This window comes from Heptranchias perlo, chromosome 41 (assembly GCF_035084215.1).
Source record: "Heptranchias perlo isolate sHepPer1 chromosome 41, sHepPer1.hap1, whole genome shotgun sequence".
In the NCBI taxonomy this organism is placed as follows: Eukaryota; Metazoa; Chordata; class Chondrichthyes; order Hexanchiformes; family Hexanchidae; genus Heptranchias; species Heptranchias perlo.
In genome coordinates this window covers 12,529,024-12,673,202 of record NC_090365.1, presented here as the reverse complement: position 1 = coordinate 12,673,202, position 144,179 = coordinate 12,529,024, and the positions used below count along the sequence as shown (strand labels likewise).

At 45.5% G+C, this 144,179-nt stretch overlaps 3 protein-coding genes and 2 long non-coding RNA genes across 11 annotated transcripts in view; 4 read left to right on the top strand and 1 right to left on the bottom strand.

The window, feature by feature from the left end:
* LOC137305849 (uncharacterized) overlaps positions 1 to 4,502 on the top strand; it is a 5,785-nt gene extending 1,283 nt beyond the window's left edge. Inside the window, exon 2 of the long non-coding RNA XR_010958772.1 lies at positions 2,192 to 4,502. This is a non-coding gene — a long non-coding RNA (uncharacterized lncRNA). The remainder of the gene's footprint in view (positions 1 to 2,191) is intronic.
* A 16,085-nt stretch (positions 4,503 to 20,587) lies between these two features.
* Positions 20,588 to 56,923, top strand: LOC137306061 (galectin-9-like). Its single transcript, XM_067975111.1, has 8 exons — positions 20,588 to 20,740; positions 24,010 to 24,098; positions 26,839 to 27,049; positions 27,819 to 27,938; positions 46,678 to 46,710; positions 48,521 to 48,606; positions 53,427 to 53,592; positions 55,788 to 56,923. Exons 1-8 carry the CDS (start codon positions 20,696 to 20,698, stop codon positions 55,932 to 55,934), a joined length of 897 nt encoding a protein of 298 aa, XP_067831212.1. The 5' UTR covers positions 20,588 to 20,695; the 3' UTR covers positions 55,935 to 56,923.
* A 17,649-nt stretch (positions 56,924 to 74,572) lies between these two features.
* On the top strand, positions 74,573 to 91,566 carry nkpd1 (NTPase, KAP family P-loop domain containing 1). Its single transcript, XM_067974812.1, has 5 exons — positions 74,573 to 74,709; positions 77,975 to 78,051; positions 78,238 to 78,282; positions 79,737 to 79,865; positions 89,668 to 91,566. Exons 1-5 carry the CDS (start codon positions 74,573 to 74,575, stop codon positions 91,374 to 91,376), a joined length of 2,097 nt encoding a protein of 698 aa, XP_067830913.1. The 3' UTR covers positions 91,377 to 91,566.
* Positions 91,567 to 101,295: 9,729 nt separating this feature from the next.
* On the bottom strand, positions 101,296 to 106,318 carry bloc1s3 (biogenesis of lysosomal organelles complex-1, subunit 3). Of its 7 annotated transcripts, none has more exons than XM_067975106.1 (2): positions 106,222 to 106,318; positions 101,296 to 102,742 (listed from the first exon to the last, which is right to left on the bottom strand). In XM_067975106.1, exon 2 carries the CDS (start codon positions 102,727 to 102,729, stop codon positions 102,151 to 102,153), a length of 579 nt encoding a protein of 192 aa, XP_067831207.1. In that variant the 5' UTR covers positions 102,730 to 102,742; positions 106,222 to 106,318; the 3' UTR covers positions 101,296 to 102,150. The 7 variants fall into 7 exon arrangements, with proteins under 7 accessions (XP_067831207.1, XP_067831208.1, XP_067831210.1 ...); XM_067975107.1 differs by having other exon boundaries at positions 106,219 to 106,299; XM_067975109.1 differs by lacking the exon at positions 106,222 to 106,318 and adding an exon at positions 105,094 to 105,181.
* A 49-nt stretch (positions 106,319 to 106,367) lies between these two features.
* LOC137306060 (uncharacterized) lies at positions 106,368 to 126,155 on the top strand. The gene is made up of 3 exons (XR_010958817.1): positions 106,368 to 106,689; positions 111,312 to 111,405; positions 125,194 to 126,155. It is a non-coding gene; the product is annotated as an uncharacterized lncRNA (long non-coding RNA).
* The last annotated feature ends 18,024 nt before the right edge of the window (positions 126,156 to 144,179 follow it).

The following is a 144,179-nucleotide window of genomic DNA, read 5'->3' as shown; positions in this document are numbered from 1 at the left end:
GGGCAGGACAGCACAAAGGATGACATAGGGAACTGTTTTGAATTTAATAAATATAAGAAAAAATTTCAATGCAAAGTGAAAAACAACATCAACTTGCATTTATATTGTGCCTTTAACGTAGTAAAACATCCCAAGGCGCTTCACAGGGGCATTATCAAACAAAATTTGACACCGAACCATATGAGGAGGGATTTGGACAGGTGACCAAAAGCTTGGTCAAAGAGGTAGGTTTTAAGGGCTTCTTAAAGGAGGAGAGAGAGGTAGAGGCGGAGAGGTTTAGTGAGGGAATTCCAGAGCTTAGGGTCTAGGCTGCTGAAGGCACGGCTGCCAATGGTGGAGCGGTTAAAATTGGGGATGCGCAAGAGGCAAGAATTGGAGGAGAGCAGAGATCTCGGAGGGTTGTAGGCTTTTTTGGATTCTGAAGCACTGAAGTTTCTCTCGATCTGCAGCATTGTGTATGTTCCCCATTTTCCAATCTGGTTGAACGAACTTGTTAAATGTGATGTCGGGCCCTTGAATAAGTTGATTGTGAGTTAGAGGATAACTGGAAATGAATCCATTAACAAGTACTTCACATTAGTATTTACAAAAGAAAAGGACACTGGGAGAGATATTATAATAAATAAAAGGGGAAGTATTAGAAAAGTTAATTAAGCTAAAGGAGAACAAAGTGCCAGGGCCTCACAGGATGAATCCAAGCATCCTGAGGGAAATGGGGGAAGGAATAGCAGAATTCCTAGAAAATATATTTCCGGGTTCTATTGAGTGTGGATGTTTGCTGGAGGACTGAAGAATGGCCAAAGTAGGGTTGCCAACCCTCCAGGATTGTCCTGGAGTCTCCAGGAATTAAAGATTAATCTCCAGTACACAAAACCATTGGAATATTAAAAATAAACGTTGTTTTCTCATTTTCTTTGACTACTTTCGTTTATTAGTTATAAAAATATTAGAGATGGGGGAAAATGGCTGTTTGACCGGGTGGCGCGGTTGGAGGCAGGAGGTCATGTGATGAAACCTCCAGGAATAAGTCTGACCAGAGTTGGCAACCCTAGACCAATGTAACACACATTTTCAAAGAGGGATGCAGCTTACCCGTGAATTTACAGGCCACTTAGTTTAACATTTGTGGTAAGGAAAATTTTGGAATCTTCAATTAAAGATGAAATGACTAAATATCTAGATGAAGAGAAAATAATTAGAAGCAGCCAACATGGATTTCAGAAAGGAAGATTGAGCTTGATAAACCAGATTGAGTTCTTTGAGAAGGCGACAGATATGGTGGATGAGGGAAATGCAGTGGATGAAATGTACATGGACATCCAGAAAGCTTTTGACAAGGTACCGCACAGGAGATTATTAGAGAAGATTAAATATTATAGAATTATGGGGAGAAGATCAAATTGGATTAAAGACTGGTTAGAAGCAGTGGTGAAGCCAGGGGGGATCAGAGGGTCATGGCCCTCACCCCCAGTCATTTTGAGGTTGGCTAACATGGTTTTGGAGGAACTGCCTCCATTATGCTCCCAGGAACCTCTGTCGCCTGTTGTCGGCCTCCAGGTTCAGCCTGAAAAGCTGTGCGATTCCCAGCTTGTCCTTCAGACTAGATAAGTTGACATTCCCCAGTTCCTAGCTCGGTCCCGTTCCTGACAAATCGGCCAAATCTTGAGTTTGACCCCCCTCCCTGAAATGGCTGAAGGCGGGAGTGAGCGGGCACCAAGGTTCTCTGACTGGATGCCTTGGTGCTGACAGTGGAGAGGAATAAAGACATCCTCTTCCACGCAAGGGGCAGGAAGCCCTCCAGGCATCTACTCAGGAGGCAGTGGGAGGAGATTGCCAGGTCATTGCTCCAAGAACATGGCTGCAATGCAGGAAAAAGCTCAATGATTTAACCAGAGTTGTCAAGGTAATAAGACTGCTAAAATACTTTCTCATCACAGCTGCACCATTCACAACCTCATTGATTACAACAGTCACAACATTACCCTCCCCCACCACCCTACACTGTCCAGCAATCTCTGCACCTTACTTCACTAAATATATTTCTAGTCATCCCTATACACTCACCAATATTACAACTCTCACTTACCCACAACTCACTTCTCAAACAAACACTATCAGCTATTCTACCATGACAGCCACAATCTTCAAATTCCTCACAAGAGTCTCACTAACACGCTTCACTTTCTTGCAGGAGACGGTCACACACAACACAAGGCAATAGGCTGCCACCGGAGGAGGAAGAACCCATTTACACATCCACTTCCCCGTTGAAGAGAGCATCGTGGCTATAATGGGAAGGGGCATAGCAAAGGTCGTGACCACTGGTGATGCTGGAGGAGACACCATGCAGTGTTTCATTATACCTCATGGGGAGGTACCTCATACCTCGTGAGGAGTTTGAAGAATAGAAAAACAGAATATTTTTTAAATGGTGAGAAACTATTAAATGTTGGTGTCCAGAGAGACTTGGGTGTCCTGGTACAAGAAACACAAAAAGTTAGAATGCAGGTACAGCAGGCAATTCGGAAAGCAAATGGCATGTTGGCCTTTATTGCAAGGGAGTTGGAGTACAAGAGTAAGGAAGTCTTACTACAATTGTACAGGGCTTTGGTGAGACCTCACCTGGAGTACTGCATACAGTTTTGGTCTCCTTATCTACGGAAGGATATACTTGCCTTAGAGGCGGTGAAACGGAGGTTCACTGGATTAATTCCTGGGATGAGAGGGTAGTCCTATGAGGAGAGCTTGAGTAGAAATGGGCCTATACTCTCTGGAGTTTAGAAGAATGAGAGGTGATTTTATTGAAACATATAAGATTCTGAGAGGGCTTGACAGAGTAGATGCTCAGAGGTTGTTTCCTTTGGCTGGAGAGCATAGAACTGGAGGACATAGTCTCAGGATAAGGGGTTGGACATTTAAGACTGAGATGAGGAGGAATTTCTTCATTCAGAGAGTTGTGAATCTTTGGAATTCTCTACCCCAGAGGGCTGTGGATGCTGAGTTGTTGAGTATATTCAAAGCTGAGATCGATAAATTTTTGGACTCTACGGGAAATCAAGGGATATGGGGATCGGGCAGGAAAGTGCAGTTGAGGTTGAAGATCAGCCATGATCTTATTGATGGAGCAGGCTCGAGGGGCCAGATGGCCTACTCCTGCTCCTATTTCTTAAGTTCTTATGTTTTCATCTCCATCAGCCCACAGACTCTGCATGACATGCTGCAGATGCTTCCAACACTCACTTCTTTCTCTCTGCTGTTCCTCACACCACAAGCTAACTCTTGTCCCTTTTTTTAAATTCAGCTGCTGAGAATGTTGACACCCCTCAGCCAGTGGAGGAAGAGCAGCGCAGTGTTCCTGAAGATGCACCGTCACTTGATCTGACTCTCGCAAGCACCAGCTCAGATACTGACACCATGTAGACCTTAGAGGAGGGATCTGCATGTAATGGCTCACCGGGCACAAGTATGCAGGAGCTAGAGCAGGGGGACAGGATGCCATAGGTGCCAGCTCGCTGGAGGGCGAGGTCACAAACTAGTTCTGCGGCAGGGGACTCAGATACTGACTTTGAGGGCCAAGGCTATTGAAGATGGACGTCCCATCCCTTTGCACCTCCATCCCCCACCAGGACAGCCTGCGGGCCCTCCACTTCTTTCTTGAACGACGTCCCAACCAGGCCTCATCCACCACCACCCTCCTCCGCCTGGCTGAACTTGTTCTTACATTGAACAACTTCTTTAACTCCACTCACTTCCTCCAAATAAAAAGTTCACTATGGGCACCTCAAATGGGTCCTAGCTGTGTCTGCCTTTTCGTGGGATACGTGGAACATTCTTTGTTCCAGTCCTACACAAGTCCTCTTTTTCCAGTACATTGATGACTGTCGGTGCCGTTTCCTGCTCTCGCCCTGAACTGGAAAATGTCATCAACTTTGCTTCTCATTTCCACCCCACCCTTGCTTCCACATGGTCCATCTCTGACTCTTCCCTTCCTCGACTTCTCTATCTCCATTTCTGGGGATAGGCTGTTTAAGGTAATGGCTAAATACATCAGGCTAAGAGCTAACTCTAGCTGGCTAATGTAACCTATTGGTCCAGCTCGTGCAAACTGCAGCCTAGAACAAAATTAGTCATTGTCTTCTAATGAGAAAGATAGATAACAGAAGTTAGCAGACCTGAGAACTCTGCAAGGATGACTGTTAACCTCGTTGACCTTAAGGCAGACAGCTGACTCACAAAAAGGACACTCGTGCTACCCTTGGCATAAAAGAGCCAGCATAGCTATGGGTAGAAGGGCATCTTGGAGCTACCAGACCACTCACCAGGAATACCCAAGATCCCTGGGTCTGATCAATGCATGATCTAGGATAGAAGCACCAGTTTGTGTATCTGCTTGCTAACTAAAATATAATTGCTTGATAGTCTGTACCATACTGTAACTTACAATCGGCTACTGATTTGTGTCATGTTGGAGTATCAATAAAACCTCATACCCTAAAAGGAAACTTGTTGTCCGAATCTGTAAATCTGCTATAGGCTGTCCACCTATATCCACTATAAGCCCAGTGACTCATTACACTTCCTCCCACCCCACTTCCTGTAAGGACTCTATTCCATTTTCCCAGTTTCTCTGTTACGGTCACACCTGTTCTGATGTTGCCACCTTCCACACTAGTCCTTCCGATAGGTCTTCCTTTTACCTCAACCAAGGATTCCCCTCCACCATGATTGACAGGGCCCTCAACCGTGTCCATCCCATTTCCCACACTTCTACCCTCACCCCTTCCCCTCCCTTCAAGAACCACGATAGGGACCCCTTTGTCCTCACCTTCCACCCCACCAGCTTCCACATTCAACAGATCATCCTCTGCCATTTCCACCACCTCCAACACATCTTACCCTCCCCTTTCAGCATTCCAAAGGGACCATTCCCTCTGTGTCACCCTGGTCCACTCTTCAATCACCCCCAACACCCACTCCCCTTTGTTTAAATTGGATAGCCATGTGGTGAAGGATCAAATACTAGCGTCTGGTCTATAGTTGCCCCTAAGCCTTTGTTCACATAGATTCCTGATTACACACACACCACACCCTATAAAAAGGATACAAGAGAGTCCCCAATTGATATCCACCACCTGAATACAATTAACACTAATTGATATAAATCATACAATTAACAGATTCCCTTCTCTATCTTTAAATAAAAAATTAAACTTTATATATACACAATACAAACAAAAATTTCAAAAATCAAAAACTTCCATACTCTTTACAACTTATATTATTCACAGCATTACGTTGTGAGGCGACCCTTCTCCAGGACCCCATATAATTTCTTCGTACTTGTATTTCTTTTAGTAAAACAATCCGACAGTTGATGGCTTGAATCCACCCATTTAATTTTAGAGATTTACTTTCTCTCCAGCATTTGTTTCAAGCCAGCAAGGTCAATCCGTAATCTTTTTTCACTCACATTTTTTGTAGAGTGTACAGTATGCCACAATGACCAATTGTCTACATAACATTCACTGGGTATACTATCTTCAGTACTCCCAATGTCCAGGAGGTCACTTAAAATATTTGTGAAATAGAATCCCATATCCACTGTGTCTACAAGAGCCAGCGTTTCAGCAGTCAGAGTACTTTTAACAACCCTTTTTATTTTCTTAGCTTCCCAAGATAAAGGACAACATTTCCCATTCTCATGCATAAGAAACACCATGAAACCAGCTGCACTGGAATACCCATCAGGAAGATTAGCATGTGAAGCATCGCGAAAGATAACTAGCTTCATTTTCTTTGGGCCACCTAAGGATGGGAACTTAAGTACACATTTATCTATATTTAATTTTCGTAACATTTTATTTGCCCTTAAAACATTCTCTACTATGGGGCGTTTTATTGAAGTACTTAACTCCAAAACATCAAAACAAGCATCTGGTATAGTCTGAGTACACAACCAGTTCAACTGACCAATCAAGCTTCGAAATTGCTCTTGCTCTTCTTTAGATTATAATATCACTTTCCAGTGATGACCTAGTATGATTCACCAGGATGGGAGTAACACTCTCCAAATAGGATTGTTGATTTAAAGTTATACCAGACTCACTCTGCTTAATATCTAAAGCAATACATTTAAAAGCACCACAGGCCTGACTCCCAATTTTAAATTCTACTCTAATCTTATTAATGACGAATTTCTCAAATTCCGTAGTACCACCCCATAAGAAATTATCAACATGCATCCTGAAAGTTTTCCGTTATGGTACCAATAAAACACTGTGGGATCTGATTTTAGTTGAACATAACCTATTTTCAGCAAAGCAGATCTCACCGAAAAATACCATACCCTGGAAGCATCATTCAGGCCATAGTCACATTTGTTTGGTTTCCATAGTTTACTTTCTGCATCTGCTGCCTCTTTAGACGGTTTCAGAAACACTTCTCATAGAGTCATAGAGTTATACAGCACGGATAGAGGCCCTTCGGCCCATCGTGTCCGCGCCGGCCATCAGCCCTGTCTACTCTAATCCCATATTCCAGCATTTGGTCCGTAGCCTTGTATGCTATGGCATTTCAAGATGCAGGGTGATCCTTTTCTCTCTGAAAAGGATCACCCTGCAGAAATGCGGCTTTTATGTCAATTCACCTACATTCCTATGAAAATGTTGCCAAAAGAGCCAAAAAGATTTTTAAGATTACCTTTTCAACAGCGGGAGAATCCATTCAAACATCTGTATCACTCAGTTTCTCTTCAAAACCCCTAGCTACCAATCTCGCTTTAGCCTTATAAGTCCCATCAGCAAGGACTTTTTCAGTACAAACCCATCTATGCGACAAAGCTGATTGACCCTTATCTGTTACCTCAGAATAAACTCCAAATTCTTTCCAACTATCTAACTCCCTTTGTTTTGTCTCTCTTACCTGTTTATCCTCAAATTTATTGGCAGCCACCAAAACGTCACGATCATGAGGGCTTCTGCTTCTAGTTCTGTTACGTGACTGTTCTGTGGTCTTTGTTTCAATGTCTGACCTAATTAAGCTATGTCCTCTACTTCCACTTCTATGTCTGTAGGGACTGCTGCTGCGAAATCTCCCTCTTTCACCTCTAATTCGTGATCGTTTTCTGACACGAGATTCACTTCCGGACTCCCTTTCACTACTTGTACTCCGCTTTCGTACTCACCACTCTTTTACCCCATTCTGTCAGTCCATGGACCTCGCTCCATGGCCATCATCCTGAACTTTCAACCAAAATTTAAACCTACTTTAGAAGCTTTGCCTGCACGTCCCAAAATTGTTGTATCCCTCCATTCATTAGTCCCTTCTGGAACATATGTCACCCACGTACCCACTTTGGGTAATTGTTCTGTGGATGTGATATCTGTGTCTTGTGTTTCTTGATCACTGACATTACAACTGTCCAGCCCTTGATGCACCTCAGTCTGTTCCTCAGGAACCTCATCAAAAAAATCAAGAACATCTGAGGCATAAGGTGCCTTGTTTACTCTCTATCAACTGCTCAGAGTCTGAGATTTTATAATTAATTCCAATTAATCGTGAGGAATGAGCCCTAACAGTTTGATATTGGATAATTACTGTCTTACCATCACGGTTACCTTTCCAGGGCCTTTCCATTCCCTATTATTCTCTCGTTTATAGTAGGGTGGGCAAATTGTCTATGTAACTTTAAGACAATTTGTTTTTTTTCTCTCTTATCCTTATCGCTTGATGCCGTTAATACTTGCCTAACATGCTGATGAGAAACATCAGGTTTTATTAAGGGGAAACAATAATGCCTTGACTGGGTAAACTGCAGATCAATCGATTTCCCAAAGATGATTGCCTCATCGTGTTACATGTCAAGTTTAATTTTTGCCTTTTTCATGAAGATTTACCCAAAAGCATAGATATCTCACTCGAGACTACATCCGTATTTGTAAATTGGCTTAATTGGCTTACTCCAGCTATCTTATATGGAATTACCACTCTCTTGAGTGACCTAAAGGTGTTGTCATCTCCAAACCTAAAACATGTAGAACTTTTATATTCCTTAACCTTGCTTCGATCCTGAGACCCTGAGCTTCTGGTCGCTTGCCACTTTAATTCTCCGTCCCACTCCCACTCTGATCTCTCTGTCCTCGGCCTCCTACACTGTTCCAGTGAAGCTCAACGCAAGCTCGAGGAACAGCACCTCATTTTTCGATTAGGTACTTTACAACCTTCTAGCCTCAACATTGAGTTCAATAACTTTAGATCATAACCACTGCTCCCATTTCTGAGCCAGTAGGTGCTGGTAATGGTTCTGCTGTAACCATGTACACATCTTCTGGACCCATCATTTGATTCTTTTCTTGTCCCATTACCATACCCTTTTTCCTTGCACCATCATCCTTTTTGTCATTGCCCTCCATTCTATCACAGGTCTTTGTTCTTTCCTCCCCTTCCCACCCCTTTTCCCTGGCTCTGCACTTGCTTTAAAGCTGTTAAATCTCTAACTTCTTCCAGTTCCAATGAAAGGTCATCGACCTGAAACATTGGGCCCGATATTAGCACCCGCTATCGGGTGCGTTCCTGGCGGGGGGGGGGGGGCTCTGAAAATCGGGGTATCCCGGAGCGGGTCGGGAGCCCGGCTCCAACCCTCCCACTTCCGGGTTCCCCACAGACGCGCTGACGTGCGCGCGCAGCCCCCGCATGTGGGACTCCCGCAGGCAATTAAAGCCGGCGGGGTGCCACTTGACAGTATTTATTCTGCTATTTCAGGTCGTTAGCAGACCTGATTAAGGGAATATTTCAGGAGGGATGGGATTTTAGAAACAACTGGGACTGTTTCCCGTACTGGGGGAAACACTCCCAGTTGAAATGGACGTGTTGCAGCTATCAGCCTGTGGCCGCTGCAAAGGTCCATTTGACAGGTGGTGGGGGGAGACCCTCACTCATTGCAGGAGGCCACTCTGTCACTTTGGACAAAGTTTGGCCTCCACCACCCTCCTCCTAACAATCAAATTCACAAACTTGCACACTTACCCCGAGGTCCAAACACATGTACCTACCTTGTGGACTCCCTCAGATGTACATCTTCCGGATGGGGGCCACCGTAGCTGCAGTCATGACCTCCTCGGAGGGCGAACAGCATCACCAGTCTCGCCGGCCAAGCCGTCCACCTCTGACACATGGAGCTCCACAACACAGTGCTGTGACACATCCACCTGCACAGCAGGAGGGAGGGCAACCGCAGAGAGAGATGCGTCGCAGAGGGCACTACCCTCGCCACAGGGTCCACAGACCGAGGCTCAGCTTCCTGGACCTCTCCGAGCAGCAGTGCACATGGAGGCTCAGAGTCACTCGACATGTAGTCATGGACATCTGCAGCCTCCTTCATGCCGAGCTGCTCCCGGATGGCCCGAGCACCATCTTCTTACCTGTCGCTGTCAAAGTCACCACTGCCCTCAACAACTTCTCCTCCACATCCTTCCAGGGTGCCACCGGGGACATCGCCGACATCTCTCAGTCGTCTGCACAAAAGACCCCTGCAAATACATCTACACCCACTCTGCAGTGACACAATGGGTGGCATCAGGTGTGGGTCTTCATCGTGATCCTCAGGAAAGGGCATTATTGCACAAACCAGACAAGATTCGCAAAGACGTGGCAGTAGTAGTGACAATATAATAAGTGATGTGAGTTGGTCAGAAATTCAATATAAGTAAAAACCATGACAAACCCTCAAACACCCTTGTGCATCCCCTTCATGCTCATGACACGTTTGCCTTACGCTTCCTACTGCACATATGTGAAGCATGCTCTGTGGCTGCAGCACAGGTAGTGGCAGGTTGAGTGAGGCTGATTGTGAAAGAGATGCATGAGAGGGTGAGTATGAGATAGAGCCATGAGATTGTATGAGGATTGGGTTGAGTGGTAATGGCAGGATGAGTACTGGTGAGGTGAGTAAGTGCAGGTAAGATGAGGATGAGGTTTGAGTGAGTTTGAGGGGTGATGTGACCGAGTAGTGTTGGCAGTGCAGAAGGAGATGTGGGTTGGAGGTGGTGATGTGGCAGACGGAGTGTAGGGGAATGAGTAAGTGTACTCACTTTGGCTGACCTACTTAGGTCATTGCAGCGCCTCCTGCACTGTATGCAGGTGTGTGATATGTTGGTGGTGCAGGTGACCTCCTCTGCCACCTCGAGCCAGGCCTTCTTGGTGGCAGAGGCAGGCCGCTTCCTCCCGCCCGCCGGGGGGAAGATCTCTGTCCTCCCCCTCCTCCTCCTCACCCCATCCAATGATACCTGGAATGAGGCATCATTAACCTGGGAGCAGCCTTCCCCCTGGGCTGCTCCATGCTGTAATTTTTCCTATTTCTTGCAGCATCAGTCAGTGGAGGACTGCCCCTTTAAATAGAGCTCCTCCAGCTGACAGACCTTACTGCGCACGCGCAGTCCGCCCGCCGCGCAGCTCAGTAGCGGGGAACCCGGAAGACCAGGTAAGTGGCTCCAATTAGGCTGCGATCGCATGCGGGGCAGACTGATTTCACCGGGCGCGTTACCCACGCGCCCAGTCGCCCCCCCACCACCGCAAACCTGCAGCCCTCCTAATATCGAGCCCATTAACTCTGTTTCTCTCTCCACAGAGGCTGCCTGAGCTGCTGAGTGTTTCCAGGATTTTCTGTTTTTATTACTGAAGGAGACTGATGGACATACATTGAGAAATGCTCGGTGCACAGGGCAGCCTGTCAGAGGGCTTGCGCACAATGTCGCAGAGCATGGAAGCGTCCAACTCCAACTTGTCTCAAGGTGCGCAGATCATAGAGACCATTCTGTCCAACATGGACCAAGTGATCAGATCCTTCAACACCGCAGTGGAACCCACTATGATGGAGCTTCTTATGACAGCTCTGATGGCTTCCATAGCAGCACAAACTGCCTGCTCCCCTGGCACACACTCCGCCAGTGCTTTTGCTGCAGCTTCTCAGTCAGCTGGACCAGACTGCTGCAACCCACGCTGAGATACTACAGCCGGGCCTACCAGGCCCACAGCTGCTCAATGTCATCCTCCAAGGCCATGTGAAGTGTCCTCAATAGAAGCGGAGCAGCCTTCCACCTCACAAGTTGTAACCACTGGGGAAGCACTTGGTAAGAGAACCAGGATACGAAAACGAGCACACAAGACAGGCACTAAGGGCTTGCACAAGGCGGTGATCGGTCACTCTTTTTTGTCAGTGCTGGCATAATTTGTTTGATAAATTTGTTTTTTGATCTGGTATTTGTCTTTGTAGTGAAGTGAAGGCAAGACCAGTAAATTTGGAGTGAAGGAAGGCAATCTGATGATGGTTGTAAGAAGAGAGGTAAGGACTGTGGGACTGCTGGTGAATGGGGAATGGGGGTGCTGATTTAATTGAAGTGCTCCTCAATGAGCTTGTCCCTGAGAGCTCAGGCAGATAGGGGCTCTGGTGGTCGTTGCATCTTCTCCTCCTCTTCCTCTTTCTCCTCTACTTGTTGCTGCCCAGGTGGTGGAAAGGGCTGGTCCCTCATGAAAGCGAAATTGTGGACCATGCAGCAGATGATGACAAATCTGGATACCCGCTCAGGGGTGTACTGCAAACTCCTCCAGAATGGTCCAGGTAGTGGAAATGTTGCTTGAGCACGTTGAATGTTTGCTTGATGATGTCCCTTGTGGCAGCATGGCTCTCACTGTAGGCCAGCTGTGTATTGGTTCATAACAGGAGTCATTAACCATATCCTTTTCAAGTCTCCCATTCCAACCAAGTTACAGACTGGCTAATAGCTAGTCAGTAACTTGGTTGGAATGGGAGATTTGAAAAGGAGAAATTTGCAGGGCTATGGGGAAAGAGCAGGGGAGTGGGACTAATTGGACAGCTCTTTCAAAGAGCCGGCATAGACATGATGGACCGAATGGCCATCTTCTGTGCTGTATGATTCTATGGATAAAGGCAGCACAGAGGACTGGCGCAGGATGAAAGGGGCATGACCGCTGCCCGGATAGCAGGCACAGACCTGCATGATGCACTGTCTATGGTCGCATACCAACTGTACGTTGAGTGAGTGGAATCCCTTTTGATTGATAAAGATGCCAGGCTGGTGATAGGGAGCACGCAAGGCAATCTGTGTGCAGTCAATGGCACCCTGCATCCTGAGGAAGCCTGCCATGCATGTGAAACGTGGTGCTTTTTTGTCCTGATTCGCTCTGTCCACAGGGAAGGAGATGTGTTTCTCCTGGTGTAGAGAGCCTTGCTGACCTGCCTGATACATCGGCATACTGCGGACTGATGTTGCTGAGGTTACCTGTTGCAGCCTGAAAAAGGAGCTTGTGGCATAAAAGTTCAGTGCAATGGTGACCTTGACAGCCACAGGCAGTGCTGTCCATGCCCTGGTTTGAGCCTGGAGTTGTGGCTACAGGAAGTCTCATAGCTCAGTGACAACCTCCTTGGTAAAGCGAAGGCGCTTCATACACTGCACTTCAGTAAAGTTGATGTAGGAGAAGTGCTCCCTGAAGACCCGCTGTGGATATGGCCTCCTGTAGAGTGCCCATCTCCTCTTCCTCCCTCTTCTAGCAGCTTCTCCTGGCCTGTGATGTCTTCATTGATTCTCCCTGCTCGTCCTCCAGCCCCAAAGGCAGCCCTACCAGATCACCCATGTCTGCAGCCAGACTACTTGTGAGGCAAAGAGCATCAACAGAGCAAAAGCATCAAAACCACTCTCTCTCTGCAGACAAAATGAACTTTGCAGAATGATACAATACAGCAAAAAATACCCAGGAGTCAAGCAGTGGCCAGAAATACTAAAACAGCAATTAGCCTTAAGTCCTGCATGATGCCTTTGAATAACGCTGGTGAGGGGCCCTTCCTGCCGGTTCGCGCCACGATGCGCTCACTGCGAAGTCAGCACGTGGCGAGTGAAACGCTGGGGCCTTCCAAAATGGAACATGGGTCCTAGAAGAAGCGCTACAGTTGTATAAAGCTCTGGTTAAACTGCGTTTGGATTACTGTGTTCAATTTTGGGCACTGCAGCTCAGGATGGATATATTGGCCTTTGAGCGGGTGTAGTGCAGATTCACCAGACTGATACTGGAGCTAAAAAGGGTTAAATTACGAGGACAGACTTGGCTTGTATTCCCTTGACTATAGAAGATTATGGGGTAATGTGACCAAGGTGTTTTGGAACGTCTTACTACGTTAAAGATGCTGTATAAATGCAAGTTGTAAACAATTTTCCAACACCAAGTTATAGTCCAGCAATTTTATTTTAAATTCACAAGCTTTCGGAGGCTTCCTCCTTCGTCAGGTGAACGATGTGAACATTTTCACATCGTTCACCTGAGGAAGGAGGTAGCCTCCGAAAGCTTGTGAATTTAAAATAAAATTGCTGGACTATAACTTGGTGTTGGAAAATTGTTTACAATTGTCAACCCCAGTCCATCACCGGCATCTCCACATCATAAATGCAAGTTGTCATTGTTATAAACAGACGGCAGTTATTCAGGGCTCAGAGCCTTTCCGTTTGTTGCATTATTTTTAAGTAGAAGGGTGTATCTGAATAAGTGAAATTGTTTCCTGTTGCTATACTGTTTCCTGGTTTGCTTCGATCAGCTTGTGGTGAACAAAGGTTTCAGGTTCAGAGTCTGTGTGAAGGACCTGTTCATTCACCCCATATTGAAACTCTTGAGATTAAAAAGAAGCAGCAAATGCTGGAAATCTGAAATAAAAACAAAAAATTCTGGGAACACAAATCCAAAATATAGCATTGATCACAAAACTCGAATGGATGTATACAGCTCCCTTAAAGGTTAACTAAAAGAAAGAAAGAATCTGCCTTTATATAGCGCCTTTCACAACCTCAGGACATCCCAAACGCTTCACAGCCAATTAAGTACTTTTGAAGTGTAGTCATTGTTGTAACGTAGGAAACGCGGCAGCCAATTTGCACACAGCAAGCTCCCACAAACAGCAATGTGATAATGACCAGATAATCTGCTGTAGTGATGTTGGTTAAGGGATAAATATTGGCCTAATCTCCAGGGAGAACTACCCTGCTCTTCTTCGAATAGTGCCATGGGATCTTTTGCGTCCACCCGAGAGGGCAGACTTGGCTTAACGTTTCATCCGAAAGAAGGCACCTCCGACAGTACAGCACTCTCTCGGTACTCATAGAATCATAGAAATTTATGGCACAGAAGGAGGCCATTCGGCCCATCATGTCTGTGCCGGTTGAAATAGAGCTATCCAGCCTCATCCCACTTTCCAGCAATTTGGTCCGTAGCCCTGTAGGTTACGGCACTTCAAGTGCACATCCAAGTACTTTTTAAATGTGATGAGGGTTTCTGCCACTACCACCCTTTCAGGCAGTGAGTTCCAGACCCCCACCACCCTCTGGGTGAAAAATAATTTCCTCAGCTCCCCTCTTATCCTTCTAACAATCACTTTAAATCTATGTTCCCTGGTTATTGACATCTCTGCCAAAGGAAATAGGTCCTTCCTTCCATGCTATCTAGGCCCTTCATAATTTTATACACCTCAATTAAATCACCCCAAAAAAACCAACCCCAGCCTATCCAATCTTTTTTTTCATTCGTTCATGGGATGTGGGCGTCGCTGGCGAGGCCAGCATTTATTGCCCATCCCTAATTGCCCTTGAGAAGGTGGTGGTGAGCCGCCTTCTTGAACCACTGCAGTCCGTGTGGTGAAGGTTCTCCCACAGTGCTTTAAGGAAGGAAGTTCCAGGATTTTGACCCAGCGACGATGAAGGAACGGCGATATATTTCCAAGTCAGGATGGTGTGTGACTTGGAGGGGAACGAGCAGGTGGTGTTGTTCCCATGTGCCTGCTGCTCTTGTCCTTCTAGGTGGTAGAGGTCGCGGGTTTGGGAGGTGCTGTCGAAGAAGTCTTGGCGAGTTCGCTGCAGTGCATCCTGTGGATGGTACACACAGCAGCCACTGTGCGCCGGTGGTGAAGGGAGTGAATGTTTAGGGTGGTGGATGGGGTGCCAATCAAGCGGGCTGCTTTGTCCTGGATGGTGTTGAGCTTCTTGAGTATTGTTGGAGCTGCACTCATCCAGGCAAGTGGAGAGTATTCCATCACACTCCTGACTTGGTGGAAAGGCTTTGGGGAGTCAGGAGGTGAGTCATTCGCCGCAGAATACCCAGCCTCTGACCTGCTCTTATAGCCACAGTATTTATATGGCTGGTCCAGTTAAGTTTCTGGTCAATGGTGACCCCCAGGATGTTGATGGTGGGGGATTCGGTGATGGTAATGCTGTTGAATGTCAAGGGGAGGTGGTTAGACTTTCTCTTATTGGAGATGGTCATTGCCTGGCACTTGTCTGGTGCGAATGTTCTCATAGCTAGAATTCTCCAGTCGTGGCAACATCCTCGTAAATCTCTTCTGTACCCTCTCTAGTGCAATCATATCTTTCCTTTAATGTGGTCACCAGAACTGTAAACAGTACTCAAGCTGTGGCCTAACCAATGTTTTACCCAGTTCTAGCATAACCTCCCTGCTCTTTTATTCTATGCCTCAGCTAATAAAGGAAAGTATCCCGTATGCCTTCTTGAACACCTGTTCTGCTACCTTTAGTGATCTGTGGACATGCACTCCAAGGTTCCTCTCTTCCTCTGCACCTCTCAGTATCGTCCCATTTATTGTGTATTCCCTTGCCTTGTTTGCCCTCCCCACATGCATCACTTCACACTTCTCCGGATTGAATTCTATTTGCCACTTTTCTGACCACCTGACTAGTCCATTGATATCTTCCTGCAGTCTACAGCTTTCCTCCTCACTATCAACCACACGGCCAATTTTTGTATCATCTGCAAACTTCTTAATCATGCCCCCTACATTTAAGTCTAAAGCATTGATATATATCACAAAAAGCAAAGGACCTAGTACTGAGCCCTGTGGAACCCCACTGGAAACGGTTTTCCAGTCACAAAAACACCCGTCAACCATTACCCTTTGCTTCCTGCCGCTGAGCCAATTTTGGATCCAACTTGCCATTCTCCCTTGGATCCCATGGGCTTGTACTTTTTTGACCAGTCTGCCATGTGGGACCTTGTCAAAAGCCTTGCTAAAATCCATGTACACTACATCAAACGCACTACCCTCATCTACCCTCCTTGTTACCTGCTCAAAAAATTCTATCAAGTTAGTCAGACGCGAGCTTCCCTTAACAAATCCATGTTGACTGTCCTTGATTAATCCGTGCCTTTCTAACTGACGGTTTATACTGTCCCTCAGAATTGATTCCAATAATTTGCCCACCACCGAGGTTGGACTGACTGGCCTGTAATTACTAGGTCTATCCCTCGCTCCCTTTTTAAACAACGGTACAATGTTAGCAGTCCTCCAATCCTCCGGCACCACGCCTGTAGCCAGGGAGGATCGGAAAATGATGGTCAGAGCCTCCGCTATTTCGTCCTTTGCTTCTTTTAACAGCCTGGGATACATTTCATCCGGCCCTGGTGATTTATCTACTTTCAAAGTTGCTAAACCCCTTAATACTTCCTCTCTCACTATGTTTATCCCACCCAATATTTCACACTCCTCCTCCTTAACTATAATCTCTGCACCATCCCCCTCTTTTGTGAAGACAGAACCATACCCACATCTTCCACCTCCACACATAGGTTACCTTTTTGGTCTCTAATTGGCCCTACTCTTTCCTTAGTTATCCTCTTGCTCTTTATGTATTTATAAAACATTTTTGGGTTTTCCTTAATTTTACTTGCCAGTATTTTTTCATGTCCTCTCTTTGCTTTCCTAATTTCACCCCTGTACTTTCTATACTCCTCTAGGCTTTCTGCAGTATTGAGCTCTCGGTGTCTGACATAAGTTGGCTTTTTGCCTTATCTTACCCTGTATGCTCCTTGTCATCCAGGAGACTCTAAATTTGGCAGTCCCATCCTTTTTCTTTGTGGGAACCCCTTGAATCTCCCCCTTGAATGCCTCCCACTGCTCTGACGCTGATTTACCTTCGAGTAGCTGTTTCCAGTTCATTTTTGCTAAACTACTTCTCAGCTTAGTAAAATTGGCCTTTCTCCAATTGAGAACTTTAGCTCCTGTTCTATCTTTGTCCTTTTCCATAACTATGCTAAATCTAACTGAATTATGATCACTACCAGCAAAATGCTCTCCCATCTGCCCAGTTTCATTCCCTAAAACTGCCCCCCTGGTACCAGAGTGTCAGCCTAGATTATGAGCTCAAGTCTCTGGAGTGGGACCTGAACCCATAGCCCTCTGGCTCAGAAGTGAGAATATGACTGACTGAGCCGCAGCTGACAACTAAAAATACATGTTTCACTTGCCCTCAAAACTCACAGGTGTAAGAAGAGCTGTAACTTCTCATAAAATACTTAGAACACTCAGGTCAAAAATAATGAAACCCTTCACTTTCAACTGACAGAACTGACAGGTTGGAATTAAAGATGCATTTGGGCCACAGACTGATGTACTATTGGACAGTTCAGTCAATCCTTCTGCTTACAGCAGGAAGGTGCAAGTGCTCCAGTTATATCTATAGATAGATTTACTAGAATGATACCTGGACTCCAAGGGTTAAGTTTCGAGGAGAGATTACACAAACTAGGGCTGTATTCCCTGGAATTTAGAAGATTAAGGGGTGATTTGATTGAAGTTTGCAAGATATTAAGGGGAACTGATAGGGTAGGTAGAGAGAAACTATTTTCGTTGGTTGGGGAGTCTAGGACTAGGGGGCAAAGCCTAAAATTTAGAGCCAGGACTTTCAGGAGTGAAGTTAAGAAACACTTTTATACAGAAAAGGTGGTAGATTTTGGGACTCTCTTCTGCAAATGGCAGTTGATGCGAGCTCAATTGTTAATTTTAAATCTGAGATTGATAAATCTTTGTTAACCAAAGGTATTAAGGGATATGGGCTGACGGCAGTATATGGAGTTAGGTCACAGATCAGCCATGATCTCATTGAATGGCGGAACAGGCTCGAGGGGCTAAATGGCCTACTCCTGTTCCTATGTTCCTTCGCCTCACCATTGGTGGCTGGGCCTTCAGTTGTATAGGCCCTAAGCTCTGGAATTCCCTCCCCGAACTCCTCCAGCTCTCTCTTCTCCTTTAAGACTCTGCTTAAAACCTACCTCTTTAACCAAGCTTTTGGTCACCTGTCCTAATGTCTCCTTCCGTTGGCTCGGTGTCAATATTTGTTTGATTATAGTTCTGTGAAGCGCCTTTGCACATTTTACTATGTTAAAGATGCTACATAAATGCAAGTTGTTGTTGTAATAAACAGACGGCAGTTATTCAGGGTTCGAAACCTTTCCATTTGTTGCATTAATTTTAAGTAGAAGGTGTATCTGAATAAGTGCAACAGTTTCCTGCTGCAATGCAGTTTCCTGGTTTGCCTGTATCAGCATGTGGTGAACCAAGGTTTCAGGTTTAGTGTGAAGGAACTGGGAATATTTTGTGCAACCTGTTTATTAACCCCATATCAGAAAGCTTGAGATTAAAAGAAACGGCAAAAGCTGGAAATCTGAAATAAAAACAAAAAATTCCAGGAACACACATCCAGCTGCTGGGCGTCTCTAAACAGAGGTACCCAGTGTCAATGACAAAATGTGGCATGGATCGATCACAAAACTGGAAGGGATGTATACAGCTCCCTTCAAGGTTAACTAAAAGAATGAAAGAAAGAATTTGCATTTATATAGTGCCTTTCATGACCTCACAACATCCCAAAGCGCTTTACAGACAATTAAATACCTTTCAAGTGTAATCATTGATGTAAAGTAGGAAACGCAGACCAATTTGCACACAGCAAGGTCCCACAAACAGAAATATGAAAATGACCAGATAACTTGTAGTGATCTTGGTTGAGGGATAAATATTGGCCAGGACACCAGGGACAACTCCCCTGCTCTTCTTTGAAATAATGTCATGGTATCTATCTGAGAGGGTAGACAGGGCCTCGGTTTAACATCTCATCTGAAAGATGGCATGTCCAACAGGGAGTTCCACAGACTCACGACCCTCTGAGAGAAAAAATTTCTCCTCATCTCCATCTTAAATGGGAGACCCCTTATTTTTAAACTGTGGCCCCTAGTTCTAGTCTCTCCCACAAGGGGAAACATCCTCTCAGCATCTACCCCTTCTAGTCCCCTCAGGATCTTATATGTTTCAATAAGATCACCTCTCATTCTTCTAAACTCCAATGTATACAGGCCCAACTGGTCCAACCTTTCCTCATAAGATAACCCCCTCATCCCAGGAATCAGTCGAGTGAACCTTCTCTGAACCGTCTCCAAAGCAATCATGTCCTTTCTTAAATAAGGAGACCAAAACTGCGCACAGTATTCTAGATGTGGCCTCACCAATGCCCTACAATTGTAGCAAAACATCTCTACTTTTATATTCCATTCCCCTTGCAATAAATGATAACATTCCATTTGCCTTCCTAATCACTTGCTGTACCTGCATACTAACTTTTTGTGATTCATGTACTAGGACACCCAGATCCCTCTGTGCCTCAGAGTTCTGCAATCTCTCTCCATTTAAATAATATACTGCTTTTCTATTCCTTCTGCCAAAGTGGACAAGTTCACATTTTCCCACGTTATACTCCATCTGCCAAATTTTTGCCCACTCACTTAACCTATCTATATCTGTTTGCAGACTCCTTATGTCCTCTTCACAACTTACTTTCCTACCTACCCTTGTGTCATCAGCAAATTTGTGCGGTAGATATGAACTAAACTCGCCACAGAAATTTCTTGTCAAGTCATTTCAAGTCTAAGCACCTTTTAAGGACATGATAAGCATTAATTACTGCCAATCAACCTCTCTGGCACTGAAAATTAACTATTACAAACGTGGAGTCTCATTCCTTCAGGTTTTAATTGTTGGGGACTTTTAAAATGTCAAATTTAACATTTAATTTTTTAAAAAAACTTTTCTTTTCGGTTTCTTTTTTTCTCTCTCTTAATCCGATCTTTCTTTCTTTCTCTTTGTTTTTCTTTCTATTCCTAATTTGACATTAAATTCACCCTCTAATTTACACTTCCTTTTCAGTCCATGCGCTGTTAATTTCACAATCCTTCAATCTAATTTGTTAAGGAGATACCCAGTTGCTTGCCCTGTTCACTCAGGTCGCAGACGCCCTGTTTCCCTCACTGCGCTGTTATCAGCTCGCACTTTCAGCAACTTGTCACACAAAAAAATTTAAAACCTGAACATGCAAGGGCAAGAATAGGATTAGGTGAAGAGCTCTTTCAGAGAGTCAGCACAGGCACGAAGGGCTGAATAGCCTCCTTCTGTGCTGCGCCTTCGGATGTTTTACTATGTTAAAGGCAATAAATGCAAGTTGTTGTTGTAAAGTTCTATGAAATCTACGTTATTTTGTGATGAGTTAAAATTAATGATGGTCCTTAACAAGAGGAGATAAAAAAAGATTATCAGTCACATGTTAAATTTAAAACATTTAAAATTGACTGGGTTGATGTGTGGTTTGATAGATGGAGGCCCAATGTGTCCTTGTGAAGCTCTCAGCACATTTTTGATCAGAAGTGAAACCAAAGCAGAGTTTCATTTCCGTGCTGAGGAGGAGTCAGCTCTCTTGATGTTTCAGTTCCTGGGGTTAAATTGTGGGGGAAATTGAGGTTCAATCTCAAACAACATCGCTGCAACTCCGAGAGCTTTCTGATCGGCAGCCGGAGAACCAGCAGCATGGCTTTCTCGCAAGGGTTCGAGCAACAGCCCATCTACAACCCGGTATGTACCTGGTCCCGCGGTGATTGAACATCAAAATTGGATGGTTTACAAAAAGTCATTTCCTTGTTTTATGATTTTTTTCCTGGGAAATATTCTCTCTCATGTTAATTTTTGTCCTCCTTTTGAGCGAATGCATGGCAGGAGTTGAGGGATGGGGGAGGAGTGAGGGAGATTGGAGGTTGGAGTGGAGAGACTGGGGAGTGAGGGAAACTGGTGCAGTGAGGGAGACAGGGGAGTGAAAGAGACTGGGGGAGGGAGAGAAAGAGTTGGGGAGTGAGAGAGTGGGGGAGAGAGAGACTGGGGGAGAGAGAGAGAGAGAGGGAGACTGGGGGGGTTGGGAGTGACTGGGGGGAGAGGGTGAGATTGGTGGAGAGGGGGAGACTGGGGAAGAGAGAGAGATGGGGAGACTGGGGGAGTGAGAGAGACTGGCGGTTGGGGGGATTGGGGCTTGAGTGGGGGGAGAGAGGCAGATTGGGAGTCAGGAGGATTGGGGGGTGAGTGGGGGATAGAGACAGAGACTGGGGTTGTGTGGGTGTTGGTCCAAGCATTTCCTGCAGAGCTGCAGCAGCAACGTGCTACTTGACAAGTCGCATGTTTCTACATTAGCTCATTCAGCGCTGATTTGCCTGTCTGTGTAGCCATACATCCGCGCTAACTGTCTAATGTTACTCACACTCCCTAATTTTCCATAATCTAAGGTGTTTCTCAGGTAGGTGCTTCTTCAAGGCTGGAGCAAACAAAGACAGCTTGTATTGTCTGCTGCTGAGTTTCTAATCAGCTACAGCTGTCTGACTTGACTGCTTCCTAATTAAGTCCACTGTCCAAACTGAAACATCGCTTTTTATTGCATTTTATATTAATTAAATAAATCAGCCTGTCTTATAATTACATTTTCTTCCAACAGAAATGTACTTAACAGACAAAAGCTAAAAGTTAATATTACTACAATATAAAGAGACTTCAAAACAATTTAATTAATATCTTCCTTACAGTATTTAAGGCCATCATTAAACCACCCAAATTTCTATCCATTGGTTATAAACAAGGTTCAAAACAATCATCCCCTGGACTTAAACGATCCTCCAGTACTCTTTTACTGTTATTCATATTGTGGATAATTTCAATTTCAATTTTGGGGGATCACCCTGAATTAGAAATTCCAATTTTATATATTTCTCCACTTCAATTTCCAACCCTCTGTTAGATACCAGCGTGTTTAACCCTATCCAGGCCTTGTACGTGGCTTCAATGCAATTCGCGCTTTCCACCACCAGACAGAGCTCAATCTCTTAAAGGGATGATGTTTCTTAGAAATCTCTTAAAGGTAGCTTGTATTATTTGCTGAAAATAACAGTCGACTGTCTGCATGGAGTCTGAACAGAGATCAGACACCGCACACGTAAAACACAGATGCAGATCCCATCTGTGAGTTATGTTAAAACATTGAATAAAGGTTGCGCACTACTAAATCCCACATCCTCCAATCTGCATACCAGACCTACCAATCTGTCGATCTGAGTTGGTACCAGGCCTGCGAGAGTGCAAGCACCAAGGTTCTCTGCTGATGCACTAGAGACCTTGGGTGCAAGAGGTGGACAGAAGGAGGGACATCCTATATCCGCAGAGGGGGCAAGAGGCCCTCCAGACATATACTCAAAAGGCAGTGGGAGGCAGCGGTGGACGAATTCAATGCCAGGCGCACAGCATCATGAACATGGATACAGTGCAGGAAGAAGTTCAATGCTTTGACATGAGTGGGCAAGGTGAGTGAGGTAAACTGGCAAGTGGCGTCTCCTATCAACTGCACCGCACACTACACACCCCATCACCCACATACCAACAAACTCTTTCCATCAGTACTCAACTCTTCCAATCAGATGCTTCCTCCTGCCCTTACACATTACCACTGTTTCAAGCTGCCCACCCACAACTCACAGCCACACACACTGACAGCTATTCAACCATGACAGGCACATTACCCAGACACACGTACCGCTTTCTTGCAGGAGAAGGTGGCACATATCAAGAGGCAGCAAGTGGCAGTGGCATTTAGCCCCTCGAGCCTGTTCCACCATTCAATGAGATCATGGTGGACCTGTAACCTAACTCCATATACCCGTCTTAGTCCCATATCCCTTAATGCCCTTGGTTCACAGAAATCTATCAATCTCAGATTTAACTTTCACAAGCGAGCTAACATCAACTGCCGTCTGTAGAAGAGCTTTCCAAACATCTCCAACCCTTTGCGTGTAGAAGCATTTCTTAACTTCACTCCTGCACGTCCTGGCTCTAAATGTTAGGCAATGTCCCCACGTCCTAGTATTGAAGTCTAGGAGGCCTCCAAAAACAGTTACAAATGTCTCGGCAGCCAGCCACTAACCTGTAAATCCTGCATGGTCCCTTTAAATAGCACTGGTGGGGAGTCCTCCAGGCACTCTAAGACACGTTCAGATGGACGGGGTTAAGACTGTGCGTTGAGTTGAATGTTAAGTCCCAAAATGGTGTCTAACACTTTAAATCAGCATTGCACACTGATTGAAGCCATTTTCTCCCTACTTTACATGATTCCAGCGTTCGTTATTTGCGCCTGCGCAAACTCCTACACCAAGATGGCATCTGACGCACGTCATGCAGGAAACGTGCATGTGCATCCAAGACGCCATCTTGATTGTCGGAGAAGCCGTGTAGCGCCGAAACAACGGGCGCTACATGGCCCAATTTAGCGCCCATCACATTTACACACACACAATCCCAACATCACGCCACACATGACATCAAATACAAGCCATTCCTGCGCTTTCTGGTTGTTAAAATATTGGGGGTGTCTGGAGGTCTTTGTTTATCTCCCCCCAGCATGGTCCTGATGTCTCGGGTAGTGGCCAGGCTTATCAAATGCAATTTTCTTATTGTTCAGTATAGGCAAGGACACAGCCATTTTCAAGAGAAAGCTATCAATTAATTATTCTTAACTACACTTTCCTGACTTTCACTAGAATGGTTATTGATACCAGATTGATATCAATATTGGGTGAATCATGCCCAAGTGATTTATCTTACTCGTGGGTGTGCTCAAACATCTCTTCCCTAACCCCTTCTGTTCGGGTTCCTGAAATTCACCCATAATCACCATGGGCGATAACCTTAGACCCCATTTGGTGGTATAATTTTCCTGTTTCTAGCTTATATCCTCAGTCACTTCCTCATGTTCCTCATGTCCAATTTACACTGGCTTTGAGTATTCTTCTAACTCTATTTATCCTTTCTTTCAGATTATCCCCTTCACTGGGGCTATATTTGGTGGACTGCAAGAAGGGAAGATGGTGATAATTCAAGGACAGGTGCCAGGACATGCTAAGAGGTAACCCTGCCACGACTCAAAATCAAGGAAGCTCCAGCCCTACGACCCTCCGAGAACTCTGTGTTCCTACATATTAGACCTCTTGTGCATCCCTGATTTCCTTTGCCCCTCCATTGGCGGCTGTGTCTTCAGCTGTCTAGGCCCTAAACTCTGGAATTCCCTCTCTCTAAACCTCTCTCTCCTCCTTTAAGATGCTCCTTAAAACCTACCTCTTTGACCAAGGTGAGGTAGGGGCTTGGTGTCAAACTCTGTCTGATAATGTTCCAATGAAGCGCCTTGTTTTTGCTATGTTAAAGGCACTGTATAAATGCAAGTTGTTGTTGTATAGTTATGTAACACAAGATGATTATCATATAATCATAGAATGGTTACAAAACGGAAGGAGGCCATTCGGCCCATTGAGTCTGTGCTGGCTCTCTGCAAGCAATCCAGCTAGTCCCACTCCCTCGCCTTTTCCCCGTAGCCCTACACATTTTTTCCCTTCAAGCACTTATCCAATTCCGTTTTGAAAGCAATGATTGAAACTGCCTCCACCACCCTTTCAGGCAGATCCCAACCACTCACTGTGTAAAAAAGTTTTTCCTCATGTCGCCTTTGGTTCTTTTGCCAATCACCTTAAATCTATGTCCTCTGGTTCTTGACCCTTCCGCCAATGGGAACAGTTTCTCTCTATCTACTCTGTCTAGACCCTTCATGATTTTGAACACTTCCGTCAAATCTCCTCTCAACCTTCTCTGCTCTAAGGAGAACAACCCCAGCTTCTTCAGTCTATTCACGTAACTGATGTCCTTCATCCCTGGAACCATTCTAATAAATCTCTTCTGCACTCTCTCTAAGGCCTTCACATCCTTCCCAAAATGCTGTGCCCAGAATTGGACACAATACTCCAGTTGTGGCTGAACCAGTGTTTATAAAGGTTCATCATAACTTCCTTGCTTTTGTACTCTCTGCCTCTATTTATAAAGCCCAGGATCCTGAATGTTTTTTTAACTGCTTTCTCAACATGCCCTGCCACCGTCAACGATTTGTGCACATATACCGCCAGGTCTCTTTGTTCCTGCACCCCTTTTAGAATTGTACCCTTTAATATATGTTACCTCTCTTCATTCTTCCTACCAAAATGTATCACTTCGCATTTCTCTGTGTTAAATTTCATCTGCCATGTGTCCGCCCATTCCACCAGCCTATCTGTGTCCCCTTGAAGACTATCACTATCCTCCTCACAGTTCACTACCCTTCCAAGTTTTGTGTCAGCTGCAAATTTGGAAATTGAGCCCTGTTCACCAAGTCCAAGTCATTAATATATATCAAGAAAAGCAGTGGTCCTAGTACCGACCCCTGGGGAACACCACTGTACACCTCCCTCCAGTCCGGAAAACAACTGTTCACCACTACTCTCTGTTTCCTGTCACGTAGCCAATTTCATATCCATGCTACCACTGCCCCTTTTATGCTAGGGGGCTTCAAGTTTGATGACAAGACTGTTATGCGAACTTTATCAAGTGCCTTTTGGGAGTCCATATACACTACATCAACTGCATTGCCCTTTCTGTTACCTCATCAATCAAGTTAATCAAACACGATTTGCACTTAACAAGTCCGTGCTGGCTTTCCTTAATTAATCCATACTTGCCCAAGTGACTGTTAATTCTGTCCCAGATTATCGTTTCTAAAAGTTTCCCCACCACCGAGGTTAAGCTGACTGGCCTGTAGTTACTGGGTTTATCCTTACAACCTTTTTTGAACAAGGGTGTAACATTTGCAATTCTCCAGTCCTCTGGCACCACTAAGGATGATTGGAAGATTATGGCCAGCACCTCTGCAATTTCCACCCTCGGCAACCACATCCCATCCGGACCAGGTGGCTCATTTACTTTAAGTACAGCTAGCCTTTCTAGTACCTCCTCTTTATCAATGTTTAGCCCATCCAGTTTCTCAACGACTCGCAACTGTCTGCAAAAATTTCCGTGAGAATTTGAAGTTGGTTTTGGACATACCAGTTCCCCTGCTAATATACAATGAGAGAAAGAAATATAAATTTAAAAAAAGACATCAACATCACTCGCAGTGCTTATCAAAGTCTTCTCCATTGAGGCACCTCCTGCAAATATTAGCACACACCCAGGGACCCACTATAAATAACCGTACACAACCAGGGGGCCCCCTTCAAAAAATAGCATGCTCCCAGGGACCCACCATATACAATCGCACGCACCCAGGGACCCACTATAAATAATAGCACACACCCAGGGACCCACTATCAATAATAGCACATCCAGAGGGACCCACTATCAAAAATAGTACATGCCCCGAGGGCCCCTTCAAATAATAGCACACTCCCAGGGACCCTCTTCAAATAATGGCACACTCCCAGGGACCCTTTTCAAATAATAGCACACTCCCAGGGACCCCCTTCAAATAATAGCACGCTCCCAGGGACCCTCTTCCAATAATAGCACGCTCCCAGGGACCCCCTTCCAATAATAGCATGCTCCCAGGGACCCCCTTCCAATAATAGCACACTCCCAGTGATGCACTTCAAATAATAGCACGCTCCTAGGGACCCCCTTCGAATGGTAGCACACTCCCAGGGACCCCCTTCAAACAATAGCACGCTCCCAGGGACCCCCTAATTAATAACACAACAACAGTCTGGTGTTGCAGTGATGATCTATGTTCGGAGCAGCAATTTAGCACCCATCAAGGAAGCTAACTGACTGAATTTGTCCTTGTCCCGTAGGTTTGCGGTGGATTTTCAGTGTGGTAGCTGTGAGAACCCCCGTTCCGACGTCGCCTTTCACTTTAACCTGCGTTATGATGAAGGTAACGTCGTTGTCTGCAACACGCTGGAGCGCCAATGTTGGGGAAGTGAAGAGAGGAAGCAACAAATGCCCATCCCCTGCGGCTCATACTTTGAACTGATCGTGAACGTGCGCAGTTACTGTTTTCAGGTATGAAGAGGGACTAATTGACTCCATGTGAACAGATTCCTTGAAAAGTAGAACTATTAGGACTACAAATATGTTCCCCTCTTCCTGTGGGCAAGTGCCTGCCCTACATAACTGAAATCAAGAGCTCACTGTCCAGGTGATCACAGGCCCAGACCCATATTCCATTGCTCCAAGGTGTTGTGCGTCACAGTATTGCTGAGAGTGGACCTCAAGCAAACCATGGGTTGGAAATGGGGCCCTGGATAAAGAGACAGTGCCATTGTGTCAGGTGGTGTGGGCAGTACCTGTGAGATATGTATAAACATTTAGTCAGAAACGCTACATCTCAGTACAAATGGATTTTGTTTTAATCCTGAATCTCGGCAACTGAATTTAAGTCCAGTACGGGAGGGGAAGGTGGGGAGGGGAGCGGGGGCAGGGAGGCTGATTCAACTAATGAATCCAATAAGGAATTCAGGAGTAACTTCTTTACTCAGAGAGTGGTGAGAATGTGGAACTCGCTACTACATGGAGTAGTTGAGGTGAATAGCATAGAGGCATTTAAGGGGAAGCTAGATAAACACATGCGGGAGAAAGGAATAGAAGGATATGTTGATAGGGTGAGATGAAGTAAGGTGGGAGGAGGCTCGTGTGGAGCATAAGCACCAGTGTAGCCACTTGGGCCGAATAGCCTGTTTCTGTGCTGTGTAATTCTATGTAAAACTCCAAGATGGAGGACTGAGGACTTGTGCTTTCATAAGTAATTTGATTGCTTTTCTTTCTTCCAAAGGTTTCTGTGAATGGTCAGCATTTCCTTGAATACAACCACAGGCTGCCCCTCAGTAGAGTGGACACGCTCAAGATTTCAGGAGATGTCCATGTGAATGCTATCACCTTCAGAAGCCCAAATGTAAGTAGCTCACCGCCATTTGCCAAGTCCAAAACTGGACAGGGAGGCAGAGATCAGGGCGGCTGGGACCATGGTTTGAGTTTTGAAGCTTGCTCTGCTGGTCATGAAAATTGATTGAAAATCTTTACAACCAATGCAACCATGTCACAAGACAAAAGTGAGGGAGAAAGATGACTTTTAATTGAAAGCGAGACATTTGGGGCTGGATTTCCCTCTATTATTCTGCCCAAAATTGGGCGGGATAACATCTGAAAAAGGTGGGAAATTGGACAGAGCGGCCGACTTGAGTCTCATCACCCAGACCTCAGTTTCTCTCTCCTGGCCCAAGGCATGACTGCTGCTGGCCACTCCTTCCCTGCCCCCACCACATGCGAGTGCCAGTTGGTAGCTTTACCCCAAGTGATTAAAGCATGGAAGAATGTGGAGCTCTTTACAGATTATATCAGACACACCTTCTTGCATACCAGGATGTCCTTCTGCACACTAAGAGCAGTCAACAGTTGGAATGGACTTCCAGATAGATTAGTGGAGGTGAAAGACCTGGAATCACTTAAGAAATGAATGGATGCCGCAATAGGGGCACCATAGGGCTTCGCTGGATGGATAAATTAAGATGGGCTGAATGACCGTCCTCATCTGTAATGATCATGTGACCTCCACAAGTTGAGTCTCTGACCTCTCGTGCAGAGGCACCAAGCAGAAATCAGATGTTTGCCCATGAAAGGAAAGGGAGGGGAAGATCACCCTCTAGGGCACCGCTCCGTAGCCAGTCTCAGAGCAACACGGGTGAAGGCTTGAGAGGGAGGTGGAGGGAAGGTTACCTTCCCTTCTGGTTGGGGCAGGTTTGTGGTGCAGGAACAAGCAAGGGAAGAAAAATCTGATAAATTGAGGAAGTCTCACCTTTGAAAAAAGGAAAGATATAAAAACTTACTCAAATCCAGTCTTTGTAATTATTTTGGTAAATAAGTTTGGAATCCAAGTTCTGATGAAAAATCTCGCCCAAAATGTTAGTTTATCTTCCTCTTTCAGACTCTGATTTAACTGCTATGCATTTCCAGAGTTTTGGACTTTTGATTCAGATTTCTGTATCTTAACCTCGCACCGAGTCCCATTCAGCAACCACCCCTGTGCTCGCTAACCAACATTGGCTCCCGGCCCAGCAACACCTCCATTTTAAAATTCTAATCCTCATGTTCAAATCCCTCCATGTCCTCGCCCCTCCCTATCTCTTTAACCTCCTCTAGCACTACAACCCTCTGAGGATTCTACGTTTCTCCAACTCTGGCCTCTTGTGCATCCCTCACTTCCTTCGCTCCACCATTGTCAGCTAGAGCTGCCTGGGTCCAAAGCTCTGGAATTCCCTCCTTAAACCTCTCCAACACTCTACCTTTCTCTCCTTCTTTGACCAAACTTTTGATCACCTGTCCTAATGGCTTGGTGTCAATGCTTGTCTGACAACGCTCCTGTGAAGCACCTTGGGACTAAATTAAAGGTGCTAAATAAATGCAGGTTGTTGTTGTTCCATCGTTTTTTGTTCCTTTTAATCCACCCCAATCCTGTTCTCTGATTCTGTTTTTGCTATAGGTTCCTCCAGCCCGTGCTCCTCCCACTTATGCTCACATTCCGGCCTTCGATGTAAGGCTGGTTGTTTTGGTTCTTTCTGCAAATTGCTTCTGTCAGATTTTCAGTTGCACAAATGCCGGTTATTCTCCACAATGGCAACAGGCCAAGTTTGCTGATTGCCTTGTTGAGGCCCCTGTCCAGACATTCCCTGCCATCTGAATTCTCAAGAACTGCTCACATATTTTAAATAACACATACATGCAGGTGCTGTGATGAGCGGGGCTGCTGGTTTACTCTGGGTGGATGCGCTTTGGTCATCGGTATCTGCCTTGTGATCTTTTCCTGGAATTATGTGGTTAGTTTACTGGCATATTTTTGTATCAAAAAAGCTGTGGAAAGTGATAAACAAAGCACTAGTGTGTAAATTCAGAGCTGTGTGCCAAAGAAGGAGACTTGAGAAACGTGGGGAGTCTCGATTAGAACAAAGACAGCTAAGGGAAGGACTGATGATGGTGTTTAAAATGATGAGGGGTTTTGATAAGGTAAATTGGGAAAATCTATTTTCACAGGTCAGTGAGTCCGTATGAATTTAAGATCACCAAAAGGACAAAGGGAAAGATTTGGAGAATTTTTTTATGCAGAGGATTGTTAGGTCATGGAATGCTCAACCAGAAATAGTGGGGGAAGCAGAATCTATAATACTTTTTAAAAGAGAAATGCAAAAGAAAAATTTAAAAGGTGATTGGGAAAGAGCAGGGGAATGGGGCTAAGCGGAGAGCTCTTTCAAAGAGCTAGCACAGGTGTGATGGGCCGAATGGCTTCTTTCTGTGAATCATTGAATCAAAGAAGGTTACAGCATGGAAGGAGGCCATTCGGCCCATCGAGTCCGCGCTGGCTCTATGCATGAGAAATCCAGCTAGTCCCACTGCCCTGTAGCCCTGCACATTTTTTCGTTTCAAGTACTTATCCAGTTCCCTTTTGAAGGTCATGATTGAATCTGCCTCCACCACTCCCACAGGTAGCGCATTCCAGATCCTAACCACTCGCTGTGTAACAAAGTTCTTCCTCATATCACCTTTGGTTCTTTTGCCAATCACCTTAAATCTTTGCCCTCTGGTTCTTGACCTTCTGCCAATAGGAACAGATTCTCTCTATCCACTCTGCCTAGACCCTTCATGATTTTGAACACTTCTATCAAATCTCCTCTCAACCTTCTCTGTTCCAAGGAGAACAATCCCAGCTTCTCCAGTCTATCCCAGTAATTTAAGACCCTCATCCCTGGAATCACACTAGTAAATCTCCTCTGCACCCTCTCTAAGGCCTTCACATCCTTCCTAAAGTGCGGTGCTCAGAATTGGACACAACACTCCAGTTGTGGCCGAACCTGTGTTTTAAAAAAGTTCATCATGACTCCCTTGCTTTTGTACTCTATGCCTCTATTTATAAAGCTCAGGACCCCGTATGCTTTTTTAACCGCTTTCTCAACCTGCCCTGTCATCTTCAACGATTTATGCACATATACCCCCAGATCTCTCTGTTCCTGTACCCCTTTTAGAGTTGTGCCCTCTAGTTTATATTGCCTCTCCTCATTTTTCCTACCAAAATGCATCAAGTCGAATTTTTCCGCATTAAACTTCATCTGCCACGTGTCCGCCTGTGCCACCAGAATGTATTTATCTTCTTGAAGTCTATCAATATCCTCCTCACTAATCACTACCCTTCCAAGTTTTGTGTCATCTGCAAATTTTGAAATTGTGACCTGTACTCTCAAGTCCAAGTCATTAATAAATATCAAGAAAAGCTGTGGTCCCAGCACCGACCCCTGGGGAACACCACTGTACACCTCCCTCCAGTCCGAAAAACAACCGCTCACCACTACTCTCTGTTTCCTGTCATTTAGCCAATTCTGTATCCATGTTGCTACTGCCCCCTTTATTCCATGGGCCACAATCTTAATAGCAAGCCTACCATGTGGCACTTTATCAAACGATTTTTGAAAATCCATATACACCACATCAACTGCATTGCCCTCATCTACCCTCTCTGTTACCTCATCAAAAAACTCTATCAAGTTGGTTAAACACTACTTGCCTTTAGCAAATCCGTGCTGGCTTTCCCTAATCAATCCACACTCATCCAAGTGACTGTTAATTCTGTCCCAGATTATCGTTTCCAAAAGTTTCCCCACCACCGAGGTTAAACTGACTGGCCTATAGTTGCTGGGTTTATCATTACACCCTTTTTTGATCAAGGGTGTAACATTTGCAATTCTCCAGTCCTCTGGCACCACCCCCGTATCTAAGGATGTCTGGAAGATTATGGCCAGTACCTCCACAATATCCCCCCCTTACTTCCCTCAGCATCCTAGGGTGCATCCCATCCGGACCAGGTGTCTTATCTATATTAAGTACATCTAAGCTTTCTAGTACCTCTTCTTTCTCAATTTTTAGCCCATTCAGTATCTTAACTATATCTTCCTTTACCAAGACTCTGGCAGCATCTTCTTCCTTGGTAAAGACCGATGCAAAGTACTCATTTAGTACCTCAGCCATGCCCACTGCCTCCATGAGTAGATCTCCTTTATGGTCCCTAATCGGCCCCACCCCTCCTCTTACTACGTGTTTACTGTTAACATGTCTGTAGAAGACTTTTAGATTCCCTTTTATATTGGTCGCTAGTCTATTCTCATACTCTCTCTTTGCTCCTCTTAGTTCCTTTTTCACTTCCCCTCTGAACTTTCTATATCCTGCCTGGTTCTCACTTATGTTATCAACCTGACATCTGTCATACGCCGCTTTTTTCCGGTTCATCTTACTCTCTATCTCCTTTATCATCCACGGATCTCTGCTTTAGTTGCCCTACGTTTCTCCCTCGTTGGAATGTACCTTGTCTCTACCCGAATCATCTCGTCTTTAAAGGCTGTTCAATTACAGTTTTGCCTGTCAAACTATGATTCCAATTTACCCAGGCCAGATCTGTTCTCATCCCACTGAAATTGGGCCTCCTCCAATTGAGTATTTTTACTTTAGAGTGGACAAAGTCCTTTTCCATAGCTATTCTAAACCTTATGATACTATGATCGCTGCTCCCTAAATGCTCTCCCACTGACACTTACTCCATTTGGCCCATCTCATTCCCTAGAACCAAGTCCAGCAATGCATCCTTCCTCGTTGGGCTGGAAACGTGCTGGTCAAGAAAGTTATCCTGAACACATTTCAAAAATTTCTCTCCGTCTTTACCCCTTATATTATTGTTATCCCAGTCTATATTAGGATAGTTGAAATCCCCCGTTATCACTACTTTTGCACCTCTTTGTAATTTCCCTGCGAATTTGCTCCTCTATATCCTTCCCACTAGCTGGTGGCCTATAGAATACACCCAGTAGTGTAGTTGTGCTGTGAGATCTGATGGAATCCAAAATTTTGAGTCAACTGTGACTTGTGTAGAAAGTGGTTGAGAAATGGCCTCACATAATACGGGTAAAGGAAGCCATGGAGGTTTTAATTGCTGTTTCAGAGAAAAGAACTCTATCCTTTCTGGATCTGGGGTTTATTCCTTTTATACCCCCAGTGTTAGTCTTACCAGCGAGAGGGCAATAGGGGAGAGGGGTTAGGGGCAGCTCCTAGACTCCCACCTGTACCACTATTTACAGGCAGCCAGGAAGGGTGTAACAGCCTCGTGAGAGCTTCCCTGTTGTGATTCCTCCCGCCCCCCCCCCCCCACAATTCCCCAGAACACAGCTGAGTGTGGTAACTGAATGGAGTGGAAGAACATATATAGTGTCAGTCAGTGGGCCATTGTGATACCCCAATCTATGCTGTTAGTTAATCTCAGCACAGGCAGTGGTTGGAGTGCTGCACTTTCCCAGAGTTCTAGCTCCTGAATGCGGGCCTTTTGCTGTAAGGTGCTTATGTTTGCAAAAACCGCACACGCTCGAACAGCACCTCCCTAAAGCCTCAACTCCGCCACTTTGAAGAACTTGGCACCCCTCCCATGCTGTAGGTGGGGCTGCTGTAGGTAACCCTCCCATCCTGTAGGTGGGGCTGCTGTAGGTAACCCTCCTGTGGCAAAATAAAAATACTGCAAATGCCGGAAATCCGAAATAAAAACTGAAAATGCTGGAGAAGTTCAGCAGGTCAGGCAGCATCTGTGGAGAAAGAAACAGAGTTAATGTTTTAGGTTGAAGGCCTTTTGTCAGAACTGGATGATGTTAAAAGAGTTAAAGTTTTTGAGCAAGTACAGAGCCAGTGAAAGGGAGGGAAGAACAAAAGGGAAGGTCTCTGGTAGGTTCCTTGAGCTTACCCCTCTGAGAAGTGCAAAAACAGTAGGGCAGTAATAGTAGGGGATTTCAACTACCCTAATATTAACTGGGACACAAACAGTGTGAAGGGTATAGAGGGCGCAAAATTCTTAAATTGCATTCAGGAGAACTTTTTTAGCCAGTATGTAGGAAGCCCAACAAGAGTGGGGGCAGTTCTGGATTTAGTTTTAGGGAATGAGACTGGGTAGGTGGAAGGAGTATCAGTGGGGGAGCATTTTGGTGGTAGTGATCATAATTCAGTTAGTTTTAGGGTTATGGAAATGGAAAAAGATAGAACAGGAGTTAAAGTTCTCAATTGGGGAAAGCTAAGAAGTGATTTACTAATCTAAGAAGTGATTTAGCAAAAGTGGACTGGAAACAGCTACTTGAAGGTAAATCAGTGTCAGAGCAGTGGGAGGCATTCAAGGGGGAGATTCAAGGGGTTCAGAGTAAACATGTTCCCACAAAGAAAAAGGGTGGGGCTGCCAAATCTCGAGCCCCCTGGATGTCAAGGAGCATACAGCGTAAGATAAGACAAAAATGGAAAGCTTATGTCAGACACCGAGAACTCAATACTACAGAAAGCCTAGAGGAGTATAAAAAGTGCAGGGGTGAAATTAAAAAGGAAATTACAAAAGCAAAGAGAGGGCATGAAAAAGTATTGGCATGTAAAATCAAGGAAAACCCAAACATGTTTTATAAATACATTAAGAGCAAAAGGATAACTAAGGAAAGATTAGGGCCTACTAGAGACTAAAAAGGTAACCTATGTGTGGAGGCAGAAGATGTTAGTATGGTTCTTAATGAATACTTTGCGTCTGTCTTCACAAAAGAGAGGGATGATGCAGACATTGTAGTTAAAGAGGAGTGTGAAATATTGGATGGGATAAATTAGTGAGAGAGGAAGTATTAAGGGGATTAGCATCTTTGAAAGTGGATAAATCACCAGGGCCAGATGAAATGTATCCCAGGCTGTTAAAAGAAGCAAGGGAGGAAATAGCAGATGCTCTGACCAACATTTTACAATCCTCACTGGATATAGGCATGGTGCTGGAGGATTGGAGGACTGCTAACGTTGCACCATTGTTTAAAAAGGGAGTGAGGGAGAGACCGGGTAATTACAGGCCAGTCAGTCTAACCTCGGTGGTGGGCAAATTATTGGAATCAATTCTGAGGGACAGGATAAACCGTCGCTTAGAAAGGCACAGAGTCATCAAGGACAGTCAGCATGGATTTGCTAAGGGAAGGTAGTGTCTGACTAACTTGATAGAATTTTTTGAGGAGGTAACAAGGCGGGTCGATGAGGGTAGTGCATTAGATGTCTGTGTGGATTTTAGCAAGGCTTTTGACAAGATCCCACATGGCAGACAGGTCAAAAAAAGTACAAGCCCATGGGATCCAAGGGAGAGTGGCAAGTTGGATCCAAAATTGGCTCAGTGGCAGGAAGCAAAGGGGAATGGTCGACGAGTGTTTTTGTGACTGGAAGGCTATTTCCAGTAGGGTTCCGCAGGGCTCAGTACTAGGTCCCTTGCTTTTTGTGATCTATATTAATGCTTTAAACTTAAATGTAGGGGGCATGATTATAAAGTTTGCAGATGATACAAAAATTGGCCGTGTGGTTGATAGCGAGGAGGAAAGCTGTAGACTGCAGGAAGATATCAATGGACTGGTCAGGTGGGCAGAAAAGTGGCAAATGGAATTCAATCTGGAGAATTATGAGGTAATGCATTTGGGGAGGGTAAACAAGGCAAGGGAATACACAATAAATGGGAGGATACTGAGAGGTGTAGAGGAAGAGAGGAACCTTGCCGTGCATGTCCACAGATCCCTGAAGGTAGCTGGACAGGTAGATAAGGCATATGGAATACTTTCCTTTATTAGCTGAGGCGTAGAATATAAGAGCAGGGAGGTTATGCTGGAACTGTATAAAACACTGGTTAGGGCACAGCTAGAGTACTGTGTACAGTTCTGGTCACCACATAACGGAAAGGATGTAATTGCACTAGAGAGAGTACAGAGGAGATTTACAAGGATGTTGCCAGGATTGGAGAATTTTAGCTATAGGAAAAGATTGGATTGGCTGGTGTTGTTCTGTTTGGAACAGAGGAGGCTGAGGGGTGATTTAATTGAGGTGTACAAAATTATGAGGGACTTAGATAGAGTGGTTAGGAAGGACCTATTTCCGTTATAAATGTATAAATGAACAGGCGGTGATACAGAATCTTTTCCCAGACATTACATTCTCTGCTCAGAGAGGTCAATAACTAGGGGGCAAAGATTTAAAGTGATTGGTAGAAGGATTAGACGGGAGCTGAGGAAAGTTTTTTTTCACCCAGATGGTGGTGGGTGCCTGGAACTCACTGCCTGAAAGGGTGGTAGTGGCAGAAACCCTCAACTCATTTAAAAAGTACCTGGATGTGCTCCTGAAGTGCCATGACGTACAAGGCTACGGACCAGATGCTGGAAAGTGGGATTAGGCTGGGTGGTTCATTTTCGGTCGGTGCGGAAACGATGGGCCGAATGGCCTCCTTCTGTGCCGTAAATTTTCTATGATTCAATGTTGAGCTTCATTGGAACAATGTAAGAGAATTTAGTATACTGTATCCGCTGCACACAATGCGGTCTCCTCTACATTAGGGAGACCAAACGCAGACCGAGTGATTGCTTTGCTGAACACCTCCGCTCTGTCCGCAAGCGTGACCATAACCTGCCGGTCGCTTGCCATTTTAATTCCCCTTCCCACTCCTTCTCTGACCTCTCTGTCCTCAGCCTCTTACGCTGTTCCAATGGAAGGTCAACGGAAGCTCGAGGAGCAGCACCTCATCTTTCATTTAGGCACTTTACAACCTTCCGGACTTGATACTGATTTCAATAATTTCAGATCATAACCACTGGTTCCATTTTTTCGGTCAGCTAGCGCTGGTAATGGTTCTGTTGCTGTCATTTACAGCAGCTACTGATCAATCTTTTGTTTCTTAACCTGTCCCATCACCACCTTCCTTGCCTTGCACCATCATCCCTTTTGTCATTTAATCACTCGTGCCCTCCACCCTATCAGAGACCTTCCCTTTTTTTTATTATTCGTTCATGGGATGTGGGTGTCACTGGCAAGGACAACATTTATTGCCCATCCCTAATTGCCCTTGAGAAGGTGGTGGTGAGCCACCTTCTTGAACCGCTGCAGTCCGTGTGGTGAAGGTTCTCCCACAGTGCTGTTAGGTAGGGAGTTCCAGAATTTTGACCCAGCGACAATGAAGGAACGGCGATATATTTCCAAGTCGGGATGGTGTGTGACTTGGAGGGGAACGTGCAGGTGGTGTTGTTCCCATGGCCTGCTGCCCTTGTCCTTCTAGGTGGTAGAGGTCGTGGGTTTGGGAGGTGCTGTCGAAGAAGCCTTGGCGAGATGCTGCAATGCATCCTGTGGATGGTACACACTGCCACAGTGTGCCGGTGGTGAAGGGAGTGAATATTTAGGGTGGTGGATGGGGTGCCAATTAAGCTGGCTTCTTTGTCCTGGATGGTGTCGAGCTTCTTGAGTGTTGTTGGAGCTGCACTCATCCAGGCAAGTGGAGAGTATTCCATCACACTCCTGACTTGTGCTTGTAGATGGTGGAAGGACTTTGGGGAGTCAGGAGGTGAGTCACTCTCCGCAGAATACCCAGCCTCTGACCTGCTTTTGTAGCCACGGTGTTTATATGGCTGGTCCAGTTAAGTTTCTGGTCAATGGTGACCCCCAGGATGTTGATGGTGGGGGATTCGGCGATGGTAATGCCGTTGAATGTCAAGGGGAGGTGGTTAGATTCTCTCTTGTTGGAGATGGTCATTGCCTGGCACTTGTCTGGCGCAAATGTTACTTGCCACTTATCAGCCCAAGCCTGGATGTTGTCCAGGTCTTGCTGCATGCGGGCACGGACTGCTTCATTATCTGAGGGGTTGCGAATGGAACTGAACACTGCAATCATCAGCGAACATCCCCATTTCTGACCTTATGATTGAAGGAAGGTCATTGATGAAGCAGCTGAAGACGGTTGGGCCTAGGACACTGCCCTGAGGAACTCCTGCAGCAATGTCCTGGGGCTGAGATGATTGGCCTCCAACAACCACTACCATCTTTCTTTGTGCTCGGTATGACTCCAGCCACTGGAGAGTTTTCCCCCTGATTCCCATTGACTTCAATTTTACTAGGGCCCCTTGGTGCCACACTCGGTCAAATGCTGCCTTGATGTCAAGGGCAGTCACTCTCACCTCACCTCTGGAATTCAGCTCTTTTGTCCATGTTTGGACTAAGGCTGTAAGGTTGTTCTTTCCTCTCCTCCCCTCCCCCGTTCCCTGGCTCTGTACTTGCTCAAAAACTTTAACTCTTTTAACATCTTCCAGTACTGACGAAAGGTCTTTGACCTGAAACGTGAACTCTGTTTCTTTCTCCACAGATGCTGCCTGACTTGCTGAGCTTCTCCAGCATTTTCTGTTTTTACCTCTCTTCCTGTCGGTGGGGCAGCAGTAGGTAACCGTCCCATCCTGTAGGTGGGGCTGCATCTCCTGCTTTGTTCTAAAGCAAAATACTGCAGATGCTGAAAATTTTAAACAAATACAGAAAATGCTGGAAACACTCAGCAGTTCAGGCAGCATCTGTGGGGAGAGAAACAGAGTTAACATTTCAGGTCAATGACCTTTCGTCAGAACTGGAAGGAGTTAGAGATTTAACAGATGAAACATTAACTCGTCTCTCTCTCCACAGATGCTGCCTGACCTGCTGAGTGTTTTCCAGCATTTTCTGTTTTTATTCTTGCTCTGTTCTGCTGGGAGCAGGAAATTAGCCACTCGAAGGGCCATATTGGTACTGTAGCCTATTGAAGATTCGTTTTTCAGAGTTTATTGAGAAATCATTAAAACTAGTCCCTCAGATCCGTGTTTAGATTTGTTTGGACTAAGAGAGAGATATATTATTCCAAGTTTTTTTTTCTTTCCCCCCCCCGCCCTCGTAATCAGACTGTATGGATGACACTGCGTTGTATTTTCTCTTGTATTTGCTTCAAATCCTGCCTACTCCTCTCTCCAACACGGCATAGGATCTGTAAGTTTCATTTTTTACGGGTTTTTTTTGGGAAATAATAATGGATGTGGCTTAAGTGAGTCGTATGATAATTCAGGACAGCGATCAGCGCTGAAGTTAACCAAGCAACTCGTTAGAGGTATAGGGAAGACCGACTGGCTGGTAATTGCCCAAAAGAGAGGTTCGATGTAAAATCTTATCGTGTGTGTACAACAAAAATACGAATGACTAAAAATACATCCATAACAACACAGAAATTGCAACATGGAAATAGGCTGTCTGGTTGGTACAGTCTCTGTTCTCCCGCAGCAAAAGAACAAATTACAGGAGTAGATGGCTTGAAGAGCCTTGTGCCGGGAATTTCCTTGGGAGGTTTTCCCGAGTGGCCCCATAGCTTGGCTAGATCGGCGGAAACCCAGTTACAGCGGCCGATCAGGAAGACCCCCCCCAGCTGAAGAAATTGAAAGCCACCCACCCCCCAACTCCACAGCTGTGATGTATCTGCAAGCTCACGACAATCAGAAGCTATGAGGGAAATGGAGCACCGAAGTTTTTGACCATCAGTCACTCGAGCAGGAGTGTGACTACTTTTAACAATGAGCTGTGTCCAGGCTGCCCATATTGACTTTCCACCCCTCCTCTCAGGCCTCTCAACTAATGGCTAAACAAATCTGTATGGACACTTCATGCCAAGCAGGTGGGAAGCGTAATCGCTCCTAGGTGAGTTGGACTGAATGGATACGAGGAACTTAAGTCACTCACAGGTGTGGTGGCTCTTGAATGCTTTAAAAGGAAGAAACAAAAGTACTGCCAGATCTGTACAGCCATTATTACCCGTGCAGTATTACTGTGGCAACAAGTTGAAACTACGAAAGAAATATCTCGATTTGCTTTGATGGCTTAGTCGGTAAAGTACATGGTGGTAGTGGCTACAGAATAGGAAGGCCTCAGGCTCCTTGGCCTAAGCTGAGTTAGTTGATCTCAGCAGAGGTAGTGGTGAGGAGACTTTAAAAAAAAAAATTGAGGAACCTAAAACCAAAGGAAAGAAAGAATTTGCATGTATATCGCACCTTGCATGACCTCAGGATGTCCCAAAGTGCTTTGCAGCCAATTAAGTAGTTTTGAAATGTAGTCACTGTTGTACTGTAGGTAACAGGGCACCAATTTTGCACACAGCAAGGGTCCACAAACAGCCTAAAAACAATCTGATGTTGACTGAGGGATAAATACTGGCCAGGAGTCCGAGGAGAACTCCCCTGCTGTTCTTGGAAACAGTGCCACGGGATCTTTTATGTCCACCTGAGAGGGCAGATGGGGGTCTCAGTTTAACATCTCATCCGAAAGATGGCAATTCCAACAGTGCAGCACTCCCTCAGTGTGCAGAGTTTTCCTGTTCCACAGGTTTATTTGGTTTGGACTGCATGGATTGTAATAAGTTAAGGAGGAATAAAAAGTCAATGAAGTTATCCTTTATTAGTAATTAAAGCAACAGTTTACCACACAAGACATTTATACACTGTTTGTCTGGGGAGCGATTGATGTAGTGTACTTGGATTTTAGCACGGCTTTTGACAAGGTCTCACATGGCAGACCGGTCAAAAAAGTACAAGCCCATGCGATCCAAGGGAAAATGGCTAGTTGGATCCAAAATTGGCTCAGTGGCAGGAAGCAAAGGGTAATGGTTGACGGGTGTTTGTGCAACTGGAAGGCTGTTTCCAGTGGGGTCCCGCAAGGCTCAGTACTAGGTCCTTTTGCTTTTTGTGGCGTATATCAATGATTTGGACTTGAATGTGGGGGGCTTGATCAAGAAGTTTGCAGATGATATAAAATTTGTCTTTGTGGTTGATAGTGAGGAGGAGAGCTGTTGACTGTAGGAAGATATCAATGGACTGGTCAGGTGGGCAGAAAAGTGGCAAATGGAATTCAATCGGAGAAGTGTGAGGTAATGCATTTGGGGAGGGCAAACAAGGCAAGGGAATACACAATAAATGGGAGGATACCGAAAGGTGTAGAGGAAGAGAAGGACCTTGGAGTGCATGTCCACAGATCCCTGAAGGTAGCAGGACAGGTAGATAAGGTGCTTAAAAAGGCATATGGAATACTTTCCTTTATTAGCTGAGGCACAGACTATAAGAGCAGGGAGGTTATGCCAGAACTGTATAAAACATTCGTTAGGCCACAGCTTGAGTACTGTGTACAGTTCTGGCCTCCACATTATAGGAAAGATGTGATTGCACTAGAGAGGGTACAGAGGAGATTTACGAGGATGTTGCCTGGGCTGGAGAATTTTAGCTATGGGAAAAGATTGGATAGGCTGGGGTTGTTCTCTTTGGAACAGGGGAGGCTGAGGGGTGATTTAATTGAGGTGTACAAAATTATGAGGGGCTTAGATAGAGTGGATAGGAAGAGGTCAATAACCAGGGGGGATAGATTTAAAGTGATTGGTAGAAGGATTAAAGGGAAGCTGAGGAAAAGCTTTTTCACCCAGATGGTGGTGGGTGCCTGGAACTCACTGCCTGAAAGGGTGGTAGGGGCAGAAACCCTCAACTCATTTAAAAAGTACCTGGATGTGCACCTGAAGTGCCGTGACCTACAAGGCTATGGACCAAATGCTGGAAAGTGGAATTAGGCTGGGTGGCTCATTTTCGGTTGGCGCGGACACGATGGGCCGAATGGCCTCCATCTGTGCCTTAAATTTTCTACGATTCTAACGTTGAGCTTCATTGGAACAATGTAAGAGAATTTAGTATACTGTATCAACTGCTCACGATGCAGTCTCCTCTACATTGGGGAGACCAAACGCAGACTGAGTGATTGCTTTGCTGAACACCTCCGCTTTGTCTGCAAGCGTGACCATCACCTGCCGGTCGCTTGCCATTTTAATTCCCCTTCCCACTCCTTCTCTGACCTCTCTGTCCTCGGCCTTTTACACTGTTCCAATGAAAGTCAACGTAAGCTCAAGGAACAGCACCTCATCTTTCGTTTAGGCACTTTACAACCTTCTGGACTCAACACTGATTTCAATAATTTCAGATCATAACCACTGCTCCCATTTTTTCGGTCAGCTAGTGCTGGTAATAGTTCTGCTGCTGCCATTTACTGGCAGCTGCTACTGATCAATCTTTTGTTTCTTAACCTGTCCCATTACCACCTTCCTTGCCTTGCACCATCATCCCTTTTGTCATTTAATCACTCATGCCCTCCACCCTATCAGAGACCTTCCCTTTTGTTCTTTCCTCCCCTCTCCCCTCCCCCTTTCCCAGGCTCTGAACTTGCTCAAAAACTTTTAACTCTTTTAACATCTTCCAGTACTGACGAAAGGTCTTCGACCTGAAACGTTAACTCTGTTTCTTTCTCCATAGATGCTGCCTGACTTGCTGAGTTTCTCCAGCATTTTCTGTTTTGCCTCCCATCCTGTAGGTGGGGCAGCAGTAGGTAGTCCGCCCATCCTGTAGGTGAGGCTGCTCTAGGTAACCCTTCCATCATGTAGGTGGGGCTGCTGTCGGTAACCCTTCCATCGTGCAGATGGGACTGCTGTAGGTAACCCGCCCATCCTGTAGGTGAGGCTGCTCAAGGTAACCCTTCCATCATGTAGGTGGGGCTGCTGTAGGTAACCCTTCCATCATGTAGGTGGGGCTGCTGTAGGTAACCCTTCCATCATGTAGGTGGGGCTGCACTGACTTTTTCACCCAGAGGGTGATTGGGGTCTGGCACTGACTGCCTGAAAGGGTGGTAGAGGCAGAAACCCTCAACTCATTTAAAAAGTACTTGGATGTGCAGTAACCCACAGGGCTATGGGACCAAGTGCTGGAAATGGGATTAAGCTTTTTCGCCCAGCACGTACACGATGTCCCGTAACTTTCTATGATACTCAAGTCCGTTGGAGTGATCAAGTCCTGGATCTTGGGAGTTCAGTTGTCTTTACATCATCTTGTTGTTTGTAAAAATTAAGATCCAATGCCTTCTCCTGTAGCAAACAAATCTTCCATCATGCTTTCTGGCTTTAAACAGTGAACCATCAGGTCTCTTATCCATGTTAGTTATTCGTCAAGTGTCAACCCAGATTTTGAACTTAAGTCTCTGGAGTGGGACTTGTACCCACAACCTTCTGTTACAGAGGCAACGAGTGCTACCCATTGAGCCACAGCTTACACACAATTGATACACAAGCCAAGGTTCACAGGGTGGGAACCCAGTAAGGCTGAAGAGAGGAGGAGAGAGAAAGCGAGGAAGCGGAGGTGTAGTGATTAGGTAAGGAGCAGCTTGGCGTGTTAAGGGCTTGTACATTGTAGGAAGAAGGAAAGACTGAAGCTGTATTGCTGCAATGGTTTAATCTCAGTCAGTTCCTAATATCCTAATATCCTAAAATCTAGACTGACACTCCAGTACAGTACTGAGGGAGTGCGTGTCATTCGGATGAGACGTTAAACCGAGACTCTGTCTGCCCTCTCAGGTGGATGTTAACGATCCCATGGCACTGTTTGAAGAAGAGCAGGGGAGTTCTCCCCGGTGACCTGGCCAATGTTTGTCCCTCAATCATACATACCTAAACCAGGTTATCTGATCGTTATCTCATTGCTGTTTGTGGGACTTTACTGTGCGCAAATTGGCTGCCATATTAGAATGGGACTTCAGAACTCCTCAACTTGCTGTTATTATTGCATTAAGCAACAGTGACTACACTTCAAAAGTACTTCATTGGCTGTAAAGCACTTTGGGATGTCCTGAGGTCATGAAAGGAGCTGTATAAATTCAAGTCTTTCTTAATAGATGGGGCTCGTGCAACAGAGAAAAGGTACCAGATTCACTAGGGTTGATTGCTGGGAAGTCCCACTTTGTTTTATTAACCAAATCTTACCAGCTGACAGGAGCCGATGGCATTACCACCCCGGTAAAACCAATATAACAGCAAGGTGAGGGAGGTGAGGAGTTCTGAAGTCTTATTCTAAACTGCACATAGCCTCAAGGTTCCATGGCTAAAGGGACAGGAAACTAGCCCATTATTCCCATTCCTGATCACTATCCAGTGACCCCTGCTGATGGGTGCACAGATATTGGGTGAGGGCAGGATTGGCACCAGCTTTGATGGCATCTGTGGTTGAATAGTCTGTCAATACTCAATGTCCAACTTGAACTTGGGAAAATGGCAAGTTGAGCAAAGCAATGGCTGGGGTGGAGAGGGAGAGAGAGGGTAGTGGGCATCCCTGAATCTGTATCCAAGGAAGAGACACAGTGTTAAGAAGAGGAGGAGCAAGGTGAGAACATTTTAAGGCCACCTTTGACCTATTGGCCTCTTAATCCCCAAACCGTATTTATCCGAGTTTGTGCCAACTTTCTTGTTGCACCTTGTGCCTGTGGTGTCAGTGATATTGGAATGGCCGTGGGTCAGCTCCACAGGGTCAATGTATCCTGTGGACACCAGTGCCATTAATATTGGGAAGCAGAATTATTTCGAGCCTGTTTTCACCTCGGCAGTTTTACATTGAGTTGTGTTTCATTGCCAATTTCCTCCTCATCTCTCCTGATACGTCACCCTCACGCCCATCCTTCCTGACTGTACCTAAACAGGAAGTGTTGGCAAGCTTTGACTGTAGAGGGCATCACGGCCAACTCTGATCCTGTCCTCACCTGACATCCACACACCTGGATGTGTTTTCCAAAAGGAGTAATTGGGTCAGGAGTGGGAAAACTCTATCCCAGAGAGCTGAGGCAAGTTACATTACCCTTACCAATCCCATGACTGAAGTCAGCTAACTCAATTCAGACTGGGGATTGAAACTGAGACCTTCTTGTTCTGTATCAATTAGTTCCACACAAGGCTGTGTTGTTACCAACTGAACATCAGGGAGGGAGCCTTGTTGTATATTTAAACCCTAATATTAATATCTCATCATAATATTGTGAACATTAATTTTTATTCCTCTTCCTTCACCAGCAGCCACACCCAGTGCTGCCATTCGGTTGGATCCAGGCTCGAGCAACCGTGGAGACTTAGTGATTTATTCTTCCTCCCTCCCCATCCCCCGGCTGAGACTGGCAGAAGTTGTCCCCTGTAGGGAGTCTGGGTTAGCTGCCACCCCCCCTGTCACTTGCCCATGGTGTATGATCTATTTTTTTGGCTTTTGATTGAACTCTGATCACTTTGGGTGCATTTCTTTCTGCCCCAAGTCACTTCCATTTCAAAGCAATATGGAATATTGGACTTTGGTGGTCACGGTCCAACGGAGTCAAGGACCAATGCATGCGAGCTTTTGATGCTAGGCTGTATAAAGAGTCGCATTGTAAGATCGACAATGACAGTTAGCCCTTTCATCAGCCAGTTGTGCTTACTGAAAACAAGTTTTACTTCAGCTGTGGCTGAATCGCCTTTAAGTTGCCATTGACATGCATCTGTTTTAAGTGTTCATCGATACATCATAAGGTCTTTTACTACAAACTATTATCCTATGCAGTCGTTTTGTTTAGATCTAAGCACAGGTGCTAATGAAAGGGTTGCGTCTCATTGCATGTCTGTGATTCCATACAAACCATTACATTAAAAAATTGTCTCCATCTATGAAAATCTGAAATATCCAGTCAAGCTGGTAATGCCACCCCTAGTTACGCTGGAACCTATGCCAGATTCTTCATTAGCCCCTTCCCCATCAGAGTTAATACTGCTGGAGAAGGCCATAGTTTGGGACTTATTCAGTTAACTTTTAACTTGTTCCTTTTCTCTCTCGTTATCTGTCTGTCTCCGGCTCTTATTCTCTCTTGCTAGAGCATCTAGGGCAATCCTTGAATCGTAAGGATTGACGTGTTTAAAATGATAAAAGGAATAAGAGAAGATAAAACCAAGAGTATTGCCATTGGTTGGCAAATGGAAGATAAGGGCATGATTTCAAGATAAAGCAAGGGGGAGATTAGAAAAAAACCTTTTCATGCAAATTATAATGTGAAATGTTTTATTACAAGTTGTTTTCGGCACAAAATCCATTACAACACTTAAAAAAAGTGCTGGATAATTACTCGAAGAATATCAAAGGAAATGGGAAGAAAGCAAGAAAATTGAAAGTAAGCTGGAAAATTTCTTCCCCCTCTCTCTATCTTTCCCCCACTTTCTGCCTCTTTCTTCCTTTTCTTCTTTCCCTGCCTCTTTCTCTCCCCCTTTCTTCCTCTTCCCCTCCCTCTTTCCTCCTCTCCCTCTTTGCTTTTCTTAGGTTAGATTTGTTAGCTTGATGTCTCTATTTATTCTGGATCTTTTATTCTTTGACTATGTCCTGTTTAATAGGCAGAATTGGTTAAACCCTGTACCTCTGACCTGAGTCTTTGAATCCCATCCCTCCCCATGTGCCAGCTCCTGATCTGCTGGGTTTTCACTTTTCCCTCCTGGATATAATGCGGTTTCTATGCTGTCACAGTGGGGAGAGCTTCACTTCCCACAGAATTGGCCACCTGCGAGGAAAGGTCGGAGAGATGGTTACAGTCCTGGGAGGTGGTGAGAAATAGATTCTGAGACCTGGGTCATCAGGAAAAAGCAAGCCCAAGGTGTGAAATTCAACAGAAGCCAACGACTAGAGCAGCAATATGGAACATTTCACTGAGTGGTTCAGTCCAGGTGCCCTGTGGTGTTGGCTGGCAATGCTTGGCATGCTTTCTTGGTATTATCTTGGGTAAATTTTCTCTCACAAGGAAATGCCAGTCCCTTGTTGGTTTGTAGTGCTTTCTGGTGGTGGTACCGACATATTGTGGCTGCAGTTTGGGGATTAGGTTCATGTGTGGTCAGCGATACACTAACCAGAACCATTACTTCAAATACTAACCTCATTTCCATTGCTTTTCAGAACACCAACCCACCAGTGACCGTGTCTAACCCGGTAAGTATTTGGTTAGGTTTTGTAGTTCTAATCTTCCAAAATGCACCATGACCAAATATTTATTTGTATTGTCCCCACCACTTAAAATGTCCATGTTTAAAACAGGCAGTCTCGGCCAAAAAACGATAACCATTCGCCATTTACATCAACGTCAATTTCAAAGTTGCCCGCTATCTGGCACAGGGTCTCGTAACACTTTGCCTTGAATATATACCAGGAACAGGTAAGTACACTCTGCTCTTTTCATTCTCCTCCGGCCTGCTCAATGGCCCCGTCTCTCAGCAAGAGTTTGGGGAACGGTGTTGGGAGTTAGGGCTATCTATGACCTCACACTCTACGACCTGTGCTGGAATGCTGGGTTACTCAGCAGCTAGAATCTGGCCAATTCACTCCCAAGTCCTTTGCTGCCTTCCTCACCCAGTTGAACCGATGCGACAATAGAGCCTAGTGTGTGGAGACTAACGACGCAGATTCACGTGCTATCTTTTTACGAGATTGTTTGCTGGGCTCCAACCCACTACGGCAGGTCACGTGCAGCTCTAATTTATATAAACACACATCTTTTATACATCTAAACTGTTAAGAGTTGGAGCATCAACTTCTGTGGTGATATCTTCATGTTGACTTGTCCCAGGGGATACCCCAGGTGTCAGTCTTGGCTCAGTAGGTAGCATATTTGCCTCTGAGTCAGAAAGTCATAGGTTCAAGTGTCCCTCCAGACTTGAGCACAAAATCCAGGCTGACAGTCCGGTGCAGTACTGAGGGAGTGCTGCACCGTCTGAGGTGCCATCCTTCAGATGAAATGTTAAACCGAGGCCCTGTCTGCCCGCTTGGGTGGATATAAAAGATTCCATAGCACTATTTTGAAGAAGAGTTGGGGAGTTCACCCTGGTGTCCTGGGCCAATATTTATTCCTTCACCAACATCATTAAACAGATTATCTGGTCATTATCTTGTTGCTGTTTGTGGGACCTTGCTGTGCCCAAATTGGCTGCAGCGTTACCCACATTACAACAGTGACGATATTTCAAAAGCACTTCATTGGCTATAAAGTGCTTTGTGATGTCCTGAGGCCGTGAAAGGCTCTGTATAAAAGCAAGTCTATCTTTCTGCTTTTGTTCTGGGGAAGGTGTTGAGTGAACACTCTGAACATTTAGGAGGCTGATCACCAGCCTCGGCAGATTACCTGTCCAGCCTTCAATAGAGAATGGTGTGGGTAGGAGGGGAGAAGATTGAAAGAAAAAAGAGGTAAAAATACATCACAACCAGAATGATTGGCTTTACACAATGACTGGCCTGTGTAGGATGTGGCTTCGCTCCTGTGGGTTTCTCATATGCCAAGGTCTCCCTTTGGCCTGGTGTGGGGGCTGCTTCATCATAATAAAAGGGAGGTTATAAGATCAGAATTTTCTTGCTAAACCTTTTTTGCACCTTCAAAAGTCTCCTCAAAACCAGCCTTGTCGATCTCGTCTCCACTAACCCTTCTCCCACTTCCTGTGCCATATCTAGGTACCCTCCTAGTGAAGCAACTTGGGAAATTTTGCTGTGTTAAAGGTCGCTGCCCTTGTGTACGTTAATAGTGAACGGTTGGGATAAAATCAATTCCATATTCGCTGAAACCAATGCTTGAGTACCTGAGAACCTGCAGGCCCACTGTGTTCTGTAATGATGAGTGCAAATTTTGGTTTAAGAAAATCCTCAGCAGAGATGTTGTCCGACAGACCTTCCCAAAGCTTGGCATCCTCTGGAGGTGAGAGTATACTTGGCCTGGATTGACATTCTGCTTATGGTTGTGCCATTTCTTTTTTAGGTGGTTCCATACGACATTTACATGGGAAGCCTCAAGCTACAGCAGAAAGTAAAAGTCATTGGGACTGTGAAACCTACGTCTCACAGGTAAATGGTTGACGATCAGTAGCAGGATGGTACTTAAAGCTGAGGTTTAATTTTCTTTATGAAGTGTGTGTGACAACTAGGGCTTTGCTATAAGAAACCCGGTCCAGCAAGGCCTCGATTTTAAAATTCTCATCCTTGTGTTCAAATCCCTCCCTATCTCTGTAACCTGCTCCAGCCCTACAACCCTCCGAGATCTCTGCGGTCCTACAATTTTTGCCTCTTGCGCATCCCCGATTTCCTTCGCTCCACCATTGGCGACCATGCCTTCAGCTGCCTAGGCCCGAAGCTCTGGAATTCCCTCCCTAAACCTCTCCGCCTCTGGTTTACCTTTAAATCACTCCTTAAAACCTACCTCTTTGACCAAACTTTTGGTCAGCTGTTCTAATATCTCCTTATGTGACTCGGTGTCAAATTTTGAATGATAATGCTCCTGTGATGCGCCTTGGGGTGTTTTACTATGTTAAAGGCGCTATATAAATGCAAGTTGCTCAGTGTGCAACTATATTTTGTTTCAAAGACTTGTGTCTTTGTATGTCTCCTTCAATTCCCCTCACCCCCGTCAAGAAATTGCTGACTTCAGAGAAGGAGGCTGTTCGGCCCATCGTGCCTGTTTCAGCTCTTTGAAAGAGCTATCCAATTAGTCCCACTCCCTTGTTCTTTTCCCAAAGCCCTGAAAATTTTTCCTTTTCAAGTATATGATAGCACTAGAGTAAGAAATGGTATGGTGTTAGGTGGCATCAGAATAAGAGAGAGTACAAGAAAGTCTGAGATTGGTGTACAGTGCATGTGTGTAAACGAACGAAGCGTAGTAAACAAGGTTGGTGAGCTGCAGGTGCAAATAGCCACATGGGAATATGATGTCATGGCGATAATGGAGACCTGGCTCAAAAAAGGGCAGGATTGGGTACTAAATATTCCTGGATACAAAGTGTTCAGGAAAGATAGGGAAGGAAAGAAAGGAGGGGGGTGGCAGTATTGATTAAGGAGAATAATGCAGTGCTGGAGAGAGAGGGTGTACTGGAGTGGTCAAGGACAGAATCTATTTGGTTAGAGTTAAGAAACAAAAGAGGTGCCATTACACTACTGGGGGTATTCCATAGGCCACCAACTAGTGGGAAGGATATGGAGGAGCAAATTTGTAGGAAATTTACAGGGAGGTCCAAAATCCATAGAGTAGTGATAATGGGGGACTTCAACTATCCTAATATAGTCTAGGATAGTAATAATATAAGGGGCAAAGAGGGGGAGGAATTTTTGAAGTGTGTTTAGGAGAACTTTCCTGACCAGTACATTTCCAGCCTAACGAGGAAGGAGGCATTGCTGAATTTGGTTTTGGGGAATGAGGCTGGTCAAGTGGAGTAAGTGTCAGTGGGGGAACATTTAGGGAACAGCGATCATAAGGTTTAGAATAGCTATGGAAAAGGACATGGACCACTCTAAAGTAAAAATACTCAATTGGAGGAGGGCCAATTTCAGTGGGATGAGAAGAGATCTGGCCCAGGTAAATTGGTATCAAAGATTGACAGGCAAAACTGTAATTGAACAATGGGCGGCCTTTTAAGGAGGTGGTGGTTTGGGTACAGTCTAGGTATATTCCCATGAGGGAGAAAGGCAGGACAACTAAAGCCAGAGCTCCCTGGATGACAAAAGAGAAGCAGAAAAAAGTGGCGTATGACAGATGTCAGGTTGATAACACAAGTGTGAACCAGGCTGAATATAGAAAGTTCAGAGGGGAAGTGAAAAAGGAAATAAGAGGGGCACAGAGAGCGTACGAGAATAGACTGGTAGCAAACATAAAAATGAATCCAGATGTCTTCTAAAGGCATGTAAACAGTAAACGGATAGTAAGAGGAAGGGTAGGGCCGATTCGGGACCACAAAGGAGATCTATTTATGGAGGCAGAGGGCGTGACCGAGGTACTAAATATGTACTTTGTATCTGTCTTTACTAAGGAAGACGATGGTGCCAGAGTCTCAGTATAGGAAGTTGTAGTTAAGGTACTGGAATGGCTAGCTGGATTAGTCACCCGGTCCGGATCGGATGCATCCTAGGTTGCTGAGGGAAGTAAGGGTGGAAATTGCGAGGTACTGGCCATAATCTTCCAATCCTTCTTAGATACCGGGGTGGTGCCAGAGGACTGGAGAATTGTGAATGTTACACCCTTGTTCAAAAAAGGGTGTAAAGATAAACCCAGCAACAACAGGCCAGTCAGTTTAACCTCAGTGGTGGGGAAACTTTTAGAAACAATAATCCGGGACAGAATTAGCAGTCACTTGGACAAGTGTGGATTAATTAGGATAAGCCAGCACGGATTTGTTGAAGGCAAATCGTGTTTAACTAATTTGGTAGAGTTTTTTGATGAGGTAACAAAGAGGATAGATGAGGGCAATGCAGCTGATGTGGTGAATAGGGACTTTCAAAAGGCATTTGATAAAGTGCCGCATAATAGGCTTGTCATCAAGATTGAAGCCCATGGAATAAAAGGGCAGTAGCAGCATGGATACAAAATTGCCTAAGTAACAGGAAACAGAGAGTAGTGGTGAACGGTTGTTTTTTAGATTGGAGGGAGGTGTACAGTGGTGTTCCCCAGGGGTTGGTACTAGGACCACTGCTTTTCTTGATACATATTAATGACTTGGACTTGGGTGCACAGGGCACAATTTCCAAATTTGCAGATGACACAAAACTAGGAAGTGTAGTGAACAGTGAGGAGGATAGTGATAGACTTCAAGAGGATATAGACAGGCTGGTGGCATGGGCGGACATGTGGCAGATGAAATTTAACGCAGAAAAATGCGGGGTGATACATTTCGGTAGAATGAGGAGAGGCAATATAAACTAAAGGGCACTATTCTAAAAGGGGTTCAGGAACAGAGAGATTTGGGGGTATATGTACACAAATCATTGAAGGCGATAGGGCAGGTTGAGAAAGCGGTTAAAAAAGCATACAGGGTCCTGAGCTTTATAAATAGAGGCATAGAGAACAAAAGCAAGGAAGGCATGATGAACCTTTATAAAACACAAGTTCGGCCACAACTGGAGCATTGTGTCCAGTTCTGGGCACTGCACTTTAGGAAAGATGTGAAGGCCTTAGAGAGAGTGCAGAAGAGATTTACTAGAATGATTCAAGGGATGAGGGACTTTAGTTACGAGAATAGACTGGAGAAGCTGGGGTTGTTCTCCTTGGAACTGGGAAGGTTGCGAGAAGATTTGATAGGTATTCAAAATCATGAAGGGTCTAGAGAGAGTAGATAGAGAGGGACTGTTCCCATTGGTGGAAGGATCAAGGACCAGAGGACATAGATTCAAGATGATTGGCAAAAGAAACAAAGATGATATGAGGAAAAACGTTTTTACACAGTAAGTGGTTATGATCTGGAATCCAATGCCAGAGTGGGTGGTGTAGGCAGATTCAATCATGGCTTTCAAAAAGGAACTGGATAAGTTCTTGAAAGGAAAAAAATTGCAGGGCTACAGGGATAGGGCGGGAGAGTGGGACTAGCTGGATTGCTCTTGCATAGAGCCGGCACGGACTCTAAGTGCCGAATGGCCTCCTTCCGTGCTGTAACCTTTCTATGATTCTACGATATATCCAATTCCCCAAACCGTTCATAATTATGAACAGCTCTATGAAATTTCTCCATAACCTTCTCTGCTCGAAGGAGACCTATCCTAGCTTCTCCAGATAACTGAAGTCCCTCTTCCCTGGTATCATTCTAGTAAATCTCCTCTGCACCTAAAGTGTGTTGCCCCGAATTAGACACAATACTCCACTGAAGCCTAACCAGTGATTTATAAAAGTTTAGCATAACTTCCTTGCTTTTGTACTCTATGCCTCTATTTATAAAGCCCAGGATCCTGCTTTTTTAACAGCCTTACCAACTTGTCCTGCCACCTTCAAAGATTTGTAAATGTGAACCCCCAGGCCTCTTGTTCCTGTACCCCCTTTTAAAATTATACCATTTAGTTTATATTGCCTCTCCTCATTCTTCCTTCCAAAATGCATTACTTCATTCTTGTATTGTAATACAGTAGTAGTTCTGATACTGGACTAGCAACCCAGAAATCCCACCATGGCAATTCATGAAATTGAATTCAATTAATCTGATCATTTATGGGCTGGCACCAGATAAAAATGACCATGAAAGCTGCCGGATTGTCATAAAAACCCAACAGGGCCTGGGCTACATGTGACTCCAGTACACACTAGTGCCTGGTTAGTCACTCAGTTGTACAAACAATCACTTGTAACTAGGTACAGGCAGTAAATGCAGCCTTGTCACCACATCTGAACATTGTTGCTGTGAACCTCTGTTGCTGTGACCTCCAGTACATTATCCAAATGACCATTTTCGTGCTTAAGTCTAGACACTGTACGTTGCAGGTACGTTGGGGGGCTGGCTGGATGTGGCAGAGTCTGTCGGGTCCACCATGCACTTTCCGCAGGATCACTGTATGATGGGAGCGGCACATTCGCGACCTAATTATTTCACCCCACGCTCTTCCCTAACCAAGAGTCATTTGGGTTGATTTTGACTGCCTTTGCCTGGCCTCAAAATGGGGTTTAGTAGCGTCAGCGCCCAGTTAACACTGGCGATGCGGCAGGCTCCATTTAGAAATCGCCAGTGTCCAAATCGCCCACTGGTTTCAGACGCTAGGCCCTATTTTAATATGGTAATCGGGGTCCTATGACATAAATAGAGCCCCGATTGCCATATTAGGTCGGAACAAATTTGAAGGAGTAGACAAAAGGTGGAACAAGAAGAAGCTGCAAGTTGCAAACTGATTCATCTACCAGCCCACATTATGCTTTTTTTCAGGTTTACCATTAATCTGAAGACGAGTTATGGTGATAACGTTGCCCTCCACATCGATCAAAGATTCAGTGAAAACGCAGTGGTTAGGAACAGTCGGATCAACCAGAGCTGGGGTACAGAGGAGCGGGACCTGCCATTTCTCCCATTCATACCTGGCCAAACATTTGAGGTATGCTTTCTGACTTTGCATTGAGTGATGCTCCTAAGCCAAATCTCTTGGGCTTGCTGTAGATGAAGCACGTAACGTGGAACTAACTGTGGGCTAACCTCTACACCAATAACATTGATGTTGTAGAACGTTTCTAGCACAGAGGGATTAGTTATTCAGAGCAGGGAAGCCTCCCCCTCACTTTAATTGCTGTAGTGGGTATGGTAACCTACTGGTTATGGGATAGACTAGCAACTCAAGAGATCATGAGTTCAAATCTCACCAATGACCAGTTCTGTTTTTGATTTTTTAAAAAAATCTGGTAATTAGCACCAGAAAATGAACTTCCAGATTGCTGTAAAAACCTAACTGGTTAATTAATACCCATCAGGCATACATGTGACTCCAGTACCAAGCTATGTGGTTGACCCACACTGCCATCAAGATGACTCAGGAGGTTAATCAACAGCACCTTGCAAACTGAGTCATCTACCAGCCCATGTTATGCTTTTTTTATGTTTACCATTAATCTACCATCCCAAGGACAAATTTTAAAACTTGATTTGTTTTAGATATTTAAGATGCTGTTATTAATTTTGTGGTACAACTGGTCGACAACTCTGGTTGGATGTATTCATGAAGGTTTCATCACATGACCTCCCGTCTCCAACTGCCCCGCCCGGTTTTATCCTTCGTGAATATTTTTATAACTAATAAACGAAAATCAAAAATAAACACTCTTTAATCCATCTATGATATTTCTCACTGGATGTTGCTCGCAGCAGTGACCCGGAGATTAATCTTTAATTCCTGGAGACTCCAGGCCAATCCAGGAGGGCTGACGACACTAAGTACAACGCTGAGGAGCTTTGTTTGGTTACCAGTTACTTAAGTCAATAACAGTAAATCTGCTCACTTGAATATGTTCATTTTGTTTACATTATGAATACTCATTAACTTCCTGTCGAGGGGGCACTCCTCACCTATTGTACCCCTCTCAGAGTGGTTAAGTTTTCACGTTGATACCAAGTGATTTTGAGTGCTCATTGATGCAAAACAGTCCAACTCATGTCATGTCCTAATCTGACACTCGCGCATCTTACAGCCTAGTGGGCTGAGGTTCCACGACCCCCTCTCTCCCAAGAGTGTCTCGTGTCTCTTCAATTTCGCACGGGCTGCAATATAAATCCAGTCCAGTTCAAAGCCGTATTTTAGGTCTGTCTGTGTGTTCCACTCTCACTTTTAAAACTTTGATTGTTAAGGCACTCCTAACGCTAACAACTAGTTGCCTATGGGAGGGGAACTTTGTACACATATTGCAGCATACCTGCATGGAGCCCTGTTGTTGTTGCTGCACCTCAGTCCCAGTCAGACCGAGATCAGTGCGCAAGAGGTCTGCTGACTGCCATCATAGCTGGTAGGTACTGGCCCTCGATCGGGGGCTCAGGTATACTGGCAGTTACTCTCTCCACCACCATGTTGAGTGGGATTATGGGTCGCATTGTAGCCCTATCCCTGGCTTGCACTTCCCTTTGAAGGGTGGCTCCCCATTAGGAGTGTGGGATGGGTGACTTTGCCTTTAAGTCGTCATCCACGCTGTAGCCACACCCAGAGTTTGCAGGATGTGGATGGAGCGCCAGAGACACAGACAGCACAATGTGCGTTGAGGGCCACAGATGGGGTAAAGATGGGCTCCATGTGGCTTCCAGTTTGGATTCTGAATACCAAATATGTTGGGTTGTTAATAGAACTTCTATGGATCTATAGGAGGATTGGGTGGTGGAACGGATTTAGGCACTGGGTTTGCACGTCTAGGATGAGTAAAGGTCTCCTCTATCTGCTGCTTGTAAGGGTCCTGTCTGTTTGGGGTTCAGGTGAATATTAAAGATCCCACGCCACAATTCCAAGAAGAGCACAGCGTTTTCCCAGTGTCCCGGCCAACATTCCTCCCTCAACATACACCACCTAACAACAGACTATTATTTATCTCATTGTTATTAGTAGGATCTTGCTGTGTGTAAAATGTGTTTCTTTATATGATAACAGCATTGACACTCCAAAGTAATTCATGTGTGAAATGCTTTGAGACATGATAAGACCCTATGTAAATACAAGTCCTTTGTTTCTTAGTACTTTGTGTCTGACCAGATTACAAAAGACATCTTGACATGTTGATGAAGGGATTTCATGATTTATCTGGAATTGTTTCTTGTCAGATGCTAATTGTGGTTCAATCAACCTGCTATGAAGTCTCGGTCAATGGAAGACACCTGTTCAACTTCAACCATCGGATTCAACCCTTGAGCAAGGTCGATCAACTATCGATCACTGGCGATATCTCCCTTTCTCTTGTGCAATACTGACATCATGAAGTAAATGATCTTCTCTATCTGTGAAGCAGAATCTATCTATTTTGGAGAGTCCCACATTCTTCTCTTTTAACTCCCTCCTTTCTTGCAGAATAATCCTTAGTTGAAACTTCCTTCCACAGAGCCCAGAAGACGGCCATTTTGATTGAGTGCAGTGAAGAAAGCCAACATATCTGTTGCACGGCATATTAGCCAATGGCAATGATTCCCATGGGTTTGGTCGTGGCTTGTATTTGGAAGCATTTTTTGTTGTTTTTTTTAAAAATGCAGTTAAACAGAGCAAAACATCCACAGGTTAGCACTCTATGACACAGAGCAAGGGATGGCCACAGGTCTGATCTCCACTCCACTCAGTTCCCAATCTGCCATTGCTGTTGTCTCCCAGAAAATGAGGGCTGTCCTCGGTGGTTGGCTTCCATCTGGGACCAGGCCATGCGTCCACTCTTGTCAGCTTCAGGGGTCAATCTGGATATCAAAGAAAAGCGATGAAAACAACCTGAGAAAGTTGTCCCAAAACCCAATAAAAATACATGATTCCCACTAGACTTTACTGCATCCGAAGTAGAAACTAGTGTCGATGATGCTTAAAATACAAATACAAAATACAATAAGTCAATTTTAACCTAACCCGCTCGTTGGGAACTGACGGGATCGGGTGCAGTGCTTGTTTTTCACCCGGTCCAAGTTTACTCTCCATTGAAGTCAGTGGGGAATAATATTAGACGGGGTGTAAAACTGGCGTTCCACTTGATCCTGTGGGTTTCCCGCCTGGCGAGTTAGGTTAAAATTATCCCCTCATCACGGGTGTCTGAAGTGGGAAAGCACTCTGCTCTCCAGCACTAAGATTCCTCAATTTGGTAAGAACAAAATTTGTTTAAAGGAATAAAACAAGGGCCAACTTTAGGCCTCCCAACAGAAGGGCAGATACACAAATATGTAAACTGTGTTTTAATAAAGGATCCACAAGCTGTGAGAAATTAAAACTTGTTGTTTGATTTTTTCAAAGAGAACCTCAAGCATAGAACTTAATGGGGAACAAAATTCTGGGGCCGATGGATTCCTTTGATGACTTCATATTCCTCACTAGTTTTAGTGTCTCACTTTGGATTATGGTTGGGTTGCTCAAAAAGTTTAGGGATGTGGGCGGGGAGCGGGGGAGAGATGAGAGCTTAGCAATGAGCAAACAGACGACAGAAGAGTCGGTGTGATGGAGCCTGGGGGAAGGAATGGTTCCCGGCACCTGTCTCATGAATCAGTGCTGTGTGCTCGCTTCCTACCGCAATGTGAAGCTGCTCAAAGACTCGTGGGCTCACAATGACAACTTGACCCAGCTTAAAACTGACCAGTGTATGAAGTAATACGAATTGTCGGGTTTCTGATTTGAAAGTCAGCAGGCTGCTGATGGAGGAAATGGTAGAAGGCCGAAGCTTGCCTCTTCCAAGATGGTGGCAGATTACTGAATGTGTGGACTCGGGTGGACGTAAAAGATCCCATGGCATTATTTTGAAGAAGAGCAGGGGAGTTCTCCCCAGTGTCCAGGCCAATATTTATCCCTCAAACAACATCACTAAAACAGATTATCTGGATATCATCACATTGCTGTTTGTGGGACCTTTCTGTGTGCAAATTGGCTGCTGCATTTCTTTTATTACAACAGTGACTACAATTCAAAAAGTATTTCATTGGCTGTAAAGCGCTTTAGGATGTCCTGAGGTTATGAAAGGCGCTTTATAATTGCAAGTTCTTTCTTTCAATACCAAACTCTCACTGGAAAGCAGAGATATCACTGGGTCTCCACCCTGCATATTTAATTGACCCCAACCCAGGCGGAGTCAGAACGAGGATGGGGCGGTGATCCCACCCATAAGAAAAATCCTCCCTGCAAGTCTTGTTATGATTCTGAGGCCATAATCTGATCTAGGGATTCAGGCGACATTGATATTCTCCAGGTTTGCTTTTGTGATTTGTGGTGTCACTCAAATCTGTTGATGAGGTTGCTGCCTTGGAATCATTCCCAGGAATGGCTTGTTCCACATTTCCCATTTTATTGCTTGTCTCTCGTTCTTCCGCTCTTTCTGTGCTACGCACCTTTTTCTAGCTAAGAGGGCAACCAGTTCATCTGCTCCCACTGTCTACGATTCTTCAGTAGACCACATGAAGGTGGGTGAGAGTTATCCAGGAGGACCTTTTCCTCTCTTTCTGAGCAAGCACATGGACTGCTCTCTACCTGCTGTTTGTTGGATTTGTGAGAGACGTAGAGGAACTATGCCTTCAAAGAACTGAAAGAAACAAGATTTTCATTGTCCCTTCAATTGCATGGAGGAGAGCTAAACATAGTGGTGGTAGGCCTTTCACATAGAGGGAATGGAGGGAAAATGAGAAAGGTCATTTAGAACAGTAAGTATACACAGCTAGACCAAGTCAAATGGTTTGGAGATGTCCAACACAATGACACATGAATCTTCAAAAAATGCAAGAGTAGACTTCCAAAGGTGCGTAAAGTAGGCAAGAAGGAATAGATTAGGCCAGAAATTTCAAGGTGATGTATAAACTGAGTGAACGCATCTGATTGCTGAGAAATTCTACGTGAAATATATACTGTAATACTTGAACAAATATCAGCACTGAGCAACGCAAACATATTCATTCGAACCATCTGCACTGAGTCTAACTAAGGATTTCCACATCGTTCACCTGAGGAAGGAGGTAGCCTCCGAAAGCTTGTGAATTTAAAATAAAATTGCTGGACTATAACTTGGTGTTGTAAAATTGTTTACAATTGTCAACCCCAGTCCATCACCGGCATCTCCACATCTAACTAAGGAGACTAACGGAAAGTATTATATACTCCCCACTGCCCTGCAACATTAGCTAAAGAGGCTAACTAAGTGAGACTCTGTTTTTGATGATGCATTAACTATGCTGACTAATGAAGTGAGGTATAATGCCATGGAAAGGTACAATCTGCATCTTCTCCCCCTGATTCCAAGACAAGCAAGTTCCCAATATCACTGGACTGACAAATAAGGTGAGTCAAAAGCTAGAATTCTTGGAGGAAAATATACACCAAATCTAGGACAGTGAAGAACCACGGGTGTGGAAATTCAACATTGCTATTGGTGGAAGTGGGATTGGGAGGAGCATGGGAAAACTCATATGTTTTTGCTTGATACCTTCAGTAAAAGCACTATTTTCAAGGAAATGTTTCCTGGTATCAAGCTTCTCTTTGATGTTTTCTCCCTTCCTCCTTCAAGGACACATTGCTTTTCCTCCATGCTTTGCTATTACAATTTTGAGTTTATAGATTCTTATTTTCCTTCATCAGTTTCACAGTGGTTCCTGTAAGTGGACTTTGACCCTATGTTCAGACATTGTACCTTTTTTGATAATCTGTGCTTCGTAGGATGTCAAGGCCTTGGAGAGGGTGCAGAGGAGATTTACTAGAATGGTACCAGGGAGGAGGGACTTCAGTTATGAGAATAACAGACTAGAGAATCTGGGATTGTTCTCCTTAGAGCAGAGAAGGTTAAGGGGAAATTTAATAGAGGTGTTCAAAATTATGAAGGGTTTTGATAGTGTAGATAGGGAGAAACTGTTGCCATTGACAAGAAGGTCGATAACTAGAGGACACAGATTTAAGATAATTGGCAAAAGAACCAGGGGTGGATGAGGAGAAACTATTTTATGCAGTGAGTTATTATGATCAGCACAGTGACGTCAGCACAGGGACGGAACTGATTGGTGAGTAGCTGATTGGCGAGTAGCTGGTGAGTGATTTTTTTAGTCTTTAATTTATTTGTTACGTTTAGTTAGTAATCTAATAAATCGAGGCAAGGGAAGGTTGGCTCAGACCCGTCGAATGCATGGCCTGCGCCATGTGGGAACTCCAGGACGCCTCCCGTGTCCTGGACAACCACATTTGCAGGAAGTGTCGCCAGCTGGAGGAGCTCGAGCTCCTGACTTCGGAGCTTGAGGAACAGCTGGAGTCACTGCAGTGTATCCGCGAGGCTCAGAGTTTTGTGGATAGCACGTTTCAGGAGGTGGTTACCCCGCAGCTTAAGAGAGTGCAGGCAGAGAGGGACTGGGTGACTGCCAGCCAGACAAGGAGAAGCAGGCAGGTAGTGCAGAAGTCCCCTGCGGGCATCTCACTCTTTAATCAGTATTCACTGGTGAGGCAGAGGGTTCTTCCGGGGAATGCAGCTGGAGCCAAGTCCACAGCACCATGGGTGGTTCAGCTATACAGGAGGGGAGGAGGAAGGTCAGGAGAGCAATAGTGATAGGGGATTCTATAGTTAGGGGAACAGACAGGCGTTTCTGCGGCCGCAGATGTGAGCTCAGGATGGTAGGTTGCCTCCCTGGTGCCAGGGTCAAGGATGTCACTGAGCGGCTGCAGAACATTCTGAAGGGGGAGGGTGAACAGCCAGAGGTCATGGTCCATATCGGTACCAACGTCGTAGGTACAAAGTGGGATGAGGTGCTGCAGGAAGATTTTAGGGAGTTAGGAAATAGATTAATAAGCAGGACCTCAAAGTAATCTCTGGATTACCCCTGGTGCCATGTGCTAGCGAGCGTAGAAATTGGAGAATAGAGCAGATGAATGCATGGCTGGAGAGATGGTGCAGGAGGGACGGCTTTAGATTCCTGGTGCACTGGGACCAGTTCTGGGGGAAGTGGCCGGACGGGTTGTACCTCAGCAGAGCTGGGACCAATGTCCTTGCGGGAGGTTCGCTAGTGCTGTGGGGGAGGGTTTAAACTAATTTGGCAGGGGGATGCAGCATTGGAAAGGAGAAACGAGATGCACAAATGACTGGGAGAGACAGATAGCGCTAGAGTAAGAAATAGTACGGTATTAGGTGGAAACAGATTAAGGGAGAATACAAGAAGGTCTAAGATAGGTTTACAGTGCATGTGTGTAAACGAACGAAGCGTGGTAAACAAGGTTGGCGAGCTGCAGGTGCAAATAGCCACATGAGAATATGATGTTGTGGCAATAACGGAGACCTGGCTCAAAAAAGGAAAGTTTTGGGGTCCCGGGAAAGTATGAGTTGGTAAGTAGGAGACAATATCTCTGCTTGTTATTTGCTTTCCCTTGATCCTAACACTATGGGGTGGATTTTGATTTGAATCCTAAACCACTGAACTGTTACAGCGAGTTCTGAGGATTGTGCTGGGCTCTGACGGTACGGGATGTGCCCGTGTGGATCAAAAGGTTGCTACGGTGACCTCGTACCGTAACTCGGACACATGGACATCCGTATTTGTCAAGCCATAGCGGGAACAAATAACCTACAGAGGCCAGGCCCCGTCACTGTGATCAGACTGGGGCCTCTTTGTCTCCTCTCTTATCTCCCTCCATCAGTGATACCAGTGCACTCAGAATTGCCTGATGGAATGCGTGAGCAAGCTCTTTCACCAATTCTGTCAAGTCAGGGTACAATTCTGTCCTGCCGCTTTCCTTACTACCCCTAAATCCCTTTGAGTCCTGCCTGCAGTCCCTAGCAAAGTGTCTGGTTTTCCCATGGTTGTAACATTTCATACCACTGCTTCCCGTCACTCCCAGCTGCTTGTATTTATGGTTTTTCCTATTGGTTTCCAGGTCCCTTTCTTATCCTGACCCTGGTTCTGAGTCTCTGGTCCCTCATTTTTCCAAGTCGTGGCCATACCTGCCTTGGGCTTACTTCCCACTTTTCTGTTTTCCCACATTAGGTTCATTCTCCAAAAGGACCCACGCCTCAGTCTGGTCAGCATCCTCTGGGATTGAATCCCACAAGGGCAGACTGCAAATAGGGTTCGATATGACTGATCAGGGTTCTAAGCCAGCGCGTCACTGTGGGACGCTGCCTTAAGTCCCCAAGATTCATTCCTGGACTGTACATCCAACCGTAGTTTTGCCATAATCGATTGGCATAGGCCTCGGGATGTTCGGTGGGCTCCTGATGGCATTTTGTTAGACCTTCTGAGGGTTCCCCTCAATTAAAGCCGATCGCTGTTAATGTGGCTTCCTGTGTTTGTTGCCAAGTTCCGGAACCGTTTTTACTTTCTTTCGGCAGTGCTCCAAACACAGTCCCACCCAGGGTCCACAGTAACAATTTCACTTTCTCCCCTTCAACCATGCTGCTCAGCACAACCGTATGCTCTACTTCTGCAAAATGTCTCATCACATACTCTTTCCCGTCAAACTTGGGGACCTGTTTGGCTAGTTCCTGAAGGGCCTGATGACTATACCGTACTACATATTGACTCACTACCGCTCCTGAGACTCCATTTGCGACCTCTCTCTTTACAAAGAGTTACAAAGAATTGCATAGAATGTACAGCACAGAAATAGGCCATTCGGCCCAACAGGTCGATGCCAGTGTTTATGCTCTACGCAAGCCTCCTCCCATCCTTCTTCATCTAACCCTATCAACATATCCCTCTATTCCCTTCTCCCTCGTGCGTTTATCTAACTTGCCTGTGGAGGATGAATTCCTGGAGTGTGTCCGAGATGGTTTTTTAGACCAGTACGTTGAGGAGCCAACCAGGAAACAGGCTATCCTAGATTGGGTATTGTGCAATGAGAAGGGGTTAATTAATAATCTTGTTGTGCGGGGTCCTTTAGGGAAGAGTGACCATAACATGATAGAATTCTTCATTAAGATGGAAAGTGAAGTAGTCCAATCCGAAACTAGAGTCCTAAACCTAAACAAAGGAAACTACGAAGGTATGAGGAGTGAGTTGGCTATGATAGATTAGGAAGCTTCATTAAAAGGCATGATGGTGGATAGGCAATGGCTAACATTTAAGGAACAAATGCATGAATTGCAACAATTATACATTCCTTTCTGGCGCAAAAACACAAAAGGAAAAGAGGCCCAACCATAAGACCATAAGAGATAGGAGCAGGAGTAGGCCATTCGGCCCCTCGAGCCTGCTCCGTCATTTAATGAGAACATGGCTGATCTGATTTTTACCTCAACTCTACTTTCCCGCCCTTTCCCCATATCCTTTGACTCCCTTGCTGATCAAAAATTTGTCTAACTCAGCCTTGAATGTATTCAATGACTCAGCCTACACAGCTTTTTGGGGTAAAGAATTCCAAAGATTCAAGACCCTCTGGGAGAAGGAATTCCTCCTCATTTCCGTCTTAAACGGGCAACCCCTTATTCTTAGACTATGCCCCCTAGTTTTAGATTCCCCCATGAAGGGTAACAACCTCTCAGCATCTGCCTATCGAGTCCCCTCAGAATCTTGTATGTTTCAATAAGATCTCCTCTCATTCTTCTAAGCTCCAATGAGTATAGACCCAACCTGTTCAATCTTTCCTCATAAGACAACCCTTCCATACCCGGAATCAACCTAGTGAACCTTCTCTGAACTGCCTCCAATGTAAGTATGTCCTTCCTTAAATAAGGGCACCAGAATTGTACGCAGTACTCCAGGTGTGGTCTCACCAGCACCCTGTACAGTTGTAGCATGACTTCCCTGCTTTTATACTCCATCCCCCTAGAAATAAAGGCCAATATTCCATTTGCCTTCCGGATTACCTGCTGCACCTGTATGTTGACTTTTTGTGCTTCATGTACGAGGACACCCAGATCCCTCTGTACTGCAGAATTTTGTAGTATTTCTCCATTCAAATAATATTCTGCTTTTTTATTTTTCCTCCCAAAGTGGATGACTTCACATTTTCCCATATTATATTCCATCTGCCAAATTTTTGCCCATTCGCTTAACTTGTCAATATCCCTTTGCAGACACTTTGTGTCCTCATCGCAACTTGCTTTTCCACCTATCTTTGTATCATCAGCAAATTTGGCCACAAGACACTCTGTTCCTTCATCCAAGTCATTGATATATATTGTAAATAGTTGAGGCCCCAGCACTGATCCCTGTGGCACCCCACAGATTGCCATTTTGAAAATGACCCTTTTATCCTGACTCTCTGTTTTCTGTTAGTCAGCCAATCCTCTATCTATGTCAGTATATTACCCCCAACACCATAAGCTCTTATCTTGTGCAGTAATCTTTTATGTGGCACCTTATTGAATGCCTTTTGGAAATCCAAATATACTGCATCCATTGGTTCCCCTTTATCCACCCTGCCCGTTACTTCCTCAAAGAACTCTAATAAATTTGTCAGATATGATTTCCCCTTCATAAAACCATGTTGACTCTCCTTGATTGTATTATGAGTCACCAAATGTTCTGCTACTACTTCCTTAATAATGGATTCCAGCATTTTCCCAATGACAGATGTTAGGCTAACCGGTCTATAGTTACCTGCTTTCTGTCTCACTCCCTTCTTGAATAGGGTTGTTACGTTTGTGGTTTTCCAATCCACTGGGACCTTTCCAGAATCTAGTGAATTCTGAAAGATTACAACCAATACGTCCATTATCTCTGTAGCCACTTCCTTTAAGACCCTCGGATGCAAGCCATCAGGTCCAGGGGACTTGTCAGCCTTTAGACCCATTAGTTTACCTAGTACTTTTTCTCTAGTGATAGTGACTATGGCTAACAAAAGAAATTAAGGATAGATCCAAAGAGGATTCATATGAAGTTGCCAGAAAAAGTAGCAAGCCTGAGGATTGGGCGCAGTTTAGAATTCAGCAAAAAAGAACCAAGAGGTTGATTAAGAGGGGAAAAATAGAGTATGAGAGTAAACTTGCAAGGAACATAAAAGTGGACTGTAAAAGCTTCTACAAGTATGTAAAAAGAAAAAGATTATTGAAGACAAACGTAGGTCCCTTACTGTCAGAAATGGGAGAATTTATAATGGGGAACAAGGAAATGGCAGAGCAATTAAACAAATACTTTGGTTCTGTCTTCACGGAAGAGGACACAAATAACTTACCAGAAATGCTAGGGAACCAAGGGACTAGTGAGAAGGAGGAATTAAAGGAAATTAGTATTAATAAAAAAATAGTGCTGGAGAAATTAATGGGACTGAAAGCCGATAAATCCCCAGGGCTTGATAATCTGCATCCCAGAGTACTAAAAGAGGTAGCCATGGAAATAGTGGATGCATTAGTTGTCATCTTCTGAAATTCTATAGATTATGGAACAGTTCCTACAGATTGGAGGGTGGCAAATGTAACCCCACTATTTAAAAAAGAAGGGAGAGAGAAAACAGAGAACTATGGACCGGTTAGCCTAACATCAGTAGTAGGGAAAATGCTAGAGTCTATTATAAAGGATGTGATAACAGGTCACTTAGAAAATATCAACGGGATTAGACAAAGTCAACATGGATTTATGAAAGGGAAATCATGTTTGACAAACTTACTCGAGTTTTTTGAGGATGTAACTGGTAGAATAGATAAGGGAGAACCAGTGGATGAGGTTTATTTGGATTTTCAGAAGGCCTTTGATAAAGTCCCACATAAGAAGTTAGTGTGCAAAATTAAAGCACGTGGGATTGGCGGTAATATACTGGCATGGATTGAAAATTGGATAACAGACAGGAAACAGAGAGTAGGAATAAATGGATCTTTTTCGGGGTGACAGGCAGTGATTAGTGGGATACCGCAGGGATCAGTGCTTGGGCCCCAGCTATTCACAATATATATCAATGATTTGGATGAGGGAACTAAATGTAATATTTCCAAGTTTGCTGACGACACAAAACTAGGTGGGATCGTGAGTTGTGAGGAGGATGCAAAGAGGCTTCAAGGCAATTTAGACAAGTTGAGTGAGTGGGCAAATACACGGCAGATGCAGTATAATGTGGATAAATGTGAAGTTATCCACTTCGGAAGGAAAAACAGAAAGGCTGAGTATTATTTAAATGGTGATAGATTGGGAAATGTTGATGTACAAAGGGACCTGGGTGTCACTGAAAGCAAACATGCAGGTGCAGCAAGCCGTTAGGAAGACAAATGATATGTTGGCCTTCATTGCAAGAGGATTGGAATACAGGAGCAAGGATGTCTTACTGCAGTTATACAGGGCCTTGGTGAGACCACACCTGGAGTATTGTGTGCAGTTTTGGTCTCCTTACCTAAGAAAAGATATACTTGCCATAGAGGAAGTGCAGCGAAGGTTCACCAGACTGATTCCTGGAATGGCAGGACTGTCATATGAGGAGAGATTGGGTCAACTCGGACTGTATTCACTCGAGTTTAGAAGAATGAGAGGGGATCTCATTGAAAGATATAAAATTCTAACAGGGCTAGACAGACTGGATGCAGGGAGGATGTTTCCCCTGGCGGGGGGGTCCAGAACAAGGGGTCACAGTCTCAGGATATGGGGTAGGACATTTAGGACTGAGATGAGGAGAAATTTCTTCACTCAGAGGGTGGTGAACCTGTGGAATTCCCTACCACAGAAGGCTGTGGAGGCCAAGTCACTGAATATATTTGAGAAGGAGCTCGATAGATTTCTAGACACAAAAGGCATTAAGGGGTATAGGGAGAGAGCGGGAATCTGGTATTGAGATAGAAGATCAGCCATGATCATACTGAATGGCGGAGCAGGCTCGAAGGGCCGAATGACCTACTGCTGCTCCTATTTTCTATGTTTCTATGTTTTTTCCCCTTAAATGCATCTATGCTCGTCGCCTCAACTACTCCTTGTGGTAGCGAGTTCCACATTCTTACCAGTCTCTGGGTGAAGAAGTTTCTCCTGAATTCCCTATTGGATTTGTTAGTGACTATCTTATATTTATGGCCCCTAGTTCTGGTTTCCCCCGCAAGCGGAAACATCTTCTCCACGTCTACCCTATCAAACCCTTTCATACTCTTAAAGACCTCTATCAGGTCACCCCTCAGTCTTCTCTTTTCTAAAGAAAAGAGCCCCAACCTATTCAATCTTTCCTGATAGGTATAACCTCTCATTTCTGGTATAATCCTAGTAAATTTTTTTTGCACCTTCTCCAGTGCCTCCATATCCTTTTTATGGTGTAGAGACCAGAACTGTCCGCAGTACTCCAAGTGTGGTCTAAGCAAGGTTCGGTACAAGTTTAGTATAACTTTTCTGCTTTTCAATTCTATCCCTCTAGAAATGAACCCCAGGGCTTGGTTTGCTTTTGTTATGGTCTTATTAACTTGCATCGCTAATTTTAATGATTGTATATCTGTACCGCTAAATCCCTCTGTTCCTCTACCCAATTTAGATTCTTATTTTCCAAGGTGTATGTGGCCTCCTTACTATTCTACCATCTCACACTTATCTATATTGAAATTCATTTGCCAATTACATGCCCATTCTGCAAGTTTATTAATGTCTTTCTCTATTTTGTCACAGTCCTCCTCAGTATTAACTATACCCCCCAACTTGGTGTCGTCTCCAAATTTTGAAATTGTACTTCCAATTCCCGAGTCCAAATCGTTTATGTATATGGTGAACAACAGTGGTCCCAGCACCGATCCTTGTGGAACACTACTTCCCACCTTTTGCCAGTTTAAGTAACTACTTTTAACCCCTACTCTCTGTTTTCTGTTTTGTAGCCAGCTTGCTAACCATTCAGCTACTTGACCCCTGACTCCACATGCTCTGACCTAAGTACTATGTGGTACCTTATCGGAGGCCCTTTGAAAATCCAAATATATTACATCTACTGCATTGCCCTTGTCTACCCTTTCTGTTACTTCTTCAAAGAATTCAATAAGGTTGGTCAAGCATGACCTTCCCTTTGAAATCCATCTTGACTATTCTTTATTATATTTTTGGTTTCTAGATGCTTCTCTATTACATCTTTGAGTATGGATTCCATTATCTTTCCTACCACCAATGTTAAGCTAATTGGTCTATTGTTCCCTGGACTTTTTCTATCTCCCTTTTTAAATATAGGAATCACATTAGCTGTCCGCCAGTCCTCTGGCACTATTCACTTTTCTAATGAATTTTTATACATATGTGCTAGCGCCTCTGCTATCTCTTCCCTAACTTCTTTCAGTATGTGTGGAAGCAATCCATCCGGACCTGGGATTTTATCCCCTCTATGTTTGATTAGTTTATTAATTATCTCCCCTCTTTATATCTTAAATCTTTTCTGATCTCTTCTTCTAATGTCATGCCCACCATATTAGTTTCTCTGGTATATACTGAAGCAAAGTAATTATTTAATATTTCTTCTGCCATTTTGCTGTCATTGCCTGTGGGTTTATCCCTTAGTGGCCTTATCCCTATCCTCATTTTTCTTTTGTTATTCATGTGTCTGTAGAATAGTTTACTATTTTTTTGATATACCTTGATAATTTAATTTTGTGGTTTCTTTTTGCCTTCCTAATAGTTTTTCTCATTTCTTTCCTAACCTTTTCGTATTCCCTTTTGTCATCCTCACCTTTGTTGTCTATGTACTTACTGTATGCCTTTTTCTTTAGTTTCAATTTTGCCCTTATTTCTTTTTTCATCCATAGTGTGTCATTACTGGCTAGTTTGTTCTTGCTTTTTAATGGGATATATTTCTCATGGACTCTAATGATCACCGTTGTAAATGTTTCCCACTGCTGTTCTATTTCTTTGTCAGTAAATTGTTCCAGTTTATTTTTCCTAGTTCCATTCTCATCCCCTGAAAATCAGCTTTTTTCCAATTTATTACTTTGGTCTTTGTCTTACTTATGTCCTTCTCAATCTTTATCTTAAACCTTATTATGTTGTGATCGCTATTGCCTAGATCTTCCCTTACGCTTACTTCTCTAATCTGTTCTGGATCATTTCCCATTACTAGATCCAGCAGTGCTTCCTCTCTTGTTGGGCTTTTTACATACTGGGTGAGAAATGAGTCCTGCACACATTGTAAAAACTCCAACACCAATATCCCATTTACCTACTTCTTCTTGCCTGTTTATTTGGGGTAGTTAAAATCTCCCATGATTATTATTCTATGCCCTTTACTCATTTCACATATTTGTTTACATATTTCTTCCTCTACCTCCTTTCCATTATTAGGTGGTCTGTAGTATACCCCTATTAGCGTGATCGATCCCTTCTTATCTTTTACTTCAATCCATATGGTTTCTGTTTCTATCCCTCTGTTAGTGATGTTCCTTTTTTTTACTGCCATTATATTATCCCAAATTAGTACAGCTACTCCACTCGCCCCACTTTTTCCTTCCCTATCCTTTCTGATTAAGTTATAACCTGAAATATTTAGTTGCAAGTCCTGTTCTTTATGTAGCCATGTTTCAGTTATACCTACTACATCTGCTTCCTCACTTCGGATTATTGCTCCAGTACCCCTGTTTTATTTCGGACACTGTGTATATTACTGAACAGGCAGTTTAAATCGTCGTTAGTAGTTGTTCCTTTTACTTTTAAACTTTCTTCCTTATCATTTTTATTATTCATCACTCCTGCTGTGTTTATTTCAGTTATTTTATTGTTTCCCAAACCTGGAGTATTTATGATTGCTACAACACTGGCCTGGACGCTACAGCTCCCTCCTGTCCCAGTGCTGGTGCCTGTGTGCCATTAAAAGGAACCCCTCTTTCCCACACCAATCCTTCAGTGTTTACTGTCCTGATCTGTTTGTCCCTATGCCAATTCGCACGTGGCTCAGGTAATAATCCTGAGATTACTACCCTGGATGTCCTGTTTTTCAATTTAGTTCCTAACTCCTCATACTTCCTTAGCAGGATGTCCTCCCTATTCCTTCTTATGTTGTTGGTTCCGACGTGGAACACAACAACTGGATCCACCCCCACCCTTTCCAAATTCTTTTCTGGCCGTTTTGAGATGTCCCTTACCCTGGCACAAAGTAGGCAACTCACCCTTCTGGACTCTCGATCCTGACTGCAAAGAATCCTATCTATCCCTCTAATTATCTATAACTACCACTTTCTATTTTGCACCTCCTTCCCTTGGACAACCTCCTGCTCCAGGGTGCCTTAGTCAGCATTCTGGCTGTCCTTCCCACAGTATTTTTCCATATTCTCACGTAGGTGGGGGCGGCTATCCGTCCAGGGTCACAATTCGGACTATGGTATTGTGCTGCCTTCCCTGCCAAATCTTCCCAGTCCTCCTCATCCAACTCCCTTTCTTCCCCCTCTTCAATAGGTGGCCCCATCGTGCATGCTATCCCCCTTTTTACTTTCAATGCTGCGTGCAACTTTTGTATTTCTCGCTGGCAGTGAGTATGACACATTTCATTTCCCTCCCCAACCGGTTCAGCCAGCTCTAAGTGGGTTCTCATTGAAGCTCATAAATCATCAAGTTGTCTTTGCAATTTCGAACACAAGAATTACTGATCATTATATAAAGCTTTAAATGTCTCAAGTTCTCTGTCCTTACTGATAACCTTTGTCTGGAAATACTCAATGCGACTTTCGAGAGACTGGACTCGTCTCTCCAGTTTCTCTTTATTCTTCCCCTCTTTTTCCAAAGCCTTTTCCTTGTCTTTCTGCTCCTGTTTAAATGTCACTTCCTTAATTCTCAGTTCTTTTTTAAATCCCTCTAGTCTTTTCCTGCAAAATCTTATCTTTGACTTTCAACTCACATGCTAGTAATCTCAGGATTACTCCCAGTGCTATGTGCTAGCGAGAGCAGAAATAGGAGAATAGACCAGATGAATGTGTGGCTTGAGAGATGGTGTAGGAGGGAGGGGTTTAAATTCCTGAGGCATTGGGACCGATTCTTGGAAAGGCACCCAAGCAGACTAATATCCTCGCGAGGACATTTGCTAGGTCTGTTGGGGAGGGTTTAAACTAGTATGGCAGGGGGATGGGAACCATCGGGCAGGTACAGATAGGACAAATTCAGACCAGGAAACGGGAAATAGAAAAGCAGTTAGTGACGTAGTTAGCGACTCAGAAAGGCAAAAGAAGCAAAGGTTAAATAGTGTTCAGCACAGGAATTTGATGGGGCTAAAGGGTATATAATTTAATGCAAGGAGTATTACAAACAAAGCAGATGAGTGTAAGGAATCTTACAACACCAGTTTATAGTCCAACAAATTTATTTTAAAATCACAAGCTTTCGGAGATTATCCCCTTTGTCAGGTGAAGGGGATAATCTCCGAAAGCTTGTGATTTTAAAATAAATTTGTTGGACTATAACCTGGTGTTGTAAGATTCCTTACATTTGTCCACCCCAGTCCATCACCAGCATCTCCACATCAAAACAGATGAGCTAAGGGCACAGATGGACACATGGCAGCATGATATCATTGCTATAACGGAAACCTGGCTTAAAGAGGGGGATAATTGGCAGCTCAATATCCCTGGATATAGAGTTTTCAGGCAGGATAGAGTGGGTGATAAAAAAGGAGGTGGGGTAGCATTATTGGTTAAAGAATCAATTACAGTTGTGAGAAGGGATGATATGCTAAATGGATCATCAATCGAGTCCATATGGGTTGAGCTAAGAAATAAAAAAGGGGCACTCACACTACTAGGAGTGTACTATAAACCCCCGAAAAGCAAAAGGGAGAGAGAAGAACAAATATGTAGGCAAATTTCTGAGTGCAAAAATAACAGGGCAATAATAGTAGGGGACTTCAACTACCCTGACATCAACCGGGATTCAAACAGTGTGAGGGGCACAGAGGGCGCAAAATTCTTGATCGGTGTCCAGGAGAATTTTTTTAGCCAGTACGTGACAAGCCCAACAAGAGGGGATCAATTCTAGATTTAGACCTGGGAAATGAAGATGGGCAAATGGGTGAAGTGACAGTGGGTGACCATACTGGGGATAGTGACCACAATTCAGTTAGTTTTAGCATTATTATGGAAAAGGACAGAGTTAAATCAGAAGTAAATGTTTTAAATTGGGGGAAGCAAATTTTACAGAACTAAGAGGTGATTTGGCAGAAGTGGACTGGACACAACTATTTGAGGAGAAATCAGTGGCAAGCCAGTGGGAGGCACTAAAAAGTGAAATTCTACGGATACAATGCAGACACGTCCCCGCAAAGAAAAAGGGTGGCACTGCCAAATTTAGAGCCCCCTGGTTGTCTAGAAGTATATAGAATCATAGAATCATAGAAGTTACAACATGGAAACAGGCCCTTCGGCCCAACATGTCCATGTCGCCCAGTTTATACCACTAAGCTAGTCCCAATTGCCTGCACTTGGCCCATATCCCTCGATACCCATCTTCCCCATGTAACTGTCCAAATGCTTTTTAAAAGACAAAATTGTACCCGCCTCTACTACTGCCTCTGGCAGCTCGTTCCAGACACTCACCACCCTTTGAGTGAAAAAATTGCCCCTCTGGATCCTTTTGTATCTCTCCCCTCTCACCTTAAATCTGTGCCCCCTCGTTATAGACTCCCCTACCTTTGGGAAAAGATTTTGACTATCGACCTTATCTATGCCCCTCATTATTTTATAGACTTCTATAAGATCACCCCTTAACCTCCTACTCTCCAGGGAATAAAGTCCCAGTCTGTCTAACCTCTCCCTGTAAGTCAAACCATCAAGTCCCGGTAGCATCCTAGTAAATCTTTTCTGCACTCTTTCTAGTTTAATAATATCCTTTCTATAATAGGGTGACCAGAACTGTACACAGTACTCCAAGTGTGGCCTCACCAATGCCCTGTACAACTTCAACAAGACATCCCAACTCCTGCATTCAATGTTCTGACCAATGAAACCAAGCATGCTGAATGCCTTCTTCACCACCCTATCCACCTGTGACTCCACTTTCAAGGAGCTATGAATCTGTACTCCTAGATCTCTTTGTTCTATAACTCTCCCCAACGCCCTACCATTAACGGAGTAGGTCCTGGCCCGATTCGATCTACCAAAATGCATTACCTCACATTTATCTAAATTAAACTCCATCTGCCATTCATCGGCCCACTGGCCCAATTTATCAAGATCCCGTTGCAATCCTAGATAACCTTCTTCACTGTCCACAATGCCACCAATCTTGGTGTCATCTGCAAACTTACTAACCATGCCTCCTAAATTCTCATCCAAATCATTAATATAAATAACAAATAACAGCGGACCCAGCACCGATCCCTGAGGCACACCGCTGGACACAGGCATCCAGTTTGAAAAACAACCCTCGACAACCACCCTCTGTCTTCTGTCGTCAAGCCAATTTTGTATCCAATTGGCTACCTCACCTTGGATCCCATGAGATTTAACCTTATGTAACAACCTACCATGCGGTACCTTGTCAAATGCTTTGCTGAAGTCCATGTAGACCACGTCTACTGCACAGCCCTCATCTATCTTCTTGGTTACCCCTTCAAAAAACTCAATCAAATTCGTGAGACATGATTTTCCTCTCACAAAACCATGCTGACTGTTCCTAATTAGTCCCTGCCTCTCCAAATGCCTGTAGATCCTGTCCCTCAGAATACCCTCTAACAACTTACCCACTACAGATGTCAGGCTCACTGGTCTGTAGTTCCCAGGCTTTTCCCTGCCGCCCTTCTTAAACAAAGGCACAACATTTGCTACCCTCCAATCTTCAGGCACCTCACCTGTAGCGGTGGATGATTCAAATATCTCTGCTAGGGGACCCGCAATTTCCTCCCTAACCTCCCATAACGTCCTGGGATACATTTCATCAGGTCCCGGAGATTTATCTACCTTGATGCGCGTTAAGACTTCCAGCACCTCCCTCTCTGTAATATGTACACTCCTCAAGACATCACTATTTATTTCCCCAAGTTCCCTAACATCCATGCCTTTCTCTATATGGGGCAAGATAAAGCAGAAAAAGAAAGCTTATGACTTTCATAGAAAACTAAATACTGCAGAAAGCCAAGAGGAGTCTAGAAAGTACAGGGATGACATAAAAAAATAAGGAAAGCAAAGAGAGGGCATGACAAAATATTAGCTAGTAAGATTAAAGAAAACCCAAAGATGTTTTATCAGTACATTAAGAACAAGAGGATAGCTAAGGAAAAGGTGGGACCTATCAGGGATGATAAGAATAACTTGTGTGTAGAAGCAGAGGATGTAGGTCGGGTTTTAAATGAATATTTTGTCTCCATATTCACAAAGGAAAGGGATGATCCGGACGTAGTAGTTAAAGAGGAGAGGTGTGAAATATTGGATAAAGTAAACATAACGAGAGAGGAAGTACTAGAGGGACTGGAATCCTTGAAATTTGATAAGTCACCAGGCCCGGATGGATTGTTTCCTAGGCTATTGAAGGAAGCCAGGGAGGAAATAGCGGATGCTCTGAGGATCATTTTCCAATCCTCACTATATACGGAGGTAACGGAGGACTGAAATACTGCAAATGTAGTGACATTGTTTAAAAAGGGTATGAGGGAAAGGCCGAACAATTATAGGCCGGTCAGTCTTACCTCAGTGGTGGGCAAACTATTAGAATCAATACTGAGAGATAGGATAAACTGTCACTTGGAAAGGCATGGTTTAATCAGGGATAGTCAGCATGGATTTGTTCAGGGGAGGCCATGCCTTACAAATCTGATTGAATTCTTTGAGGAAGTGACAAGGAGGATTGATGAGGGTAGTACAATGGATGTTGTCTACATGGATTTTAGTAAGGCATTTGACAAGGTCCTACATGGCAGACTGGTCAGAAAGGTAAAAGCCCATGGGATACAGGGAAATGTGGCGAATTGGATCCAAAATTGGCTCAGTAACAGGAAACAAAGATTAAAAGGCGATGGATGTCTTTGCGAATGGAAATCCATTTCCAGAGTTGTGCCACAGGGCTCAGCGTTGGGTCCCTTGCTGTTTGTGGTATATATTAATGATTTGGACTTGAATGTAGGGGCCATGATTGGCAAATTTGCAGACGACACAAAAATTGGCCATGCAGTGGATAGTAAAGAGGATAGCTGTCGACTCAAAGAAGATATCAATGGGTTGGTGGAGTGGGCGGAAATGTGGCAAATGGAGTTCAACGCTGAGAAGTGAGAGGTAATGCACTTACGGAGGGCAAACAGTAAAATGGAATACGCAGTAAACGGGAATCTATTGAGAGGGGTAGAGGAAGTGAGAGACCTTGGAGTGCACGTGCACAGGTCCCTGAAGGTGGCAGTACAGGTAGATAAGGTTGTGAAGAAGGCATACGGAATGCTCTCCGTTATTAGCCGAGGTAGAGAATACAAAAGCAGGGATATAATGATGGAACTGTATAAAACACTGGTAAGGCCACAGCTGGAGTATTGTGCGTAGTTCTGGTTAGTTACAGGAAGGGCGTAATTGCTCTGGAGAGAGTGCAGAGAAGATTTACAAGAATGTTGCCAGGGCTTGAAAATTGCAGCTAAGAGGAGATTGAATAGGCTGGGGTTGTTTTCCTTGGAGCAGAGGAGGCTGAGGGGAGACTTGATTGAGGTGTACAAAATTATGAGGGGCCTAGATAGAGTAGACAGGAAGTACCTATTTCCCCTAGCGGAGAGTTCAAGAATTAGAGGACAGAGATTTAAGTTGATTGGTGAAAGGATTACAGGGGACATAAGGAAAAACGTTTTTACCCAGAGGGTGGTGGGTGTATGGAATTCGCTGCCCGAACTGGTGGTAGAGGCAGGGACCCTCAACTCTTTTAAAAAGTACCTGGACCTGCACTTAAAGTGCTGAAAGCTGCAGGGCTACGGACCGGGTGCTGGAAGCTGGGATTAGAATGGGCACCTGGTTGTTCTTCGAGCTGGCACGGACACAATGGGCCGAATGGCCCCCTTCTGTGCTGTATCTTTTCTATATTCTATGGTCTGCGGTAGTTTATAATCTTTTTAAATTCAGTATCCGAGTCATGCACCGAAATCTGTAGCATTTTCTCGTTAGGCTCGGCTTAAACAGGCTACTGAGTAGAGTGATAAACTTAGCCACAGACACAAAGACTAGTTCCCGTTTTGTTCACTTTATTAAAACTCAAATGAATACTCACTACACAATCACAATTTTTACTATAGAGGTTAACAAAACTTAGTAACTAAATTTACTATAAAATTGAGTAGCCAAAGACATATAACCTTTGTTTGGACTGTACTGCACCCAGTATCAAGAAGTGATCAGCTCCTTCGATCTCTGGAGGTTCCCCGACGCACGTCTATACTCTTCTTCCTCCTAGACTGTTCCTTTGTTTCTACCTTTGGTTAACAACTTAGGTGGTCCCAAAGGTCTCCTTATATCCACCCACTTTGTCATTGCTTGTTTCTTGGTTTAACTGCGTTGTTTGTATCTGCCAATCCCGTCCTGTCTCCGGGTATGTGTTCTCTCGTCATTCGTGACACAGATTCAGCATGTGGTTCTTCTGGGGTCTTATGATCTCAATCTTTTGTTTCTACACTTAAGTTGTTTAAGTCTGTTCCTTAGTTCAACACGTTTTTCCTTATCAGTTTATCTTGCAGGTTCAACACTTTTTTACAGAACAAGCGGTATAAGGGCACATTTATTGTCCTTAATTGTCCTTTGCTCTTCTGTCTCGCATTAAGTTTCAACAGGATAGCTCGAAGACAAGGTTACTGTTGAGTTTACAAAGAATGCCTCTTGCTCAACATAGTTGAGCGCACCGTGGTCAAATGTGCTGTGATGCACCAGTATACTATTGTTCAATATTTCCCATCAGTTTTATTCGATCAATCTCTACAGACATGAATGTGAAACAGAACAAAAGAAGCATGTAATATCACTGATAGATTCAGCTACACTCAGAAACCACAACTGCACTGAGGCTTCTGTTCCACCTTTGTTCCCTCCGATTTCCATCCCTGTTCTCCGTTCCTGTCCTGAAGGTACTGGATTCCAGCTCCACCGGTACTGGCTATTCTCTGGGTACCTCAGCCAAATGCTTAATGCAGTGAGAATTCAAAATACAGTTGGAAATAGATAAGAAACTGGCTGAATGAAAGGAGGCAGCGGGTACTCATTAGGAAAGCGATGTCAGAGCAGGGAAAAATACTCAGTGGTGTGTTTTAAGGATCACATTGACACCAATGATGTCCCACGTGCCAATTCTAGCTGTACCATCAAGGCAAGATCATAAGCAAAGGCTAGACGCAAGACTAGAGGGCAGACCAATCCACCACTCTCTTATTGGCATCCAACAGTTATTGGTGAAGATCTGTCAGGAAGTCACATGTCTCTTTGACCTCTTGGGCAGGACAGCACAAAGGATGACATAGGAACTGTTTTGAATTTAATAAATATAAGAAAAGTTTTCAATGCAAAGTGAAAAGGAATTACTTTCTGGATTCTGAAGCATCGAAGTTTCTCTCGATCTGCAGCATTGTCGCTGGGACCCTTTCACTGTGCATAGTCCCCATTTTCCAATCAGGTTGAACAAACCATATATAGACTGGATCCTCATTGTTAAATGTGAATAAGATGACACTGAGTTAGTAGAGAATAAATGGAAATCACCAGGATACTTACCAAATACTTTACATTAGTGTTTAAAAAAGAGAAGGATATTGGGTAGTAGGTATATCCTGAATTGGTTAAAAGCGAGATGAGAGATATTACAATAAATAAGTGGGGAAGTGTTAGAAAAGTTAGTTAAATTAATGGAGAGCAAAGTGCCAGGGCCTCAAAGGATGCTTCCAAGGATCCTGAGGGAAATGGGGGAAGGAATAGCAGGAGCCCTAGAAATTATATTTCAGGGTACTATTGAGCATGAATGTGTGCTGAAGAACTAAAGAATGGCCAAGGTAGGGTTGCCAACTCTCCAGGATTGTCCTGGAGACTCCAGGAATTAAAGATTAATCTCCAGGACACAACATCATTGGGGCATTAAAAATAATGCACAGCACCACGGGAGAGGCTGAGGAGAAGATTTAAAGAGCGGCAGAATCGGCAGCATGGGGCACCACGGGAGAGGTTGAGGAGAAGATTTAAAGAGCGGCAGAATCGGCAGCATGGGGCACCACGGGAGAGGCTGAGGAGAAGATTTAAAAGAGCGGCGGCAGAATCGGCAATGCAGTACACCACGGGAGAGGCTGAGGAGAAGATTTAAAGAGCGGCGGCAGAACCGGTCATGAGGTCATGACCCCCCCAATCTTTTTGAGGTCATCCACCGCGGCTTTTAACTCCTACTCTGTGTCTCCTCCCTTCAGACTAGTGGCGGAGTTAGGTTTGGCCGAGGTGAGGGGCAGGGGGGATTCAATCTCAAGAATTGGTCGACCTGGCAGGAAGGGAACCGAGCTGGGAACTGAGGAATCGCCTCCATTTCGCTCCCAGAAACGACTGTCACCTGTCTTCAGTCTCCAGGTTCGGCCTGAAAGTCTGTGCGATTCCCAGCTCGCCCATCAGATTTGGTAAGTTGGCATTCCTCAGTTCCCAGTGTGAGCTATCTGAAACTCTCGCAGAACCAGTTGCGCTCTTATTGTTGGAGAAGGTGTCGGCTGATTGCACACAGCGTAACTACTCGGAGCATTTGAATGCAAACAGTCTCACATTACAGAAGTTGTCTATAACCATTACTTGCACTTGCCTTTGTTCAGTTGCAGCTTCAGGACATGCTAAGATGTCCAAAAGTGAATTCAAAGGTAAGAGAATGCTTCAGATCTCACTCGGATAATACAGCCTTTGTTTTATTGCATCGGGTTAGTCAGTGAATTTACTGCTGTTGTGATTCAAATGAATTCTCCTTCGTGTGTCTAACTTCAGTGACTGCAAGTTCTTTAAGCTAAAGTTTTACCTGTGCATGTCCTTCAATTTTCAATCGTGACTCTCACAAATCTAAGATACCAACTCATGGTTCCAGGTTTAATTCTTCTTCATCATTCACCTCCACTATAGATGAAGGTGGAAATCATGGAAAGATTCAAGAGACAATTCTATGCTATAAAGGGTGGGGGGACTTTAGGGTCATTCTAGATAGATGAATTAAGGTGGGCCAAATGGATTTCCTCATCTGTAATTATCTTGTCTTTCAACACACAAACCACCTTCTCTAATCCCACTCTTCTGCTTTCTCCCCATACCCTTTAATATCCCACTAGACTAATCCCACTCTCCTGTTATCTACCCATATCCTTTAATATCCCACCTAGTATAATCCCACTCTCTTGTTCACTCCTTATGCCCATTACTAGTCCTCATTTTTAAGCAACTATCTAATTCCCTTTTAAAAATACTCATGGATTCTGCTTCGACAAGTTTTCCTTTAAAAGCAAGAAGTAGCAATGAGATTCCTACTTCTGGTAATGATGGTGGAAATACAACAAAATAATGTACTGAAAATGTTGGTGTTGGATGAATCAAGTTGTTGGCTAGAGATCAATTTATCACATTCAGCACCGAGGACCAATGTGACCGCCAGAACTGGGCTCACCCGAAGTCCAGATCAAATGTTCTGAGTGGTGGGTGGGGGGGGGGGGGGGCGGTGGAGGAAAGAGAATAAAAATCACTCTTATCTCCTGGTGACAACATTTCCCAACCCATAGCAGGGATAATCATGATGGAACATAGAAAGGGATTACTTAATTATAAGGCAATTTCGAATCCTTTGCATTTTAAGATCACAGAACAAAGCCTGGTGATTACTGCCCATTGCCAAGGCAATCACAGTTAGCAGACAGAAAGGTGTCATCTAAAAGGCCACTGAATATACAAACCCCCCCCAAAAAAAAGGGGGGTCCTTTTTTTTTTGGGGGGTTGTATATTCAGTGGCCTTTTAGATGACACCTTTCTGTCTGCTCACTGTGATTGCCTTGGCAACGGGCAGTAATCACCAGGCTTTGTTCTGTGATCTTAAAATGCAAAGGATTCAAAATTGTCTTTTCCACACCGCCTGAGGAAGGGGAAAGCCCCCAAAAGCTTGTGGGATTAAAAATAAAATCGTTGGACTATAACTTGGTGTTGTAAAATTGTTTACAATTGTTAACCCCAGTCCATCACCGGCATCTCCACATCTTAATTATAAGGGTTCAGCTGAACTGCTGGTTAAATTCAAAATAGGTCAATGAATTATTCTTTTTACTGGCTTAACATTTTCCAGGTCCAACTGAATACGACACTTATGCAAACTGCCTTGGTAAAGCCCTGTGCTACGTTCCCACGCCAGCAACAGTAGGGTTATACGCACCCTGGGGATGTGGAATCAACCGTCTTCTGCACAAAATACAAAGTAAGTTCACACTGTTTCAGCATTTTCATCCAAATCACTGTGGACAGAGGAAATAGTTTCAGCCAATTTCATATCCATCTCTAAGCTTTAATTGGGTTACCCACTGATCTGTGTTTATAGGATAGTCAGTTATCCTTGCTCTTAATACAAGTTTGAGGACTAGGAGAAACGAGATGTCTGATTAATATTCTTTATTTGTCAAATCATTGATACAACCCATCACATGCAATGTCCATGAGACTGGTACCGAAAGTACATCACTTGGAATGGACTCATCAGGTGTCATAAGCATGTCGTCTTGCTGCTCACACTCACCTAAGTAGAAGTCCCTGAGGGGCTCCCGTGTTTTGTGCCTTTATAGGGGTAAACACTTCTGTCTAACGTGTCGCTTTTACATCAGTACGTCCTATCTACGTCTAATGAATACGTTCATGGATTTACCCATCTTGTCACCTCATCATGTGCCGTTCTCCTTACCACTTCTGCAGAATATCATTAATCTTTGTTAATTCTTCTTTCCACATGAGTAACCATGCCTGTCAGGCATGGCCTTCTCTCTTGTGTTATCTTGATATGTGTTACAACTAGCCCTGTGCTTTACACTCCCTTCCAATATCCAGATAATCTTGCACCAAGCCTGTTCATCAACATTCCTTTCCCATTTCTTCATACAAACTATTGTTAAGTTCTATGTATCACAACATCCAGGCACTGACCTTGTCCTGATTAACCCCTACAACTACTACAGAGTTAGTTTAATACATGTATATATGCTTATATGGCTATTCTAACTTGTGTGCCTACTTTTACACACTGCCATAAGCTTTTGTAGCAGTCTTTCATGTAGAACTTTATTGAAGGCTTTCTGGAAGTCTAGGTACACCACATCATAAGGCATTCCAGCGTGTACTTGTGATGCCATTTCCTCAAAAATGTCAAGAGGTTGGTCAAGCACAATACCCTCTTCTTGAAACCATGTTGGCTGTCATTTACTATATAGAGATAATCCCAAAATTTGTTCCTATTGGTCAATTCCATTATTTTGCCAGTGTTAATATAAAAGTAATGGGTTTATAGTAAGCTTGGTTTGTTTTTTTGGCTCTTTTGAAAATAGGTGCCAAACTGGCTTGTTTCCAATGACAACAGCTTGCATTTATATAGCACCTTTAACGCAGTAAAACGTCCCAAGGAGCTTTATTGAAGCGTTATCGAACAAAATTTGACACCGAGCCACGTAAGGAGATATTAGGACAGGTGACCAAAAGCTTGGTCAATGAGGTAGGTTTTAAGGAGCGTCTTAAAGGAGGAGAGAGAGGTAGAGAGACGGAGAGGATTAGGGAGGGAATTCCACAGTTTAGGGTCTAGGCAATCCACTGGGACTTCCCTGTATTAAGAACATAAGAAATAGGAGCAGGAGTAGGCCAATCGGCCCCTCGAGCCTGCTCCGCCATTCAATAAGATCATGGCTGATCTGATCCTAACCTCAAATCTAAATTCATGTCCAATTTCCTGCCCGCTCCCCGTAACCCCTAATTCCCTTTACTTCTAGGAAACTGTCGATTTCTGTTTTAAATTTATTTAATGATGTAGCTTCCACAGCTTCCTAGGGCAGCAAATTCCACAGACCTACTACCCTCTGAGTGAAGAAGTTTCTCCTCATCTCAGTTTTGAAAGAGCAGCCCCTTATTCTAAGATTATGCCCCCTAGTTCTAGTTTCACCCATCCTTGGGAACATCCTTACCGCATCCACCCGATCAAGCCCCTTCACAATCTTGTATGTTTCAATAAGATCGCCTCTCATTCTTCTGAACTCCAATGAGTAGAGTCCCAATCTACTCAACCTCTCCTCATATGTCCACCCCCTCATCCCCGGGATTAACCGAGTGAACCTTCTTTGTACTGCCTTGAGAGCAAGTATGTCTTTTCTTAAGTATGGACACCAAAACTGTATGCAGTATTCCAGGTGCGGTCTCACCAATACCTTATATAACTGCAGCAATACCTCCCTGTTTTTATATTCTATCCCCCTAGCAATCTTGATCACCTGCTGCACCTGTATTCATTGACTTTCTCATATAATTCTCAGCACTTTGTAAATTGCATCTGTAATCTCACTTGATATCTTTGGATACATACCATCCATCTAAAACGACTAATTTGTTTTATGCTTGACTAGAATTTTATTGTGAGCAATGTCAAAGTCATGAAGTTTAGTTGTAGAACCAGCTATAATGGGTGGTACCCAACTAATGTCTTCTCCAGTGAATTCTTTTAGGAAGTAATCATTTAGTAGGTTAACTATTATTAGTTCATCCTTAAGTTCAGCCCCATTTTCATCCTGAAGGGATCTCAATTCTCCTTTGATAACCCTCTATCTGTTATAGTAAAGGGAGAATTTCTTACTATTGCTTTTTGCTTCTACAGCTAGGTTTGTTTTTAGTTCCTTCTTTGCTCCTTTGACTGACTTTTTAACCCTTAAGGAAGTTACTAAATTCATTCCAGTGCTTTCCCTCGCACTTCTCCCTACAGCCTTTATACAGTTTGTTTTTTCTTAATTATTTCACTCTATATTATCCTTCCAACTCATTTGTTTAGATTGCATTTACTTGGTATGCATTTCTCCTGTATGCTGAATAGCATTTAAGGTATTCTATTTGTCTGCAACTTAATGCTTTTTGAGCACTACCTCCAGTTGATTTGTTTATTAAAGACCTGGCTACAACCTGAGCATGAATGGGAGCTAAATATTTCAGGCTATAGGATCTTTAGAGAGGACAGGGAAATTGGGAAAGGAGGGGGAGTAGCAATATTGATAAAATACACAAATACAGCAGTATTTCAGTAAGGGTGGTTGGGCAGTGGTAACACCAAGGGTAGAATTAAGAAACAGCAAAGGATGCAAGACTCTGGTAAGAGATGTCTACTGACCTCCTGATAGTAGTGATATAGTGGGGAATGTAAAAGGAGGGCAATCAGAGAAGCATGTAGCAAAAACAAAGTGGTTATAATCGAAGATTTTAATTTTCACATAGACTAGAAGCAGAACAGCTCAAGCAGTAAAGGCAATGTATTTCTAGAATGTATTTGGGTCAGTTTTCTAGAACAGTATGTTTTAGACCTGACAAGGGAACAAGCCATAACGGATTTAGTGAAGAGTAACCAACAGAATTAGTTAACAATGACAGTAAGAGAGCCTCTTGCAAATAGTGACGATAATATGATTGAACTTGATGTTAGGTCTGAGAGAGAAGGGAAGGTCACAAACCAAAGTTTTAAATTTAATTAAGGCAAACTTCGAAGGGATGAGAAATAAATTGACCACAATACACTGGGCCGAACTGTTAATGGGTAAACCCAAAAAACAGTGGGAAGTATTCACATAAGTATTTGGCACGATACAAAACCAGTACATACCCCTAAAAGGCAAAGGCTCCACTTGTATATTTAAGCAACTATGGTCAAACAATGAGATAAGAGACAGCATCAAGCTAAAAGAAAAGGCTTACACAAATGCAAGGAAAATTGGAAATCCAGCAGACAGGGAGAGCTATGAAAGTAACAAAAGGATACAAAGAAATTAATGAGGTGCAAAAAGGGAAAATGAAAAAAAAACTTGCAAGGGATGTAGAAGCTAACAGCAAAGGATTTTATAAATATATTAAGAGAAAGAGTAGTAAGGGGGCATGTGAACCCAATAAAGGCAGAAGCAGGTGAGACTACAACGTAGATAAGAAAATGGCAGATATGTTGAATGAATACATTGTATCCATTTTCACAGTGGAGGAAGAGGGGAAAATACCAGTGGTACAAAGGAACCTAAAAATAAGTCAAGGGGCTAGTGAATTTCATATAAGTTAAAAAATGGCAATGGAGAAAACAATGGCACTGAATACAAATAAATCTCCAGGACCTCATGGTTTCCACCCTGGGGTATTAAAATAGGTAAGGAAATTGCAGATGAATTAGTCAAATTTTCCAAAGCTCTGTAGATTCAGGAATTGTGCTTTTGGATTGGAAAATTGAAAATGTCACTCCATTATTTCAGAAGGGAGGGAGAAACCAGGTAACTGTAGGTCTGTCAGTTTAATGTTAATTATGGGGAAGTTACTGGAATCTATTAGAGATAGAGGCCTAAATTTTATCTAGGAGGCGGGATCTGAGCGGGGCGGGGGGGGGTAAATAATCGGTGGGAAACCCGGAGAAAAAAATTGTGCGGTTTCCCGAGCAATTGCGACTCAAATGAAGCCAATTAACTCAGCTTCTGGGCTTTGTGTCCTCATGCGGTGCGGTGGGTGGACTGCGCATCTGCATGACGCATTTAAAGCCCACTATTTAAAGGACCAATGCACTTTGAAGGAGATAGGAGGCTACAATGACTATGCAATGTTCCAGAGCCAAGGCAGCACCTAGGTTCTCCGATGCAGCCCTGAAGACATTGCTGAGCGCAGTGAGAAGCAGGAGGGATGTGCTTTAACCAGCAGATAGGAGGAAGAAACCTGGATTTGTCACAAAGGTGGCATGGCTGGAGGTGGCAGACCAGGTCAGTAGCAGGAGCACGGTACCCTAGTCGTGGCTGCAATGCAGAAAGAGATTTAATGACCTAACCAGGTCAGGAAAAGTGAGTACAGCTACTGATTGATCTGCATTCTGTGGTGATCATTACCCCCTTCACACTGCCCTGCGATGCCTACTCCATCACATCACTCTTCACACCCCCACTTAAGGTTCAGTGACAAGTTACCTTTCTATGCACTTCTTCACCCCCCTCACTTTGTGCACCCACCTCTCCCACTCATCCCAATCCTGATGCAATGTGATCAATCTGTCTGATAGTCACCCTCTGATGCATCTGCTTCATTGTCTTCCTGACCCAAAGCAATGCATCCATCGGGTGACTACTTCATCCTCATTCACATGTCTGTACTTTCTCCCCTTGTAGGACAAGAGTGCGCAAAATGCAAGGGAGAGGGCGAGGACTTGAGGGGGGCTTCCACAAATCGTGGCCCTTACAGAGGCGGAGGAGGAGGCCTTGGAAATAAGTCGAACGGTGGAGTGCCTGGCCGTCAGAGATGCCTAGACTGGCACCCTGCAAACGTCTGGTGATAGAACTTTAACATCCCTCACACACAACATGGATTGATGTTATCAATCATTGATCTGTTGCACACCTCTATATGCTCATTGCAACATTACTGATTATTAATATTGCTGTATGTTCTCTTCCAGGGGCATCATGGACTGAAGACGTGGTCAAGGGCGATTCCTCAGAGGAGCTCCATGCCTCTGAGGGCTTACCGTCACATCTTAGCGAGCCATCCACCAGCGCAGATACTCATACCTTGGTGGGTCTCATTAGAGAGGTGGTTGGGTTATCACCTGGTGAATCAGCACACACAAGTGAGCACGAGCAGACACTAGGGTAGTGGTGGAGAGTTCACGTCGGTGGGCGCACTCCTCTCCAAGCTCTGCTCAGCTTGGCACAGATGCTGAAACCTGGGGGCCATCCTTGAAAAGGAGAATGATAGAGGTAAAGGAGCAACTTTGCGAGGGAGTGGAAAATGTGCCATTCATACTCTCCACAATAGCGGAGAGGATGGAGGAGTCCAATTCTATCGCTACTGGATTGATGGCACAAGTAAGTGCGGGAATGTCTGTGAAGTGAGCTTCAAGCACGGCTCAAAAATGAGTCCATTCAGGCCCTGGCAACGGCCGTGCGGATTCAGGGCGAACTACATTCTGCTGCATTAGACAGGCAGACAGATACACTAGCACTGCCTTTATAAGGCATCACACATGTCCTCCAAACTGTTGTCCAGCAGAGTGGTAGGAGTGATGAGGCCCTGGCCCAGGAAAAGGATGGTGGCGAAAGGGGATATGGAAGTGGGGACGCCACCCAAATCGCTCCTATGTCTCACCTGTTGCTCCCCCCACTCAATCGGTACCCACAATGCTGCCTCCTCTCCAGATGGCCAAGCCTGCCCCAGCACAGATGCAGATGGAGCAGTCTTTGGAGGGGCCCCTCACGGGCTCCAAACACAGAGGTCATAGGCCAAAAGCATCAAAACAGTTCGAGCATGAATCTGAGCAACCTCCCATTACTTCTGCTGCAGCCACAGGGGATGCACCATATCGAAGCATTAGGAAGAGGAAGTTGAAGGTTTTTTTAATCACCAAGGGTATGCACAAGGGTGTCTGACAGACTGTCATGTGTTTCATTTATATTTGGTTTATGTTAACTTCACATTAAATGTTATGATTATCACCACCACTGCCACATCTTGCCCATTCTTGAGTCCCTTTTGTGAAAGCGCCCTTACATGTGGTTGCTCATGGATGGCGAGACTTGATGCCGTTTGGGTGCGTTTGCAATGGGTGTATGTGTCGTTGTATGACTTTTTTGTGCAACCTGGGGGGGGGGGGGGGGGAATTGTGGTTCTGGTGGTCCTTACAGGTGGTCTGAGTACTTGGTTTCGCAGATCGCCCTATGAGAATCTAGCAGAGTGACTCCCTGGCATGACGAGCAGCCAGGAGAGGCACTCATCTGCCAATGATTCGTCCATCGTCCTCATCTTCTTCAATGTTGATGGCAGGTGCAGCTGCTTCTGGAGCGCATGGGACATCGTGCACCGGTAACCCTCTCTGTTGAGCGATTTTATGCAGGACATAACACACGACTATTATTCTGCACACCCTCGCTGGAGCATACTGAAGGGTTGCCTCAGATCGATCCAGGCACCTGAAGCATATCTTCAGCATTCCTATGGCTTGTTAAATGACAGACCTGGTGGTAAGGAGACTGTCATTGTACCGCTGCTGTGCCTCGCATTGTGGGGTTCCTCACAGCTGTCATGAGCCACATCTGCAGCGGGTATCCCTGGTCTCCAAGGAGCCAGCCCTTAAGTGTGTTTTGTGTGTGGAAGAGAGCCGGGATGTTGGATTCAAGCAGAATGTAGGAATCATGGCATCTGCAGAAACCTCTTCCGGTGGTCGCAAACCAGCTGCACACTGATGGAGTGATATCCCTTTCTGTTGATGAACATCATGCCCAGAGTGATTGAACACTTGGATAAGTATCAGTTAATCAAGGAGAATCATCATGGATTTGTGAAGGGATGGTCATGTCTATCTAATCTGGTTGAAATTTTTGAGGAAGTTACTAGCATAGTGGATAGGGGAGTGTCTATTGGACTTCCAGAAGGAATTTGATAAAGTTTTGCACAAGAGGTTATAAGCAAAAACGAGAGTGCACAAAATTTGAGGTAACCTTGTGACACGAGTCAGCAATTGGTTGGGAAGGAGGAGACAGAAAATAAAGGGTTCATTCTCTGATCGGTGCGATGTGACAAGTGGTATTCCCCAGGGATCTGTATTGGGGCCTCAGTTTTTCACCATACGTGTTAATGAATTGGATGAAGGAATAGAGTTGTATATCCAAGTTTGCAGTTGACACAGTAATTTATGCAGATGGAAGCAGGAAGTTACAAAGGGACATAGATAGACTAAGTAAGTGGGCAAACTATGGCAGATGGCGTTCAATGTGGGGAAGTGTGAAGTCATCCACTTTGGATCTGAGAAAGTCAAATCGGAATATTTTCATAATGGTGAGAGATTAGGAGCTGTGGAGCAGCAAAGGGTCCATGTACACAAAAGCTGTCCATGAACACATCAGTAAAAGCTATTGCACAGGTACAAAAGTAAACAAAAAAGGCTAATGGAATGTTGGTCTTTACCTCAAAGGTGTTGGAATTCAAAAGTGAGAAAGTGATGCTTCAGTTGTACAAAGCCATGGTCAGACCCCATCTGGAGTACTGTATTCAGTTTTGAACACCAAACCATCAGGACATTTGGTATTGGGGAGAGGTACAACACAGATTCACCAGAATGATACCAGGGCTTAAAGGGTTATGAGGACAGGTTGCATAAACTTGGCTTGTATTCTCTTGAATTTAAAAGGTTGAGGGGTGATCTAATCGAGGTATTTAAAATAATTAAGTGATTTGCTAGGGTAGATACTGTGAAACTATTTCCTCTGGTGGGGGAATCCAGAACAAGGGGACATAATCTTAATATTAGAGCTTGGCCATTTAGGGGTGAAATCAGGTACCACTTTTTCCACACAGAGTAGTGGAAATCTGGAACACGCTCCCACAAAAAACTGTGGACGCTTGGTCAATTGAAATTTTCAAAACTGAGATTGATAGATTTTTGTTAGGTAAGAGTATCAAAGGTTATGGAACAAAGGTGGGTAAATGGAGTTGAGGTACAGATCAGTCATGATCAATTTGAACGGCGAATCAGGCTCAAAGGGTTGAATGGCCTACTCCCGTTCCTAATGTTCCTATAGTCATTGCAGGGCTAGAGAAGATATACTTAAAATTGGCAAGTCTCAAATAACCTGGTTAGGAAATTGGCTGAGCGGCAGGAGACAGAGAGTAGATATAATGGGCAAGTACTCAAATCGGCAGGCTATGACTAGTGGTGTCCCATAGGGATCTGAGTTGGAGCCTCAACGCTTCATTGTATTTATTAATGACTTTGATTAACTGGATAGAGAGCCACATATCCATTTTTGCCGATGACACAAAGATAGACAACATTGTAAGCAGTGTAGATGGAAGCATAAAATTACAGAGCTATTAATAGATTAAGTGAATGGGCAAAACTGTGGCAAATGGATTTCAATGTAGGTAAGTGTGAGGACATCCACTTTGGACCTAAAAAGGAAAGATCAGAGAACTTTCTAAATGGTGAAAAGCTCAAAACAATGGAGGTCCAGAGATTTAGGGGTCCATGTATGGAGATCATTAAAATGTCGTGGACAGGTGCAGAAAATAATCAAAAAGGAATGCTGGCCTTTATATCTAGAGGAGTAGAAGTTATGCTACAGCTATACAAAGCCCTGGTTAGATCACACCTGGAGTACTGTGTTCAGTTCTGGGCACCGCACCTTAGGAAGGATATATTGGTCTTGGAGGGAGTGCAGCGTAGATTTACTAGAATGATACCTGGACTCCAAGGGTTAAATTACAAGGAGAGATTACACAAACTACAGTTGTATTCCCTGGAATTTAGATGATTCAAAGTTTTCAAGATATTAAGGGGAACTGATAGGGAAAAACTATTTCCGCTGGTTGGGGAGTCTAAGACTAGGGGACATAGCCTAAAAATTTGAGCCAGGACTTTCAGGAGTGAAATTAGGAAACATTTCTACACTCAAAGGGTGGTAGAAGTTTGGAACCCTCTTCCACAAATGGCAGTTGATGCTAGTTCAGTTGTTAATTTTAAATCTGAGATTGACAGATTTTTGTTAACCAAAAGTATTAATAGATATGGGGCTATGGCAGTTATGTGGAGTTAGGTCACAGATCAGCCATGATCTCATTGAATGGTGGAACAGGCTCGAGCAGCTAAATGACCTACTCCTGTTCCTAGTCCAATGTGGGGAAATTGCAGGCCTCAACCACATAGCACAGTGCAATAGCATAGAATTGCCATTGGGGCAGTGCTTTGGGACACCCCGAGTTTGTGAAAGGTGCTATATAAAAGGTGTTCTTTCTTGCTATAGAATGTTAAAGATGTTAGCAATTGGAGGGACAGTTTAAGCATTGATAGAAGTACTAAAAGCTCAATTTGTCCTTGGATTAGTTTTGCTTGGTTTGACAAAAATTGAACTGAACCCATGAATCAAAGAAGGTTGCATATTCCTAGTAGAGATTTATAAACTTTACAGTGAAGTTAAAGAGTTAAATTTATATTTGAAAAGGATATGTGTGTGTGCCTACAATATCATCTTTTTTAATAGAACAAATGACAATAGAAGCGCTTCACAGAGAGAAGAAGGAATTAGCGAGGACCCAGGAGAAGCCTCGGCCAGCCACTGGCCTTGGATTTGTCTTGCTTTTGTTGCATTTGGTTTTCCACAACCCTCAGCTGACTGAGCGCCATCAAAATCGGAAAAATATCCGATTCATATTCATTCAGTTTAGCGCGTGGCAGTTTGCAGGCAGTGAAAAGTTGTGGGCCGGGCTCATTACCACCCTATGCGAAGGCATTAAAAACCACTTTGGAAACGTTCCAACAAGCATAGTTAGGGCCCTTGGCCACCAGGCTGATATTGAACCTAGCAACTCAAGCCATGAATGGGAGTCCAAAAAATTTCTGGGAATTCCAATATGGCTTATTTTCACTCTTCTCCTATTGCTAGTTGTTGCACTAACACTAGCAATCACAACATTTGGCTTTTCTATTGGTGAGATGGGAACTGATTACATTGTAGGCCTTGAAGGTGTTGGCATTGGATTGGTTGGATTTTCTGCCCTCATTACAATGAAAAACTCAATCATGGTAGGCAAGAATATTTTTGTCAGCCAAAAGGACAAAATGGAGAGCCTAATGAATAAAACAGACTTCAGCACTCAGCTGGGATTCATGAACGATGTAAAGAAAGAAGTTAAAGTTCTTACAAACTTCATCCACTACATGGAAGTCTTTGAAAGAAGAAAGATTCGAATAGTGCTGGAAATCATGAACCTTGACAGGTGCATGCCAGATAAAGTTGTTGGAGTCTTAGATGCTATGAACATCCTGCTTTCAGATCAGGATGCTCCTTTTATTTCACTGCTTGCCGTTGATCCTAGCATCATTGTAGCCTGCGTGGAAAAATCTAGTTCCCTCAAAGGTGTCGCAGACAATGGCTATGAGTTCCTGAACAGGATTGTGACACTACCATTTTCGGTCCCAAAAATGGACACTCAGACCAAACTCAACTTTCTTCAGCAGGTAGTGGAAGGAAAGAGTGCCCTCATGGAAGAGAGCCCACAGCAGTCTGAACGATTTGAAGCGAACAAATTTCAGGAAAATTCTTTGGAAAGCATTCCGCTGATTACAGTGTCTAGTGACTACAGCCGACCTTCTATGCAGAAAAATAAGGAAACGAAGCCAGCTGATCAGATCAGACAGGCTTATCAGTGCTTAACAGACAGAGATAACAACCTCCATGAATACATTGAAGAGAACTTTCTTCAAATGAGGAGGATAATAAACACAATTCCAGTTACAATGAGGCTCATGCTGGAAAGAAACATCTCAATGAGTTCCTTTCCTCCTCAGAGAATTGCTGCATGGGTTATTTTAGCCAACGGCTGGCCATGCCGCCTCAGTTGGATCTGGCAATGCTTGGAAGATGCAGAACAAAGGAAAGAGTTAGGTGAAGAAAAGGAAATTAACGATGAGATGCTTCTGTGGACCATTTATGAAAACTCCTCTGACGGGCTTAAGTTAATACAATCCAGTATCGATAAATTATTGGCACTGGATGGAGATCCTGAAATCTTTCAGAAGTTTCTATCAACCTATAAGTTCACTGTTAAAGATGCAAAAACCATTCTGCCGTTTACAATTAATCTAGATTATTCCTTAAAAAGGAAGATGGAATTACTTCTTGGAAGCAAGTTATTAGGGACCAGAGGAGGTGCAAGCTTGTCTCCTACCACTGCTACGAGTTTTGAATGAGAGGTTAGAGCCAGGAAGAAATTATAGAAAATTGAACACTTAAGAGTTAACTTTTCTACAGGGTAATGATACCTCAAGTATACCACCTGACTGTTGAACCATACTGACCCAAAATAAGGATTTGAGCCTGGCAAGAACACCTTTCCCTATGCTCTGTTGGTCATTCATTGAGAGAGTGCCTGAATCATAGTACCATCAACAAGAATATGTACTTTACATCTGCATTTAATTAATGTAACAAAGAACCTTTTTACTGATATTTGTAGAAGTTTAAATCAAAATTCTTAACTTGATGAGTGATTGATTGGCCAGATTACCTAAAGTAATGCTTTAGTTTTCATAGAATCTTACAGCACAGGAGGCAGCCATTCCGTCCATTGTGCCGGCTCTTCGAAAAAGAGTTATCCAATTATTCCCACTTCCCCATTCTTTCCCCGTAGCCTTACAAATTTTTCCTTTTCAAGTACTTATCCAATTCGCTTTTGAAAGTTACTATTGAAGCTGATTCCACCACTCTTTCAGGCAGTACATGCCAGATCATAACAACTCGCTGCGTAAAAAAAACCTCATTTCCACTCTGGTTCTTTTTGCCAATTATCTTAAATCTGTGTCCTCTGGTTACCGATCTTCCTGCCAGTAGAAACAGTATCTCCTTATTTACTCTATCAAAACCCCTCATACTTAGGAACACCTCTACAAAATTTCCCCTTAACCTTCTCTGCTCTAAAGGAGAACATTCCCAGCTTCTCCAGGCTCTCCTCATAACTGACGTCCCTCATCCCTGGTATCATTCTGATAAATATCCTCTGCAAGCTGAGGGACTTGAAATGAACCTTCTAAAGTGTACTTCATCAGTTGTTTCTGTGATAGTGTCGTGTATAGTAACGTGCAGAAAGTGTAATCCAACATTACTCAGTTAGTACAAGTGCAAAGATGTTAGCTAGAAATCAGGGAAGGAAAATTGGTAATAAATCAAGACGACGACCACATGTAACTGGTTTAACATACGCCAGAAGCCTGGATCAGCATATCTAAGAAGTCGAGAAAACCTACCGATATTCAAAATACTAATGCCTTGCTCAATCATTTAATTTGTATAAATGGAATTGTTAACATGCTACCTTAACAAAGAGATTGTATGTCTTTAGACAAATAACATCCAAGTAATAGACTTTTAAAAAATTGTTACTTTGCGATATAAATTTTAACAGCTAACTCCAAAACTACGGGTCCCAAATATAAAATAGTCACTAATAAATCCAAGAAATTCAGGAGAAACTTCTTTACCCAGTGGTTAGAATGTGGAACTTGCTACAAGGAGTAGTTAAGGCAAATAGCATAGATGCATTTAAGGGAAGCTACTGATAGGGTTAGATTAAGTCAGGTAGGAGACGACTCGTTCGGAGCATAAACACAGGCGTAGACCAGTAGGGTCGAATGGCCTTTTTCTCTGTGCTGTAAATTCTATGTAACTTTGCCAAACACCTACTGTAATCTTGTAAACTGAATTTTACAATCTATGCTGTGCTATTGTAATTCAGAAATTGTTTGCTGCCATTATATTGACAACTGTATTATTCTTGCAAAAAAAGTGAAATAAACATAGAAACATGGAAAATAGGAGCAAGAGTAGGCCATTCGGCCCTTCTCCGCCATTCAAAATTATCATGGCTGATCGTCTAACTCAGTACCCTGTTCCTGCTTTTTCCCCAGATCCCTTAATCCCAGCATTAAGAAATATATCTATCTCCTTCTTGAATACATCTAATGACTTGGCCTCCACTGCCTTCTGTGGTAGAGAATTCCACAGATTCACCACCCTCTGAGTGAAGAAATTTCTCCTCATCTCAGTTCTAAAGGGCATACCCGGGAACATCCTCCCTGCATCTAGTCCTGTTAGAATTTTATATGTTTCGATGAAATCACCTCTCATTCTTCTAAACTCTAGTGAATATAGGCCGAGTCGACCCAATCTCTCCTCATACGTCAGTCCTGCCATCCCAGGAATCAGTCTGGTAAACCTTTGTTGCACTCCCTCCATGACAAGGTCATCCTTCCTCAGATAAGGAGACCAAAACTGCACACAATACTCCAGATGTGGTCTCACCAAGGCCCTGTACAACTGCAGTAAGACATCCCTGTTCCTGTACTCAAATCCTCTTGCAATGAAGGCCAAAATACCATTCGCCTTCCTAACTGCTTGCTGCACCTGAATGCTCGCTTTCAGCGACTGGTGTACAAGGACACCCAGGTCTCGTTGCACCTCCCCTTTTCCCCCAATCTATCACCATTCAGATAATAATCTGCCTTTGTTTTTACAACCAAAGTGGATAACCTCACATTTATCCACGTTATACTGCATCTGCCATGTTCTTGCCCACTCACCCAACTTGTCTAAATCACATTGGAGCCTCTTTGCATCCTCCTCACAGCTCACATTCCACCCCAGCTTTGTGTTGTCTGCAAACTTGGAAATGTTACATTTAGTTCCCTCATCCAAATCATTGATATATATTGTGGATAGCTGGGGCCCAAGCACTGATCCCTGCAGTACCCCACTAGTCACTGCCTGCCACCCGGAAAATGACCTGTTTATTCCTCCTCCGTTTCCTGTCTGTCAACCAGTTCTCAATCTATGCCAGTATATTCCCCCCAATTCCACGTGCTTTAATTTTGCACATTAACCTTTTGTGTGGGTCCTTATCAAAAGCCTTCTGAAAATCCAAATGCACCACATCCACTGGTTCTCCCCTATCTATACTACTAGTTACCTCCTCAAAAAACTCCAGTAGATTTGTTAAGCTTGATTTCCCTTTCATAAACCCATGCTGACTTTGTTCAATCGGTTTATGCCCTCCAAGTGTTCTGTTATCACATCTTTTATAATAGACTCTAGCATTTTCCCCACTACTGATGTTAGGCTAACTGGCCTGTAATTCCCTGTTTTTTCTCTCCCTCCTTTTTTAAATAATGGGGTTACATTTGCCACCCTCCAATCTGTAGGAACTGTTCCAGAGTGTATAGAATTTTAGAAGATGATCACCAATGCATCCACTATTTCCAGGGCCACTTCCTTTAGTACTCTGGGATGTAGATTATCAGGCCCTTGGGGATCTGTCAGCCTTTAGCCCCATTAATTTCCCTAGCACTATTTTTTTTTACTAATACTGATTTCCTTCAGTTCCTCCCTCTCACTAGACCCTTGGTTCCCTAACATTTCTGGCAGGTTATTTGTGTCTTCCTTTGTAAAGGCAGAATCAAAGTATGTGTTTAATTGTTCTGCCATTTCTTTGTTCCCCATTATAATTTCCCCCATTTCTGACTGTAAGGGACCTACATTTGTCTTCACTAATCTTTTTCTCTTGACATATTTATAGAAGCTTTTACAGTCAGTTTTTATGTTCCCTGCTAGTTTACTCTCAGTCTATTTTTCCCCTCTTAAATCAATCTCTGTCCTCCTTTGCTGAATTCTGAACTGCTCCCAATCCTCAGGCTTGCTGCTTTTTCTGGCAATTTTATATGCCTCCTCTTTGGATCTAATACTATCCCTAATTTCTTTTGTAAGCCACGGTTGAGCCACCTTTCCTGTTTTAATTTTGCACCAGACAGGAATGAATAATTGTTGTAATTCCTGCACACGTTCTTTAAATATTAGCCGTTGCCTATCCAGTCATCCCTTTCAGTGAAGTTCCCCAATCTATCATAGCCAACTCGCACATCACACTTTCGTAATTTCCTTTATTTAGATTCAAGTCCCTAGTTTCGGATTCAATTACTTCACTCTCCACCTTAATGAGGAATTCTATCATGTTATGGTCGCTCTTCCCTAAGGGACCCCGCACAACAAGATTGTTAATTAATCCTCTCTCATTGCACAACACCCAGTCTAGGATCACCTGTTCTCTAGTTGGTTCCTCAACGTATTGGTCTAGAAAACAATCACGTACACACTGCAGGAATTCCTCCCCCACGGTATTATTGCTAATTTGGTTTGACCAATCTATATGTATATTAAAGTCACCCACGATTATAGTTGTACCCTTCTTGCATGCATCTCTAATTTCCTCTTTAATGCCCTCCCCTACATCTTTACTACTGTTTGGGGGCCTATAGACAACCCCCGCCAACGTTTTATGCCCCATGGTGTTTTAGCACCACCCATACAGATTCCACATTGTGATTTTCCGAGCCAACATCCTTCCTCACTATTGCACTGATTTCCTCCTTTACTAACGCTACCCCACCTCCTTTCCCTTTTTGCCTGTCCTTCCTAAATATTGACTATCCCTGGATGTTCAGTTCCCATCTTTGGTGACCGTGCAGCCATGTCTCCGTAATCACAACTATATCATAACCGTTAATATCTATCTGCGCTGTTAATTCGTCAATCTTATTGCAAATGCTCTGTGCATTTAGACACAATGCCTTTAGACTTGTCTTTTTAAGATTGCTAGTCATCTTAGTTTTATTTTCCACTCTGGCCAGATTTGTTTTTCGCCCTTGTTTTCTCTGCCTTCCACTATTGCTTCTTCCCTTTCTATCCCTAATTCCCCCTCCTCTGTCTCCCCGCTCAGGTTCCCATCCCCCTGCCATTCTAGTTTAAACCTTCCCCAACAGCACTAGCAAACACCCCCGCGAGGACATCGGTCCCATTCCTGCTCAGGTGTAACCCGTCCCGCTTGTACAGGTCCCACCTTCCCCAGAACCGGTCCCAATGTCCCAGGAATCGAAATCCCTCCCTCCTACACTATCCCTGCATCCAAGCATTCATCTGGTCTATTCTCCTGTTCCTATACTCACTAGAACGTGGCACTGGTAGTAATTCTGAGATCACTACCTTTGGAGGTCCTTTTTTAAAATAAAATTTATCTCCTAACTCCTTAAATTCACCTTGCAGGACCTCATCCCTTTTTTTAAACCTACGTCGTTGGTACCCATATGGACCACGACGACTAGCTGTTTACCCTCCCACTCGAGAATGGCCTGAAGCCGCTCCGTGACCTCCTTGACCCTAGCACCAGGGAGGCAACATACCATCCTGGAGTCACATTTGTGGCCGCAGAAATGCCTATCTGTTCCCCTTACAATTGAATCCCCTATCAACATTGCCCTGGCACTCTTATTCCTCCCCTCCTGTGCAGCAGAGCCACCCGTGGTGACACGAACTTGGCTCTTGCTGCTTTCCCCCAATAAGCCATCTCCCCCAACAGTATCCAAAGCGGTATATCTGTGAGAGGGAGATGGCCCCAGGGGACTCCTGCTCTACCTGCCTAGTCTTTACTCTGCCTGGCGGTCACCCATTTCCTTTCTGCCTGCGTAATCTTTACGTGCGGTGTGACCACCTCACTGAACGTGCTATCCACGATAATCTCAGCATCACGGATGCTCCACAGTGAATCCACCCGCAGCTCCAGCTCCGAAATGCGGTTAGCCAGTAGCTGCAGCTGGGCACTTCCTGCACACATGGTCGCCATGGACACCTGTAGCGTCCATGACTTCCCACATAGTGCAGGAGAAGCATATCACGGGTGCGAGCTCTGCTGCCATGACTTGCCTTAGATTTACACTGCGTTCACCTCTGACTCTCTTCCCGCTCTCTAGACTCTCCTTTTACACTGCGCTCACCTCTCGGACTATAAAGTGGCTGTTAATATTACCTTGCATGTCCTATCCAGTTCTTGATCTTTCCAAGGTGAGCCAAGAGTTAAATGGTGTCTTTACCACGCTGGAACTTCACTCACGCTAATCACCAGGTGGTGAGTTATATACAGAATGAAGTATTTTCTACACTGACCCAATATTGCACTTTAAATAAAGCCGAAAATGCTGGAGAAGCTCAGCAAGGCAAGCAGCATCTGTGGAGAAAGAAACGAGTTAACGTTTCAGGTCGAAGTTCTGATGAAAGGTCTTTGACCTGAAACATTAACACTGTTTCTTTCTCCACAGATGCTGCCTGACTTGTTGAGCTTCTCCAGCATTTTCTGTTTTTGTTTCAGATTTCCAGCATCCGCAGTATTTTGCTTTTGATTGCACTTTAAAACCAATTGCACAAGAACATATCATTGCTACTACATGATTGTGATGTTTCCATTTCTTGCACCAATCATTCTTCATTTAGTGCCAAATTATGGGTAGTTTTGAGCCACAGACTTACCACCGCCAGTAATTAGATCGAACACCGATCAAAGTTGGCCTGGACTACTGATTTGCCAATTTCCACTATACAGCTGAGACTACGCCTCACAGCAGGAAAAGGAGTATTAGAGGAAAAGTCATTCCTGGGCTGGCCTAGCAGTGAGGGAGAGCTGATTCAAGGATCTCCACAAGCCCAAACACTCATGTTTCAACAAAAAAAATAGCATTAGGCAAAAGTAATTTTATACAGAATGGGTCAGTACTTTGCACTTCTTGTGACCTGGGGGAGGGTCACAAGAATGTACTTCAAAGCATCATGCACTACTGAGCAATCGAGAGAAGGGAAAAAGAAAACCCAAGTTGACCGTATCTGCATTGCGACTCACGCCATGCCTGACCAAGTCCACAATGTAGCACTGTACTGTATGACACGTGCACAAGGAATATCTAGACAGCTTTAGAACCTCTACTGAAAATAATGCAAGTAAGTTTTTGAGCTGGACATATGACTTGCCTACATAACAAATCGCGACAAAAAAAATGAAGCATTTTGAACCATTTTAACAACACAGTACAGCATGATCTAAATATAACTATTCAACAGTTAAAAAATATTAACTACTGCAGATACTGTATTTATATATTTGTACAAAAAAGTTAAAACTTACTGTTTACACAATTCATAGCCGGCATAAACCAGCTGGGCCGAAAGACTCTAAAGCACGGAAACAAGCCTATGTAATAGCCAAGAGTGATTATAAACAAACTAAATCCAATCTCTTGGCTCACTTCAAAATCAGATTGGAGCCAGCAGAGGAATGAGGAACAGTGAAGTCTATACCACATGGGAGGAAGTGACCATGTCTCTGTGACAGAGCTTGATGTAACACATGCATGCTATGATACAGTCAGGTACATTCCTTCACCAATGCCCTTTCAGCTGGAGATCATTGAGAGTTCAGTATCCCCGGTTACCATCAGAACCCATTATCCCACTTTTATTTTTCTTCACTGATCAGAATGACCCTAACATGATCCCAGGAAAGTTATACGGCCACTAGTCAGCTAAACTTTATGCTAAACTTAAACAGAAAGCTGTGTCAGGCTCCCCAAACCACATGCAAGAGTACAAACATACGACAGCGCTACTAGTATAGGTCATTCTCTTTAATATATTAAACCTAGGTGAAGGGTCAACGTCCACAGTGCAGGACACCAAGATTAAAACTGTAGGAAAGGACTTAATCATCAATGTGTGCATTCACACTAGAACTGCAGCCTCACTGCAGAGCAGTTTGATTTTGCATCGATGCTGTAATTATTGTGTAATTGTGCAGATTGAATCTAGCATCAGGGTTCGATTACACTGAAGCCAGGGGGGTATGGCATTGTAGTAGTTATGGCACCGGACTAGCAACCCAGAGCCACAGTGCCCAGATTCCACCATGGCAAGTTAGGAAAGTGAATTCAATAAATCATTAATGTCTTTCAAGGAAGAACATCTGCTGCCCCTACCTGGTTTGACCTACATTGTGGGGTTGACTCTTAATGCCATTAGGGTAATGAGGGAAGGGAAATGAAGGATGCCTTGCCATCATCATCCAAGAACAAACAACAACAACTTTCATTTATATAGCACCTTGAATGTAGTCAAACATCCCAAGGCGCTTCACAGGTGCATTATTAGACAAAATTTGACACTGAGCCACATAAGGAGATATTAGGACAAAGAGGTAGGTTTTAAGGAGCATTTTAAAAGGAGAGGCAGAGAGCTATAGGGAGGGAATTCCAGAGCTGAAGGCCTAGGCAGCTGAAGGCACAGCTGCCAATGGTGAAACGTTTAAAATCAGGGGTGCGCAAAAGGCCAGAATTGGAGGAGCGCAGAGAACTTGAAGGATTGTAGGGCTGGAGGAGGCCACAGAGGAATCCATATATTTTTTTAAAAACTGAATACAGCTCTCCTGGGAGGAAGTTGTCTCCAACTGCCTTGGAGTCAATTCAGGCTTTGACATCCAATTTACCCTCCAAATTTGGTTTTGCACCGATGCTAAACTGGAATGGTCGGTAACATCATCCCTAGGAGATCTAAGTTGCAAACAAATTAATTGTTTGCACATCAGGAATTAGTTAAGGATACATTAAGCACGCCTTCAAGCATAAAATATAGCCAAATGATTGGAGAGCTAGTTTAGTGAAAATAGTTCAATTCTTTCTCACGTTTTGAAAAAAAGCAACTGTTATAAATTTGTCCATTTTGAAAATTAGAATGAAGATCTGTGTCTAAGTGGCTGCATCAGAAGTCCATCAAAAGTAGCGGAGCGAACACAGCCTGGCAACACGCAGGGTGAGTGCCTGCATTGCTCCATAATTAATTAACCCCAACATAATCGCAAGGAGTGAATGGGTTTGAAACATTCACTCCCTTCACCACCGGCGCACAGTGGCTGCAGTGTGTACCATCCACAGGATGCACTGCAGCAACTCGCCAAGGCTTCTTCGACAGCACCTCCCAAACCCGCGACCTCTACCACCTAGAAGGACAAGAGCAGCAGGCGCATGGGAACACCACCACCTGCACGTTCCCCTCCAAGTCACACACCATCCCGACTTGGAAATATATCACCGTTCCTTCATTGTCGCTGGGTCAAAATCCTGGAACTCCCTTCCTAACAGCACTGTGGGAGAACAGTCACCACACGGACTGCAGCGGTTCAAGGCGGCGGCTCACCACCACCTTCTCGAGGGCAATTAGGGATGGGCAATAAATGCTGGCCTCGCCAGCGACGCCCACATCCCGTGAACGAATAAAAAAAAAAAATTTTTGAAAATATGATCTCATCTTCCACCTTCCATAAACTGGAACTCACCCAAAACTCTGCTGCCTGTATCCTAACTCGCACCAAGTCCCATTCACCAGTGCTCGCTGACCTGCATTGGTTCCTGGCCCAGCAACGCCTCGATTTTAAAAGTCTCATCCTTGTGGCCTCGTCCCCTCCATATCTCTGTAACCTCCTCCAACCCTACAACCCTCAGGAGGTCTCTGCTCCTCCAATTTTGGCCTCTTGCGCAGCCCCAATTTTAATCACGCCACCATCGGCGGCCGTGCCATCAGCTGCCTAGACCCTAAGCGCTGGAATTTCCTCCCTCAACCCCTCTCTCTCGTCCTTTAAGACGCTTACGTGGCTCGGTGTCAAATTTTGTTTGATAACGCTCCCGTGAAGCGCCTTGGGTCATTTTATTATGTTAAACACAAAATATAAATGCAAGTTATTGTTAATTAGAGTTATTGTTCTGAGTTATTAATTTCACCTCCTGCAGTCAGCATTTAAACCGCGACAATCCGAACCAGGTGAGTAAATGTGAAGGGATTGCTCGATTTTTTTATACCGCGGTCACTTTTGGACTTGCAGTATTAAAGAACATCTGACGAATAGCTAGATTTACAGCACTTCTAAATCGACAGATAGATTATCACACCTGACAAATTTCCTGAGGCAACCAAGCTGACTGCTAGCGCAATCTTCTCAGACTGAGTGGCGTGCTAAAGCCAAGGTCAGATCAGACTAGCTCACAAGCCAAATACTGCTGGGCAGCCTGTGCAACCCACGCAACCAAATGCTCTGCTACTTGCCTCAAAGCTCATTTGAAAACGAGTGAGTGCAGTCACACTGCAGCCCGGCCACTAGAGAGTAAAATCCAGGGATTCTGAAAGAAAAGGGTTCGTGGTGGCAACATTAACTTTATAAATAAAGGTTTTCTTCCAGAAACACTCAACCATCTTAAGAAAAAGTGCAAAAATTTTTTACTAGTACATTTAGAATCTTATCAACACGTATATAAGGCAGTTTTAGTCCATCTCATGATATAATCACCGTACACATGCATCATGACAGAATTAATTTTGGACCCCAGCGACCATCAGCTCTTACCCTCTCTTACTGCAACGAGCTAGTCTAGGACTCGACTGTGCTTAATCTTCAGATCCATGGTTAAACCTATTACAGTGCTGCCTCTAGGATTTCAGCAGAACATAATGAGCGAGGATGTTAAATTTTTCAGAGTGTCCTTTTGAACTGTTTTAAAAAAAAACATTCAGGAGGTGCAATTATAGATGTTGTCCTTCCAAACAGAGAGCATTTTGAGCTATAAAACACTAGGTCAATGAATGGTGATCACAAGTGTGTGCTAGTAGTGGAAGCAATTGAGGTGATGAATTAAGAGGCGTATTGTACAACACTGAGGTGTATTGGTGATTTTTTTCCTTTAGTGCATTAGTACTAACATACCAAATAAGCCCAGTGACAAAACACTGGTACAAATCTACTCAACACTGTACTTGCAAAGTACTTGAATTCTCCCACTAGGGGGCGATATGCATGATCTAATGACTGCCTGTGGGAGGTTAACAAAACGCAAACCAAACTCAGAACTCCTGAGTTCAGTTTTTTTTTTAAAAAAACCTCCCGAAGTGCTTGCAACATGGGTCCAAACCACTTTTAAAATCAGCCGAAATGCAGTCATTCGAGTAGTCAGAGCTTGCAATTTGCCCAAAACATTCCGCTGTTTATAAAGGCCTGGGATGGGCGGGGGGGGGGGGCTCCAGTCTGCAATGCGACTTTACCCATCACTATAAATAAGCTCACACCTGCGCTCGCCTTGCTGCTGAGGGGGGAAGCTGGATGTCGGGGAGTAAATTGCAGCTCGTGATTATGTCCATCTTTTCCGTCACTGATTTCAAATCGTCCAAGATCAAGCGGATGCTGTGCGATGCGTTGATGATGCCGCTCTGAGAGTTGCTGAGATGGCGGGTGGCTGTGCGAATCTCCTTCGTGGCACTCTCATACATCTGCTTCACCGTGTGCTCAACATTGTGGTGAAGGCGCCCATTGCTCTCCCTCAGCTTCTGCTGCAGCAGGGTACTGAACCGCCCCCTGTGACGGATCTTCAACACTGGCTTCTCCTCCACCGCTGTGAGGACATCCAGCTGCTGGTCCCGGATCACGATCAGCGGCGGCAGGCTCCGCTGGAGGACCTGATGGATGTCTCTCGTGGCTGCGACGCTCTCCTCCTCATCGTCTGTTTCCGACGCTTCCCCAGGCACCTTCACTCCCGCCTGTAAAACAGCCGCCGGTGATGTGGATGTGAGGTACAGCTCCTCCTCGGAGTCTGTCTCAGAGGCCTCTCCCTGAACAATGGTCTTGTATCGTGTGGTGGTCATGTTTCTTGCTCACCTGAATAACAGAATGCAAAAGTGTTAATTTCCTTCCCTCAATGGAATCATGCATCTAAGCTCCTCCACATCATTGCTGTGATGCTGTGAACGTCACCAAATAGGGTCAGGCCACTGGCTACTCTATAACCACTCGGCTGGTGCCTCGGGATAGGCTGGCCAACTGTCGCCTGCTGTTTGTAGCAGTGACCCAGTTTGGACATTCCACTAATGCAGGACAGGATACTCATTGTTGACACTAACTATGGGGAACATTGGTTGAGTCAATGAAACAGATTTCATTCCCATGTCTGTCATCTTTGTAAATCATACACTCTTCTGCTCAAATTCTACCCGCTCAGGTTTCCCCATGATAAGACAGGCAATTTTCTCTCACCTCTACAAATGGTGGTCTGAATCAAGTCAGTGGAGAGGACACAAATCGCCCACCCTAGTCTTTCCTCTCCTGCAGTCTGATTGGCCTCCAACAACCACTACCATAGGTGATATGAAAGGTGCCCCAGAAATGCAGGTTTGTTTGTTCTTTGCACTAGTTGGGTAATGTGCCAATCATCTCAGCCCCAGGACATTGCTGCAGGAGTTCCTCAGGGCAGTGTCCCAGGCACAACCATCTTCAGCTGCTTCATCAATGACCTTCCCTCAATCATAAGGTCAGAAATGGGGCTTGGGCTGATAAGTGGCAAGTAACATCCGCGCCAGACAATGACCATCTCCAACAAGAGAGTCTAACCACCTCCCCATGACATTCAACAGCATTACCATCGCCGAATTCCCCACCATCAGCATCCTGGGGGTCACCATTGACCAGAAACTTAATTGGACCAGCCACATAAATACTGTGGCTACAAGAGCAGGTCAGAGGCTGGGTATTCTGCAGCAAATGACTCACCTCCTGACTCCCCAAAAACTTTCCACCATCTACAAGGCACAAGTTAGGAGTGTGATGGAATACTGTCCACTTGCCTGGATGAGTGCAGCTCCAACAACACTCAAGAAGCTTGACACCATCCAGGACAAAGCAGCCCGCTTGATTTACACCCCATCCACCACCCTAAACATTCACTCCCTTCACCACCGGCGCAATGTGGCTGCAGTGTATACCATCCACAGGATGCACTATAGCAACTCACCAAGGCTTCTTCGACAGTACCTCCCAAACCCGCGACCTCTACCACCTAGAAGGACAAGGGCAGCAGGCACATGGGAACAGCACCACCTGCTCGTTCCCCTCCAAGTCTCACACCATCCCGACTTGGAAACACATCGCCGTTCCTTCATCATTGCTGGGTCAAAATCCTGAAACTCCCTTCCTAACAGCACTGTGGGAGAACCTTCACCTCACGGACTGCAGCGGTTCAAGAAGGCGGCTCACCACCACCTTCTCAAGGGCAATTTGGGATAGGCAATAAATGCTGGCCTTGCCAGTGACGCCCACATCCCATGAACGAATAATTTAAAAAATCCTCACTACATACCAAAGTGTTCCACAGCCAATGAATTACCTTTGAAGTGTAGGTTATGAAGACAGCAGCTAATCTGTGCAGTGAGGTCCCACAAGTTAATCTGCCTTGGTGGTGGTGTTTGGGGAATGAATACTGGCCAGGATATAGGAGAACTCCTTGTTCTTTTAAAGAGAGCCATGGTTTAATATTTCGTCTAAAACACAGCAGCTCACTCAAAATCGCAATGAAGCGTCAGTCTAGATTATGTGTATTGGAGCAGGACTTGAACCCAAAACTTTCTGATCCGGAGGCAAGGATGCTACAAACTGAGCCAAACTGGCACAGATACAATTTTTGAAGAATTTCAATGTCTTACGTTTCAGCAGCGGCTCAGTGGGTAGCACTCTCGCCTCTCAGTCAGAAGGTAGTGGGTTCAAGTCCCACTCCAGACAGTAGAGCACAAAATCTAGGCCAACACTCGTACTACACTGTCAGAGGTGCCATCTTTTCAGATGAGACCTTAAACCAAGGCTCCGTCTGCCCTCTCAGGTGGAGGTAAACAGTCCCATGGCACTATTTCGAAGAAGAGCAGGGAGTTTGCCTCGGTGTTCTGGCCAACATTTATCCCTCAACCAACATCACAAAAGCAGATTATCTGGCCATTTATCTCATTGCACACAGCAAGGTGCCACAATTGGCTGCCACATTTCCTACATTACGACAATGATTACACATCAAAAAAATACTTAACTGGCTGTGAAGCACTTTGGGACATCCGGAGGTCGTGAAAGGTGCTATATAAATGCAAGACCTTCCTTACTAAGATCTTTCAAAACCATGTTGTGAATACTTCAGGTGGGACTCTTGCTCTTTCCCTCCCCGAAGATACCAGCTCCCTCCAGCCTCTGACCTGCTGACTGGTCTCCTTCCGCATACGAGGTCACGTTTACCCAGGACCAGGCCGCGCATGCCCTGATCCTTTTGATGTCTCATCTACATATTAACGTCATCTGTCGATGGACGTCACGCACAACCCGGTTTTCTATTGGCCCGCTCGGCTGTCAATCACGGCGCCTCGTTCGAATCGCAGTTTCCCGCCGGTTGGAAACGTCAACAAAGCGGCGCGAGCCGGACACCAGCTCCAACCGTCACCGGGGCTCCGGGGGTCAACAGGCGGCGCGAGCCGGACACCAGCTCCAACCGTCACCGGGGCTCCGGGGGTCAACAGGCGGCGCGAGCCGGACACCAGCTCCAACCGTCACCGGGGCTCCGGGGGTCAACAGGCGGCGCGAGCCGGACACCAGCTCCAACCGTCACCGGGGCCCGGGGGTCAACAAGCGGCGTGAGCCGGACACCAGCTCCAACCGTCACCGGGGCCCGGGGGTCAACAAGCGGCGTGAGCCGGACACCAGCTCCAACCGTCACCGGGGCCCGGGGGTCAACAAGCGGCGTGAGCCGGACACCAGCTCCAACCGTCACCGGGGCTCGGGGGTCAACAAGCGGCGCGAGCCGGACACCAGCTCCAACCGTCACCGGGGCCCGGGGGTCAACAAGCGGCGCGAGCCGGACACCAGCTCCAACCGTCACCGGGGCCCGGGGGTCAACAAGCGGCGCGAGCCGGACACCAGCTCCAACCGTCACCGGGGCCCGGGGGTCAACAAGCGGCGTGAGCCGGACACCAGCTCCAACCGTCACCGGGGCTCGGGGGTCAACTAGCGGCGCGAGCCGGACACCAGCTCCAACCGTCACCGGGGCCCGGGGGTCAACTAGCGGCGCGAGCCGGACACCAGCTCCAACCGTCACCGGGGCCCGGGGGTCAACTAGCGGCGCGAGCCGGACACCAGCTCCAACCGTCACCGGGGCCCGGGGGTCAACTAGCGGCGCGAGCCGGACACCAGCTCCAACCATCTCGGGGGGTCAACAAACTCTCCCCGCTGAAGAAATGCGGCCGCTGTTCGTCGTTAAATTTCCCCGGCATTAGTCGAAACAATTCTAAGCCTACAGTCGCGGGTTTACGGATCAGAGTCTCCACAACTACCTCACACAGCGACTCGGAAAAAATTAGCTGCTCAAAAGCACCGCGACGCCCCCGAAAGCAGCGCATCAGCAGACTCCCACCACGTGATGGTTACAGCGCTCCCTAGCGGCTTGGAAGGTGAAATACAGTGTCAGGGGGGGGGGGGGGGGGGGGTTTATATTTAATGGCAACAGTGACCCCTGGCGGATTGGAGGGTGAAATGCTCCGAGATTGAGACTATTAATGGCGACATGCGACCTCTGGCGGCCCGGAGGGTGAAACACTCGGAGATTGTTGATCCAGTAAAGGCAACAGCGACCCCTGGCGGATTGGAGGATGAAGCATATAATCAAGTGCTCTTTACATCAATGGTACAGTGCCCCCTGACGTTCACCTCTCAGAATCAGACAGTTGTAATGCAAAAATGGAGAAATGTACTTTATGCCTTTAAGAGGCACAGAGCGGTGAATTTAGAGAGCATATAAAAAGGTAAATCTGGAAAATTTATTGCTAATAAATTGCATGAGTAAGACGTTTCAAAATTGTTAAAAGGCTAAAATAGGATTTATGTCTGGAAGTTCTTCACACAAAAAGTAATCAACACTCCATCCCTCTCCCTGGCCACTGCCTGAGGCTGAACCAGACTGTTCACAAGCTTGGTATCCTAATTGACCCTGAGATGAGCTTCCAACCATGTAGCCACTCCATCACCAAGACCGCCTACTTCCATCTCTGTAACATCGCCTGTCTCTGTCCCCCCCCTTAGCTCATCTGCTGCTGAAACCCTCATCCATCTGTTTATTACCTCTAGACTTGACTATTCCAACGCTCTCCTGGCCAGCCTCCCATTTTCTGCCCTCCATTAACTTGAGCTCATCCAAAACACTGCTGCCGTATCGTAACTCGCACCAAGTCCTGCTCGCTCATCACCTCTGGCTCCTGGTCTGGCAATGCCTCGATTCTCATCCTTGTTTTCAAATCACTCCATGACCTCACCCGTCCCTATCCCTGTAACCTCCTACAACCCTCCAAGATCTCTGTACCCTTCCAATTCTGGCCTCTTGCGCATCCCTGATTTTAATTGCTCCACCATTGACGGCTACGCCTTCAGCTGCCTAGGCCCTAAGCTCTGGAATTCCCTCCCTAAACCTCTACGCCTCTCTAACTCTCCTCCTTTAAGACACTCCTTAAAACCTACCTCTTTGACCAAGCTTTTGGTCACCTGTCCTAATATCTCCTGATGTGGCTCGGTGTCAAATTCTGTTTGATAACACTCCTGTAAAACGCCTTGGCACTATGTAAATGCAAGTTGCTGTTTGGAATGCTCTTCCAAGCAAAGTCTTGGGGTGAATATCCTGGAACAATTTGTTGAACAGTTGGATTTTTCCGAATGGATGAACTAAGGTTGGTGAAACTGCCTTCCTTGCCTGTAATTATTTTATAAGATTAAACAAGTGGGGTACGTAATATCTTTCAGAAACAGGAAAAGACAATTAGGTGCAACAAGACTGTTCCTTTTTGAAAGACCAGCCCTACCTACCTGTTTCTCACTGTATCCCTCCACAATCCAGAAACACTTCTAATTTCTCATTTATACCATCTGTTTTAATAGTCTTCTCTGGTCATTTATTCTACAATTCTAATATCCTTCAGCTGAAATAAGTCTGACTTCTTATTCAAAGTATCAGTTTGGTTCATTTGGTGGTAACCTTGCCGTTGGATTGGTTAGATTATGAATTTGAGCTCCAGTCACCGTCGAGGGTACTTTCTTTTCAATGGGATGTTAAAGCAAGTCCCACTGTGCCTTTTCCAGTTGTGGACGTTAAATATCCCATTGTTTGAAAAAGAGCAGGAAGTTTTATTTGGTGTCCTGGCTCACATTCCTTCCTCAACCAATGCCACTGAAGGGAGATTAACTGGTTATTCATTGCACTGCTATTTATGAGAACTGGCTGTGCGCAAAATGGTGGTGTCACTTGTGTTGGATCTGCCATCTTGGATCTGGTCAAGGGAAAGCTGAGGCCAGCAAATGCATCTGCACCATGGTTGGCCTGTAGAGCCTTCTGACATTGGGGAAAATCGGAACCATTTGACAAAGTTGTGAACACACTTTTGCACTAATTGCACACATGAACGATTTGGCCATTTGCTGTAAAGTTGCACTTGTGACTTCTGAGCACCTGTGTTTATTCACATCTTTTACACATGCAGTTATTCTGTTGTTATTGGACTTGCCCTGCAGTATAAGGAAACGCAGGGACATAAGAACAGAGGTAGGCCATTCAGCCCTTCGAGCCTATTCTGTCATTTAATTAGTTCATGGCTAATCTGTATCTTAACTCCATTTACCTGCTTTGGTTCCATAACCCTTAATACCCTTGCTAACAAAAATCTATCAATCTCAGTTTTGAAATTTTCAATTGACCCCCAGCCTCAACAGCTTTTTGAGGGAGAGAGTTCCAGATTTCCACTCCCCTTTGTGTGAAGAAATGCTTCCTGACATCACCCCTGAGCGCCCTGGCTCTAATTTTAAGATTATGCCCCCTTGTTCTGGACTAAATTGAACAATGTTCTCCCAACTGAATTGATACCACGCAACCATGGTCTAAGGGGCACAACATGGGGTAAATTTTAACCCCACAAACAGGTGAGTTGGGGGCGGGTGGGAAGGTAAAAATTGTAAAAAGGAAAACCTAACCCCAACCCTCCCATTTCTGGTTTTGACGGAAGCAGGTCAGGGGGTGTGCGACCAATGCGCTTTCAGGAGGCGGGTCGGTCAGTGAAATCTTTTAAAGAGTCTGGAGGCCTCCATTTTCATGTTTTTTTTAATTTTTAACTCCTGGGGGCCGGGATTCCCGGGCCTTCTGCTTCACGCCACGTAAGAGGAGGCGAGAAGGTCCGGCTCAGCAAGTAAGTGCCTTTATTGCACTGCTTGTGGGCTAGGAGGTGAAGGAGTGTTTCCTCCAGGTCCAACAAGCCTGTCTGCCGCGATCCCACACACGCGATCGACGGACCCCCCCCACCCCGATCTCTGACCGCCTCCCCCCTGCCTCTCTGGCCCCTGCCCCGAACCCAGCCTCCCCCTCCCCGGCCTCCTCCTCCCCGGCCTCCCCCTCCCCCACCCCGGTCCCGACCCCCAACTTCCCTCCGCCCCTGCCCCGACTTCCCTCCCCCCCCCCGACCGCCGACTTCCCTCCCCCCCTGCCCTGACCCCCGACTTCCCTCCCCCTGCCCTGACCCCCGACTTCCCTCCCCCCGACTTCTCTCCCCCCCGACCGCCGACTTCTCTCCCCCCGCCCCCTGACTTCCCTCCCCGACCCCCGACTTCGACCCCCGACTTCCCTCCCCACCGCCCCGACCCCCGACTTCCCTGCCCCGACCCCCGACTTCCCTCCCCCCTGCCCCGACCCCCGACTTCCCTCCCCCCGCCCCGACCCCTGACTTCCCTCCCCGCCCCGCCCCGACCCCCGACTTTGCTCCCCCCCGCCCCGACCCCCGACTTTGCTCCCCCCCGCCCCGACCCCCGACTTTGCTCCCCCCCGCCCCGACCCCCGACTTTGCTCCCCCCCGCCCCGACCCCCGACTTTGCTCCCCCCCGCCCCGACCCCCGACTTTGCTCCCCCCCGCCCCGACCCCCGACTTTGCTCCCCCCCGCCCCGACCCCCGACTTTGCTCCCCCCCGCCCCGACCCCCGACTTTGCTCCCCCCGCCCCGACCCCCGACTTTGCTCCCCCCCGCCCCGACCCCCGACTTTGCTCCCCCCCGCCCCGACCCCCGACTTTGCTCCCCCCCGCCCCGACCCCCGACTTTGCTCCCCCCCGCCCCGACCCCCGACTTTGCTCCCCCCGCCCCGACCCCCGACTTTGCTCCCCCCCGCCCCGACCCCCGACTTTGCTCCCCCCCGCCCCGACCCCCGACTTTGCTCCCCCCCGCCCCGACCCCCGACTTTGCTCCCCCCCGCCCCGACCCCCGACTTTGCTCCCCCCGCCCCGACCCCCGACTTTGCTCCCCCCCGCCCCGACCCCCGACTTTGCTCCCCCCCGCCCCGACCCCCGACTTTGCTCCCCCCCGCCCCGACCCCCGACTTCCCTCGCCCCCGCCCCGACCCCCGACTTCCCTCCCCGACCCCCGACTTCCCTCCCCCGCCCCGACCCCCGACAAGCATCCGCTCCCTGGCTGCTTTCCCGTCCGACTGACAGCCAGCCTGTCAATCTGGCCGGCTGTCGGGTGGGTAACCTGCTGAAAAAGAATTGAAAGATGTCCTTACGTCAAAATCATAAGGACGTCCGGGAAACCCATACGTCCAGGTTTCCCGTCCGGAAATCCCTCCCTCCTGCTCTCTTCCCGGCTCCCTGTTAAAATTTACCCTCATATCTCTTAGCTTTTCTACAAGTAATAAGTGTGAATCAACTTGTATTATGGAACCAGACCCATTGAAAATGACTCCAAAACATAAGTGAGATATTAGAGAGATTGACACATACACACAGTGGAGATTAGCTACAAGATCCTGTGCTATAAGTGGCTCAACAAACTACATTGAAGGGCAGGGGACCCGGCGGGAGCACAGGTCAAACAATCTTTTCTGTTCGCCTATCTGTGAAGCACCTTCAGGTGGTCTTTACGTTAACGGCACTATGTAAATACTTGGTGTTTTGCAGAGATGATGTGATAATTTCCTTGCTGGTGGTTTTATGGGCCTGAGTGAAATGATGTGGACTCAGTCCTGGTCAGCTCAGGCCAACAGTGTTAAATTCATCACTAACTAGCATTAATGTGGCAATTTTACTTAGAAATTCCATAAGGAGAGGTGTTATAGGCAAATTGAAGTGGAGCAGTTGGGAGGGAGCTGGTTATCTGACCTCGTTGCTGAAACACATTGTAGGAGGAAGCTATACATTGCATGTAACCTCTGTGACACCTGACCCAGGAGTGTCTAAGGCTATCACTGGCTGTAAAGAGGAAACATGCCCACTTCCCGGATACCGTCATCCTTCAACTTAATGACCACAGCAAACCCGCTGTACGAGGATATAGTGGAAGATGTGAAGTTACCGCACTCAACCAGCACAACAGGTTATTGTTCTAGCCTTTTCTGTCTTGTGCCCTAGGAAAGTCTCTTCTGTAATCAGTTTGGGAAATGTCTCCAGAGAATGATACACAACTGCCCCTCCTGAGGAACTCCTCTTCACTGTGGCCTTGAAGGTATCAACAATGGTATTTTTGTAGCTACTAAACAACATGACTTAGGCTGCGTGATATTCAGTGAAATGCCACAAAAGGTCTCCGCCTCAAAAAACCTACTGCTATTTCTCCACAGCATGACTGGTTTCTCCAAATGATGATCATGCATAAAACACCCTTGTTATCCACAGTGGGGGCTCGGAGTCTTGATCTACAACCTGGGGACCCACTATGGGCACTGGGGGCCTGTTATGGCCAGTGGGGGGCCAACCATTGGCACTGAGCCCGTCCATGGGTAGTTGGGGCCCAATCATGGGCTCTGGAAGCCTGTTATGGGCAGTAATTGCCTTTCCATTGGCACTGGGAGCCCATCCATGGGCAGTGAGAGCTCTTCCATTGGCACTGGGAGACTGCTATCTGCAGTCAGACCCCATCCATTTACACTGGGAGCCTGTAAAGGGCAGTGGAAGGCCATGATGTTGGAAGCGGCAATGAAGACAGAATAAACCTAGAACAGCACCTTCCATGGAAGAACATTAGGAAGCCACCATGTTCTTCCCCTTTAGTAACTTCAAATGGCAGAACACAATCAGGAATGTCCAAGCTTTTTGTTGTTGGAAGGTGTTTTGGGGACCATGTATAGGGGCAGATTTTGCTGTTCTTGTGCCTCGGTTTATTGGATCATCTGGGCACAATGAATAGTGGAAAATCAGGTGGAAAAATGACATGCCCGGAAGGGAGCCTGCACCAGTTTCCATCAATTAGGGTAATCTGCCACACTCCATTATGAGCATGCTGCTGCCCCGCCCAATTTTACTCCATTTTCTGATTCCAGATGATCCAATAGACCCAAATGCAGGAACAGCAACATCTGCCTCATAAAGCTGAAATCAATGGGCCCGATATTACCAGGGGGGGGGTGGGGGGCGATCGCCCGGTGAAATCAGTCTGCCCCGCGTGCAATTGCAGGCTGATTGGATCCACTTACCTCTTGTTCTGGGTTCCCCGCTGCTAAGCTGCGCGGCGGGCGGACTGCGCGTGCGCAGTAAGGTCTGTCAGCTGGAGGAGCCCTATTTAAAGGGGCAGTCCTCCACTGACAGATGCTGCAAGAAATAGGAAAAATTACAGCATAGAGCAGCCCAGGGGGAAGGCTGCTCCCAGGTTTAATGATGCCTCACTCCAGCTCTTACTGGATGGGGTGAGGAGGAGGGGGAGGACAGAGATCTTCCCCCCGGCGGGCGGGAGGAAGCGACCTGCCTCTGCCACCAAGAAGGCCTGGCTCGAGGTGGCAGAGGAGGTCACCAGCACCACCAACATATCACACACCTGCAAATACAGTGCAGGAGGCGCTCCAATAACCTCAGTAGGTCAGCCAAAGTGAGTACACTTACTCATTCCCCTACACGCAGTCTGCCACATCACCGCCCCCACCCCACATCTCCTTCTGCACTGCCAACACTACTCTGTCACATCACTCCTCACACCCACTCAAACCTCATCCTCATCTTACCTGCACTTACTCACCTCGCCAGTACTCATCCCGCCACTACCACTCAACCCAATCCTCATACAATCTCATGGCTCTATCTCATACTCACCCTCTCGTGCATCTCTTTCACGGTCAGCCTCACTCAACCTGCCACTACCTGTGCTGCAACCACAGGGCATGCATCACATATGTGCAGTAGGAAGCGTAAGGCAAACGTGTTGTGAGCATGAAGGGGGTGCACAAGGGTGTTTGAGGGTTTGTCATGGTTTTTACTTATATTGAATTTCTGACCAACTCACATCACATATTATATTGTCACCACTTCTGCCACGTCTTTGCGAATCTTGTCTGGTTTGTGCAATAATGCCCTTTCCTGAGGATCACCATGAAGACCCACACCTGATGCCACCCATTGTGTCACTGCAGAGTGGGTGTAGGTGTATTTGCAGGGCTCTTTTGAGCAGACGGCTGAGAGACGTCGGCGATGTCCCCGGTGGCACCTTGGAAGGATGCGGAGGAGAAGTTGTTGAGGGCAGTGGTGACTTTGACAGCGACAGGTAAGAAGATGGTGCTCGGGCCAGCCAGGAGCAGCTCGGCATGAAGGAGGCTGCAGATGTCCATGACTACATGTCGAGTGACTCTGAACCTCCATGTACACTGCTGCTCGGAGAGGTCCAGGAAGCTGAGCCTCGGTCTGTGGACCCTGTGGCGAGGGTAGTGCCCTCTGCAACGCATCTCTCTCTGCGGTTGCGCTCCCTCCTGCTGTGCAGGTGGATGTGTCACAGCACTGTGTTGTGGAGCTCCACGTGTCAGAGGTGGACGGCTTGGCCGGCGAGGCTGGTGATGCTGTTCGCCCTCCGAGGAGGTCATGACTGCAGCTACGGCGCCCCCCCATCCGGAAGATGTACATCTGAGGGGGTCCGCAAGGTAGGTACATGTCTCTGGACCCCGGGGTAAGTGTGCAAGTTGGTGAATTTTGTTGTCAGGAGGAGGGTCGTGGAGGCCAAACTTTATCCCAAGTGACAGAGTGGCCTCCTGCAATGAGTGAGGGTCTCCCCCCACCACCTGTCAAATGGACCTTTGCAGCTGCCACAGGCTGACAGCTGCAACAGGTCCATTTGAACTGGGAGTGTTTCCCCCAGTACGGGAAACAGTCCCAGTTGTTTGTAAAATCCCAACCCTCCTAGAATATCTCGTTAATCAGGTCTGTAAACGACCTGAAATACCAAGATAAATAGCTTAAGTGGCACCCCGCTGGCTTTAATTGCCTGCGGGAGTCCCACGTGCGGGGGCTGCGTGCGCATGTCAGCGCGTCTGTGGGAAACCCGGAAGTGGGCGGGTTGGAGCCGGGCTCCCGACCTGCCCCGGGAATCCCTGATTTTCGGACCCCCCCCGCCAGGAACGCACCCGATCGCAGGTGCTAAAATAGAGCCCAATGTTCCGCTAGACTCGACTATTCAAATTCTCTCCTGGCCGGCCTCCCTCCTTGCACCCTGCCTAGGCCCTAAATTCTAGAATTCCCTCCCTAAACCTCTCCGCCTCTCTACCTCTCTCCCTTCCTTTTAAGACGCTCGTTAAAACCTACCTCTTTGACCAAGACCTGTCCTAATATCTTCCTTATGTGGCTCAGTGTCAAATTTTGTTTGATAACGCTCCTGTGAAGCGCCTTGGGACACTTTACCACGTTAAAGGCGTTATATAAATGCAATTTGTTGTTGTTCCCATTAATCTGGAGGCGTCGCAATTCACTGATACCAACAGTTCTCAGTGTCTGATTTAGAATTTATCCACCAATGAGGCAACAGCGCTAAAAACAGCCCCCGGGCCCACAAAATTCAAACAGGACAAACCAACGAGTAAGTAATAGAAACACAAATAGGACTGAGTTGGCTCGGTTTCAAGGGCCGGATGTCCAGGTACCCAAGGGCTCCACTCTGAACACCCCAGTCCTAGTTGATTGACAATGAGGCAAAGCTATTTGGATGTCAAGCTCTACATTTAACTAATTTGAGCTGTTTAATCCGATCATCTGCTTCCTTTTGATTTTAAGATTTATATTCTGTAACTATTATGGGTTGATTGCGTTGGGCCTTTGACCCGTGAATGCCCTGGTAGTCCTGTTCACACAGGTGCTGACTTCCAGTCCACTCTGTACCGTGCTGTGTGATCCAGTACACGCTAAATGGTTATTTTCTTTTCTCTGATTTTCTCCATTCCTCTTCTCAAAACGCTGACTCATTTGGGCACTTCACCTTGTGCTCTCCCATCCTCCATTTCCCAGTTGGGATAGAGATCAGGAGTGGGAAAATTGACTGACTTTTCCCCTTGCTGTGATGCCAACCATGGTCAAGCAGCCCGTACACACTTGAGTAATTTTCTCCTTTTATTGCTTCCAGTGCAGAGCTAGGAACACTTATTGGAATATCAGCGGGGAGGATAGCTTGCCGCTTACGCAGCCCACCCGATTTTCCACCCAATAAACTTAATAGAAAGAAAGACTTGTATTAATAGTGAGCCTTTCACGACCACAGGATGTCGCAACGTGCTTTACGGCCAATTAAGTACTTTTTTAGAGTAGTCACTGTTGTAATGTAAGAAACATGGCACCACACTTGTGCACAGCAAGCTTCCACAAACAGCAATGTGATAATGACCAGATCATCTGTTTTAGTGATGTTGGTTGAGAGATAAATATTGGCCCAGGACACCAGGGAAAACTCCCTTGCTCTTCTTCGAAATAGTGCCATCGGATATTTTACATCCACCTGAGAGGGCAGTCGAGGTCTCGGTGATGGACATAAAGGACAAGGACAGCAGGTGCGTGGGAACACTGTCACCTCCAAGTACTCCTCCGAGTCACGCATCATCCCAACATGGACATATATCATTGTTCATGCGTCCTCGCTGGGTCACAATCCCGGAACTCCCTACCTAGCAACATTGTGGGAGCACCTTCACCATGTGGACTGCAGTGATTCAAGAAGAAGGCCTACCATCACCTTCTCAAGGGCAACTAGGGATGGGCAATAAATGCCGACCTTGGCAGCGAAGAATGATTTAAAAAAATCGGGCAACCTCAACAGAAAGAATGGTGGCCTGGGGGATTGCTGGATGTCTCTTCCCCCCATCGAGCCATCAGCAGCGGAAAGCCTGAATCCTGACTGAGCCGCGTGTGAATGTGTTGGGCAGAATCTGATCGGAGGGTGTTACACATTCACACAAAGGCATCGTAAATTCTACCCTTATATCAGATTAGTTCTGATGTACCAAATTCCAGCAGTTGCACATACAATAGTGAATGTAGAACATAACTGATTTGCTGAATCTTCAGTGCCTATTGCACAGTCCAAATGCCGTGCAGGAGCATGAAACGTATTAGACAGAAACGATCCTGTGGCAAGCTGGTTTATTTGAAGTGGGACCATTGCTGAAGTGATAAGTTAGGCAGTTTAGCTTACAGCTGGGAACAGTTAAGATGTAAATTTCTGAAAAGTGCTTGTATTTCACAAATACCTTTTGTTGGCTGCATTGTTCTGGCATCTTGTGTCCAACTGCTTCTCTTCCATTTCCTGTCTCCTTTTCCCATTTCCTGTTTTTATTTTCTCACAAACTCTTGGGTTTTTACCCTCCCCAGGCCAAACATCATTCCTCTTTCAAGAGCATAGGAATGGTGACCTTCCTTCATGAGAGAGAAAGGAATAGAAGGATATGGTGATGGGGGTGAGATGAAGTAAGATGGGAGGAGGCTCGTGTGGCGCATAGACCTGTTGCTCTCCTGGCCGACCTCCCACCTTGCACCCCCCCCCTCCCCGCGTAAACTCGAGCTCATCCAAAACTCTGCTGTCTGTATCCTAACTCGCATCAAGTCCCGTTCAACCATTACCCCTGTGTTCGCTGACCTACATTGGCTCCCAGTCCGGCAGCGCCTCGATTTTAAAATTCTCATCCTTGATTTCAAATCTTTCCATGGCCTCGCCCCTCCTTATCTCGTTAACCTCCTCCAGCCCTACAACCCTCCGAGATCTCTGAGTTCCACCAATTCTGGCTTCTTGCACATCCCTGATTTTCACCGCTCCACCATTGGTGGCCATGCCTTCAGCTACCTAGCACCTAAGCTCTGGAATTCCCTCCCTAAACCTCTCCACCTCGCTACCTCTCTTTCCTCCTTTAAGATGCTCTTTAAAACCTGACTCTTTGACCAAACTTTTTGGTCACCTGTCCTAATATCTCCTTATGTGGTTCGACGTTAAAGTTTGTTTGATTACGCTCCTGTGACGCACCTTGTGACGTTTTACTATGTTAAAGGCACTATATAAATGCAAGTTGTTGTTGGGTCGAATGGCTTGTTTCTGTGCTATGTAATTCTATGTATCCGCGTATTGACCAGTTCCCACTCCGTGCAGAATTAATTTTCAGTGATTGTGGTTTGGCATGCGCTAACATTTTCCACACATGAGACAATGACTACTGGCCAAACTGCACAAGTCTCGTGCCAGACGTGTGAGAGCTGACAGCTGGGAGAGTAACAATTCACTGAGGATACACGTATGTGAACAGCTTATCAAATGTGCCATGACGTTAGGCCCAGGAGGCATATAATTCTTTTACAAAAACACTCACACAGCCACTGGTCACAGGTTGTTGGTAACGCATTCAAAATACAGTTTTAAAAAGAATTGGCATAAAATTACACATTTGCTGATAGATTTTACAGATTCTTTTTCATTTTGTCCATTTTTCTCCCCGGGTTGCTGCCTCTTGTTGGGATGTCATTTCAGAAGCGCCAGAGGTCCTCCAGCACCTCATCCCAGGACCAATTTATCAGGTATAAACCCAGACAGCATTCAACCATAGAGGGGCTAAAACAGCTAAGTTTGACCTTGGCCTCGTCCGACATGCACGCTTCCAGCAAGGGGTCATCCAGACACATGAAAACGACAGGAAAGGACCATCCCATCCATCAGGTCTGTCCCCTACAGACTCCTACACCATTGACTCAACTCCCTCCGGCCCCCCGCCAAATCACTCAATCTCCTGGGACAGGCAAGACAGCAGAGGGAAAACTGTACCAAATTCATCTCCAGCTTCCCTAAAGTAATCAAGCAAAGCTCCAGAACACCGCATTAACCCTCCTCAACCCACCTAACCCGCAACTTACTGTCTTCAACTGTCTTCCTCCCTCAGGAACTCGTCAGTCAGGAGTCCTGTCATCCCTCTCATCCCTAACTCAGGGTCACTGAGGCCAATTGTAGTGTCCTCCATTTTTCTTTCTTTCTTTCTCTCCTCTCTCTTTCTCTTCTCCCTCTTCTTTCTCCCTCTCTCTTTCTTTCGCTCTTCTCTCTCTGTAACCCTAACCCTATGCTACATGGTAGGTGTGGGTGTCCTTTCAGCAGATGGCACAGCATTGCATTTGGTTCTTTGCTGATCCAGACCCTGTGTAGACCAGTGGTCATTAGCAGGAGGGTGGACCAGGGTCCTACAGAGATGGTTGGTGACATCTTTGGCAGATGCGGGCAGTCAGTCTGTGCAGGTTGCTGAGGCCCCCTGGCATGCCCTCTTTCACGCTGTGCCACTTAAAACAGGACACGACAGTGACTGAGGTGCTTTCAAGGAGGCATCCAACATCATAGCTAGTTATGCACTCATATAGCTTACCGTGCCATAGGTTAGGCAATCCCAGACTCCTTTGGAAACAGGAGCCTCTGCCTGCACCAATCATCTGCCAAAGTGAGGTCAGTTCACCCCTGTCCACAGATGTGGGTACTGGCGGCTGGGCACAAGTACCTGTCACGCAGTCTGCCCTGCCTGGCATCCCCCGGAGGCCCTCCTGTTCTTCCAATCACCTCAGATGGGGAGGGGTAGGGGCGAGTTCCCACTGGAAAGTCTATTGGTGCTGGAAATGGTGCAGGGGCAAAAAGAAATTTGGCACAAAGGCCCGAGGGCCAGAAGTGTCAGCGGAAAAGAAAAAAATATTCAAAATGGCATTCCCGTCATATCACGGGATCTTTAAACGAGCTGCATGAGCTCTCAGTCCCTAGCAACACTGGATGTCTGGTTTCCTGCACATGCTTTACACTTGAATGTCCAGGTCTCCCTCCCCCCTCGTGTCCATATTCTATTGCCGTTTCCACCTATTTTGAATGGGATCATCCACCACCTGCCTCAAAGCTGACTGTAAATTTCAACGGGGCACAAAATGGGTGAAGATCAGTTGAGGTTAATCTCTGATGAATTTCACACTCCACTACAGCCCATCAGGGCCCGTTTCCTGGATGTAACAGCGATTAAAATTGGCCCCCCTAAAAATTAGGTCATTTTTTTTTACTTCTGGTGCATCATTGGTAAAGAAAAAGACTTTGAAGTAGGAAAATGGAGGTAAAGGGCCTGGAATCATTTAAGAAACAGTAGGATACTAGTGATGAGGATACTGTATGTTCTTTCTTTCTGGCTCAGATAGTCTTCAAGTCCTTCTTCGTCTTTATTTATTTTGTGATCTTGTGAACTCAAGCCATGATCTCACCACTACCCTGCCCCTATTTTGACCCCTGCCACCTCATCTCTCATTGACCTATACAGTACCTTTCCTGCACCTGAATTTGGAACTGTGCCCTCTAGCAATTATACTCCTTTGAGAAAGTTGCCTGGCTCAATTTTATCGATCCCCTTTTGGAACATAAGTAATAAAAGTTACATCGGAAAAAAGAAAACCTACACAAAGTGGGTTAATGGCATTGTGCCTAGTTTTAGGTTCAAAAAAAATAATCTCCCGAGATTGATAGCACCAGGAGCCAACTGTGGATTATCAGGCAAGGCAATCAAATCACTTTCCATTTGAATCAGGCAGAATGTTGGACAGATGTTTAAGGCCATTAGAATTAAGGCTGCAATACTGGGTCAGATCATCATAATGTATCACACTAGGTGTAGAGTATTGGTGTGATTCATAGAATCAGAATCGTACAGCACAGAAGGAGGCCATTTGGCCCATCGTGCCTTTGCCCGCTCTTTGAAAGAGCTATTCATTTAGTCCCCCTCCCTCGCTCTTTCCCCAAAGACCTTCACATTTTTTCTTTTCAAGTACTTATCTAATTCCCTTTTAAAAGTTACTATTGAATCTGTTTCCACCACCCTTTCATAGGAAATAAGCATACAATGATAACTTTATTACTAACAATTACACATATACTTAAGGTCACACGATATAAGACCAGAGAATTCACCACATTACAGGTTTCGAGCTCGAGGGAATCGGACGGCCAAGCCTTGTCGAATTCTGAAGTATCTATTGTAACACCCCTCTTCTTATACCTTTCTTTCACTCTGGCTACGTGAGAATCCTTAGATTTAGCACTGGCATGGGCAGGATGGGCTTTCTATGCTGTAAATTCCATGATTCAATGAAAGAAGGTTAATACCATGTGAAGGTGCCACATAACACCAAGATACCTGTACTGTCTTGACATTGATAAGCAACATAACAAAATGTGTTGCATTAAAAGGCAGATACCTTCGAGTTAGTTCAAGGCTGTACTTCCTCGCTCCAATGATCACTTATACAATTAATGGATCTCATTGCATACAAACTGTTTCCCTCTTCTTCAAAACTGTCCCTCCACCCAAATAGCTCACCCTCAACCCCTCTGTCCGTCCTCAATACCGCCCACCTCTAATGTCACTTTCTTCTCCAAGGTTCTTGGAAGTGTTGTTGGCATTCATCTCTCCCACCTGTCCTCACCTCTCCCACCTGCGCTCACCACTCCCTCCTGGTCTCTCCTCTCTCAACTGTCCTTATCTCAGTGACCTGGGCTCTCCTCTCCCACCTGCATCCGTCAATCTATTTTCCACTTGGCCCACAGTACTGAGGCTGCCCTAGTCAAAGTGACCAACAATATCTTCTGTGACTAAGCCGGAGTCTATTGGAATAACTGGGAGTGTAAACAGTGCTGGGTGGCACATGGATTAACTGGGAGTGTAAACAGTGCTGGGTAGCACACTTGGAGTGACTGGGAGTGTAAACAGCGACTGTGTCTTAAACTCAGTTAGGTAATGCACTGCTCAGTGATGAACTGTGGAATATGGACTAGGAAGGTTCAGGTTCGACCTGTGATCAGTGCCGAATTTATTGATCTCAACCAAAGCAGCTACAATCAGTTTCTGAGCTCTTTATGTTAGGGAAGGAAAAATCAGCCAGTGTTCCCACTCCTGATCCCGATCCAACAAGCCCCAGCTGGAAAGTGTGCTTGTGCGGACTCTGGACAAAGACAGGATCAGGATCAGGCTCGGCAGTTAGTGTAAGTCGCCGGGAGAGGGTTTGGAACGTCCTCACGATTGTGAGAGGGGGGAAGCCTGGGGCAGGGGAGGCCTAACCTTTCATGGTAGGGCCTGGAGGAGCATTCCTGCTTTACCTGGCCCAACAAGGAGAGTCAAAAAAAGTTTTTAATAACTTACCTTTTTGGGCCTCTTCTGGCCCTGACTCTTCTTCCCACTAGGTTGGCCTGGCAGGAAAGTCGCAATGGCCTCCCCGCACAGGCCTCTGGTTAAAATAGCAGTTGGGCCCCAATGACATCAATGGAACCTCAACTGCATATTTAAAGTAGGACCTTGCCAGTTTACAGCGAGTGTCCTTCTCACCTGTTCAGAAGAGCGTGTTAAAATCGGAACCTGTGGGAAGAGAGCTGAACCTCGGATGGCTCGTCACACGGGTGATTTTAACTACCCACCTGCTTGGTTTCTGTTGGGTGGGTATGGTTAAAATCGCCCCTTTTGTTTCTCTGCCCCTCTCGTAAGTGACTTTCCTCCTCTTCTGAAGGCATGAGCCTGCGCTGGTGTCCGATTCCACCACTTATTGTCTGGTACCCAAGCGACCATTCTTCACATGTGAGTCTAGACAGCGGAGCTGAAAACCCACAGGTCACGGTCCCCGCGATTGTGCTACGATCGCTTCCATTGAGCCCTTTACACTGACTCTGCACCTCATTAGCATGGGACAGACGGGCGCAAGCGTCAATTTGGGCACCTGTGTGCCCATGTGGCCAGAAACCCCAGTCTCTGGGGAACTGCATCTACACTCCCTCTGAAAGCAAAAATAATTGCAACTATAGAGCAACTGACAACGAGCAAAAAATCTTGGCCATGTGCAGTTAGGGACCTTCTCCAAATGGCAGGTCTGTATAGGCACCCAGGAAACCCTCTCACCCCACCCTCCCGAGGAGGGTTTCACCACCCCTGATGACAATGGAGCCAAAGTCATTTTACATAGAATTTTACAGCACAGAAACAGGCCATTCCGCCCAACAGGTCTATGCTAGTGATAATGCTCCACACATTAATTTTGCAGGCCTGCTTCCGACGTTGGTCTTGCCACCAAAGGCATCCCTGTTGACATCGGCCAAAGAGGGCATGAGATATTCCTGCCTGCAGGCATCCTTTACAGACTGCTGCCCCAGGAACTAAACTGAGACACTCTTGTGGCTGAGATGCACTCAGATGAGTTACCCAGTTCCAGATGGGAATGATTTTTTTTAACCTTCTGGCCAATATGCGCTGTATATGCAAGTTATTTTTGCTCATGGAATCCGTTTAAGGCTGCGCCAGAGTAAACTTGAGTATTTCTGAAGGCTTTTGATACAGGAACCCACAGCATCCTGTGTAATGGACTGAAGCACTTTTATCTGACGAGGTCACACAGTGGCTCTATGCATATCTAGACAGCAGCTGTGAAAGACTTACCTGCATGCATTCTTAGCAAACTGTGACTCTTAACAAAATCTCCAGAACTGGCCCCTTTACCACACAAAGTGCTCCAATGTGCAATCACTGTTGACATCAGGGCTTATTTTTCTCTTGGGGGTCCATGCAGGGCCTTCATCTGATGTACTGCACCTGTAAGAACGACATTCCCACAGTTTTCCTGCCGTGTTGTCAGCTGTGGCTCAGTGGGTAGCACTCTTGCTCCAGAGTCAGAAAGTTGTGGGTTCAAGTCCCACTCCAGAGATTTGAGCACAAAAACTAGGCTGACACTCCAATGCAGTACTGAGGAAGTGCTGCACTGTCGGAGGTGCCGCCTTTTGGATGAGAGGTTAAACTGAGGTCCCGTCTGCCCTCTTAGGTGGGCGTAAAAGATCCCGTGGCACTATTTCGAAGAAGAGCAGGGGAGTTCTCCCCGGTGTCCTGGCCAATATTTATCCCTCAACCAACATCACCAAAAACAGATTATCCATAATTATCTCATTGCTGTTTGTGGGATCATGCTGTGCGCAAATTAGCTGCCATGTTTCCTACATTACAACAGTGACTACACTTCAGAAGTACTTCATTGGCTGTAAAGTGCAGGTCTGTGCTGAATTGGCTGATGCCAGCCAGGGTGGCAGTTGAGGTGCTGTAGTCAGCCTCAGTGCCCTGGGCCAGGGTTCCCGCCCTGATCGGTATTCAATGACCCTCCCACCCCGCTCTGTGTGTGGTGTGTGGCCATTGGATGAGGACAGGTTGGGGCTAGGCTGTGATGCCTCCCATTGTTGAATAATCTGCTGAAACTCACTGTTGAGGTTCACACATGAAGGAAGGGCACTTAGGAGAGGTGTCAGTACTTGCGGAACCAGAACTCCAGCATGAGACGGCGCCTTTAAGAGAGGAGAGGAGAAACAAACAACATCTCTATCCCCCCAGAACTGGCCCCCTTACTACACAAAGTGCTCCAATATAGTTCCAATATGTTGAAAGAGGGACAGATTAGGATAAAACCACACGTACCACACCCCAACCCACTTACATAAATGAAGCGCTGAGATGAAGCGAGACTGCTGGATAGGCTGTGGTGAAGAGAGGACTGTCCTGCAGAGCTTGTGGACACGCCCAAAGATCTAACAGTACTAGCAAAGGAATTTAAATAAAACCTCAGTTTACCACTGAGCCAGTCCCCCCACATTGTCTCCTCAAGCTCCCGGTAGGGACGCCAGGCCGGAGAAGCCCCAGGACATCCTTCTAACTTCCTTTGTAGTTATTTACGGATTTAAAATTCTCATCCTAGTGTTTAAATTCATCCATGGCCTCGCCCCTCCCCATCTCTGTAACCTCCTCCAGCCCTACTACCCTCCGCAGTCTCTGTGGTCCTCCAATTCTGGCCTCTTGCGCGTCATCGATTTCCTTCGCTCCACCATTGGTGGCCGTGCCGTCAGCTGCCTGGGCCCTAATGGAATTCCCTCCCTAAACCTCTCCGCCTCTCTCTCCTCCTTTAAGTCGCTCCTTAAAATCTACCTCTTTGACCAAGCTTTTGGTCACCTGTCCTAATAATTCTATGTAGCTCGGTGTCAAATTTTGTTTGATAATCGCTCCTATGAAGTGCCTTGGGACGTTTTACTGTGTTAAAGGCGCTATATAAATGCAAGTTGTTGTTGTTGTTGTGCCTACCGACTGGCAGCTCTGAAGGGTGGAAGATGGTTGTCCCTGCCTACCCAGGCTTAGTGTGAGACAGTCGGATACTCATTGAGGCTGGGCTACGAGAGATTCCTCAAGGTAGGGTTCTCTATTGATGGACTATTGCCAACAAACGATGGCCACTCCCCTTGTTACCACAAACTGAAATGGAACAGCACAGGCAAAAATAAATTGACCAGACCACAGGGCGCAGTTAGCAGGGAATATTCAGCCCAGGCAATAACAGATCTTCCCACAGTCTCACAGTGAGCACTATCACAATACTGCTGGTGTAATATATAATGCTCATTAGTGCTGCCGTACAGGGTTATGTGGAATATGTGATTCACCATCACGTACTGTAACTGTAGGACATTGTAGAACAGAATACCAGGGATTTTATTCCCTCTGGCAGTGCACTAGTTAATGCACTTGTGTAAAAAGGTGATGATTGCATTAAATAGCGCACAGAGGATTTATTAGGCAAGGATGTTAACCAATGTGTTGTCTCATACCCTGTTTATATAGAAGTGACATTGTAATATAAATGAGGCAGATTTGTAATATAAATGAGGTTGGACTGTAATATAAATGAGGCAGATATGTAATATAAATGAGGTTGGACTGTAATATAAATGAGGCAGATATGTAATATAAATGAGGTTGGACTGTAATATAAATGAGGCAGATATGTAATATAAATGAGGTTGGACTGTAATATAATTGAGGCAGGTGTGTAATATAAATAAGGTTGGACAATACAAATGAAAGAGTGAAGAGAGAATTTGCTTTAATACAGAACCTTATTATCTCTATCAGAAATCCAAAGTGCTTTAAATGCAATGAATTACCTTCAATTTTATTTTGCATGCAGCAAGATCCCACAAACAGCAATTTACCTATTTTAGGTGGAGCTGATTGAGAGGCGAATGTAACCAGGACACCAGGAGGAAGTCCTGCTCCGAGAAACTTCCAGTGGTGGAATCCAGGACTTTTAGAGCCAATACTTGGGGTCAAAGGCTCATCCTCATCTCAGTTAAAGAAAACAACACTGCTGCTTTACACTGAAGCAACTCATTCTGTCTCACGATGTGGTGATGTAACCCGGAGAGAGTGTTCAAAAATTGAGCTCCTTCAAACTCACCTTGGAAAACAAAGTGGTCTGGGTTAGTATTGAGGAAATGAACCTTATGCAACCTCAACTGGCTTCAGCTCTCCGTCATGTTGCTCCTGTAAATCATAGCTTGTCCAGGCACAAGTCAGGAGTGTGATGGAATACTCTCCACTTGCCTGGATGAGTGCGGCTCCAACAACACTTAAGAAGCATGACACCATCAGGACAAAGCAGCCCGCTTGATTGGCACCCCATCCACCACCCTAAACATTCACTCCCTTCACCACTGGCGCACTGTGGCTGCAGTGTGTACCATCCACAAGATGCACTGCAGCAACTTGCCAAGGCTTCTTCGACAGCACCTCCCAAACCCCCGACCTCTACCACCTAGAAGGACAAGGGCAGCAGGCATATGGGAACAACACCACCTGCACATTCCCCTTCAAGTCGCACACCATCCCGACTTGGAAATATATCGCCGTTCCTTCATCGTCGCTGGGTCAAAATCCTGGAACTCCCTTCCTAACAGCACTGTGGGAGAACCTTCACCACACGGACTGCAGTGGTTCAAGAAGGCGGCTCACCACCACCTTCTCAAGGGCAATTAGGGATGGGCAATAAATGCTGGCCTTGCCAGCGACGCCCACATCCCATGAACGAATAAAAAAAAATATTTTGCTCCTGTTTATGGTACCGGGAGATATCAGTCGCTAATCCTGCCAAGTTCCAGCACTCTGATCTGAGCTCCATATAAGTATTTGTCTCAGTATTTGCAGGAGGTCTCTGAGAGAGTCTCAGTATTTGCAGGGGGTCTCTGGGAGAGTCTCAGTATTTGCAAGAGGTCTCTGGGAGAATGTCATAGGTGCAGGGTGTCCCCAGGAGAGTGTCAGTACTTGACTTGGGTTCTGCTTGTCAACTTATGTTAAGATTGCCATCATTTGCCAAGACGAGAACCTGACAGGTGGCTGGTTAGGGCAGGGCAGGGGGTGGGGTCACTGCCTCAGATCTGAGGGGGGGGGTTGCTGTAAATGAAAATTTATTGAAAACTAATAACTAGTAATATTCACAAACTCAGGGCTGAATTACATTTGAGACTTGTGGTCACTGAATGCAAAGTAAGCGGGCAGTATTCATTCCTGACTCAATTCCACAGGCCCTTCCGAAAGGGCTCAGTGGATGGTGACCAGGATTTATCCCCACCCTAGCCCACACTCTCCTGGGGACAACCTGCAAATACTGAGACTCTCCCGGAGACGCCCTGCAGATACCGAGACTCTCCCGGAGAAGCCCTGCAGATACCGAGACTCTCCCGGAGACGCCCTGCAGATACCGAGACTCTCCCGGAGACGCCCTGCAGATACCGAGACTCTCCCGGAGAAGCCCTGCAGATACCGAGACTCTCCCGGAGAAGCCCTGCAGATACCGAGACTCTCCCGGAGACGCCCTGCAAATACCGAGACTCTCCCAGAGACGCCCTGCAAATACCGAGACTCTCCCAGAGACGCCCTGCAAATACCGAGACTTTCCCGGAGACGCCCTGCAGATACCGAGACTCTCCCGGAGAAGCCCTGCAAATACCGAGACTCTCCCGGAGACCCCCTGCAAATACCGAGACACTCCCGAAGACCTCCTGCAAATACTGAGACTCTCCCGGAGAAGCCCTGCAAATACCGAGACTCTCCCGGAGACGCCCTGCAAATACCGAGACTCTCCCGGAGACGCTCTGCAAATACCGAGACTCTCCCGGAGACGCCCTGCAAATACCGAGACTCTCCCGGAGACGCCCTGCAAATACCGAGACTCTCCCGGAGACGCCCTGCAAATACCGAGACTCTCCCGGAGACGCCCTGCAAATACCAAGACAAATGAGGCTAAACACTGCCTTGCCTGAGATCAGCTAACTTAGGGCCAAACTTGGGATCTTCTTGGGTTGTACGTCTCAGTTCCAAACCTGGCAGTGCACTTACCAACTGCGCCAACGGGGGAGTGAGCAACTTATAATAATCGTGCCCTGACCTGTAAGCAGAGACACTAACACGGCAAATGTGAAAACCAGGGCAGCCATGTTTTATTGCGCACGTGTTGGAAAATTTACTCAATAATCAAAATACCGTACTGCAAAATCTAGATCATACATCGCACTCGGATATAAATCGCTGTCGCCTATATGCATGGTTATAATTTGAGTTAAAGGATGCCATTAGATTGGCTGGAATTAATTTTGTACCTACTGGTCTCAAAGTACAATGTTATCACCACCAAAATGGGGGAGGGGAAATGGGGTAGAGGAGCAAAGGAATCTAGTGGTACGGATACCCAAATCACTAAAAGTAGTGACACAGGTTAATAAGGCCATAAAAATGCAAACAAAGCACTGGGGTTCATTTCTAGAGGGACAGAATTGAAAAACAGAGAAGTTATGTTAAATTTATACAGAACCTTGGTTATCCCATACTTGGAGTACTGTACACAATTCTGGTCTCCATTTTATAAAAAGGACATAGAGGCACTGGAGAAGGTGCAAAAAATATTTACAAGAATGATACCAAAACTGAGAGGTTATAGCTATCAGGAAAGATTGAACAGGCTGGAGCTCTTTTCTCTAGAGAAGAGAAGGCTGAGGGGCGACCTGACAGAGGTCTTTAAGATTATGAAAAGGTTTGATAGGGTAGACGTAGAGAAGATGTTTCCACTTGTGGGGGAGACCAGAACTAGGGGCCATAAATATAAGAGAGTCACCAATGAATCCAATAGGGAATTCAGGACAAACTTCTTTACCTAGATAGTGGTTAGAATGTGGAACTTGCTACTACAAGGAGTAGTTGAGGCGAATAGCATAGATGCATTTAAAGGGAAGCTAGATAAACACAGAAAGGAATAGAAGGATATGCTGATAAGGTTAGATGAAGACGGGTGGGAGGAGGCTCGTGTGGAGCATGGACCAGTTGGACCAAATGGTCTGTTTCTGTGCTGTACATTCTGTGTAAAAAAGAACCTATGTGTATGCAAGTCGCTTCCATGTAGTTAGAGGAAATAAAGGCTGACACAAAGATGCAAGTTATTCACCAGGGTTTGCAAGGAGCAATTTTAATGGTCACAGAGAGAAAGCTCAGGGAACAAGGGGAAAAAAAATTAAGATTTATTTACAAAGCAGGATACCTTTTAAAACCACATCTTCTACTGTTGGTCGAACATGGCTGGGTAGTTGACAATGATACGGTCTGGCACATTCTATCTTGCTACCTCACATGAAAAAGCACGTAATAAACCACCGAGTCCCACTGCGATGGCTCATAACTGTACAGAAAATGAAGGACGGGTTCATGCATGTTTGCCCACAGCATTGTAAGGTATATAAGGGGAACAACGTTCTGTATAATTCACTATCAAAAATACCTAATTCTGCAGATCCAAAATAAATGCATGAATTTATATAGCGCCTTATCATGTCTCTAAGAAACATCTCAAAGTGCTTCCTGATTAATTACTTTGACGTGCTGTGACTGTTGTTATGTAGGCGAATGCGTCAGCCATTTTGCGTACGCAGCATAATGAGCAGCAACAAAATGGCTGCCATGTTTGCCTTCATACGTTTGCTTTATGGTTTAGGAAGCACTTCAGCGGGTTTCTCTATATTTGCGCTACAGAGCATCACTGTTAATAACAATCCATGGTCTTGTTTGCATGATTTTGAAAAGTTCAGTGAGTATAATGGCCAACACTACTGAATAACAGGCACTGCCACCAGCTGTAGGGTTGCCAACTCTGGTTGGACGTATTCCTGGAGGTTTCATCACATGACCTGTTGCCTCCAACTGGTCAAATGGCCTTTTTCCTCTCCCCATCTCCAATATTTGTATAACTATTTAACAAAAGTGTTAGAAGAAAATGAAGAAATAAAACAATTTTATTAACACTCGTTTGACGCATTTCTCCTGGTGTTGCTTGCAGCAGTGTCCAGGAGATTAATATTTAATTCCTGGGAGGGTTGGCAAACCTTAACCAGCTGCCAGTCTGGATATCTAGCCCTTTTCTTGTGGGGGGAACTTGGGGGAGAGAACAGAGAGTAGAAGGGGGATAAAGGGGCTCTTAACCATTTAGAAAGCAAAGCCCCCAAAGTCAAACGTATTAAAGTCTTGATCCATAGTCTCGCAGTCAAATGAGTTGTAGCTCGTGCAGCCGGCCTCTTCACAGAAATCAACTGAGTGGATGCCAAGTTCTTTAAAGTCTAGGGGAAGGGACTCGGAGGGCTGCGCAGGGGATGAGCTCATCATGTAACCGAGGGTGGGACCAGCAGCAGACCCTCCCACCAGCAGACAGGCAGCTCTGACAGCCTTGTGGGATTGGGAGCCATGTCGCAGGCACCCGGCTGGACGCTTCCCTTTACTTCTGCTTGGTTTAGCTGCAGGTTGAAATGGAACAAAATGTCACTTAAAAGAAGTTAGTTTTTTTTTAACTGGGAATGAAAATCAAGTTAAATCAATTTAACCCACAAGCCGCATGCTGGGGACATTTTAAACTCCTCCCTGGCCCAGTGAAGAAAGAAAGAAAGTATTAATGCAGCATATATATATATATATATGCTGCATTTATACAGCACCGTTCACCACCTCAGGATGTCCCAAGGCACTTTACAGCCAATGAAGTACTTTTGAAGTATAGTCACTGTTGTAATAAAGGAAATGGGGCAGCCAATTTGTGCACAGCAAGCTCCCACAAACAGCAATGAGATAATGAGCAGATAATCTGTTTTAGGTGTTGGTTGAAGGATAAATATTGGCCAGGACACCGGGGAGAACACCCCAGCTCTTCTTCGAAATAGAGACCTGGAATCTTTTATGTCCACCTGGGACCTTAGTTTAACGTCACATTCCAAAAGATGGCACCTCTGTCAGTGCAGCACTCCCTCAGTACTGCACTGGCATATCAACCTAGATTATGTGCTGTAATGGGGCTTGAACCCACAACCTATTGACTAAGAGGCAAGTGTGCTACCAACTGAGCTATGGCTGACAGGCCAAATAGCTTGCAGACATCTGGGGGTAAATTTTAACTGCATGCTGGGAAGGGAGCAGGGGGAGGATCTCCGGGTGTGAAATCCAGAAGGCAAGTGGGCGGGTCGCGATCAAAATGAGGCCAATCAATTGCACTTCCGGGTTTCATGCCTGGCAGCCAGCCTGATTGACAGGCCGGCTGGCTGTCGGGCAAGAAGGCCTATTGCAGCAGGCCGCAGCCAAGGATCGGAGGGAGGGATCGTTGGCCAGAGAGAAGGTCAGGGGGGCCCAGGGAGGAGTTCAGGGGCTGAGGAAGAGATCGGGGGGCCGAGGAAGAAATCGGGGGGTGGGGGGTGGTGAGGAAGAGATCGGGGGGGGCCGAGGAAGAGATCGGGGGCCCAGGAAGAGATCGGGGAGCCGGAAAGAAGATTGTGGGGCCGAGGAAGAGATCGGGAGGGCTGGGAAGATCGGAGGTTACTGAAGGTCAGGTGAAGCGCGGCGATAGGAGGGGTTCCACCATGGAGTGGGGGGGGGGTCTACCATCGGTGGGGGGTAGGGGGGTTTGTCCACCATCGGGGAGGGGGATCTACCATCGGGGTTGGTCCACTATCGGAGACAGGGGGGTCTATCATTGGTGGGGGGGTGATACACCATCGGTGGGGGGTGGGGGATCGGCCGATCGCGGGGGTCCTGTCGGCCAGATGACCTTGTTTGGCCTGGATGATGCACTCCTGCTCCTCCAGGTCCACAAGCAGTGCAATAAAGGCACTCATCTCATGGATCCGGCCCTTCCTGCCTCTTTTCACCTGACATGAATGGGAAGCGATGGGAAACCTGAACAGGTAAGGTTAAATTTGCTCTATTATTCCAGTACACAAAATATTAAATACCTCAAGTATCTCAATGAAGTACATTGCCCTTTTAAGTATCGGCCCATTGGCTTTAAGTGAGGGCAGGACTTCCTGGTGTCTGGTCTCCACACCCATATAAACCTGCCTGGGTTAAACCCAGAAGTAGACGTGCTAGAGCCGCCATGCAGACCCGCTCTGAAAACGGAGGATTTTTACTCCCTACTCGCCCCCAAAAAACCCATTCTTGGGGGTTAAAATTTACTTCCTGCTGTCTGGGCTTATACATGAAGAAAGGCCACCTTGGCCAATAGACCAGAGGAGGAGGGTGCAGTGTCCATAGAACTGTCACCTTTACCTTCGTGGGGATGACACGCCTTCTCCACTGCCGCATGCTCTTTCTCTTGGGAGGATATCCTGTATTGTTTATTGATGTGGATCCTGCATGAGGACAATTTGGGTGAAAAGGACTTCAAAGGAAAAGAAAGAGAAAATAAATCAACTGTTAATCCTCAGGTTATATATGTCATTGAACCAACATGAAAAGAAAGCACAGCATCAATGAAGAAAATCAGAAACAAGTCCTTATAGGTCTGCAGTTGGTGCTAAAGCTCATGATTAGGACAGTTTTATATGCATCCACAGCTGAATCTTCAATGTTGGGAAGAGTAAATGGAGCATTTAACTCATGCTGTAGTTGACCAGGGATTACTTCATAGGATGGTGCAGAGGGAGCTTTACTCTGTATCTAACCGGTGTTGGTTCTGACCAGAGAGTACTTGATGGGACAGTGTAGAAAGAACTTTATTCTGTATCTAACCCATGCTGTACATCACCTAGGAGTGCTCAATGGGACAGTGTAGAGGGAGCTTTACTCCGCACCCATTCCATGCTATTCCGAGACCTCAGAGTGCTCAATACTGTGACTTCAAAGTGGAAAGCATTCCATTCACCAGAACTAACATCCACTCTCTCACCTTGACAAGTAGAAAACTAATGAAAAAAAAGTAAAAATTATAAACATCCACTCATGCTCGGAATTTCTGCAGAGCATCACCTGATCTCCTGCCGTAACTTTGGCTGGAGATCGGTGGAAATCCCGCAAAAATGACGGGAGATAGGAAGAACCCCTGCAGAGATTTCAGGCGTCATAGTATATTCAATGCTTATGAATTAAGGAGATTTTACGTTGTGGAATAAAGCCAGCACAATATCATCCAGTACTACATAACCCGATGCTAGAACACTGGTGCTAGATCACCTGATACTACATAACCTGGTACAACGTCACCTGATGCTAGATTACCCAGTACTACATCGCCCAAAAATACATCACTTGGTGCTTGACCACCAGTGCTAGATCACCTGGTTCTACATCTAGAACATTAATGCTAGATCACCTGGTTCTACATCTAGAACACCAGTGCTAGAACATCTGATACAACATCACAATGCTTCACCCAGCATTACTGCATCACCCAACACTACCATCACCTAGCATTACATCATCCTGTGCCAGATCATCTCAGAACTATATCACTCAGTGCTAGATCACCAAGCACTATATCACGCATCAGTGCTAGATCACATTACCCAACACTATGTTGCCTGGTGCTAGATTACCCATTGCTACATCATTCAATGCTGCATCACCTGGTACCACATCACTTAGTGCTGCATCACCTGGTACCATATTATTTGGTGCTGCATCACCTGGTACCATATCATTTGGTGCTGCATCACCCAACACTAGGCCACCTGGATCTGGCACATTGCCAGTAAAATGCCGAGTGAAGCTCCCTCTACATTAAAAAAAAGAAAAAACTTGAATTTATATAGAGCCTTTCATGACCTCAGGATGTTCCAAAGTGCTTTACAGCCAATGAAGTACTTTTGAAGTGTAGGCACTGTTGTAATGTAGGAAACGTAGCAGCCAATTTGTGCACTTCAAGGTCCCACCAACAGCACTGTGATAGATGACTGGATTATCTGTTTTTTGATGGTATTTTCTGAGGGATAAATATTGGCCAGGACACTGGGAGAACTCCCCTGCTGTTCTTCAAAAAATAGATGTGAGTAAAAATTAGGAAGAACTTGAAGCAGAAGGGGGAGCATCCAGTTGTCGTGGTTCACATAGGAACCAATAACATAGGTAGAACTAGGAATGAGGTTCTGCTGAGGGAGGAGCTAGGGTTCAAATTAATCAGCAGCACCTCAAAGGTAATAATCTCTGGATTACTACCTGAGCCACATGCAAATTGGCATAGGGACAAACAGATTAGATGGTTAAATGCGTGGCTGAAAGAGTGGTGTTGGAAAGCAGGGGTTTCAATTCATGGGGCACTGGCACCAGTATTGGGGAAAGAGGGAGCTGTTCCATTGGGATCGGCTCCACTTAAACCGGGCTGGGACCAGTGTCCTGGCCAATCAAATAACTAGAGCGATAGATAGGGCTTTAAACTAATAAGGGGGTGGGGGGGAGGGTTCAGGTAAGAGTAAATTTATGTCTAAAGAGAAAGGTCAAGGTTGTAGAGCAGAGTAGCGATTTGGGTAAAAACAAGTAGAGTGTGCCAGGAAGAGACAGAGAGTTTAACAATAGGGCATTAGTGACTAAGGTCACATCAGGGAAAATAGTAAAAAGTTAAAATTAGAGGCGCTATATCTGAATGCACGAAGCATTCGTAACAAGATAGATGAATTAATGGCACAAATGGAGATAAATGTGTTTAATCTCTGAAACGTGGTTGCAGGGTGACCAAGGTTGGGAACTAAATATTCCAGGGTACTTGACTTTTAGAAAAGACAGACAAAATGGAAAAGGAGTGGCGGGGGGGGGGGGGGGGGGAGGTTAGCCCTGATAATAAAGGATGAGATAAAGACAGTAGTGAGAAAGGATCTTAGTGCAGAAAATCAGGATGTAGAATCAGTATGGGTGGAGCTAAGAAATAACAAGGGGAAGAAAACACTAGTGGGAGTAGTTTATAGGCCCTCTAACTGTAGTCATTGTGTTGGTTAGAGTATAAATCAGGAAATTAGAGGAGCTTGTAACAATCATGGGGGACTTTAATCTTCATATGGACTGGACAAACCAACTGGCAAAAGTAGTTTGGAGGACGAGTTTATAGAATGCATTCGAGACGGTTTCCTAGAACAATATGTCGAGGAACCAACCAGGGAACAGGCTATTTTAGGTCTAGTATGTAAATGAGACAGGATTAATTAGTAATCTTAAAATTAAGGATCCTCTGGGGCAGAGTGACCATAATATGATAGAATTTCATATTGAGTTTGAGGGTGATGTAGTTAAGACCAAAACTAGGGTCATAAATTTAAACAAAGCCAAATATGTGGGTATGAGGGGCAAGTTGGTTAAGATAGATTGGGAAATTAGATTAAAAGATATGATGGTAAATAAGCAATGGCAAACGTTTAAAGAAATAATTCATAATTCTCAATGAATATATATTCCCTTGAGGAATAAAAACTCCACTGGAAAAGTGATCCAACCATGGCTATATAGAGAAGTTAAGGATAGTATTAGATTAAAAGAAGAGATTGCCAAAAAGAGTAGTAAGCCTGAGGATTGGAAGGGTTTTAGAAATCAACAATGGATGACCAAGAAATTGATAAAGAGGTAGAAAATTGAATATGAGAGGAAACTAGCAAGAAATATAAAAAACAGATTGTAAGAGCTTCTACAAGTATGTAAAAAGGAAGAGATTAGCGAAAGTAAATGTGGGTCCCTTAGAGGCAGAGAAGGGAGAAATTATAATGGGGAATGAGGAAATGGGAGAGATGTTAAACAAATATTTTGTACCTGTAGAAGACAAAAACAAGTACCGTAAATAGTGGGGAACCAAGGGTCCAATGAGAGTGAGGAACTTAAAGTAATTAAGATTAGTAAAGAAAAAGTACTGGAGAAATTAATGGGACTAAAAGCTGACATCCCCTAGACCCAATGGCCTACATCCTGGGGTTTTAAAAGAGGTGGCTGCAGAGATAGAATCATAAAATCATAGAAAGGTTACAGCATGGAAGGAGGCCATTCGGCTCATCGAGTCAGTGCTGGCTCTGTGCAAGAGCAATCCAGCTAGTCCCATTCCCCTGCCCTATCCCCATAGCCCTGCAAATTTTTTCCTTTCAAGTATTTATCCAATTCCCTTTTGAAAGCCAGGATTGAATCTGCCTCAACCACCCCCTCGGGCAGTGCATTCCAGATCGTAATCACTCGCTTTGTAAAAAAGTTTTTCCTCCTGTCACCTTTGGTTCTTTTGCCAATCACATTAAATCTATGTCCTCTGGTTCTTGACCCGTTTGCCAATAGGAACAGTTTCTCTCTATCTACTCTGTCTAGACCCCTCATGATTTTAAATACCTCCACCAAATCTCCTCTCAATCTTGTCTGTTCCAAGGAGAACAACCCCAGCTTCTCCAGTCTATCCATATAACTAAAGTCCCTCGTCCATGGAATCATTCTAGTAAATCTTTTCTGCACCCTCTCTGAGGCCCTCACATCTTTCCTAAAGTGCGGTGCCCAGAACTTGTCACAATACTCCAGTTGTGGCTGAACCAGTGTTTTATAAAGGTTCATCATGACTTCCTTGCTTTTGTACTCTGTGCCTCTATTTATAAAGCCCAGGATTCTGTATGCTTTCTTAACTGCTTTCTCAACCTGCCCTGCCATCTTCAATGATTTGTGCACATATATCCCCAGATCTCTCTGTTCCTGTACCCCTTTTAGAATTGTGCCCTCTAGTTTATATTGCCTCTCCACGTTCTTCCTTCCAAAATGTATCACTTCGCATTTTTCTGCGTTAAATTTAATCTACCACATGTCCGCCCATTTCACCAGCCTGTCTATATCTCTTGAAGTCTATCACTATCCTCCTCACTGTTCACTACACTTCCAAGTTTTGTGTCATCTTCAAATTTGGAAATTGTGCCCTGTACACCCAAGTCCAAGTCATTAATATATATCAAGAAAAGCAGTGGTCCCAGCACTGACCCCTGGGGAACACCACTGTACCCTCCTGTCCGAAAAACAACCGTTCACCACTACTCTCTGTTTCCTGTTACTTAGCCAATTTTGTATCCATGCTGCTACTGCCCACTTTATTCCATGGGCTTCAATCTTGATGACAAGCCTATTATGCGGCACTTTATCAAACGCCTTTTGAAAGTCCATATACACCACATCAATCGCATTGCCCTCATCTACCCTCTCTGTTACCTCATCAAAAAACTCTTATCAAATTAGTTAAACACGATTTGCCTTTAACAAATCTGTGCTGGCTTTCCCTAATCAATCCACATTTGTTCAAGTGACTGCTAATTCTGTCCCGGATTATTGTTTCTAAAAGTTTCCCCACCGAGGTTAAACTGACTGGCCTGTAGTTGCTTGGTTTATCCTTACACCCTTTTTTGAACAACGGTGTGACATTTGCAATTCTCCAGTCCTCTGGCACCACCCCCATATCTAAGGAGGATTGGCAGATTATGGCCAGTACCTCAGCAATTTCCACTATAGAAGACTATAGTCTTTCATAGATGACTTTTGGATTCCCTTTTATGTTTGCCACCAGTCTATTCTCATACTCTCTCTTTGCCCCTCTTATTTCCTTTTTGACTTCCCCTCTGAACTTTCTATATTCAGCCTGGTTCTCACTTGTGTTATCAACCTGACACCTGTCATACGCCCCTTTTTTCTGCTTCGTCTTATTCACTATCTCTTTTGTCATCCAGGGAGCTCTGGCTTTAGTAGCCGTACCTTTCTCCCACGTGGGAATGTACCTAGACTGTACCTGAACCATCTCCACCTTAAAGGCCGCCCATTGTTCAATTACAGTTTTGCCTGCCAATCTTTGGTTCCAATTTACCCGGGCCAGATTTGTCCTCATCCCATTGAAATTGGCCCTCCTCCAATTGAGTATTTTTACTTTAGAGTGGTCCATGTCCTTTTCCATAGCTATTCTAAACCTTATGATACTATGATCGCTGTTCCCTAAATGTTCCCCCACTGACACTTGCTCCACTTGGCCCACCTCATTCTCCGGAACCAGATCCAGCAATGCCTCCTTCCTCGTTGGGCCGGAAACATACTGATCAAGAAAGTTCTCCTGAACACACTTCAGAAATTTCTCCCGCTCTTTGCCCCTTGTATTATTGCTATCCCAGTCTATATTAGGGAGTTGAAGTCCTCCATTTTTACAACTCTATAGCCTTTGCACCTCTCTGTAATTTCCTTGCAAATTTGCTCCTCTATCTCCTTCCCACTAGTTGGTAGACTATAGAATACCCCACAGTACTGTAATGGCACCGCTGTTGTTTCTTAACTCTAATCCAATAGATTCTGTCCTTGACCCCTCCAGAACATCATCTCTCTCCAGCACTGTAATATTCTCCTTAATCAATACTGCCACCACCCCTCCCCCTTTTTTCCCTTCCCTATCGTTCCTGAACACCTTGTATCCAGGAATATTTAGTACCCAATCCTGCCCTTTTTTGAGCCAGGTCTCCATTATTGCCACAACATCATATTCCCATGTGGCTAATTGCGCCTGCAGCTCACCAACCTTGTTTACCACGCTTCGTGCGTTTACACACATGCACTGTAAACCTGTCTTAGACTTTCCTGTACTCTCTCTTTGTCTGTTCCCATCTACTACCATACTATTTCTTGCTCTAGTGCTATATTTCTCTCCCAATCCTTTGTGCACCTTGTTTCTCCTTTCCAATGCTACATCCTGGTGACCATTCCCCTGCCAAATTAGTTAAAATTCCCCCCCACCCACCCACAGCACTAGCGAACCTCCCTGCAAGGATAATGGTCCCAGCTCCGTTGAGTTGCAACCCGTCTGGCCTGTACAGGTCCCATCTCCCCCAGAACTGGTCCCAATGCCCCAGGAATCTAAAGCCCTCCCTCCTGCACCAGCTCTCCAGCCACGCATTCGTCTGCTCTATCCTCCTATTTCTATACTTGCTAGCGCATGGCACCGGGAGTAATCCAGAGATTACTACATTTGAGGTCCTGTTTCTTAATCTCTTTTCTAACTTCTTAAAATCTGCCTGCAGGACCTCATCCCCCTTTCTACCTATGTTGTTGGTACCGATATAGACCATGACCTCTGGCTGTTCACCCTCCCCCTCTAGAATGTTCTGCAGCCGCTCAGTGACATCCTTGACCCTAGCACCAGGGAGGCAACATAGCATCCTGGAATCACGTCTGCGGCTGCAGAAACGCCTTTCTGTTCCCCTAACTATAGAATCCCCTATCACTATTACTCTCCTGACCTTTCGCTGTACAGCTGAGCCACCCATGGTGCTCTGGTCTTGGCTCTGGCTGCACTCCCCAGAGGTACCCTCTCCCCCACCAGTATTCAGAACTGAATACTAGTTAGAGAGTGAGATGCCCTCAGGGGACTCCTGCACTAGCTGCTTGGTCCTCCTTGTCTGTCTGGCGGACACCCAATCCCTCTCTGCCTACAGTCTCTTAAACTGTGGGGTGACCACCTCCTGAAATGTGCTATCCATGTAGCTGTCAACCTCGAGGATGCACTGCAGTGACTCCAGCTGTTGCTCAAGCTCCGAAATCCGGAGCTTGAGCTCCGCCAGCTGACGACACTTCGTTCACCTGCGGTTGTCCAGGACACGGGAAGCATCCTGGAGTTCCCACATGGCACAAGATGTGCATTTGACGGGACTGAGGTTCCCTGCCATGCCTTGATTTATTATATTAAAAACTAAACTTAACAAAAATAAACTTAAAGACTTAATTAAATACAATCACTAGAAAAAGAACAGTCACCAGCTACTCACAAATCGGCTCTTTCCCTTGTGCTGACGTCACTTTAGGTGTTTTTTTTCACCTCTCGCCCTGAAACCCGCGCTCCTTCCACTCTCAGACTCTCCTTTTACACTGCGCTCACCGCTCGGACTCTCCTCCCACTCTCGGACTCTCCTTTTACACTGCGCTCACCGCTCGGACTCTCCTCCCACTCTCGGACTCTCCTTTTACACTGCGCTCACCTCTCAGGCTCTCCTTTTACACTGCGCTCACCTCTCAGGCTCTCCTTTTACACTGAGCTCACCTCTCAGACTCTCCTTTTACACTGCACTCACCTCTCGGACTCTCCTTTTACACTGCGCTCACCTCTCAGGCTCTCCTTTTACACTGCGCTCACCTCTCAGGCTCTCCTTTTACACTGAGCTCACCTCTCAGACTCTCCTTTTACACTGCGCTCACCTCTCGGACTCTCCTTTTACACTGCCCTCACCTCTCGGACTCTCCTTTTACACTGCGCTCACCTCTCAGACTCTCCTTTTACACTGCGCTCACCTCTCGGACTCTCCTTTTACACTGCACTCACCTCTCAGACTCTCCTTTTACACTGCGCTCACCTCTCGGACTCTCCTTTTACACTGCGCTCACCTCTCAGACTCTCCTTTTACACTGCGCTCACCTCTCAGGCTCTCCTTTTACACTGAGCTCACCTCTCAGACTCTCCTTTTACACTGTGCTCACCTCTCGGACTCTCCTTTTACACTGTGCTCACCTCTCAGGCTCTCCTTTTACACTGCGCTTACCTCTCGGACTCTCCTTTTACACTGCACTCACCTCTCGGACTCTCCTTTTACACTGTGCTCACCTCTCAGACGCTCCTTTTACACTGTGCTCACCTCTCAGACTCTCCTTTTACACTGCGCTCACCTCTCAGACTCTTCTTTTACGCTGCACTCACCTCTCGGACTCTCCTTTTACACTGCGCTCACCTCTCAGACTCTCCTTTTACACTGCGCTCACCTCTCGGACTCTCCTTTTACACTGCGCTCACCTCTCGGACTCTCCTTTTACACTGCGCTCACCTCTCGGACTCTCCTTTTACACTGCGTTCACCTCTCAGACGCTCCTTTTACACTGTGCTCACCTCTCAGACTCTCCTTTTACACTGCGCTCACCTCTCAGACTCTTCTTTTACGCTGCACTCACCTCTCGGACTCTCCTTTTACACTGCGCTCACCTCTCAGACTCTCCTTTTACACTGCGCTCAGCTCTCGGACTCTCCTTTTACACTGCGCTCACCTCTCGGACTCTCCTTTTACACTGCGCTCACCTCTCGGACTCTCCTTTTACACTGCGTTCACCTCTCAGACTCTTTTACGCTGCACTCACCTCTCGGACTCTCATTTTACACTGTGCTCACCTCTCAGACTCTCCTTTTACACTGTGCTCACCTCTCAGACTCTCCTTTTACACTGCGCTCACCTCTCTGACTCTTCTTTTACGCTGCGCTCACCTCTCGGACTCTCCTTTTACACTGCGCTCACCTCTCAGACTCTCCTTTTACACTGCGCTCACCTCTCGGACTCTCCTTTTACACTGCGCTCACCTCTCGGACTCTCCTTTTACACTGCGCTCACCTCTCAGACTCTTCTTTTACGCTGCGCTCACCTCTCGGACTCTCCTTTTACACTGCGCTCACCTCTCGGACTCTCCTTTTACACTGCGCTCACCTCTCGGACTCTCCTTTTACACTCCACGCACCACTCAGACTCTCTTCCCGCTCTTGGACTCTCCTTTTACATTGCATTCTCCTCGGACTCTCCTTTTACACTGAGCTCACCTCTCAGACTCTCCTTTTACACTGCGCTCACCTCTCGGACTCTCCTGTTACACTGCGCTCACCTCTCGGACTCTCCTGTTACACTGCGCTCACCTCTCGGACTCTCCTGTTACACTGCGCTCACCTTTCAGACTCTCTTTTTACACTGTGCTCGCTTCTAGGACTCTCCTCCCACTCTCGCACTCTCCTTTTACACTGTGTTCACCTCTTGGACTCTCCTCCCGCTCTCGGGATCTCCTTTTACACTGCGCTCACCTCACGGACTCTACTTTTATACTGCGCTCACCTCTTGGACTCTCCTTTTACACTGCGCTCACCTCTCAGACTCTCCTCCCGCTCTTGGACTCTCCTTTTACATTGCGTTCACCTCGGACTCTCCTTTTACACTGCGCTCATCTCTCGGACTCTCCTTTTACACTGCGCTCACCTCTCGGACTCTTACACTGCGCTCACCTCTCAGACTCTCCTCCTGCCCTCGGACTCTCCTTTACACTGCGCTCACCTCTCGGACTCTCCTTTACACTGCGCTCACCTCTCGGACTCTCCTGTTACACTGCGCTCACCTCTCAGACTCATCTTTTACACTGTGCTCGCTTCTAGGACTCTCCTCGCACTCTCCTTTTACACTGTGTTCACCTCTTGGATTCTCCTCCCGCTCTCAGACTCTCCTTTTACACTGCGATCACCTCTCGGACTCTCCTCCCGCTCTCAGACTCTCCTTTTACATTGCGTTCACCTCGGACTCTCCTTTTATACTGCGCTCCTCTCTCGGACTCTCCTTTTACACTGCGATCACCTCTCAGACTCTCCTCCTGCTCTCGGGATCTCCTTTTACACTGTGTTCACCTCTCAGACTCTCCTTTTACACTGCGCTCACCTCTCGGACTCTCCTTTTACACTGCGCTCACCTCTCGGACTCTCCTTTTACACTGCGCTCACCTCTCAGACTCTTCTTTTACGCTGCGCTCACCTCTCGGACTCTCCTTTTACACTGCGCTCACCTCTCGGACTCTCCTTTTACACTGCGCTCACCTCTCGGACTCTCCTTTTACACTCCACGCACCACTCAGACTCTCTTCCCGCTCTTGGACTCTCCTTTTACATTGCATTCTCCTCGGACTCTCCTTTTACACTGAGCTCACCTCTCAGACTCTCCTTTTACACTGCGCTCACCTCTCGGACTCTCCTGTTACACTGCGCTCACCTCTCGGACTCTCCTGTTACACTGCGCTCACCTCTCGGACTCTCCTGTTACACTGCGCTCACCTTTCAGACTCTCTTTTTACACTGTGCTCGCTTCTAGGACTCTCCTCCCACTCTCGCACTCTCCTTTTACACTGTGTTCACCTCTTGGACTCTCCTCCCGCTCTCAGACTCTCCTTTTACACTGCGATCACCTCTCGGACTCTCCTCCTGCTCTCGGGATCTCCTTTTACACTGCGCTCACCTCACGGACTCTACTTTTATACTGCGCTCACCTCTTGGACTCTCCTTTTACACTGCGCTCACCTCTCAGACTCTCCTCCCGCTCTTGGACTCTCCTTTTACATTGCGTTCACCTCGGACTCTCCTTTTACACTGCGCTCATCTCTCGGACTCTCCTTTTACACTGCGCTCACCTCTCGGACTCTTACACTGCGCTCACCTCTCAGACTCTCCTCCTGCCCTCGGACTCTCCTTTACACTGCGCTCACCTCTCGGACTCTCCTTTACACTGCGCTCACCTCTCGGACTCTCCTGTTACACTGCGCTCACCTCTCAGACTCATCTTTTACACTGTGCTCGCTTCTAGGACTCTCCTCGCACTCTCCTTTTACACTGTGTTCACCTCTTGGATTCTCCTCCCGCTCTCAGACTCTCCTTTTACACTGCGATCACCTCTCGGACTCTCCTCCCGCTCTCAGACTCTCCTTTTACATTGCGTTCACCTCGGACTCTCCTTTTATACTGCGCTCCTCTCTCGGACTCTCCTTTTACACTGCGATCACCTCTCAGACTCTCCTCCTGCTCTCGGGATCTCCTTTTACACTGTGTTCACCTCTCGGACTCTACTTTTATACTGCGCTCACCTCTTGGACTCTCCTTTTACACTACGCTCACCTCTCAGACGCTCCTCTCACTCTCGGACTCTTCTTTTACACTGCGCTCACCTCTTGGACTTTCCTCCCGCTCTCAGAATAGATAGTGGATGCATTGGTTTTGATCTTCCAGAATTTCCTAGATTCTAGAACGGTCCCCATGGATTGGAAGGTAGCAAATGTAACACCGCTTTTCAAGAAAGGAGGGAGAGAGAAAACAGGGAACTATAGGCCAGTTAGCCTTACAGTAGTAGGGAAAATGCGAGAATCTATTATTAAGGACGTAGTACCAGGGCACTTAGAAAATCATAATATGATTAGGCAGAGTCAACACGGTTTTATGAAAGGGAAATCATGTTTGACAAATCTATTAGAATATTTTGAGGGTGTAACTAGCAAAGTAGATAAGGGGCAACCAGCGGATGTAGTATAATTGGATTTTCAAAAGGCATTCAATTAGGTGCCACACAAAAGGTTGTTACAGAAGATTAGGGCTCATGGGATTGGGGGTGATATATTAGCATGGATTGAGGATTGGTTAATGGACAGAAAACAGAAAGTAGGAATAAACGGTTCATTTTCGGGTTGGCAGGTTGTAACTAGTGGGGTGCCGCAAGGATCAGTGCTTGGGCCTCAGCTGTTTACTGTATATATCAATGACTTAGACGAGGGGACCGAGTGTAATTTATCCAAGTTTGCTAACGATACAAAACTAGGTGGGAAAGTAAGCTGTGAGGAGGACGCAAAGAATCTGCAATGGGATATAGAGGTTAAGTGAGTGGGCAAGAAGGTGGCTGATGGAGTGTAATGTGGGGAAATGTGAAATTATCCACTTTGGTGGGAAGAATAGAAAAGCACAATATTTTTTAATAGTTGAGAGACTAAGAAATGTTGGTGTTCAGAGTCATGTGCTTGTACATAAATCACAGAAAGTTAACATGCAGGTACAGCAAGCAATTAGGAAGGCAAATGGTATGTTAGCCCTTATTGCAAGGGGGTTTGAGTATAAGAGTAAGGAGGTCTTGCTGCAATTATATAGGGCTCTGGTGAGACCACACCTGGAGTACTGTGTACATTTTTGGTCTCCTTACCTAAGGAAGGATATACTTGCCTTAGAGGCGGTGCCATGAAGGTTCACTTGATTGATTCCTGGTGTGAGGAAAGATTGAGTAGAATGGGCCTATATTCTATGGAGTTTAGAAGAATGAGAGGTGAATCTCATTGAAACATATAAAATTCT

Bases quoted from the DNA above. Each gene is read 5' to 3' on its own strand.
- LOC137306061 (XM_067975111.1), top strand. From the start codon at position 20,696: ATGGCTTTCTCGCAAGGGTTCGAGCAACAGCCCATCTACAACCCG. The intron at 20,741-24,009 runs GTATGTACCTGG...CCTTTCTTTCAG, and splicing joins AACAGCCCATCTACAACCCG to ATTATCCCCTTCACTGGGGC. The intron at 46,711-48,520 runs GTAAGTATTTGG...TTTCTTTTTTAG, and splicing joins CAGTGACCGTGTCTAACCCG to GTGGTTCCATACGACATTTA.
- nkpd1 (XM_067974812.1), top strand. From the start codon at position 74,573: ATGATTGGCAAATTTGCAGACGACACAAAAATTGGCCATGCAGTGGAT. The intron at 78,052-78,237 runs GTAAGTTGGCAT...GCCTTTGTTCAG, and splicing joins CAGCTCGCCCATCAGATTTG to TTGCAGCTTCAGGACATGCT. The intron at 79,866-89,667 runs GTAAGTTCACAC...CTTTTTTAATAG, and splicing joins TCTTCTGCACAAAATACAAA to AACAAATGACAATAGAAGCG.
- bloc1s3 (XM_067975106.1), bottom strand. From the start codon at position 102,729: ATGACCACCACACGATACAAGACCATTGTTCAGGGAGAGGCCTCTGAG.